General features: G+C 36.5%; 4 protein-coding genes across 4 annotated transcripts in view; 2 read left to right on the top strand and 2 right to left on the bottom strand.

Moving 5' to 3' along the window:
• Nucleotides 1–6,340: 6,340 nt before the first annotated feature.
• Nucleotides 6,341–29,936, top strand: LOC140159667 (ovostatin-like). Its single transcript, XM_072183163.1, has 12 exons — nt 6,341–6,647; nt 11,838–12,033; nt 16,844–17,018; nt 18,130–18,182; nt 18,820–19,006; nt 20,509–20,593; nt 22,887–22,998; nt 24,075–24,204; nt 24,597–24,706; nt 26,117–26,287; nt 28,557–28,781; nt 29,784–29,936. The coding sequence occupies exons 1-12, from the start codon at nt 6,550–6,552 to the stop codon at nt 29,934–29,936; spliced, it is 1,695 nt and encodes a 564-aa protein (XP_072039264.1). The 5' UTR covers nt 6,341–6,549.
• A 7,566-nt stretch (nt 29,937–37,502) lies between these two features.
• LOC140159359 (pregnancy zone protein-like) lies at nt 37,503–72,727 on the top strand. Its single transcript, XM_072182806.1, has 24 exons — nt 37,503–37,704; nt 38,047–38,196; nt 39,071–39,274; nt 40,490–40,556; nt 43,284–43,434; nt 45,131–45,362; nt 46,701–46,842; nt 47,537–47,649; nt 49,678–49,729; nt 51,845–51,940; nt 52,673–53,088; nt 53,223–53,297; nt 53,516–53,675; nt 54,935–55,152; nt 56,207–56,431; nt 57,278–57,396; nt 58,264–58,432; nt 58,994–59,096; nt 59,634–59,687; nt 62,697–62,861; nt 63,717–63,884; nt 66,560–66,625; nt 68,229–68,360; nt 69,176–72,727. The coding sequence occupies exons 1-24, from the start codon at nt 37,603–37,605 to the stop codon at nt 69,325–69,327; spliced, it is 3,531 nt and encodes a 1,176-aa protein (XP_072038907.1). The 5' UTR covers nt 37,503–37,602; the 3' UTR covers nt 69,328–72,727.
• A 22,973-nt stretch (nt 72,728–95,700) lies between these two features.
• Nucleotides 95,701–96,717, bottom strand: LOC140159666 (beta-1 adrenergic receptor-like). Its single transcript, XM_072183162.1, has one exon. The coding sequence runs from the start codon at nt 96,715–96,717 to the stop codon at nt 95,701–95,703; it is 1,017 nt and encodes a 338-aa protein (XP_072039263.1).
• Nucleotides 96,718–115,065: 18,348 nt separating this feature from the next.
• Nucleotides 115,066–124,455, bottom strand: part of LOC140159357 (ATP synthase subunit alpha, mitochondrial-like) — a 14,115-nt gene continuing 4,725 nt past the window's right edge. The window contains 11 exon segments of the mRNA XM_072182804.1: nt 115,066–116,263; nt 116,266–116,415; nt 118,151–118,295; nt 118,938–119,045; nt 119,673–119,897; nt 120,348–120,499; nt 121,330–121,478; nt 121,879–122,045; nt 123,260–123,433; nt 123,902–124,071; nt 124,363–124,441. Of these exon segments, the coding sequence (XP_072038905.1) occupies nt 116,187–116,263; nt 116,266–116,415; nt 118,151–118,295; nt 118,938–119,045; nt 119,673–119,897; nt 120,348–120,499; nt 121,330–121,478; nt 121,879–122,045; nt 123,260–123,433; nt 123,902–124,071; nt 124,363–124,441 (1,596 nt within the window). The 3' untranslated portion in view covers nt 115,066–116,186.

Raw genomic sequence — 124,455 nt, 5'->3', positions numbered from 1 at the left:
AAAAGTTGCTCCAGTGATAGTAAAACCACTTCAGATAATTTTTAACGAGTCTATTTGTACTGGTAAAATACCTGACAGTTTTAAAGTAGCGAAGGTAATTCCACTATATAAGAAGGATGATAATGACTTGTTTTCGAATTATCGACCAGTATCTGTTTTACCAATTTTCTCAAAGATTCTGGAACGACTTGTCTTTAACAGGTGCATGTCATACTTAGATCATCATCGCATTTTATACAAACGTCAGTATGGTTTTAGGAAAACCACAGCACATATATGGCAGTGATTGACTTGGTTAACAAAATTACTGTAGCTGTTGACAATGACTATTTTACAGCAGGTGTCTTTTTAGATTTATCAAAAGCATTTGATACTATAGACCATACAATATTGCTTGATAAACTCTATCACTATGGTTTTAGAGGTATTACACACAAATGGTTTGAGGATTATTTGAGTAATAGAAAACAATATGTTTATTATAATGGTGTTTCATCTCAACAGCAAAATCTTACTTGCGGTGTGCCTCAGGGTTCAATACTGGGTCCACTGCTTTTCATCATTTACGTTAACGATATTCACTTAATTACTGATTCACTTGATGTGATTTCATTTGCTGATGACACCAATTTATTTTACTCTCACAATCAGTTTAATGTTGTTGAGGAGGTTTTCAACAAAGAGCTTATTAATGTGAATAGATGGTTCCAGGTAAATAAATTATCTGTCAATGCTAAAAAAACTAATTATATGTTACTCGGTACCAAGAAGAACACAAAACCCGAGTACAACTTGTTACTCTTTCTTGATTCTGACAGGCACTCTACAGCAAGAACACCGCTTGAAAGAGTGCCAAGCACTAAGTTTCTAGGTCTACAAATCGACCAGAATATCACTTGGAGAGAACATATTGATAATATTGTAAAAACATGTTCAAGAAATGTAGGTATCATTAATAAATTAAAAAACTTCCTCCCACATGAGGCGTTACATACATTGTATTGTTCGTTGATATTACCGTATATCAACTATGGTATTTTAGCTTGGGGATGTGCATGTTCATCATACATAAATGATCTTTTTAAAATTCAAAGAGGGCACTTCGTATTATAAGTGCAAGTGATTATAGAAGTAGCACTAATCCCTTACTGATTAGGTATAATACTTTAAGTGTCAGGGACATGTATACATTTGAACTTGGTTTATTTATGTACAAGCATGAAAATGGATTTTTACCAAGTGTTTTTGATGATTTGTTTATAAAACAGTCTAAAATCCATGACTTAAACACCAGAAATAAAGATCGTCTGAGGCTTCCTTTTATCAAAAGAGCTTTCTGTGAAAAATCCATCAAATATGCAGCTACTAAGTTATGGAATAATGTTGATAACAGCATTAAAAGTTCATCATCGATTAATCAATTCCGCCATGTATTTAAAAACATCTTATGCAAAGTTACTATTAACTCTTATTGTATCTGGTTTATATGACCACATTGGATATTTATATTGTATATTACTTATTTGTGTTGTGCATTTTCTTATTTACTATTGTTAACTGTTATTTTTTTTGTATTTAGGTTAATTCATATCAAGATATGACAGCTTACTGTTACTTCATTGAAGTGACAGTCTGCTGCCATGTCAAATGATGAATTAACCAATCAAGGATCACAGATTTTCAGGCCTCTCCTTGGCCTTTCCTGTGATTCCTTCACTCTCACTTATATTATGATTTTGTATGTATTCTTGCTTTTTGTAATTTGATGAGTGAAAAATAATAAATGAATGAATGAAATGAATGAATGAATGTGTGTATGTGTATCCCGCACGCCGTGTACGAACTGTGTATACGTGTTCGACTAACATTTCCATCGTAATAATAAAACGCCGGTTCCGTCGTTTTATTCAAAATTTCGGATTTTGACAAAACTACAGCACCTAAAGTCTTGATTTTTGCAGAGTATCTTTATTGACTAAAATACATTACAATCGTGTAAAAAACAGAATTTAAAAATATTTTGAGGGCGTTCGATTTTCATTATCTGAATCAATATATTATTGAAAAATAACACTTTAGTATTTTGCAAAAGTTCATTCTACAAATCATATACTTTGAAAACTTGTTTAATTTATTGTTGTTAATGAGTTATGTACGTTTTACAAAAGTGTTGTTGTTCCAGCCCTCTTTACAACTTAACTCATGAACCACAAGACCTATAAAAGTATATCTGTGAAATTTGAATTCTTCTGCACACTCAATATGAAATGATCAATGCAATTTTTTTTCAAAGCTCACTAATATTCGCAAGATGATATGAACTACCAAATCGCAGCCCTCTTTACAACATAACTCAAGAACCACAGGACCTACAAAAGTATATCTGTGATATCTGAATTCTTCTACACGCTCGCTATGAATTGAGGAATGCAATGTTTTGCTTAAAGCTCACTACCATTCGCAAGATGATGTGAACTACATTTTTTTGTTGCTGCTTCGACCAACAATACATCGTATACCCTTAACATATGACATGTGTTTCTAAAATGTAGTGGGTTTTTTTTGGCACAGACTCTACTATAGCTAAATAATGAATTAGCTATAAGCTTGAGAATTGTATTTGTAAATAAAAAGTATTATATTCGCTTGCTTTGGGTTTATGGGTCACTGGCGATCTTTGTCATCAAAGGGTAATTACATAGAGCTATCACTATGGATCACAATGGCCTCATCCCAGTGGTATAGTTCAATAACCTCAATTAAACAATCATAGTGCGAAATTTGACCTCAAGTTGCTGAGTATGAGTTTTTCTACCCAAATTTTCAAATGTCATTTAATGAATGTAAAAATGAATTGGGGTCAAAGAACTGTGCCTTGATAGATGAGCATGTTGTGGATCCTAGTGTATATTCAGAAACAACAACAGCAGAGTATTTGAAAGATATGTACCCAGTTTTACTATTATCACACTTAGCATGCTTAGTTCAACCAGGAAAGTTGCTCATCCAATTACCGTATTAGCGATCGATCTTAGTTAAGCCGATTGGTAATGAATAGGCGGATGAACAGGTTTCCGTTTGATGTGGAAGTCGAGTCATCTCCTTCTTTCTCAACTTTCCTGGTTCAACGGGGCTTTGTTTTGTACAGAAGAAACTTTTACTGCTTTTGTTTGCTTACCTCTTTATTGGGGTGTTTAGGTGTTTGTTTGTTTGTTTGTTTGTTTTAGTGACACAATATTCTCCAAACATCGCACAATAACATTATAATTTCTTAATGTTATCAATGGTAGAGTAATCCAGTGTCAAAGGTCATCTCATTTATATTGTAATGAGATACCGTATTGGATTTTTTTTAATTGGCGACCATTTTGGATTTATGCAATTTAGTCATATTTCCACCATTTCAATATTTAGAGACTTTTAATATGTCATTCTAGGAACCTTATAGGAATGCATTGTAGTAAAAAATCTGTTGCAATTTGTTTCCTGGATTATTTTTTTTATAACAGTCATTTGAATTGATCTTATACCCTTTCACACCAAAAGGTTTAGAAGTTTAATTTTAGAGTAATGCCCGTGTATAAAGACGTCCCAAAACCATAATACGCCGACGAAACGTTACCCAAAAAGCATGACTTTTCCGGCAACATTGAAATGTTCATTTTGAAATGACTAGGATAAATATAGTATTATAACTTTTCATCAATATTTTCATATCTACATTAATCAAGTGGATCTTAATGAAATATATTTTGATGTGACAATGTATTATAAATAAGTCTATTATAAATCACTGCAAACTGATGGTGCCAATTGCTAAGTATTTTAAGGGGGTACTACACCCCTGCCCAATTTTGTGCCTATTTTTGCATTTTGCTCAAAAATTATAGCGCATTGTGGACAAGTAAGATATGTATATTATAGGGGCAAGGACTACAACTACTGAAAATTCAGCAACTCAAGGCAAGTAGTTATTGATTTATTAATCAAATATTGGTTTTCCCTCATTTTTGACTGTAACTCCAGATCTGTTGTCTGTGTTGAAATAAAATTTCCAGTGCAGTAGTTGTAGTCCTTGCCCCTATAATATACATATTTTATTTGTCACCAATGCGCTATAATTTTTGAGAAAAATGAAAAAAATGTTTTCAAACTGTTACTGTAAACTATTTTTGCAAACATTTTTTGCCATATATTTTGTCAACACTTAAACAACATGATGTTAAAATATTTGCATCCAGCAAACACAGAAATGTTCTTAAAATGTTTTTTTTTTCAAAACGTTTTAATAACATTTAAATGTCGGGTTATATAAAGGTCATGAAAACGTTTTAAAAACGTTATTGCAAATATTTTGGGCAATCATTTTTCACAAAATATTTTTTCAACCCCAAAATAACATTCTGTTTAGAATCTTATTAAAACGTTTTTATACCCTTTATATAAGCCGACATTTAAACGTTTTCTGTCGAACATTTTCTGTTTGCTGAGCAGTAGATTATCAAAAAATGTTTTTTAATGTTATGAAAACGTTTTATACCCTTAGTATACCCTTTATATAACCCGACATTTAAACGTTTTCTGACAACCTTTTATAACCTTTTGCGAATGATGTCGAAAACGTTTTGTGTTTGCTGGGTAGTTATGTTAATGTGAATGATTATGATAAAACGCCACCGCAATACCAGGCCTTGACGGTTTCAAATTACTGAGTAAATGTAGTGATCGATAGCGTGACACTAGGCTGTGACGTCATCCGCACAGTGAATCCGCACCCGCGTATTCCCTAAAGGTCGTAATTATTTTCACACAAATTGGTAATTAAAGCCATATTATAACATTTGCTGAGGAGAACGCCCTCAAAAAAAATTTAATTCTGGTTTTTACATGATTGTAATGTACTTTAGTCAATAAATCCGAGATTTTGAATAAAACGCTGGAACCGTTTTAATATTACGATGGAAATATTAGTCGAACACGTATGCACAGTACGTACACGGCGTGTGGGATACACATATACACACACACACCCCGAGGATCGTACCGTAATACAACCGCGGGAGTAACATGCATGGGCGCTAGTAGTAAATTTCAATTTTCTATGCTTTACCTCACTTGTTTGGCTCAAAATTAAAACGGGACATATCTGACAGTAAAAGCTAACATTTTATGAAAAATAAATACTATTCTATTTTTACAGAAATGATATAATATGGCTTTAAATCCTATGCAGCAAACACATTTTGAACTTTGAAAATTAATATTTGGATAAAATGCAAACATGGTATTGCAAAGAATCATCAAACATTGCATTTTTTATAAATTGGCATGGTACACCTGAATATTACTAACAAATCAATTATAATATAAATCGATTACATCAGTTGTCAACATATACCGATCATTTGTCGCAATTTGAAAAATAAATTGAACGACCACAATTTTATTAGATCATCACAAAATATGTTATGAATTCTTTCATTTGCACTGGGATAATTAAATATTTCTTCATTTTAACTTCAATTTTAATAGAAAATATTTTAGGATGGTTTCACTTTGAAGTTCTTTCTTAGGCAGCTGTGATTATAAAATATCGATTAAATGTGTGAATTTTGAAGTTCGTTTCCGTGCTCTGAATAAAATAATTTCAAGGCTGAGTATTTAACGATTTAAAATGGTGTCAAATGTATTGAAATAATGAGAATCGATTTATATTTCGTGCAAACAATTTGTAATATCAGAGTATTTTAAGACATTGGTTGTTTTAATTTTTGCTTTATTCAGCAAAACAATAAATTTGAATTCATTAATGTTAGCGTACTAAAAATAGAAAATGTATAAAAGCAATTTGCTAGGAATTATAATTAAAGTAAATAAAACGGTGAATTTTTAGTTGTAGCTCAAACTAAACGGTGAAGTTACAAACAAAGTCGGATACTTTTTGGCAGCTTACTTCTTGTGTGACATATTGTGTTCTTTACACTCTTTATTTTTATATTTATTTATACATTTATTTATTAAATTTTTCATTTTGGAGCAATTATCTTGCATGCGTTTCAATAATGAGTATTATACAAAATATGTTATAGTTTGACCTTTCATCGATTTTAATCAATATCATTATCCTCTGTTTAAAACAAATCATACCCACAAAATTTCAGGCCATGTGGCTTTTATAAACATCACATGTCTATAATGTAGAGTTTCACAAAACTTTGCCTCAGTAGATACGAATGTTTTATTGTCTTGTTTGTCACCCTGATGATATTGTCGCACGTAATATATATTTCAATTGAGGCTAAATTAAATCAATTTTAAATTTGTGAGGTGGCAATTAATTGATAACTAAAATTTTATTACGCAAATCCCAGCCACTTATGGCGGACGACACATCAATTTTAAATTGGGAGAAAATATCTTAGGAATACCTTTTATCCTTCGTGTAAGAGCAATACTTTAAGCAAGGAGTGACGGGCAAGCGGAGGAGAGAGCGAGAGGTACTTACCTCTGTGGTACCCCTTACCGACCAACAAGTATAGAGTTAGGAGCATGAGGAGTGTTGTATTTGCGGGGATACTGTTGCTCGGTTTATCGGGTACTTTGGTAGGAGCACAGAAACTACTGCTACAAGATGACCGGATTTCCGAGTAAGTGGTGATTTTTTAAAGTTTTATTTCATCCAATAAATACAATAAATCCAATATTTCAATAATCACGCAAAATTTAAATGAATTAATGAAATAAAATGGGATGTTTGGAATACAACAAACGTCTAAAATTCGAGAATGACACATTCTACGATGCTTTACTATCTTTGACTTCATAAAAGTCCAGTCTTTTTGGAGTGCTAAATTTCAAAATGAGTGAACAGAATGATATTACAGACCCTCACATTTGGAGTGATTATTTCATTTGAAGAGGAATGTCTCGGTTATGGAGTGATCAAATTCACTCTATTATGAGAATTGTGACAGTTAGATTGCAGACTCTCAAAAGAGTGAAATATCACCAACAGAAAAAGAAAGACGGCTATTTAAAACTTGATTTTCATTATTTATATAGCTCCTTAAAAGAAGAACGTTTTAAAAGTTTTGAATGTAAAGAATAGAAATTACTTAAAGATAAATGTCAACATTAGCGCCTTTTCAATTTGTTCGAAGCCATTTACATTTATTCCGCTGCTACGATATATCGCACTTTGCGCGGATACGGGGCACGTTGCCCCCCCAAGAAAAATGGGGAAAGGAGAGAATCGAGAAGAGAAAGCGAAAAAATAGAAGAGAAAAAAGGATAAAGAGACGAGAACGGGTTAAATTGCACGGAATTGAGAGGGCCTCTGTGGTACCCCTAGTATAGAGTTAGGAGCATGAGGAGTGTTGTATTTGCGGGGATACTGTTGTTCGGTATATCGGGTACTTTGGTAGGAGCGCAGAAACTTCAGCTACAAAATGACCGGATTCCCGAGTAAGTGGTGATAATTGGGGGTTTTTTTCATCCAATAAATACTATAAATCCAATAACTCAATAATATTTCAAAATTTAGACAAAGTAATGCAGTCAAAATTTTGAATGAATTAATAAAATAGAATGGGATGTTTGGAATAAAAGATACGTCGTCTAAAATTCGAAAATGTCACATTCTATGATGCTTTACTATCTTTAACTTCATAAAAGTCCAGTCTTTTGGGAGTGCTAAATTTCACTGTAAATGAGTGAACAGAATGATATTACAGACCCTCACATTTGGAGTGATTATTTCATTTGAAGAGGAATGTCTCGGTTATGACGTGATCAATGTTACTCTATATGAGAAACGTGACAGATTGTGGACTCTCAAAAGAGTGAAATATTACCAACAGAAAAAAAAAGACAGCCATTTTAAACTTGATTCTAAATATTTATATAGCTTATAAAAGAAGAACGTTTTAATTTCAAAACAAATAGAGGTTGGCTGTGTTTTGTTTGCAGTCAAGTTAGCTCAATCGATAAGGCGTTCGACTATGGTGCGAGAGGTTGCGGGTTCGAACCCTGGTGGTGCCTAGTACGTTCTCATGGAAAATTTGAGTTAGCTTGAAATTCCCCTGGACAAGGAACTTACTGCTAATTGTCTCGTTCTATAAACACGCACGAAACGAGCTGATCCTGGTTGTGAATGTAATTTGTGGAATGTCTAGGGTGTGCGCTCTTGAAGCAGCAAAGTCCCTGCTTGATTGCTTGTGGATCAACGTCTAGGCGTTGTGCCTGTGTGTTGCCCACTATAAATCACTGCGCTTCTTTTTTTTTTCACCCAGGCTTCAGCCCTGGGTGATATTACATTCAGTTTAGACCTTGTCCTTTGAACCCAAATTGGCTACTTTGAAACGAAGTAGCCAAATGCATTTGCTTCGTCCTCATTAAAATTATTTTACAGGATAATGCAGAGTATCTAATGGATCTGCAGGCTACTAAAAACTAACCTCACTCCCCATGACAAAATTCATAAAACTATATTCAGTAGAGCTTGACTTTACCCAGGGAATGGGTGGAATATTAACCTCATTCAAGTCCCCATGACAATTATTCCTACAGCTGTTCTGTAGCCTATGAAGTTATTTTTTGACATATAGGGATGATGTTGCAATATGAAAGTTGACCGGTGAATGGCCATGGCCACTAATTCATGAACTTGGCTAGCTGGCTGGCTGGTCTGAGGTCACACTTCTTAAACATCTATGATTTGAATTGCATTTTTGTTCTCATCACAGACTGAATTAGAAGGAACCATTAGAAGGAACCTATTATAATCGGACACTAAATTAATTGTAAAAAATCCTCCTGCTCCCATCATGCAAGTTATTCCACTTAGACTGTTTGATATAGGCCTACTTTTATCAAAATAATTAAGTATTGATTAAGCATTTGCCAGTGAAACATTCTCACTCACAAAAATCACAGATACTCAACATGAGAATCTGTGCAATGTTTGACAGAGAAGGTCACTAAATCTGGCCGTCACAAGTTCATAATTAGTTTTGATTGATCTTCATGTACCAAATCATTTACTTTAAATTGATATCCTAGCTGTGACTTCTGAGCCAAATGTTCTATAGCATAGTAACACCACATACATTCATATATATACCTTTATATACAAACATATTGGCATAATGGGGACTGATGTTCTCTGACTGCAGTCAGAGGGCTACATGTAGTACCAGTATGGCTAGTAGCATACAGGTAGTTCATATACTTAGGCCTATTCAGCAATCATAGCTCAGTTGTGGAGTACTAGTTCTTTGGTTGAATCACCACCTTCTTGACTGATCAGAAGACCTGTGTTTTATATAGGCTTACTGCATACACTGCCTACCTCTTTGCAGCTATGTTGAGCTAAGGTGGGGCTGTCCGGGGGAGGGGGTTGTGCAGTCATGTGACCTCCGTACGGCCTGGGTATTCCCTTTTAAAGGGATTTTTATTAAGGTCAGCCATCTTCTGTAGGTATACCAGGAATACAGGCTGTATCAATATGATTGTTCCCCGAAACATCCGACTTTTTCAACAACAACAAAAAATACAAATTCGATTACGCTTGATATTTTATTACTTCATAATGTAAAGTATTCCACAGAGTCAAGACCAAGAGCCAGAAAAATTAAATTTGAATAATGAAGTAAAACATACGCTGGAAATAGTTAATGATATTTTGACTACAAGGTGACACAAAAAATATCAAAATTCAACATAAAGCGGTTTAGTTTATAAATGGATAAAATTGAAATGAATCGTTGTATTAAATTGTTGAAATGTCTTTAATAAAGAATGTCACTAAGGCAAAATACATCAGTTCACACCCATTCATGTTTCAATGACATTGTTATAGGCGGGCGTGTAAAGTGAAGGTGTAAGGAGTTTACTTGGCAGCAAAACGAGTGAAAAAATACCGTTAATGTTAATTATTAACACACGAACGTTTAAGGGAACTGGAAGCGTTTTGAGCATTTTTTGTGGGACATGAGAGCACCTCAGACCTATCGAATTGCATTCTGAATACGAAGAATGTCTTTCTGATATCAAATAATTTTCATTTTTGAAATTCACGATATAATACAAATTTTATGACAAAAATTAAAATTTGATATTTTCACATTTTTGATATATAACAGTCCTCGAAGTAAATTTTATAAATCTAATGATATATTTTAAAGTGTATGTAGTTGGGAAAAAGCCGACTATCAATTGAAAATTTTGACCTTTCATATTGAAGATATGGATTTTTTTTTCCCAAAAAGACCTAATTTGTTTTGGTGTTTTGGGAAAAAAATCATATCTTCAATACGAAAGGTCAAAATTTTCAATTGATCGTCGGCTTTTCATCCCACCTACATACACTTTAAGTATAACTCATCAGATTTATAAAGTTTATTTCGCGTACGGTTAAAAATGTGTATTACATTGCGAATTTCAAAAAATCAAAATTATTTGATATCAGAAGGACATTCTTCGTATTCAGAATGAAATTCGATATGTCTTATGTGCTCTAATGTCCCACAATAAATACTGTCCAAACGTTCAGACCCCAGCCCTTAAAGTACACTTTTAAATTATCACGTATCATTAATAATATAAACATCTTCATATTTTAGTGTTAATGAATTATTATCCCTCCCCATACCTTCAGTGTACAAGCCTTAGTCATTAACATGTGCAACTTAAAAGTGTTGCTCTGCTGGTTTGGTTTTTTTTGTTTTGTTTTGTTTTTATAAAGGGGGTACTACACCCCTCGATAAATTTGTGTCTATTTTTGCATTTTTCTCAAAAACTAATAACACAGTAATAACAAAAGTTATGTATATATTATAGGGGCTTATAGGGGCAAGGAATCCAATTACTGCACTGGAATTTCAGTGACCCAAGACCAGCGGTTCGTTATTTATTATAAGAAATAAGGTACCGATGTACCTTATTTCCTATCATAAATTTTTTTTATATACTATACTATAAACTATATAATATGCCCCAATAATATACAACTATATAACTTTTGTTACCAGTGTGTTATTATTTTTTGAGAAAAATGCAAAAATAGTCACAAATTTACCACAGGGGTGTAGTACCACCTTAATGTACATAAACGGTCTCATATCAACATGATCATTATTTTATTGACTTACTTGTTTGTTTGTTTTTCTTTTCTTTAATTTTATGTGTCCGATAATGCGCTCCGATAACTGCATACAAGACATACTAGTACAACTATTACCTGTATTTGAAACAGGGCATAACAATTATAAAACATTGCAAAGTTTCAAAACATATTGAATCCAACCCAATCCAATCACGGTGAACATTTTAAAATTCTCACAAAAAATGGAATTATGCTATTCGTAAATCTCCCAACAACACCAATGAAGCAGCGTGTTACACTGATTAAGGTCTTTGCCTTTGGTGCGAGAGGTCCCGGGTTCAATTATCCGCAGGACCCCCCCCAAATATTATCCGCTCTCCCCGTGGCTCATCTGGTAAGGCGGGGCAGATGACCCTTGATAAAAGACCTAGTTATACACTTGGTTCCGATCAGGGTAATAAGCCCGATTGTTGGCTACACATGACTGTCCTGTAAAGATTGCCCCGTCCAGCTATCTACGGCGACCCACTTCGTTCACCAGGTCACTTGTGCCGAAGTTTCGTCAGCGCTATCTCCTAGATTTCAGCTGTTAATGCCAAGATATGCTCGACATAAAAAAAAACCACCAATAATATAAAATTTGGCTTAACGAAATCCATGGCTCCAGTTTATACATTATACTCTCTCAAATATATGATTTTATTTTCTTCTGCATTTCGTTTCATATATTTAGTGCCTTCAACATCGGCTTTTTGGCCATGGCGCCCAAAATCATGTGCGCGGATACGATTGAGACTGTCTTCATCACACTAACCAATATGACAAGACCAGTAGAGATGATGGTTGTAATCCTGGATGGTCCAGATGACATTCTTGTACAAACACCTATCCGGTTTATCGGTACACCGTGTGCTTGTATGGAACTTAGAGTAAGTACTAATATAATAGAAGAATCCAATTTCATGCATTCCTACTCCTCAATGGCAGCCATAGCCGCGACGGGGACCCAGCTATCTCACCTAAAATGTGAAATAATGCGGCCTTGAAGGGTATTTTAAACTGCATTCTATCACCCGTGTTACACGTAGACAAAAGAATGATGACAGTTTACAACACAAAATAATCTTAACATCGAATTTTAAGCGGGTTTAATCCACTCAATTAGGCACTCACAACATCTGTTTGGTGCATGCGGGGAACCAAATATGGCCGACCAAATCCTGACCGTGACGTGGCTCGTTGGATTCGTCTATAGGAAAAAAACATATATTGTTGTCCTTCTTTGGGTAGTGGGAGACGAGCATACTTTGTTCCCGACTATCTTAGACCCCTAAAGAAGGTAATGAATGTGTGTTTTGCTATTTGGTGAGCCAGAACCCACGAAGCAAGCAAAATTGTGCAATTCTGCCCTATTTTGGGCCCAAAACACGGTGTTTTTCGTGCTGAAAAGGTAGATGCACGAGGCAATTATTGCTTTATTTTATCTTTTATTATGATTTTCAGGGGGACGTCCCCTCTCGCACAAATTTAGGGGTAACGGAGATCCTATGTCTTTGGGCAATAAGCGTTTTGTTATATCACACATTATAGTATTGTTGTTTACGTGAAATACGATTATGTTGTTTTCGTATGAAATCTTTCAACGACAATGCATTAAGACACCCTCGTAATTTATTACTCTCTCAATATCAACATGTGAGTGGTAGCTTGGGAGAAAATACTTTAACCCCATGAGAACTAACTGCCGATTGGTCAAAAAGAAGTTTTCATTATCAATTGGCCCAATCAGCAACATTGTTAGAATAATTTCACCACGCAAAAAAATTTGGTTGAATTATTTGCAAAGCTCATTCTGATTGGTGATTTAAGGGAAAATAATGTAATTGACCAATCAGAGGAAATGTTAGATCGGCAGGTAGTGCTCAGAGTGTTAAATGATATAATGAAAGTAACTAAAACTACTAAAAATAATAAATTTTTAATTTATTTACTTTCATTTCACTGTGTTTTCATTTCTTGAAAGTGATAACAATCACGAACGAGCTATAATTGTGCGATACCATTAATTAAATTAATTAATTAATTAATATTCTTCTTTTCGTCCTCGTGTCTTCCTCTTTTATTATTCTTCTTCTCCTTCGTCCTCTTGTCCGTCTTCTTCTTCTCTTCTACAATCTGGATGAAAATGATAAGGATCCCATGATTTAACCAGCTCTTCATTGATTTCAAATGAGGTTGCCTAAATGGGAGACTCCATTTGAAATATACATCCCTGTGGAGGCGATTAAGGTTCTTCCATAGGGGGTGTACGTGTATGGATTTCAAGTGGAATAGCCCCTTATACAAATGATGGCATGGTTTACAAGCATATGAAACTCTTTTCATAGTGATCATACAAAACGTGACACAAACTATGCATACTGCTCTGCAATATTCTGATACCATTCCCAGTGGGCACAGGTTAGGATTTCGACGTTGAATCAACGTTGATACAACGTCGAAGTTTCAACCTAACCTGATTTCAACCTAGACGTTTTAGTTGAAATCGGGTTGAAATTTCAACGTTGATACAACGTTGAAATTTCAACCTGATTTCAACTAACCTCTAGGTTGAAATCGGGTTGAAATCAGGTTGAAGTCCATCAGGTTGAGGTCCATTTGCAAATACAACGTGATTTCAACCTGATTTCAACGGCGAAATTGATTTTGACGTCGAAATTTCAACGTGATTTCAACGTGATTTCAACGTCAGTTGTGCCCACTGGGATTATTAATGATGATTTTATTTTGCAAAGCATACAGGTTGTAACAAACCAATCTAGACAATCTAGACAATTTAGACAATTTAGACAATAGTATTAGGCAAACATGTCACTTATTGATTGCATTGAGTTTTACTTGGTCATGGTCATTTCTTACGCTGCTATATAAGCTTTGTTTCAATAAAGTCGGTGGTCCACAAGCGAAGATATGACCAATTGTGTAAAGTAGTCCTAAAACATGGGCCACTTTCGTGTCTTTGTGCAGCGAAAGTGACAGAATTGAGTTGAATCATGATTCATCTGGTTGGCGCTCTTAAGATGGGTAATTTTAAACAAAGTGGTATTTTAATTTTAAATAGATATCATAACTTTATTTACCATGCAAGTAGCGAATAGCGTTTGACCCCAAACTAGTGAAGAAACGAAGTAAAATTTTTCTATTAGCAAAGATGTTATTAATTCCACTGCATAAAACATTGTTGCCAAGATCTCTTTTTTTTTCTAAAGAGCGAAATTGCAATTGCATATTTTTTATTGTTACAGTTGAATATTGTACTCTAGATGATCAAATCTGCTGGCAATATTTCCTAATCAAATGAAATTGTCAGGAAAATATCGAGCATTTTGAGTGGTTCAAGTTGATTTTAATACATGCCCAAAATGATTGTTGAGATTATGACTTTGAACTCATAAGCTAAAACTACAAAAATAGTCGATGTTTAAAAACTGGTAATGGTAACTATTCCATAATTTAATCAGCTTTTCATTATTATTCATACAAATGATGGCATAGTTGTCAAGCATACAAATCTTTTGACAGTGATCATACAATACGTGATACAAATTGGAAGGCAAAATAGAAATTCCTAGTTCTGCAATACCATTAATGATGATTTTGCTTTCCAAAGCATATGCAGTAGATTGATGTATTCTAGATGATTAAATCTGTTGGCAATACAGACTGTAACATAAAAAATTATACAATTGCAATTTCGCTTCTTAGAAAAAAAATAAAAGAGATGATGGCAAATGTTATATTCAGTGGCATCAGTAACATCTTGGCTAACACAAAAACTTTACTTGGTGTCTTTCCTAGTTCAGTTTCAAACGCTATGAACAATTATTGTATAAGTTGAGCTACTTTTTGCCCATTTCGCACATCAAGTTTGTACCGTGTAAAACTGTAAAATGAACAAAAAGCAGAGGGTTTTCATGTTTTTTTTAATTAAATGACATTAGTAAATAAATAATATGACATTTATTTCAAACTTATCAATTAAAATACTACTTCAAATACCCCATTATTTAAAATTACCCATCGTTAGAGCACCTACCAGATGGTTCATGATTCAACTCAATTCAGTCACTTTTGCTACACGAAAGTGGCCCATGTTTTAGGACTACTTTACACAATTCACCATATCTTCCCGTGTAGACCACTGATTTTATTGAAACAAAGCTTATATAGTAGATTAAGAAATTACTATTTTCTAAATTAATTTTTTTGTGTTTCCTAGTCAAATGAATTTTTCTTTTGTTTTTAATTCGTTTACTTACGGACACAATACTATGAATGACGAGTATGCTTCCAGAGCAGCAGAAAATACTGCATATGCTAAAATCTATCGGCATTATTTCATATAAAGTCGAGTCAATTTTTGTGTGTGTGTTCTTTTCACTTTTTCCGCTTTCTTATCTGAATTCTTACATCACCCACAATACAAAAAATCGACTATTTATGTTTTCTATGATATTACACTCTTAGAACATGTAGAATGTTGGTTTTCGAATTTAAACAATGACTATTATATAAATCGAATTACTTCATAACTTTCGTAACTTGTTACCAAAAAATTTCAATTTGTTAAATTTCAAACAGTTGTGTAATTTTTTAATAGTATTTTTTTATGAAGTCAACAACCCCCAGCAAACACAAAACGTTTTATTCGGGTTGTATTTTGGGTGTTGGTTTGGCTAAAACACTTAAATAACATGTTAACATAAATTATGTTCAGATATTTGCAGTAAGTTACCAGAAAATGTTTTTGAATGTTATGAAAACGTTTTATACCATTTATATACCCTTTATACACACTTCAAACTACGAGGTCAAAAAACATTGGACCCCGAGAAGGTATTTTTTGAGCCAGTTACATGAATCAACTATGCACCGATTAAAAAAGGGTCGAATTTAACTCCACAAACCTGGTCAACAATTTGACCACAAAATGAGGTTTAAATGATCCCCATCGTGGTTAAAATGCCAATATAAATCGGTCGAATCTCTTTTTAAAAATAACCCTTTTGGGGTCAAAAATTTCTTTGATTAATAATGATGCTAAAATGGGGCCGATAAAGAAATAGACCCCCTTTGGGGCCAAACAATGACTACTCTAAGGGTCATTTTAAAATGACCATTTTAGGGGTCATTTTAATATGATGCATACAAACAGGAAATGCTTGAAATGAACCACGTCAAATAAAAGTGACCACATAGAAGGGTTAACATTTTGACCACGTTGTTTTAGGACTCGACCGCCATCTTGATACAGGCATGGAGCAAAAATTGGGGGTATTCGGTTTCCCTCGGAATGCGCTCGAGGCATTCATTGTCATGCAAGCGCGGCATGGATGATGGGCGCATTTGAGAGACGAACTTGATGCGACCTGCACGCGAGTACCAAGACGCTTCAGATGAGACGCAGAATTGTTTTCGTTCGTCTCCGCGCACCGTCGGCAAGGACCCGAATACCCCCAATTTTCTCCCCATAGCTGACGGCGCGATTGTACGTGGCGGTATAGGGAGTCCCGGTTCTCCTTCTCTAATTCTGTGGTATAATCCGACATTTAAACGTTTTCTGACAACCTTTTCTAATGTTCTGCGAGTTATGTCGTTTTTTGTCTGCTGGGCCCCTTGTGTAAAATTTTAAACAACCATTTTATAACAGAGTATACTTACGTACTGCTTAATTTCTAGATACCGCGCATATATGGTAGTCGTAGAGTGGTGGTATTACAACTTCTAGCGAGAAGACTAGATCTTCAATGTGACGATTTTGAAGTCACTGTGGAGAAGAGGATCCGCATCGACGCATGTGTTGCTGAAACTTTCATTGAGACAGATAAACCAGTATACATCGCCGGCGAAACAGGTAAGTCGGTAGACTTCCATTTGTTCAATATTCCACTTGTTTTGACAATGCATGATGGTGGAGATGATTTGATTATGAATTAGTTTATTGTTCCCTGAAAGCACAACCCATACCTCTTTATACCTAGGCTCCCATCTCCCCTAACCTATATAACCTACTCTCCTCTTATCCTCTCCTTCTCTCCCCTCGCCTCTCCCCTTACACTCAATATCTTCCTTCCTCTACAAACTATTCCACTCCACTCTCGAGCTCTCCTCTCCCTCTGCCTTCTCTTCCCTCTTCCAATCCCCTCTCTCTCTCTTCTCTGTTTCTCTTTCTCTCTCCCCAACCCCCAAACACCCACCCACCCACCCACTTTCTCACCTTCCCTTTTTCTTCTCTGCTCTCATTTCTTTCGAGCAATAAATAAGTTGAATAAAAGTCAACTAGCCTATATTTGAAGTCATATAGCTTCAATCGATCGATCCCCCTGCGTGCGATATGCATATTAATAGATGTGTATTACATCACTTGAGTGTCTATTCTTTTGTTAGCTCGGTGGAAATATTTCGATGGTCTATATTAAAAATTATTTGGCCATCTAAACCTATACGCTTGCAAATGTAGATTGACTTGTTCGATTTCTCTGCTCGTTAATATATGCATTGCGAAATTTAAACACTTCTTTTGTATACTTAGATCACGGTAACTTCAAACCAAGGTATTCTGCGGTCACACAATTATGTAACAAACTGAAATGAAAACCAAAACTGCTTTCTACAAGTTTTAAGTTTCTAACAAAGAGTACAGACAAAAGTATCAGTAATAACGTCAGTCAAGAGCTTAGGCAGGATAATAGGAAACCACGTGACCAAAACCAAAACCAATCCTGAAACTCATAACTTGAAACGGCCTAGTGTAATATTCTTCCAAGGTGTTCTGTGTTTGTGTCTATCTAGTGACAAATACAAGAGATGTAATCAAATCAATACCCAATTGATTCCAACCCAACCCAATCTAGATAACCCACTAGTCCTTCCAGTGGCTAGCGTTCTGAGTGTATCATTTCGTGTAATTACGTACTTCGATCGTTACCATGGTTACTCATTATTCATATATTTTTTCCTTTCAGTCAAATTCAGAGTGCTCACATTAAAGACGGATCTTCGTCCGGATACAACACCGGTATTTTAAACTCCCTTATATTATCATAAACTGTTCTTTTTCTTACACAAATTTAAAATACAAACAGTTTTGCATGCAATATTGCCATCGGGAACGCGGCTTAATGTATGTTTTTCACAACAAATCAATAGACATGTGGGTAGGTTTTTAAAGAAAATCTTTTGGCATGAATTGCAAAATATTTCGAAAGCCTCAAAATTGGGGGTGCAGAAAATCTCCTTTTTCATGGATCCATGATTTGACAAAATTTCCATTAAAGAACAAAAAGTTATTTAAAAAAAAAAGTAGAAATGGGTAAAATTGTGAGGCTCTGGCGGCATACTCTGTCAAAAATGATTTAAGTACCAACGAGATTATATTGTGCATATTGTATGTTATTAATATTTTGTTGGGTGTAAGCTTTTATGTGCTCGGATAGCGACGTTTCCTTTTGTTGTAGTGTGAAGGGTATCATGAAGGTATTCCAATGGAAGAAATTTCAAGAAATTGAAATAAAAGAGCAACATTTGTAGAGTGGGCAGAAAAAAGATAAAAGGGTAAATTTTTTTAAAGAGATCAAAGCCTTCATTTAAAATAGATTTTATAGGTGTGTTGTGTCTAGAAATTAAGTAATCGTTAATTTTACTTCAATATCTAGGTGCAACGGATGCAAATAGAGGATCCTAATAAGGTTCCTATCATTGAGTGGAAAGATGTGGTGGGCACAGAGGGGCTGATTGAAAAGGAAATGCCTCTCTCCAAAGAACCTCCACTTGGCCAATGGATAATCACGATAATGCACCATGGACAGTCATATGAATTACCATTCCAGGTGGAAAAGTATGGTAAGTGTACAGAGTTGAAAAAAAAACCAGATTGATGTTGTGTACATTTTTCATTAATTTTCATAGTTTAAATAAGAAAATATGAACCGACTTGAAATGATATAGAAATGTTGTGAACATGTATCTGCTTAAGTTTTTGTACCAGCAAAATATTGGATCATTTTGACTGGATTCCATATCAAGAAACAAATCAACAAAACTGTATTGTATTCAGGCAGTAGACCGTCTTATGATGCCCTTATTCGACCTACGGTAACAAAGGTCACCAAAGGTCACCAAAAGGAAAAGCCCATCACAACCTTCTTCTGACGAATTAGTCGGATAGAACTTGCTTGTGTAAAGTCAGGTATGACTAACATTTTTTGCTTTAATATTGATATCTGAGGTGTTTATAATAAGAAAATAACGGATGCTCAATGGGCACCCTTGAGCTTTCCGAGAAATCCGGGGTCAAAGTTTACCCAGGGGTCAAAACTCAAAATTGTTCCTATTTGGTTAAACCTATTCCAAAATATTCCTCAGGTCACAAGAATTCAGAAAATATATAGTTTGACCTACATACGACTAATCAGTCAGGTGTTATTGGCAAAAAGGTCAAAGGTCGAAATTTGAGCTCCACGGGGTTCAAACACAGAAAAGTTGCCAAATTTTGCTCAAAATGTTTGTCATGTTATGATCATTCAGAATTGAAATAGTTTGCACTGAAAACGATGTTTCGTTTCCATGGTAACACAGCGAAATGAGTTACTGTCCATTGAGTCCAATTGATGTTGAGGTATTTTCCCGCGTTAACTAGGTAATGAAATATTGCATATAAATTAAAAACTGTTCTTTTTCTGAATTATTATAACAAGAAAAAACATTTTGAGACCATTCTGATCAAAATCAGGTAAATTTTCTGTGTTTGACCCATGTTGAGCCCAAATTTCAACCTTTGACCTTTTTGCTAATAACTCCAGACTGATTGGTCGTAGGTTGGATCCTTGTAACCTGGGGAATATTAAGTAAATTATTAAGTAAATTATTTAATATTGAGTTTTGACCCCTGTATAACCTTTGACCTCATATTTCTTTTATGGCTCAAGGGGCACCTGTCATGTTTGACCTCTCAACATGTTAGGCATCAACTTTAAACAAGAACAGTTAGTCATACGCAACTTTACACTGAAGTAGAGAGAGCAAAAGGCATCTTAGTCTACTGTACATGCTGTAGTAGACCAGTTTAATTTATCATTCCCTAATCTCTCTGACCTGACAATAGAAAATTCATCATTCCTTCTCTGATTCAACAGCTCAGCTATCCATGAGAAAACTGCTTTTTTCTCTGGGCAGGGCAGTCACTGGAGATGTGATGTGTTTCGTCATAGATTTTAAATGGTTTCATGCATGGAAACGTATGAATTGTTTATCAAAAAAAAAAGGAATGCGTGTCACACATTGATAATTGAAGTTTGTGTCTGTTAACAGTCAAGTTTAAAAGTGTTTGAATTCTTTCATTGCAGAGCTTCCTCGCTTTGGAATTGTAATTGAGAAACCACCATACATATATGTAGACAGGACAAGGATGAAGTTGAAAATATGTGCCAGGTATTATATAATAAACAATACATATTTTACTTCGCTCTTATATTAATATTATTTAACACATCTATTAAACACACCATTTCGTTAAAAACATAACACTTTTAAGGGATCTAGAATGAGCGTTTATGGCGTTTCGACAGTGTTTTTTGTGGGTCATTTTTTGAAATTCACGATATAATACAAATTTTATGACAAATTATTAAAATTTGATATTTTTCAAATTTTTGATATAACAGTCCTCGAAATAAATTTTATAAATCTAATGATATATTCTTAAAGTGTATGTAGCTGGAAGGAAAAGCCGACGATCAATTGAAAATTTTGACCTTTTATATTGAAGATATGGATTTTTTTTCCCCCAAAGACCTATTTTGTTTGTGTGTTTTGGGAAAAAAATCCATATCTTCAATACGAAAGGTCAAAATTTTCAATTGATCGTCGGCTTTTCATCCCACCTACATACACTTTAAGTATAAATAATCAGATTTATAAAGTTTACTTCAAGTACTGTTAAATATCAAAAATATCAATTTTTAATGATTTGCCATAAAATGTGTATTACATTGCGAATTTAAAAAATCAAAATTATTTGATATCAGAAGGACATTCTTCGTATTCAGAATGCAATTCGATATATCTGATGTGCTCTAATGTCCCACAATAAATACTGTCCAAACGTTCATACCCCTTCCCTTAAGTTTTAAAATACTTTTATCATCAGTTTAACATAAACACATTTTAAAAAGTTTTATCAAGCTAAATTAACATAAATTATTTATGTGTCTGAGAAAACATTATTTTATTCTGGTAAGAAAGCCTGTTTAACTTATTTAGAAAGAGTGGTCCGATTTATGAGTGAATGTTCTTAGTCATCCAGTAGTTTCAAACCACAGAATTAGAGAAGGAGAACCGGGACTCCCTATACCGCCACGTACAATCGCGCCGTCAGCTATGGGGAGAAAATTTGGGGTATTCGGGTCCTTGCCGACGGTGCGCGGAGACGAACGAAAACAATTCTGCGTCTCATCTCAAGCGTCTTGGTACTCGCGTACAGGTCGCATAAAGTGCGTCTCTCAAACGCGCCCATCATCCATGGCGCGCGTGCATGAAAACGAATGCCTCGAGCGCATTCCGAGGGAAACCGAATACCCCCAATTTTTGCTCCATGTCTGTATCAAGATGGCGGTCGAGTCCTGGTTCTCTGGTTTTAATTCTGTGTTTCAAACAGAGTTTTAGAATTAAATCTAATACTGGAACTTACTTTTTGCAACTATTGCTACGTTGCGTCTGGAACCACCAGACTTCATCAGGCAACTGACCAACTACATGATGTACTACAGCCTGTCTCAAAGAAAATTGTGCAAGTCAAAAGCGCCCTCTTTGGCAATTAGAAAATACGGTTGTGATATGATGCTTACATCAACGTCAAGGGCACAGTCTTAGCTCTCAAGTACCGTTTGTTCTGTTCAATTTGCTCTTTTTAATCTCGAGATATTTTTAGTTAACAACGAAAGGGTAAAATCACAATTGTGCCACTTTTATTAGGGAATAGGGCTGTACATGTAAATCAATGACAGCTGATGTTGATGCGTCTAATGCACACCTGCCTTCGGGGCTCGTGCATTAGACGCATTAACACCAGCGTGCGTGCATTATTTTGTCTAATTTCATTAATTTGTTAAATTTCACGAACTTGTCAAAGTTCATGAACCTATAAGTGTGCAATATTTGTTTGTCTTTTAACAACAGTATTTACCATGGTAAAATCATTGACATGCACATGTATTTAATTTTACAGCAGAATGTGAAATATTTATTTATCGTTTAATTTGTCGTAAGTGGAAACAGAGAATCATTATACCTTTTATCATGATAAAACACTAAAAACAATTTTGTATTGTTGTGTAATTGATGCATTCCGGGATGCATTCTTTTGATTTCACGAAGTAACTCTTGATCAACTTGATGCTATCATTGATTTACATGTACAGCCTTCTTCCCTAGTAAAATTGGCACAATTGTGATTTTACCCTTTCGTTGTTAAGTAAGCATATCTCGAGATTAAAACAAGGAAATTGAACAGACTAAACGGCATTTGAGAGCTAAGACTATGCCCTTGACGTTGATGTAAGCATTATGTCACAACGGTATTTTCTAATTGCCACAGAGGGCGCTTTTTACTTGCACAATTTTTTTGGAGACATGCTGTATTTGAGTGAAAAAACGAACATTGTGTGAAAAATGCAATGTTATGTCTTGATTAACATTTATCGGATGTACATGCTTATCATTTCAGGTATCCAATGGGTCAAGCAGTGCCAGGCTCTATAGAAGTCAAAATTAGCGTGATAAATAAAGGCCACGTTCCTTCGAAAAAGAAGAGACCAGTTTTAACATTCAAGGAAGAGGTCTGTGTCTGCATCTTATTTTATCATTCAAAATAATATAATTTCATACACTCCAAGATAGTGAGAACGTTAGTAAATTACCAGCCATTATTATTGTACAATTGCACGGGCGCGCACTCTGCGTAGTACTCGCAATGCTTTCGGACGCGTTCATTTTACTTGCGGGTTGATACATTTATATTTACTTGCATTTTCCAACATTTTGTAAAATTGCAAAAACTTTTTTCTCGTGTATGAAATAGATTAATAAATGCTTATTCACTTGTTGCTCGAGTAATTTTACAAAGTAATACACTTTGAATTGTACTGAGATGTCGATGCGTCTAATGCCCTCCCCCCTTCGGGGCTCGTGCATTAGACACATGAACATCTCAGTACGCGTGCATTATTTTGTACAATTTCACTCCTAACAAGTGATACCCATTTATTAACCTAAATTTATAAATAATTATACAGACCAATTTCTGACTTACACGTTATTCTGTTCCCTATCGCAGGCAGTGGTTGAATACCTTCCAATCCAAAAACGCTAAACATATGGAATATGTTATAAAAAAATAAAAAAGGAAAAGTGCATAAACATGATCAAAATTAATATGTATGGGAACAAAATCATAAACGCAAAGATCCCGACAAATACAACATAATTCGGGGAGGGAGGAATTATGTCTAAAAATAGTATAATATGAAGAAGAGTTTCATCACGGATGTGACTCGAAATTTTTTGTGAGTAGAAACTTTATTTGTGTGAATTAATTTAACTTATCTGGTTTTATTTCTTGTTTGCTGGGTTTTTTTTGTATACTTATCGCTTTACCATCTTTCAACCAAATATATTAGTTTGAGTTGATCGAAAAGCAAACAATATATACTTAGTAGTATCTGAAACCAAAATACTATTTAATACTCAAAAAAATTCTGATTCTGTGTTTTGTTTGTTTATTGCTTTGTTTGCTTACTCTTAATGCTGTTTGTTTATTTATGTGTGTTTTTTTAGCAATCCGATCCTTTATATCGTAAATACTTCATGATATCTATTGTATGTATTTTATTCTTCCATTTTATTTTTAACGTAGGATACGGGGTTGGTTGGTTGCTTCGATGCCCATGTTGATCTTGAACACCTTGAATTGTGTTCAGAAAAATATACATTAGCCGACGACGCCCGGTTGCGAATATCTATCATCTATACAGATGCGGCGACAGGTGCGATATTATATCGATTACCGTGATGATGTTGTGTAGGATAATATGAGCAATTGATTGATTAAATGTATCGATTTGGGCATTTATTTTATCAGAATTATTTTAATTTGTTTATGTGTGACGATTTAAAAAAATATTATTATTATTAATATTTTATTATTATTATCATTGTTAGTATTAGTGTTAGTATTATAAATATTATTATCATTAATGATATTATTAGTAGTAGTATTCTTACTACTCTTACTACTATTATTATTATTATTATTATTATTATTATTATTATTATTATTATTATTATTATTATTATTATTACTTCGTATAGTAGGCTACTATTAATATATACACTATTTAAAACAATTATATTTATATTAACTGATTCCTTTAATAAGGTGTTACGATAAAAGAAGTTGATAAAGAAACAATCATAGCAAAGGAGCCTTTTACGATGTTATTCGACGCATCACCGGTCTACAAACCAGGGCTACCTTACCACGGAAGGGTAAGCATTAAAAGAAAATATAAATTTACAAGATTTAGTTTTGAAGGTGTATAGCATAGTAACATATTATATTTCCTAACAAATTCAGCAGTAATCATTGTAATTTTGTCCAGAATAAAGTCTGCATAATCATTAATGTAAAAGGAGAAAAGGGTTCACAAAGTCTCAAATACGTATTCAAAACCGTTGAATTGTTTGTATATTAATATTCGTTAAGGGGGTACTACACCCCTGCCAAATTGTGTGCCTATTTTTGCATTTTTCTCAAAAATTATAGCGCATTGGGGACAAGTAAGATAAGTATATTATAGGGGCAAGGACTACAACTACTGCACTGGAAATTTTGTTTCAGCACAGACAATAGTTGTGGAGTTACATTAAAAAATGAGGGAAAACCAATATTTGATCAATAAATCAATAACTACTTGCTTTGAGTTGCTGAATTTTCAGTACAGTAGTTGTAGTCTTTGCCCCTATAATATAGATATCTTACTTGTCACCAATGTGCTATAGTTTTTGAGAAAAATGCAAAAATAGGAACAAAATTGGTCAGGGGTGTAGTACCCCCTTAAGTTTAAATTTTAATCTGAAATTGGATAATTTTGAATTATTTTGCATAATAAATCCCCGTATGAATTATGAAACAAGATTACACCTACTAATTCCTTTTTGCACAATTACACAATTTTAATTATTTATTTAAACATAATCTTCTGCCTCCAATTGTGTATTAAAATACACAATTGGTGGAGCTGGAAGATTATGCATATTATGTTAGAAATAATGCATTTATAGGATTGTTGATTAAAATGGTCCAAACATTTCAGCTTGTCAAATCCATTGAAAAAGTATTCACGACTTCAGCTTTCGTTGTCTGTGCTGACGGCTTGATCACAAGTGACTTGGTCCACCAAGATACCTCTTGTTGACATCTTCCGGGAAGAAAATAGTCTCGCTGAAAAGGCAGTGGACCAAGTCACAAGTGATTAAGTATTCAGCACAGACGGCGAAAGCTTAAGTCGTGAGTATTGTTTCGACTAGTATTCCAAGTACTTGTCAATGTAAAATTATGAAACATGAATTCCATCCATGGCGTTGTCTTTTTAAAGACATTTCCTGTTTGAATTATCAAAGAATGGTTTGGTAAAACAACAATGGTCAAGTTGAAATTTTATTAGCGATAGCTATTGCTCCTTCGTGCCAGTATTAATTATGTTCAACATCATAAACAGTTAATCAAATCAATCGAAAATTACCAAGAGAAATGACACAAGGCCAACTCAACACAATTATCTTTGCTACTCAATATTATATTTTTATGAAAAAATTGTAAATTAGACTTAGAATTACTATATTAGCAGACATAAATTAACAAACATAATTTATAAGCTATAATCATTTGTTTTTCAGATTGTCATTCGTAACCCGGATGAAACCCCTGCAGACAGAATGCCTGTCAGACTCACGGGTGTTGGCAATGCATATAGTATATATGAAGATATTCTCTATCCGAATGAAGAGGGCATTATTTACTTTACTATTGACGAAATCATGTATGAATTAAAGACACTTACACTAATGGTAAGCAAATTTGTTTTAATTTGGAAAAATAAAAATAAAGAAATGTTGTTGTTCAGTGTTGGGAGTTAGGTTTTCTTTAAAGTGCATATCTATTGCAAAAATTGCATTATTACATTAAAAGTTGACACTCGTTGAAATTTTTGTATGCGTATTTCTCCTGAAAAAAAAAGAGAAATTGTGTTGGTAAAGTTCGAGGCTGATGACGTAAGTAAATGAAGCGAACACTATATAGTGGAGAGTGGGGTAATCCCTATGTTCATGATATAAACATAATGGCCTAGAGCTTGTTCAGTCATGCATAGATCATCCAGATGATCTTTTTCATTCATTCATTCATTCATTTTTATTTCCATAAAAATCATTACTTTACATTACATTACATCAAAAAAACATACAAACACGATACATATGGAGGAAAAGGCTGGAAGACCAAAAAGGCCTGACGGTTAGCCTTTCTCTAAAATCAAATGAAATTAGCAAAAAAAAAGCAACTTTACCAAACATAACCAAAAGACAAGACAAGGGACGGGGACGTGCTCACGGAAAATATTAATTATATTGAGAAATAAGGTTTTTTTTAATTCATTGCGGAAATGTTTGACAGATTTTAAAGCTTTCAGATTTTTATCTAAAGAATTCCAAAGAATGGGACCTCTTGTACGTATGGCATGATCAGAAAACAAGGGAAGGTTCCTAATTAACAATAAGGCGCCCGGTTATACCGCCGTGTTCAGCAAATCATCATCACGACACTTGTAAACAAACCGTGCTCGAGTTTGATTGACAGATGACGTCAGACGCGATTAATTATTTTTATCTCTGTCTTTCATTATACGTCTTCAATCATATTGTTTCAAAAGAAAATGTTGACATTATTATTACACTTTTCCTTTCACCAAAGCCTTTGACCTGATTGACCATAAAATTACAATATTATGAACCTGGGCACAGTGTCGACAGCGTCTAAATAAATACTTTTTCCCTGAAATGAATCACGTCCTAATACTCCGTTGGTGAGCGACGGGCGATTGGTATTTCACTAATAAGAGGCATCGCCTTTCCGAACACAAGAAAAGGAGTCCTATCTGATTGGCTAGAAACCGATCTTTAGATCGCTCAGTGACGAGTGTACAAACTCATGTATTCAAATCCATTTAAATCAATATTCTATTATTGACGCAGATAAAGAAAGTTTTATAACGATTCACTGTGCTGTATTGTGTTATAGATTTGTGATTTAATATTCTATAGCAAGTCTACAGCACCGTGGTGTTAGCTGAATGGGCTTTCATTTCGTTCTTTTCATAAATAATATTCTCAAACAGTTTAATATATCACAATTTTGATGCACGATTTAAAATCTTTATGGTGAAAATGCAGTAAAATATATCCACAGCAAAGAGCAATCCCCGCTTATATTAGTGTATTGCATTTCCAGTTAGTGTATTGGAAACAAATCCTGCGTTTTACCTGACAACAAATCAAATTTTCTTGTAATGGCAACACCATATGGAGTACTGAGCATGCACAGATTGCATAAACGTGTATGAATGGAAACACTGCGGTATCTCATATCGTGTAATTGATATGCTTAGCCTGAGTCGCTCGACCTATCTCGAACAAAATCGCCATGCGTAGCTTTTGAAGAAAGAGTGGACTCGCCGTACTATCACGGCAATTTTTGACACGAAGATATATGATGATGACGCTGTGCTGGGTCTCCTGCTATAGGGAAGTGGGTGGTTGTTTTTCTTTATGCTTATCGCAAACAAAATACAAGTAAATATTTGTTTTTGGAATGAGTGTCAAAAATAGGTGTGGCAGATGATAGCATCTACGTATTCACAACATGCGCGGTTTTTTAGGGGGGGCTTTGGGGGCGCAAGCCCCCCGGGATAAAAGCAGGGGGCGGCCAAAACAAAGGGGCGGCGGAAGAAGAAGGGGCGGCAAAAAGAATTAGTAAAGAAAAAAGGGCGGAAAAAATGTGAAAAAGCATTAAAAAAATTGTGAAAAATGGTACTATACATCAAAATGTGTTGCTTTTAGGGCGCTAGCGCCTATAATCCTTTTTTTTTTGCTCTTCACTTTTTCAAACCACCATAAAAAAAATTGGCTCAACCTTTTCGGGCTGTTGAGGAAGAGGCGGCAAAATTGAAAATTTTCTTCAGCCCCCCAAGGTAGGAGCGGCCACGGTACCTGGAGTGTTAACATGTTTATGATTAAATGATGAAACCCACTATGTGACAAACACTTATTAATTCTTTTTCAGGCTCGAACTGGCTACAAGCCTACCGGCGCCTGTCGACTTAAAGACTCCATACCGGTGGTACCTCCGGAGGCGTCATTCACCGCATTACCGCAATACTCACCGAGTGGAAGTTTCATACAAATTCTACCAATCACAGAGCGAGTGAAAATCAAGTCGCTTCAAACCATTACAATATATTTCGTAACTCAAAAACCAGAGCATCAAGGAATTAACTTTCACGTGATGGTAAGTATTATATTGGTTACCATCAGGCCCGTACGCAGGGGGGTGCGGTGGGTGCGAAAAGTATACAAAAAGTCCCAAAATTTCAGGGTTTTTTGGTCAAAAAAGGTCCAAATTTGGGGAAGAAAGTCCACTTTTCACAAAATCGCCCCCTCCCTTGTAAAAAAAGTCCACTTTTTCAACATCAGCACCCCCCTAAAAAATCCTGCGTACGGGCCTGGTTACCATGGTTAGGAGGTAGCTAAATTTGAGTTTTGCTGTGGCATGGTTTTTTTCACCGGGTCGGCTATTTGATTCGTCTTTACTCTTTGTGTGTGTTAAATATTCACAGAATCAACCCCTGCCTCAATAAACTTTGTGCAACATTATTGTATTTTGGTATGTAATAAAAGTGTCTAAAAGTGCAATTAATTTATTTTTGAGAAGAGGTTAGTAAAGTTTGTTTTGTGGATGAAAACAGCGATTCTCAAACTTATGTATTATATTTGGCCCGGATATTGTGGATAACCACAAAAACTAAGTTGAGGAGCATATAGAATTGTGTAAACTACAGTCAGTCTACTCTGAAGTACAAAGTACCGACGCGGACGCACACATTGTGCCGACTTTGAAGGCACGCATACCTGCAGCAGAGACGCAGCACTGCGAACTGTTTACGCCCTGTATACGCGCGTGTTGTTACTCTCTACTTCAGAGTGGACAGACTTTATATACGTAGCCTAGCTCAGCAAAAAAGCCAAGGTCACTTGTACCATGTCCTGGATAGTTTTGGCTTTTGTATTGTAAACAACTGCGCGGAGCATGCGATAATTTGCAATCTTTCATGTTGAAATGCGCGCTTAGAGGAGGCTCAGAATCATATAGATGGCGCTAAAATCGTCGGTCCAGGGCAAGGTCAGAGTTAGGTTTTAGGGTTAGGGTTAGGATTCGGATGATCATGATGACCATGTTTTTGAATGCTGGTTCTTGGTTTTCCGTCAATATATTTTGTATTCTTTTCTTTAGTTTATGTCACGCGGCAATATCATACGGTCAACTGAAGTATACATCTTACCAGAGGATTACGATGGTTTCCGACATCGGGGATCTTACCTACCTATTCCAAAGGCAGACCACGAACAGCACACAGGTAAAGGATTCGCAGTATTAAAGGTCTAACATCGTTGGCCTGGTCAACTGGCAGGTTTATGCAGGAACTAAATCAGCGGCGTAGCTGGGATTTTTTTCCAGGGGGGGCAAGCCTGTATGGGGCGGGGGCTCAAACTAGGGGGGGGGGCCCTAATAGACAATTTTTCCAGGCTTATTGATAATAATCGTATCGTATTGCATATCGTTTGGATTCCAATATCTCTCTTCCCCTCCTCTCCCTCTCTCCCCTCTCTCTTTTTTCCTTTGTCCTCTTTTTTCCTTGCACTAGGTGGCGGGGGCCCAAAGAGGCAATTTTTGCCAGGGGGCAATTGCCCCCCCACCCCCACCCCCGGCAGCTACACCAATGAACTAAATACCAACAATTATTAAATGTTTATAATAGGATTTGAGCAGGTAACCTTATCCTTACATATCACAATGTTCTTTTAGATGGTCATGACCTTGGCGAGTTGGACACTTTTATTATCATGGATTAAGTAGTGTCATAATTGCAATTCTGGGTAAAAACCACATGTGCCTGCTAACGGTCAAAAAAATTTTATCGCATGAGGTGAAAGGGCTTTGGTAGTAGGTTACAAAAAGTCACATCAAAAATTTCTCAGGAGCTTGTTGCCATAGCAACGGCAGATTTTATGATTTTGGCGATTTTTGCTTATTTTGGGGTGAAAATAAGGGAAAATATGTACTTTTTTGAATCGCTTCTGACTTTATATTTGAGGTCACATTAAAAAAGCAACCTTACCACCATAAAGTAATATCTTTGTGGTTTCCCCAGATGCAAAAAATATTTCAATAATATTTCCCTATGTGCAATTTTAGGGCTGGGCAACATTGCCAATTTAGCACTTTTGAAAAAATGCAATTTTTACCCTATCTTTGAAGTCTAAAAACTAATTTTGCTTGATCACCTAGAATTATTTCCTCTTTGTTGGTACTTGGGCAGACATTGCCCCTTCCAAATTTGGTAAAAAATCTCTGGGGCTATTTGACCTGTAAAGCCAGTGTTGCCAGAAAGTTTGATAATTTTCAAAAAATGCATTTTTCGAAATAATGCATTTTCTATATATTTACTCATGTAAACCTTTAATACCACCAACTTAATTGAAATATTTGCACACTTTGCACACATGATTAGACACACATTGCAACGGAAGCAACACTTTGAGGCTGGGAACAAGTTCTGTCCTGCAAAATCCGGTATTGCCAGAAAATCATATTTTATAAATCCAAATTTCCAATCTGTGCGTTTTACAATTTATTCGCTTAATTTTATACTATCAATGTTTAGTTGAATAGAATGTGCATTTAAACATCATCTGATACAATAGAGATTCAGACACATGGGTGAGTTTCTCGACAGGTGGCTTAGTAAGCCTTAGGCTTAGGCTTGAGGATACTAAGCTAGTTTTGACCAAAAATAGTACCGTAATTTTTACATGGGAAATTGTTTTGAAAAATGACATATATGCATCTTGGACAGTGTATCAGCTTACTAAGACATGTAAGATGGATGTTTGGATCAAAAAAGTAAATCACAACATTTTCCTTTGACCTACGGTTTTTGACCCATGACCTCTCTTGGAATTCATAAGTAGGCCTAACATGCAGGTTTTTAATGATTTTGGTAATTTTGGGCAAAAATGGACCCTTTTTAACCACCATCTCAAACAGGCTTTGAAACATAGGCAATGATGGTGTTACCAGATTATATGACAATTAATTTACCCATACCCGTAATTTTTGAGTTCGTCAAAACATGCGTGCATTTGTTTAAAAATGTAGCCTGGTAAAAAACTTCAAACTCCCATGGGGCATCAATATTGATGTTTGCATTATTTGACACCCTTATTTAATTTCTTCCCTAAATTTAGACATCCGTTTGTTGTTCCGATGCCTTCAATTTAACTTCTACCGGTACGTCTACGTTGATACAGTACCTGTTGTCCAGGGTGGAAAGGTAACATCACATGTGTTCACATCGAAACAACCGTGCAGACAATATATATCATGTTTACAATGCAAGTAAAAATCCAACTAGTGATGAAGCTAGAGGCCTGATGGGCTGTTGCAATTAAAACACTCCCTATTTTCTCCCATTTCCCCTAGTTTCTAACACAATCCTCAAGATAAATCTCTATCCGTATCTGTACATGCTATCAATTTGGTTAAAATTGCCATGTATCATGTTATCATGTCGGTGGTATCAAAGTATATATCATGGTATGATCATTGAGTGGAAGGGAGAAAAGATATAATACATATTACCCTAAAGGATGTTGAGGTTGAAGGTCATTTAGGGGTTGAATTTAAAATACCTGTGATTGGGCTCAAAGTTGGTGAATAGGCCTATAAACCGAAAGGGGAACGTGTTAAAAACACGGCAGAGGTCACTTCAGGTCAAACATCATGCACAGGTCAAATTTCAAAATTCCTCTGATTAATTTAATTGTGAATAATAAATTCCTAAATAATATTTGACACAAAAGAAGACCTCTCTTACTTCCATGCCCCTACTAAAGCTAGCTTCCCTTTGAAAGGTCCGATGTTTAACATTTGCCCTGAAAGACTCACAATTTAAATTTTTCCCCTCCCGGGATGCCCAGGATCAGGGATGTAAGGATGTGATCACTGTGGAAGATAACATTCGATGGTCTTTATAATAAAACATGGAAGGATCTAAAGATTTACCAAATCCTGCATACCAGAAAATTTTACTTTGCAAAGACATGTCACTTCTCTTCACCATCCTTATCACTAATAAATAATATTGATATAGTTTTAACTAGAACATATATATGTACGTGGGCCTTGATCTTGGTCACATTCCGGTCCACATTGAGGGTTTGGAGCGAATAAAGTGGGCCTATAGAAGAATTCATTGAGCCAAGTGATGGTCACAATTCAGTTGCCATTACTGGGTCCCGTCTGCACCAAACTGGTGTTCTTACTGCCCAATTGGGCATTGATGGAATGTAGTTTCATATCCCCGCCAAGGCCCAGGCGGGGATTGGGGGGGGGGGGGTAGACCCGCCCCCTCCTTCCAGCCTTCCAGGAAAGGAGAGAAGAGAAGAGAAAGGGAAGGGGAAAAGAGAAGAGAAAAGGAGGAAAGGCGATTATTTTAAGCATTGTTTGAAGACGGGTCCTCGTCATAAAAGCATGTGAAAATTACTATGGACCCGCCAATATGCAGGGCCCGTTACACTTTGCCACCAAAGTTAGTATTAAGACGGACTTCATACTGACTTCATCGATCTATGCATGCTTTAGTAAATGCGAGTCTCAAGGTTTGTAAATTGGGTTGTTTAAATAGTGCAAAAATGATGCACCAAATGGCTTGAATTGGACTTTCATTTTGCAAAATTTTCCAACTTCTGACACCCCTGCGTAATCCATATACAAGTGGCTATTTTCGCTCCTGCTTTCGCGCATTTGTCAATATATGTTTAACACCATTTATAGGCCTACAATAATAGGGAAAAACTTATCCACGAAAGGCTTCATGGACCGCTCATTTTTTAAACTAAAATCATTAACAGGATTATCATAAAGCCTACAAAAATTGTTTGATTGGCATAACATTTTAAGCTATTAGGAGAATTCTAAGAGAAGACTGTTTCCATGGAAACAGCCATTTAAACCCATTTTTTGTTAATTTTACTGGGAAATATTAGCTCTATTTTACAGATATTTGCTTTAAAATGAGCATTCATGGCCGTTGCCATGGAAACTGCATACTCGTTGAATTCTCTCAATAGCCTAAAATTAAAGAAGTCCTATTTATCAATAAAGTTCAGTGTAGTTTAAACTTTTGTAATACAAAAAATGGTTAAAAAGGGTCAATTTTTGCCCAAAATGAAATCATTAAATCATTAAACACCTGCATTTTAGGCCTACTTATGAATTCCAAGAGGTCATAGGTCAAAAACCATAGGTCACAGAAAAATGTTGTGATTTACCTTTTTAATCTAAACATCCATCTTAATAAGCTGATACACTTTCCAAGATGCATATTTTTAAATTTCCCATGTAATAATTACTATTTTTGGTCAAACTAGGCTTAGTATCCGCAAGGTCACCTAAGCCTAAGGCTTACTAAGCCACCTGTCGAGAAACTTGCCCATGTGTCTGAACCTCTGTTGTATCAGATGATGTTTAAATGCACATTATATTGAACTAACATTGATAGTATAACCTTCACGGAATAAATAATTGTAAATCGCACAAATTGGAAATTTCGATTAATAAAGTAAGATTTTCTGGCAATACCGGTTTTTGCAGGACTGGACTGGTCCCCAGCCTCAAAGTGTTGCTTCCGTTGCAATGTGTGTCTAATCATGTGTTCAAAGTGTGCAAATATTTCAATTAAGTTGGTGGTATTGAAGGTTACATGAGTAAATATGTAGAAAATGCATTATTTCGAAAAATGCATTTTTTGAAAATTATCAAACTTTCTGGCAACACTGGCTTTACAGGTCAAATAGCCCCAGAGATTTTTTTACCAAATTTAGAAGGGGCAATGTCTGCCCAAGTACCAACAAAGAGGAAATAATTCTAGGTGCTCAAGCAAAATTAGTTTTTAGACTTCAAAAATAGGGTAAAAATTGCATTTTTTCAAAAGTGCTAAATTGGCAATGTTGCCCAGCCCTAAAATTGCACATAGGGAAATATTATTGAAATATTTTTTGCATCTGGGAAAGGCACAAATATATAACTTTATGGTGGTAAGGTTGCTTTTTTAATGTGACCTCAAATATACAGTCAGGAGCGATTAAAAAAAGTACACATTTTCCCTTATTTTCACCCCAAAATAAGCAAAAATCGCCAAAATCATAAAATCAGCCGTTGCTATGGCAACAAGCTCCGGAGGAATTTTGATGTGACTTTTGTAACCTACTACCAAAGCCCTTTCACCTCATGCGATAAAATTTTTTTGACCGTTAGCATGCACATGTGGTTTTTACCCAGAATTGCAAATAAAATGCTGAGGTTGTGTAACACTTTATGAATAAATCCAGAGTTTACGTCAATCACTAAATTTTGCTTTCTATTTTAGAGAAATAATTATCAAGCACGAATCACATGATTTTATTTGAAACAAACTCATATTGGCCATAAAAATGAATCAAAACAGCCGTCTTTCAACACGCGATATCCAAATTCCCGGGCACTGAAACCTTGTTTTGCAGTTTCTGGAGTCTTTTAAGATCTTTCTTGGAGATGCCATTTAGTAGAACATTGCAGTAGTCCAGTTTAGAGAGAATGTGAGTTCTAGCAGCATGGTTACAAGTATCATAGTCAATGAAACGGCGAAATCTATAGATGTTGCGTACTTGCCAGTTTATTGATTTACAAAGTTGGGTTATATGTTCAGACATGGTCATGTGACGGTCAAAAATGACTCCAAGGTTGCGAATGGACTGTGATTGATGGACTTCAACATCTCCAATAAAAAGACTCAGATGTTCTACTCTGCTAAGATGATGTGGTGATGAGGCGATAAAAAATTCGGTTTTCTGTTCATTTAATTTGAGTTTATTTGTGGTCATCCAGTGCTGTATACCTTTCACACATTTAGTGAGCTTAAACACAGCGCAGGCGACATCGCCAGGGATATTGGGATCAGCAATAACATACATTTGAATGTCATCCGCATTATGTGATAACAGACATTATGATGACGCAATATCTTCCCAACCTCAGTTGTGTAGAAAACAAACCCCAATGGGCCAATGACGGAACCTTGTGGAAGACCATACTCCATATAGGTGTTATTAGAGTAGGCTCCATCTATGAACACTTGCATATACCTCTGTTTGCACTGCCAACAATACCAAAATCATTTTTAAGTCTCTGGAGAAGAATACCAGTGTCCACAGTATCGAAAGCCGCCGAGAGATCAAGCATTAATAACAAGACAACTTTCTGGTCATCAATTCCACGCTGGAAATCATTATGAACTTGAGTCAAGGCGGTCTCGGTACTGTGGTGGGCTCTGTATGCTGATTGCATAGGTTCACTTAATTTGTTCTTTTCAACATGATCAATCATCAATTTTTGACGTAAATTGCAAATCTGCAACGGGACGATAACTTTTAAGCTCTTCTTTATTTAGAGAAGGCTTTTTAAGAACAGGAGTGATAACCGCGTTCTTAAGATTGTCCGGGAAAAGATAGAGACACATTAACAATTCTGGTCAAAGTGGGCAGCAGCACACCAATGTGTTGTTTCACAAGCCAAGTCGGTAAGGGATCAAGGAGACATGTCTTATTTGGGCATTTTGTAACTACATCTAACACCTCATCCTCGGAAATGTTTCTAAAATCAGACATAAGATTCGTGCTTGATAATTATTTTTCTAACATATGTGACGTATCATGTCAAAAGGAGACACTTTTGGGCAGGATCATAAATGGAGAAATAGCCAAAAATCTGTCCGGGGGTGATTTTTTCACAATTTGGGTTTGTTGCGAATTTGTGATGTTATTAATGTTATAAATATTGTCTGATAGTTTCAGACCGGAATATAACTGGCATCTTGTATTTTTTGAGACAATTTTCAAGGTAAATCCTACTCTCAACATTGTCAATAGTATTTTTAAGGGCCGATATCTCAATTTCCAATTTTATGATACCCTAACTTACAAACTCAATATCTTCGCTTACGAATGTCTGATTTCATTGGGGAAAACGGCGTTGTGGAGCAAAATATCTCTATATTTATAATATATAAAAAACTCAAAATTGATAACCTGCCCAAAAGTGTCTCCTTTTGACATGACACGTCACATATTAGATGTTACTATACCTCATAAATATTTATTAGGTAATCCAGACATCTTATTGGTTAATAACGCCAGCGTCCGAGTACGGTATTTTGCCTACTTCCCCGCGCCTGTGCAATTACGCGAACGCGGGGAAGTAGTAAAAACTTCCGCACCCTACTACCACACGGTGTCTCGACCCCGCGCGTCACCGTTCCTTCAGGCGTAGCATTATGCTACACAACAGCAATTCTGCAGATGCGTTTATCGTGAAAATGGCGTCTGCTGCAGTTATTTTGCCGAGAATATCGATGGATAATATCACGCGAATTTGATGTTTTATGAAACAAAATGTTATTCATGGAAAGTTTAAAAGAAATTTTGAATAATATAGGTCAAAATGTAAATATTGATTGAACAGAAATCCTGCACTAAAATCAGGTAAGCAAAAATATTAAGCTTATTTACCATAAAGCCGGCCGGCCGGCACGTTAACTGGTTACAGTGGTGTGTGTTTTGACTTTTGTTTACGATTTTACCGTGATAGTGAAAATATTTATGAGGTATAGTAAAACAAAAACAACATGTTTTATTTCGGGAAAGTAGTCAAAACTACTGGTCCCTCGGTGTTGATGATTTGACTACTTCCCTCCGCTGACGCGTCGGGAAGTAGTCAAATCATCCAACACCTCGGGACCAGTAGTTTTGACTACTTCCCCTCAAAACATGTTGTATTTGTATACTACACAGCGTCGCTTAAAATGCATGTGCTGTTTGATTAATAGTACTACTACAAATTTAATCACAGAAAAGAGTTTGCAGATCCTGAAATTGGTCCCCTCGACACACCTATAAATCTGGTAGAAGTAGGCAAGCCGAAGGTCACCCATCGGAAATTCGTCATCACAAAGGCAATGTCTCCAGTGACGAGCGTTATTGTCTACTATGTCCGCAAAGATAACGAAGTTGTGTCAGAAATGATTGATTTTGACGTGCAGGAAGTTTTCGAAAATGAGGTAAAAATTAATCTAAATGTGCCATACATTGTCATCCAATGGTCAAACTCGATAAACTCCATTTGATAACCTACCTCAAACTGAGACCTCAAGTTGTGAAGTATGAGTTTTTATACCCAACATGTTCAAGGGCGTTCTGTTCATAGTGGTCTATTGTTAGAGGCTGAAGGACAAAATACGTTGCAGAAACTTTCTTTGTTGAGACGAGAGGGAAGGTCGGAGAGTTTGTGGGAAGCATCTATGCCTGTGATGGAGAGATCATTGATGCTTTGATTTGGAGAGTTGAAGTAATGGAATAACAAAATGAATAACCTCTTTTATGATCAAACAATATGTTAATAGGTCAAGATGACATTTAACAAACCAGAGGAGAAGCCCCGTTCATTGACCAAGTTGAGAATTCAAGCATCACCGGGATCATTGTGCGCATACGGAGTGGTTGATAGAGCAATTCATCTGATGGGAGAACAAAACAGAATAACTAGAAAAAAGGTAACAGGTCTAATTTTGAAATATGTTACTTAATGCCATATTGTAACATTAGGTGCAGAGGACGGACTCAATATGTTTCAAAATTCAGATTTTATACTATTATATCATGTACTTGAATAAACAAATAAGATAATGAAGGCTTTATGTGATGCATTGGTGACATAATCTGATATTTCTAATAAAACGACGTGTGCCATCGTTTTATGCATACGATCGAAATACTAACAAAACGCAGACGCAACAGGACCGACCTTCAGTCACGATCGACGGAATGACACGCAGTGGCTATACTTAGGCCCTGGAATTCGTTTGCCTACTTTGATCGGCTCCGTTAAACGGGGACATTTCTGAGAGTGAAAACTAGCATTTTGTGGAAAAGAAATACAAATCTATTTCTTATGGAAATGTTACAATAATTATGCCTTTTTTCAAATGTACTTTTATACATTCTATATGAACTAGAATTTCAGTGACTCAAGACAAGTGGTATGTTATTTATGATAAGAAAAGAGGTACCGTTGGAATGTACCTAATTTTTTAAACATATAATAATGAACCACTTAGCTTGAATCAATGAAATTTCAGTGAAGCAATTGGATTCCTTGCCCCTATAATATACAAAACCTTTTGTTACCAGTAGTTATTTTATTGAGAAAAAATATATCAGGGGGTGTAGTACCACCTTAAGTATAAATCAGGGGCGTTCTTGGATATGAAAATGCTGCTGCCCATGGGAATTATATCAGAGCCGCCTATATTCTACATTTTCTTTCGTCTGCCTTTTTGGCAAATCTGTATAGGCTAAACATAACTAATGTTAGTATTGTTATCTTAATCTTTAACAAATAACGTGAGATTTACTTTACGCTTACAGGCATTCAATGCTTTAGCCAGACTCCAACTGTCTGCAGCGGACGGATTCGCCGATACATTAATTCATAATAAATGCGGCGACATTTTCAAGTTCCCGGTGTTTGGCAAGAAGGTTGGATTGGATCCGTCGAGATCCATTGCTGATAGTATGATACAGATTCCTGGATTCGAACCCGAGTTAATGGATAGTTCGATTGCGTTTAGGGTATGTACACTTATCTATTATTATAAAAAGTTATCAAGGTAAATTCAAACGTTCTCCCCTCCCAAACGTTCTCCCCTTTCAAAAGTTCAAAAGCAATATCTGTTGAACACTTAATGAACAATATTGGGATTTAAAATATATTATCCTGTTTTGCCAAATGAAACATAGCTAAATCCTAATCCTTTAGTTAATCCTAATTGGCAATAAAAGTCAAATTTTAATATTTGTCAATTTTTGTAAATAAGGGCCAAAACATACGTTTTTAGGGTGTTTTTCGTATGCTGTGACAATCAAGCCCAAATACTTGAAGACTAATTTCAGTTTATGCAGTCTAATTTTTGGAAAAGACATGTTTCATTCTGATAACCGATAATTTAATTAAAGAAACACAAAAAACTGACAATTATGGCAAATTTTAGACACATACTCAAGATTTTGAATGCTTAGACTTGTTCCAAGTCTTTGATTTTTGTGACTCGATTGTCAAAAAATATGCCGAAAATGCATGTTTTTGGCTCTTTTTTCAAGAAATTAACAAAATAGTGATTTTTTTCTTTTATTGCCAGTTACGACTAACTAAAGGATTAGGATTGAGCTATGTTTCATTTGGCAGAACTTGATAATATTTTTAATCCCAAAAAGTTAGTGCTGTATTTTTCTGAAATAGGGAGTAGTTTTGATCAATGATGTTAGATGCAAAAAATAGTCCATCGCGTAAGTAAGAAGAACACACATAAAACGAATTACATCATTACTCTTGAAACGTTTTACTGGTTCCCTTAAAAACAAAAGGCCCCTTTCTCTCTATGTTTTAATGTATATTGTTGGAAATAAAACATTACAATCAAATACAAAGTGCACGAAAAGTCTTAAAAGGACTACATCAAAAGACCAATTTTAGGTGATATGTAGCTCAATTTCAATTACTTGAATTGATATTGAAGAAAACATATAAAAATACATTTACAAAAATTGCTACACTGAAGCAAACATTGCAAACACAAAAAAGTGAAAATTAGAGCAAACTTTGCAAACACAAAAAAGTGAAAATTATAGCAAAATTACGGCATATACTCAAAATTTTGAATGCTTAGACTTGTTCCAAGTCTTTGATTTTGAAGCATATAACCAAGGGCAGATAAATTCTGCAATCAAATTCAATTTGTTCTACTTCATCAATTGAGAAGACATTATCATTTATTTATGTTTTGTTAGAATATGGGAATTGTGTACCTAACCAACTTAGACGTTGAAACCAAACCTTGTCCGAAATATAGGATGGGTAAGTGTTCATATTTAGTTCTGTCATTAGGAAATGAATTTGGAGAAAATCTTCTGTTAATAAAATACTATGCTGAGCCACCAGCCTGGGTGGATCACGCTCCAGTAATTTCAGATGATTGAGCTCAGTAATACATCAAAGAATGTCTTCCAATTCATGAAAACAAATAGATAATCAGCTATCGGATTAATAGCTTAGAGGGAAGGTCTTGCTGCTCAGCGAGTGTTTGTAATTACCGTATCAGAAGGTTTTCTCCAAATTCATTCTCTAATGTATATTGGTTTCGTCAAATATTGTTAGTAGCTTTTATTTTTAAATATTATTAGCCATTTATTTTGTCATTAACGACATTTAATATTATTATACCATTTATCAGATTTCATGTTTTACATTCTTTTAAACTTACTCAGTAAAATGCTTTCCTGAATTTTTATTTATTTATTTATTTATTTATTTATTTATTTCTTTATTTCTTTATTTATTTATTTATTTATTTATTTATTTTTTTTATTATTATTATTATTAATTTATTTATTTTGTAAATTGGAATTTAATAGATATGTCATTGAAAAAAGAATGTTTTGGTTTTACACTTTGATTGTTTCTTTTATTATTATTGGAATTTCATGGATATTTGATCAGAATATCTGCCATAAAAGTACAAATTGAACAACAAGTTTCTTTCATTGCAAAGGTAATTGCATTGTATCTTTTTAAATAACTGCAACAAAATCAAATATATGATATAACGGCAACCAGAATTTGTTAGGTTTTGAACATATTTGTTTCGCGTTTTAAAACAGAATTCTTTTGTCAAAAAAGAAAAGAACACAAAAACGCGAGAAATTCTGTAAAAAAAATTCTGTACCAAATGCAAATGCTCCCAAGGGGCCCAGTTTGAACATATTTATTTCTAACATTACATGCTAGTCTTTTGTTCTTCTTTTCAAAGAGATTTGCTTTTAACAAGCAAGGAAAATTTCTCTAGTAGAATTCATGTTAATTTCATCAACAATAATCTAAGTAATTGTCCCCTTTTAATGAATTACCATTATTCCAAAAAGGTTGATTGTATGCCAAATGTGGGATATGCATTGAAAGTAGAATATATTTCTGCATATTATGACACCTCGTTTGTTGCAATGGTCTCAATATTGATGTCGCAGCGTACATTTAAGTGAAGGTAACCCAAGATTTGAAAGTTACAGTAAAATCCTATTGCCTTGTATCCAGTATACATTGAAGAAAATCTGTTCATCTCATTAGATTATCCTTTTTGTTTCATGCTCAAACCCCGGGGGGGCACTCAACTTTGGAAGTGACGGTATGTGCCTGTCAATAGGCCCCTCTTTTGAAGTCGACTATACCCGATGACCCCCTTTTTTTAAAAGCCATACCCGATGACCCCCTTTTTTTTTAGTTGCGGCTACCCAATGACCCCCTTTTGTTGGTTGCGGCTACCCAATGACCCCCCTTTTTCTAGAATAGCATCATCAAAATGCAACAAAAAATGCCGAAACTGTCAAATTTTGCTCCATTTTTTCAAAATTATGCCGAATTTTTCAAAATTTTGCTCTATTTTTTCAAAATTTTCTACCCGATGACCCTTTTTTAAAATCTTATACTCGATGACCCCCTTTTTTCAAAATATTGTACCCAATGACCCCCTTTTTTTAAAATAACGCTTTGTACCCGATAGGCCCCTACTTCGCGACTCCGGTAGGCACATACCCGTCACTTCCAAAGTTGAGTGCCCCCCTGGGGCTCAAACATGTGATACTCAATTTGTTATTATTCACATCAGTAATCATAATTCACGTAATATCGAATTGTAACATTAAGATTTCAATATTTTTCTGACCAACAAGGTCTTAAATGGCCTACAATAATGCATGTTGTCCTTTCAGTGGTAAAGGTAGATTCAAAATTATCTGACTGGGAGGTGTTACAAACAGATGTAACATTTACCTTGTCATGTTTTAATATGGGATTAAGTAAATAATGATGTGAATAATGATTTTTTTTTATTGATTATCACATGTTTTATCACACATGTCCTCCAAATTTACGATACAAGAATACTAATCCAATGAGAGCTGAACACATTTCCTTCCATGGGCACTGAATACAAGGTAATAGGATTTGGCTGCAACTTTCAAATCTTGGGTTACATTTTTAATAAGACAGTAATGATTGACACACACACCGCGAAGTTTCGCATCCAAAAGAATGAGAAAATTTAAATTCTTTCCATTTTGGCCGTTTCTCACCAAAATGTCCGTTTTCTGATTCAAAACTTCTTCTAGTGATACCTTCAAGCAGGCAGACCCCACCAGTGTGGATGGGTTTTAAATGAAATAGTCTGTCCAATATAATAAGCCAAATCGGCATTAGAAGTTTGCAATGCATTGTGGGACAGTTTTTGTAGTTTTGGGATACTTTGCCCTCTGACCTATTGGGAACATTCATAAAAATTGGTTTTTGTGCGTACAAAATATAATCTAAAATGTTTTACAAGAATGAAAACAAACCCCCAAAACATTATTATCGAATAAATTAATTATTTAAATATATTTAATGATAACTTTATGACAATAATAAATAAATTAATAATAATTACAGCAATTTCCCCGATATGTCAGAGGTCAAAGTGTCCCCAAACTGCTCTCAAAAACCGAAAGTTACAACGACTGTGCTTATTAGATTACAATTTTCGGTAATTAACAGAAAACCAATTCAAAGACAAACCTGCATTTGGAAGACAGGAAGATAATGACGCAACATCAGCAGCCGACACCGTGAGTGATGTACCATACAAGACTCTCAAACTCAAGTCGTTCTTTCCTGAAACGTGGCTTTGGGAGATTAAAAGAACAAGGTCAGTCTTAAGATATGAATTCATACGAAACATCTATGCACAGTCAATGACGAATTTCAAATTTACTTTAAAAACTACCATGTATGTGCTAACTTATTCAACGTCACCGTCAACTTTGACTTCTACGTCAAAGTCACACACTGTCTACACCAGGTAATAAATTACAGTGAAACGATTGGTCTATAAATGCTCCACCAGCAGCTGAGGTCACAAAAATAACTCTGCACGCGGGAAGCGATTGGTATTGGTATCTCATTGGCTAAAAACCCGGCTAAAAACTAATCGCTGTAGCTCAGCGATTATTTATGATTTATCTTTCAAAATATGAAGGCCGTTATTGATTATTCTATTGCTGAATGTCGGACAATAAAACTTCTATTGACACAGTCACTATAGAATCGAATCGCATTCCTTTGAATTGAAATGAATTGTGTGACCAACTATATACTTCCACGCTAGATAGACCTACAGGTATGGCGGTGTATAATAATAAAATCTCTATTACTTGAAAATATTTCGTTGTATTTTATTTTGAATAAACCATATTTTGAGGCTTGCACATGAATATGTGTGTTGAACCGCTTGTTTGAATTCGAATTTCCATGAGTTATAAACGTTAAAACAGGGTTATAAGCATGCCCAGATCGTGATTTGGGATGATGACGCTGTGACTCATTTATCAAGTTGTAGGTGCATGTTTTACAGTTCAGGTTCAGTATGCCATAGCCCTCAAAAGAGCTCTAGGCGTTTTCACTGACTTGGTAGTCATCCTATTGATAGCACACACTATATACCGTTTCTCCTATTCCTGATGTTGTCAGCCCATCTCGACTGCCTCTTTCCTTTGCGCCCCTTTTTTGCACTTGTCAAAAGTAGAGTGTTTTAAATTAGATGATCTTCCAGACGGCGAAGTAAACTACATTTCAAAAAGTATTTAAACGTACGAACTATGATTATCAAAGATATTGCGTAACTGTGCCCCTTCAGCACATTTAACTATACATCACATGTTAGATATTTGCTGATATCCTCGTCAAGGAAAATGTAAAAAAAAAGAGGGGACCGGCAAAGATTGACTAAATTTTGACGTCGTCATTGGTTTCGCACACGAAACTATGACGAAAGTGAATTATGTTGTCACTCTTTTCCGCGTGCGGATACGATATTTACGATATAGACTTAAAATCCCAATGACATGTAACATTTTGGCAAATAGTCCAGCGATAAGGTCCTTGTCTGTCACGCGGTAGGGGATTTTTATCTGTCCCTATTTAACAAAATTTAATTAGTTGGATATGCACTAGCTGGGACATATATTTTGTGTTTTTTTTGTTTTGTTTTTTGAACGGCACTGCATGGGTGCGAATAAAAGCCAACAACGATCCTAGTATAACTACGTCTGCGCAGTGTTCCCGTCTCACTGGATGTTGCCGCATTGAAATGACGTAGGCCACTATTGTCTGAAAAAAGGACACGTATTTTACGTAACTTGATACAAACGCTACTCGTGTACGTTTTCTAGGTTGCGCTACTTCACACGGAAAGATACAATGTTGGGAGTTTCATGATTTATTCCACCGCCCTAAAATATATTGAAGAAAGGTGCAGAAAAGTAAAACACAATTATAAAATCATGATGACTACAAAACATAAAATAGGACTATCGTGCTTAAAATTTTATTTCACTTCCACATAGTGAGGAACATGGTGAAGCCGATGTCAATGTGTTAGTTCCGGATCGTATCACCACTTGGATAGGGCGTGGTTTCTGCACCAACACCAGACATGGGGCAGGTGTGTCCGATTTATTCCCGTTGAAAGTCTTCCAGCCATTTTATCTGGAGTTAGAGCTACCACCTTCAGTGATACGCGGGGAAAAAGTGCCAGTTAAAGTCCATGTATATGACTATCTACAAGAATGCATGGTGGTAAGTGGTAAAGGGTGGGATGTGGGTGGGGATGGGGATGTTTTTAATATTCTATAGTCATGGTTTTTCCGTTGTCCATGATGAGGTTCACAGTGGCTCTGAAAAAAGCTGATCATTATTATGCTGCCTCTTAACCACTGCGCAAAATGATGGCTACGATAAATTCGTCATTGCTGAGTGTCCTTGAACTGCTAGAATGAGTCGTTAAAAGTCACAGAATTAGAGAAGGAGAACCGGGACTCCCTATACCGCCACATACAATCGCGCCGTCAGCTATGGGGAGAAAATTGGGGGTATTCGGATCCTTGCCGACGGTGCGCGGAGACGAACGAAAACAATTCTGCGTCTCATCTGAAGCGTTGTCGTACTACGCGTGCTGGTCGCATCAAGTGCGTCTCTTAAATGCGCCCATCATCCATGTCGCGCTTGCATGACAACGAATGCCTCGACGCATTCCGATGGAAACCGAATACCCCCAATTTTTGCCCCATGCCTGTATCAAGATGGCGGTCGAGTCCTGGTTCTCTGGTTTTAATTCTGTGTTAAAAGTAAGGAAAATGATTTGATCTCAGTTTTTACCAATCGCATCTAAGTATGATGTTCATTTTGTAGATATTGATTGGTTGCTCTATACTCTTATTATAATTAATTTAACCAATCTCTTTTTGTTAAGTTGCCAATTCGTGTGTATGTTTCCTAACGAAATTCATAGCTTGCGGTAATTCGCTTGCACAATATTAATTTAGAGTCATTCTTTATATTTATCTTTTAGAATTCTACAAAATTCATGGATCTATTATTGTAAAGTTTATCTACAACAAACATTCTCCATCCAAAACTTACCCTATAATTCGTTTTATTCCCATTGTGTTATACCAGGGTCACCCACCCCCGCCCCTTCAATCTATACATTCTCCATCCAAAACTTACCCTAGAATTCCTTTTATTCCCACTGTGTTATACCAGGGTCACCCACCCCCGCCCCTTCAATCTATACATTCTCCATCCAAAACTTACCCTAGAATTCGTTTTATTCCCACTGTGTTATACCAGGGTCACCCACCCCCGCCCCTTCAATCTATACATTCTCCATCCAAAACTTATCCTATAATTCGTTTTATTCCCATTGTGTCGCACCCCATCCCTTCAATCACCAAATACCAAAAAGGTCCATTTTGCGAACGCAGGTTCTTTATGCTAATGGTTCTTTATGCTTTCTTGGTTAAAAAGTCCAAATTTTTGGAAAATGCCCTTTTGGGAGGGGGGAAACATTACCATACCCCTGTATTATACAGTAGTATAGACTAAGTTTACATTTTGTGCTTGCTTTACCTTCAGATTAAAGTTTCATTGAAGAAATCAGACGACTACACATCAAGTGAATTAAAGCCTGAGAAAACTGTTTGTGTGTGTAATGGCATGCCAGCGACTGTTGTGTTCTATATCGTTCCACACATAGTAGAAAAGGTTCAAGTAGAAGGTATGAATATAAACACATCACAGAGAGTCATTACCCCCTTCATTACGAGATCAAACTAAAAATTTATGCATCAAATTTTAAACCGGAATTAACGAAAAGAAAGCCTGTTTTTTCGGCAAAAATTGACGCCTGGTTTGTCTGAATATCCCAAAATTTGTTGCCATGGTGACCCTCTGAATGGAAAAGATGCAGATTTAACAGTTGCGCCTAGACTCGAAATGTTGTGCTTTTTGTTGCTAGAGTGTCTGATGAAAAACAAGTGAATAACTTTGACTGCTCGGGGTGTGTAGGACAGTGTGTCCCTTTGCATTCCTACGAGTCATCCTTCTTCATTTCGGTCTGCTTAGGGACATTCCTGAGTTAATACCGGTTTTCCCATCTTGAAGTCATTCTGGTAGCCTTGGAGTGCATGTCCTAGTGCAAATGTATACGTCTAAGCTGGTTTTAAAAACCTTAAAATAAGGTGTAATATGACACATTTCTTGCAAACTAGTGTTTCGACCCAACGATAAACTTATACAGATTAAAAATTGATTAGTAAAAGGATGTTGTTTCGGAATAAACATTACGGTGTTTACCGATTGTATTTAAATAAGTTTTAATAATCGACGGAAATTTCTGACATATTCTTCAATGCGTTCAGCCCACATATTTAAAGATTTTCTTTACTGTCATTGTTTGTTCTGATTCAAAGTTTACGGTATTTCTATGGAGGACAATATCGACGACAGCGTATGTGGTGAGGATCCTGTTGATATGGTACAGATCGGTCTTCATGACTCGGTCAAGAAACCACTAAGTGTTCAGGTGAGAAATAAAGTTTTTGTTATCATTAATTCGATATAAAGAATTCATTATTATTGAAATTATGAAGGCCGCAATGCATTCAAATTATTGTCAGAGTTAACTGCAATTTGAATGGATATTTTGATTCATTAACAAACTTACGAGATTGTTAGGAATCTATTATAATATTTTTCTGGGATGCTGAAGATGTTACACTCGTGGCCTCTATGAGTACAAAGAACATAGAGAAGGAGCTGATATGATATGTCTCTAAACATGGATCTGCAAGAGATACAATACTGGGCTACATCTTGGTCCTTGGAATATATAGCCTACTATTTGGTGTTCAATGTTTGATGTTATACAAGTCGGAGTACCCAAGTGTCAGTATCTTTGAAATATCACCAGAAGAGGCTCTTGGAAGAGGCAGCTAGCCAGTGTTAATCTACTTGGCATGTCAATCATGGTCACCTGTGATTACCAGCATGGCAAAGACTGCTAACCATCGGCTTGGACGTTTGACTTGCCCGCCCACTACCTCGAGGCAACCTGCAGAAGAAGCTTGATTCAGGAGCAATTTCTCCATAATTGACCACTTACAGGCAGTGAATCAAATTTTTGAAAAATCTAGGGAATACCAGTTGACCATATGCATCGCTTTTGTGGAAACAAATCCAGCTATCCAAGCACTCAAAAATCAAGGCATAAACATAATCTACATTAAGACCATCCAGGAAATCTATACCAATGCCACAGCTATACAAAGACTTCATAAGGACAGTGAACCATTTTTTTATCAGAAGGGGAGTACGCCAGGGAGATACCATGTCATGTCACCCAAGCTGTTTGTGGCAACCCTAGAAGAAATCATCAAGAGTTTGAACTGAGTTGATAAAGGCATCCATATAAATGTAAAGCTATTAAACCATCTAAGGTTTGCAGATGACATTGTGATCATATCTGGAGATGCAGCCGAGTTGGAAGAAATGTTAACTGATTTGAACAACAAGAGTAGGAAAGTGGGACTCAAAATGAACCTGTCAAAAACAAAATGTCATGTTCAACATGCATGCAGATAACAAGGAAATCAAAATTGGAAGTGAAACACTGGAACAGGTATCTAAATACACATATTTAGGACAAGAGATTTGGCCAGATGGGAACCAGTCGCAGGAAGAAAAGAGAAAAACACAAGCAAGATGGTCTGGATTTGGGAACAAACAAGAACAGAGGATGTGTTAATAAAATGCGAAAATAATTAAATTTAGGAGAGCTGGACATCTGAGCAGGATAACAGATGAAAAATGGAGTCAGCTCACAAGAGAGTGGCAATCGTTATATGGAACAAGATAAAGAGGAAGACCTCGAGCTAGATGGAGAGACAAGCCGGTCAGCTACTTGGAAACAACAGCCAGGACAGGAATTGTAGGAGACAGGAGAAATTGGCAGAATTTAGAAGAGGCCTTTGCCCAGCAATGGGACGATATGGGCTGATGATGATGGTAGTTACGGCAACAACTGTAATTTTAACGGTAGAATGTTGGCTACCTGGCAATACCGTTTAACATACGTGGTTTCTACCGTATTTTATACAGGATTATTCGCATTCTACCGTAGTTTTACGGCAATATACCGTATATATGCTAATTATACGATGAAATTCTTGTAAAATCGTCGTTTTTACGGTAGAATGCTGGCAATTTAGTTGTCAGGTATTCTACCGTAAAAATCGCGGTCAAATTTTTACAGTGTATACTCCGGGTGGTTCATACAGTCGACCTTTGCATGGGCATTCCATCAGATCGCACGACGATGCCGTGAAAATTCAAGGTCAACTTGGTCTCCCGCAGAAGAAAATTTCTCTCACAATTTGTAGGCATCTACCAGCACTATCTTGCCACCAATTCGTCAGCGTTAACTAAAATCACTACTGTTGATGGCTAGATTAGCTTCAAAATTAATAAAATAATTGCAAACATGAGACTTGTCAAACATAAAAGTTAAACGATATTTTCTTGATAATGTATTGATATATCTTTTTAAATTCAGTATCGTGGAATTTACGTGGAAGATGTCTTCAGTTCCCACTTCTGCCCATCGGGTACGTAATTGATTTAAACATCTGAAAAAAAGTAACTAACCCCCCTTAAACAATGACCGCTATTCAAAAACGGGCGATTGTATTACAAATCTGTAAAATGCGTTGGAAGCAGAATTTATTTTTGCACATTTTGACACCTCATTTACAAAGTAGCAGTTGACTGAATATTGGCGTCACATCGTACATCTAAATCAATGTAACCCAAGATTTGAAAGTTGCAATAAATTGTATTGATTTTGTATTCAGTATAATGAAAGGAAATCTGCGTAATGATATCTAAGTGTTTTTGTATTGTATGTAAGTGCAACTTTCAAATCTGGACCTCACTACATTAAATTGACCGGTATTTTATTGTTTTCTGGGCTATGTATCAAAATGAGGTGTCAAAATGCGCAGAAATAAATTCTGCTTCCAACGCATTTTACAGATTTGTAATACAATAGTCCTTTTTTGAATAATGGCAATTTTTAAGGGGGTTAGTTACTTTCTTGAGATGTTTATTATGCAAACATTGAAGCATGCAAGCTAGTAAGCAGTAAGCCCTGCGTCCACCACTCCAGTTCTTGGACACTGGATCTAGTATACAAAAATATACTGCCATAAAAGGTTCTGGTTAAAACTATGGGATCGAGGTTAGATCAATAGTACTATTGTCGCGGTTGTTTGATAGCATGTAAAACTACGTCATTTTTAAGAAATGGTGAACACTGATGGCGCTATTTAGCTTAAATCTTAACAAAGGGTAGACACTGGTAAAATGATATTAAACAGCAGAAAAAAGTAAAAAATAGCAACTAAATTTTCGAAAAACTTTTATCATGAAAGTTAGGAATAACATATATTATTTGGCTAAATCAAATTTAAAAGATATTTTTAAACAGCGCCCTCAATTTGCACACAAATATAGAGTTTATAGGATAAAAAATATCACAAAAAAGCAAAAAAGGATGAATAAGTTGAAAAAGAAACGAAAATCTATGTTAAAAAGAGATGGAAACATGTACATATTAGTGTGATCGTTGTTGGTATTGTACAGGTGTAGAATTATTATGTTTAGAAAATTTAATATAAATGATCACATCAAATATTTTTAAAAAATGATATTAATTGATCTCAACTAGGGACCATACTTTTAAAGAACCAGTATATATTTGTTTTATATACTTCATTAATATATTCTTTGTTCATTGATTGGGCAAAAGAAAATTATTCGACATTTGTACTCTCCTGCTTCTATCCTGAGTGAACAGCCAGTTGAGCACAGCCTATAATTTGCCCTTCAAAAAATCGAACAGGCTAAAATCGGTCTAATCAATTACAGCAGCCAGAAATCACGCTATAGCAGTTGCACGCGCGTACTGTTGCGTCGCATCGGATGCTCGCACACGGATTGTCAAAAGTACTATTTACGGCTTGGAGGTACTATTTACGGTTCACCGGGATATTGAAAAGACTATTACAGCTTACTATTTACGGATGGGAGTACTGATGGTCAGACCTATTTTTGGTCATGTGATCCCATTTTAACCAATCAATGAACAAGAATGTATTAATCAATAATATAAATAGTTTTCTCTGCCTCTGATATGTCTGATCTTCTTGTACCGATGTAATCTGATCGTTCTGTAGCGTCCTGCAGAAGAGAGGGCTGCCCGGGGGCACTCAACACAAATGGTATGCTCCTCCGGAAAAAACCTCTCTTTGGATTTTGCAGCTCCGAAAGACCCCCTATAAATTTGACCAAAATAGTGCTCCGAAAGACCCTGAATTTTGATAATTTCAGCTCTGAAAGGGTTTTTCAGGCGATTTTAAACCAGAAAGCCATGAAAGACCCTTGATTTGGACTGTTCGCAGCTCCAAAAGACCCCCTTTTATCGGCACGCCGTCAGCTCCCAAAGACCCACCACCTCAAAATTCCGGGGAAGCATACCCACCAACATTTTTCGATGTGCCCCGGGAGGGCTGGTACCACATTCTCTGGTGTATTTGCCATCTTACCAAGAATACTTGCTAATTTGTCGGCGCTCAACTCTATAGTAATCTTAAACGAAATCATTGTAGTAATTTTGACTCATACTAATATCAATTTGTATTACGTGACTTACTTATTCGCAGATTACTCAGATGGTATCTATGCGGAACGCGTGCTGCTCCGTGAACTTCCAGCAAATGTTGTCCCAGGATCGGTATCTGCTGTAGTGTCTATTACAGGTACAGTTCCATTACTTCTTCCCCTATAGGCTATTGCTTTATTTATTTTATGTTATTATTATTATTAATTACTATTATCATCAATATTAGCAGCAGCATAATCGTTATTGTTATCATCGTCGTCACATTACTGGTGGACAACACGATAATTCGCCCAATAAAGACTTAAAAAGTACAGGCCCTATGAAGAAACGAATTCTTTTGTTGTGCATTTACCCATATAATAATTGCAATTAAATTTTGGGAGGGATGTATGCACAGTGATTTGATTATAACAGAAACACATATAAATCATTATTTGCCTTTATTATGGATGAGTAACCAACTGTTGACATAACTGCTGGATATCCACCGCAATAGAATAGCTCCTGGCATTTATTTTTCTTCTTAATTCCTCAACAATGGTCACTGACCTTAGTCAATGGACTAAATCTACAGAACTTATCCATTGCAAATCATGACTCTTTGAGCTGTGTGAAGGATCAAGAATATTTTCTAAGTTATTGTTGGGCCAACTATCGAGTGACCACCGAGTAATGAACATCATCGTTATCATCATCATTACAATTAAGATACAGATCCATTGTTATGTGAAGAATCTGGGCCCAGATCTCTGATGGAGACTGAATCTATCATGGTAGAATGGTTAAATCAAGTGATGTAGCCAGATATGAAATAGTCAAAATAATCTTCGTAACCATACTTGTTGTAAATTTATGCTTAATCATATAGGAGACATGATAGCTCCATCCTTGATCCATCTGGATAGCCTTCTACGCTTACCTCTTGTGTCTGGCGAGCAGAATCTCCTTGATTTCGCGCCAAATGTATTCATGCTGAGATATCTTAAAGCAACCCATCAGCTCACGCCAAAGCTCCAAGAACAAGCTATTGCCAACATGATCACAGGGTATCAACGCCAAGAAACCTTCCGCCGTAAGGATGGTTCCTACAACGTCTTCCGAGATGATCTTGAAGGAAGCAGTTGGTTGACGGCATATGTGGTCAGAGTATATGCCTATGCATCACAGTATATGTCTGTTGATGTCGGTAATCTAGTAGCCAGTGTGAAGTGGTTGAAGAGTCTGCAGGATGCTAAAACCGGATGCTTCCGTCCAACTGGGAGAATCATTCACAGAGCTCTAAAGGTACCTTTTTAAATATTAAACAAGGGTCTGCTGGGTGTATGAACGCGACATATATCCGTTTAATAATAAAAACAGGTTAATAATTTGCTAAACAAATCTTTTAAATCATCTTTATTTTTATTTTGAATTTAAAGGGCTCCGTCAGGGATGAGGTAGCTTTAACTGCATACATCGTGTCTGCAATGTTGGAAGCCGGTATACCTAAGAGGGTAAGATATTATTTGTTTCATATTGATTGTCTTCAAAAATGCTTTATGCGGTTATACCTTCTTTACCTTCTTTTCTGCTTTCAAGATGTTTTTCTCTTTAGCTTATACCTAAGGCGTCTAACATTAGTTTATTCTCCTCCTTTTCGCTAGTGTTTTATTATTACACTGTTGTAACCCTATTATTATTTTATACCACATTGTCATTTTAACTCTTCCAGGATCCATCGATCAGGAAGAGTTGGGAGTGTCTTGATCTAGCCCTGAATGGAATGGGTGATGTATATACAGCAGCCCTAATGGCCTACACCTTTGCACTGGCAGACCAACCATGTATTGAGAAGGCAATCAATATCCTTAATCAATTGGCAGTCGAAGAACGTATGTCGTTTTGTTATGGTTCAAATAAGATATACTTTGTACATCATAAGAAGGCTCAATCCTTTATTGATGGTGCATTTATCCATAACCTTACCTATTTAAATAGTAAATGAAGTAAATGTTCTGTGGATCTATTGGTCATGTCCTGTAGATAGATTGGTCATTATGCAAATATTACAATTGGGGTAAGTATAATGAAAGAGAGGCACCCACAACATTTCTCCATGCACACAATACATACAGAGTGATCATTGCAACGTGCGGCTATCTGTTTAGCTTAAATCATGCCTTTTATGGCATGCCCACGTTGGATGTATGTTAAATATATAGGAGGTGCGTGGGCGTTCAGGTCTTCTTTTGCCATGAGGTGGTATGAAGACATCGTACCTTCTAGCAGACTCTTCCTAAGACAGGCAAAGAATGTGACCGTGGAATCTTAGCCAGCGATTCCTTATACGTTTGTTAAGAGGCTGGTTATGTCATTATGATGATACATGGCACAGTGTCATCGCCCCGATATCTTCATGGCAGAAATCGCCATGGTAGGTTGAATCCACAGCCACGCATGGCCATTTTGTTCCGACATTTAAGAGACGCATAATGAGCCGAGGGACATCCCAACTAAGGCTACTGTCAATACCTCGGTAATTGACTTCTCTAGTGTATAAGTGAGTTTGTATACGCCATGTGAGGGGGTGCTCACACTACGCTGTGTGCGACCTCTGTGTGTGAGTGAACATGTATACGCCATGTGAGTGAGTGCTCACATCAGAAAATCAGAATATGTTTGTCAGTTTATGAGTTCAAGACGCACGCTTCTTTCTCAAGACGCAAGCTAACGACTATCATATCAGTTGAACATAATATATGTTCAAGTGCAAGTAACCAGATCTGGTGTCTTTATACGAAATCATTTACGGGAGATATTCATCATTTTCTACCCCGGTATCCAAAGATTTATCGTCTGAATATCAAACGTGCATAGCACATTTACGTGTATCGATCCCGGGTATTCATTTCAGTGTCTCTGACTGTATGATGTAATTATTAACCGGGCGATGTCGGTGTGCATGGTGTTTGAGACATGATCTTATCATTCAATGTTTAGCATAATCCTCTAGTAGAAGGTAGCTGAAGGTACAACATTCAAACTTATACACCACCCCGGTACACCACAAGTACTATTGTATTAAGATAATTGATACTATTCCCATCTCGTAATTATTCCCACAATGTATTGCATTTCAATTGATACACAGATGGTACCATATATTGGGAGACCCAGCGTGAAGATGTGCCGTATGAGGAACCCTACCTCCATCGCAAAGCAGCAGCGCAAAACATCGAGATGACTTCCTACGTACTACTGTCGTATGCCATCTATAGAGAAGATACAAGTGTCATTAGGTCTGGTAGCAAAATTGCTCATTGGATTATAATGCAACTAAATGCTAACGGTGGATTTGCCTCGACTCAGGTAATAATTATTGACCATTGCGGTAAATCCTGAAATACCGTAAAACCTCGTCTACAAGCATTTTGATGAAAGCTTAATTCATACGAAACAGCCGTAAATATGCCAATACAATTGGTCTTACAATATTACTTGTTCTTGATATTCTTGTATCGGTAATTTATTTGCTTAAACTCCATAATGTTATAATTGCGTCGATGGATAATGCCTGGATTAATTTCGCTTTCACCAAACGCACTCTATATGCTTGTAGACGAGGTTTTACGGTACAATGCCAAAGATGACGAAACTACTGTACTGTACAAAGTGATTAAAACTCGCATCTTAACGGTATTGCACTCAATTGTGTAATTACACTGTTGGAGACAGGTCTATTATTAATGGTATTACACTAAGTTGTAAAATGCATTCATATTAAAAGGGCATTTCGTGGTCCACAGCCTCATCCCCCCACGTTTCTCAAAAAAGTTGAGATTTTTATACCACTGGATAACTCTGGCTACATAATGTTTATGTACCAAATAGTTCTTGCAGATTAAATCGTTTAGCAAAAATATCGCCAAATTTGAATTTCGTTCTGGTATACCAGAACGAAATTACAACAGTGGCCTATGGAGCAGTGTAATACATATAATCATCCATAACTCACAAACGCAAAAACGGAATCAACTCAAAATTTGAGAATAAGCTTTTTTCGTGGATATCTACTGAAAAATGTCATAAAAAGATGATGCTAGGATCACGAAATCCTTCTTTAATTTCATTTGACGAAGTTCTTTTAAGAACTTTGTGCAATGTGGTAACATTGCGCTGTTTGTTATTCGCTGAAAGCCTATTCAATAGTGTTGTGGTATTAAGTACCAGATAGCTTTTGTTATATCACAAAAACTTGGGCCTACATTTTACATTCAAAAATCCACAAGTCTCTAAAACCTCATTCATTGCTATAGTTAACGGTAAGTAAGTGTAGACTTCTGAGAAATGTTGAGCACTAAAATATTTTTGTCTGTATCATGAAATTCATTATTTAGTATTTTACCTCATTTATTCTTCGCAGGATACAATGGTTGCGTTACAAGCTTTGAGTGAATACGCTAGAGTTTCTCGCATATCACGAGGGCATACTGACATAAATGTTAAGGTCCATTTTGGATGTGAGAAGGAACCACATAACCTTGACGTCACAGAAGATAACCGATTTAAATTACAAGAGATTCCTGTACCATTGATTCCAGAAGATATCATAATTGACGCTAAAGGAGATGCATGTGCAATGTCACAGGTTAGGTTATTCGAATGGGTTTTAGTCTCCAAAGCAGCCAGTTTGGTTCCGTTCCCTCCACACAAACAGTCTGCCAATGATAACGAACTGGTCCTTTTTGATTGGCTAACGGTTTTCTGATGACGTCATCCAGCTTGACGTCAAACAAGGCTTTCAATTGCTCGATCGGCAAACTGGCTGCGAAGGAGACTAAATGGGTTTGTACCTCTGACAGTGGTACCACCTATATTAATATTAAGTGTGTGTTCCAACGTCATTATAGCGGTAATCATCACTAATTTCTAGTGCTGGGTGCCAAATATCGGGCTGTGAAAGTGATCCAGGAAGCTGTTCTGTATCAGTGGTTTTTGCTGTTGTGTCAGTTGGACAACTGATTGGTTACTGATATGTGTCTTGAGTAGAGTATTGAAGTAATCCTGTGTGTTATTTTGGTTCATTTTGATTATCAGGATTTTAAGATATGACCTTGTGATTCACAAGTTGTGAAAAATTGTAAGTTTCTTTTTGAGCCCAGTTTATAAGGAAGGCGAACCTTTTCAACGGATTTGTAAATCGTTCAATCCAATCCAATCCAATCAATGTCGATTTCATTCCATCCAATTCAAAGGCATACAAAAGTAAATGCAAACTGGAAGATGAACCTTTTCAGTCGTTTATTCTCCTCTAACTGATGTGCAAGACATTCAATCCAATCCAATTCGATTTCATCCATTCAATTCATTTCAGTAGCCAAATACGAACCAGGAATCTTGAGTAAAGATATTAACATAATTTTTACTTGTGTAAATTTCAACATAAATTGCTGTAAAATAGAACTAATTTAAATATACATAATTTATCTTACAGGTTATCGTGAAATACAACATCATCCCAGAGGTACCACAAAACCCAAAGTTCATTCTCACATATGAATTTCATCACGTCGGCGATGACTGTGGTGTTCAGAAAATGAAAATCTGCGCAACGTAAGATTGAAATGAATCCGGGAATAAATCCTCATAATATCCGTATAGTGACGAATTACCAGCTAATACAAACCGTCCCTATTCGCCGTAAAATTGATAATGTAACACGATTAACTACCATAGCAATAGGTTTAAACCATTTTTGAATATATCGCCCAGTACTACGAGCAGGTTGCACTGATCACCTGTTTTTGTTTGCAAGCATATATAAAATACAATGCCGATCTTTTCAAAGATCTTACAGGTGCAAGCGATCAGCATGATATGAATATTCTTTATAATTACGATGCAGGTCTTTATCCCTGTTCTCTGATGCAGAAGTACTGCGTGAACGTAGGCCTACTAGTGCAGTGCGATATATTCAAAAATTGTTTAAATCTATTGCTATGGTAATTATTCCTGTTACATCATTATTTCTACGGCGACCATGACTTTGCACTGATAAAATAAATCAGTGCTGTCACTCTCTATAGTCGGTATAATACAAGGTGATGGATAATAGTTATTCGTCAGTATGTGAAAACATAAAAAAATTTTAAACACATGGTATTTTTTTATTCTATAAACTGTATATTTGTGTTCAAATTGAGGGCGCTATTTACATATATTTTATAATAAATTTAGCCAAATAATATAAATCATTCCTAACATTTCATGATAAAAAGTATTTTAAAAGTTTCGTTGCTATCTGTTACTCTTTTTCTGACATTTTAATGGCATTATACCAGTGTCTACCCTTGTAAAGATGAAAACACGATTTAAGATAAATAGCGCCATATGTGTTCATCTTTTCTTAAAAATGACGTATATGCTATCAAACAACCGTGTAATGATATCGTTCTCTCGTATCATGTTTATACCCTATAGATATGCGGGAGAGGACCCTGCATCAAACTTAGCTGTGATTAGTATCAAACTGATTTCTGGTTACTCCCCCGACGAAGCATCTGTTAATGATCTCAGAAAGCGAGGATTGAAACGTGGTTTGAAACGTGTGGAAATAGATGGCAGCAATGTTGATATCTTTGTTGATAAGGTACTTATGACTTGTTTTCGTAAAATTGTATTAAAAGTAGGAAATCTGTCATTACACACTAATTGTACACACTAATGTATACACACTAATAAACATAATACCTAATAACATGACTTCTTGGAATATAGGAGCTTGATTTCAGGTGAATTGTGTACAGTGGCTATCAGTGGCGCCGCTACCGGAGGGGGGGGGGGGTCCCCACCCAAACAAATATTTTTCTTGCACCCCCCGATTATCTATTCGTCTGGTTTTGAATCTCTTGAATTACCGAGATTAGGGATCAGACTACGCCGTAGATTTTTAAGTACACTCCACTGTAACTTAGTCAGTATGCTGTTCTCTGAGCTTTTTAGATCAATTAAAGGGGTCGTTCCTTTTCTCAGAAATACAAAAATGTACATACGTCATTTGTCAGTTCAAAATTCACGACTATATATCGTCGTTCTTTTTTTTACATTCTTTATAAAAAACTTGAGTTTCGGTTGAATATCACAGATTTGAAAACAAACATACTAGTATGTGCCAGTAATTTAACATTGTACAATTTAATTTCAACTGTAGTTCACACTCAAAGAGAAATGTTTTCATCTTCGAGTCAGGAAAGAGTTTGACGTACGAGACACAAAGAAGGGCGTCATCACAGTGTATGATTATTATGAACCATGTGAGTATATTGCCTTTAAGTTCAAAACTGACTAGTAAAAATAATAATATCGCTATAAACTTAATATTGAAACAGCGCCGTCATATTGAAATAGAAATAGTCCTGTAACCAGGATTTTTTTGGGGGGAGCTGATTTTGAAAAAGTGGCCCTTGTTACAGAATGTGGACCTATTTTGGGTCGATCCTTCATGTAATTATTTCGTGTAATCTAATCCTAACTCTAACCCTAATCCTAACCCTAAGCCTAATCGTAATCCTAACCCTAATCCTAACCCTAACCCTAATCCTAACCCTAATCCTAACCCTAAACTAACCCTAACCTTAACCCTAACTAAAATTACATGAAGGAATAACCCTATTTTGCCCCAAAAGGCATAAAAAACCTCTACTTTTTCGTTCTTAAATGGAACATTTGGGGTGAAAAAGGGGGGGTCCGCCCACAGGTTATGGTCCTGAATAGAAAATACGTATATTCCATTGATACTTTTGTTTTTTATTCCATTGATAATATTTTATGTCATGGTAATTTTCTTACAGCACGAACTGTTTCAACATTCTTCAAGTTTGGATGCAAAGATGAAGATGAAAATGGTTTGTTATGAAATTGTTATAATCATAATAATGGAATAATTAAAGTGAGCTTTAATAACATAATATTATGGTCACGAGAACTACTCTTATATATTATAACTTCAACATGAAAAGTGAGTTTCAATTACATAATGTAGGAACCTCCTGGACACTACTGGTCATCTGACAGCATTTCTGATTGGTTGATAACTTGAAATGCTTATTTCAATTGCCAATTATGACTAGGCTTTTAACTATTTATTTAACTATTTATGATCAAACTTGCATTTGCAGATGATCTCATTAATACCCTCCTTGATTGGTTCAAAATTGAACACTATATTTATTTTGGCCAATCAGCAGGTAGTTCTTAGGGGTTAATATGAAAATACAATAAAATGAAAACGGTTTGAACAATTTACGAGGGGTGGTTAAAAACTTCGCAGAACAAGGTATGCTGCTTTATCGCACGTTAATGAATCTGGTATCATTTGAAAGCTTATCCCTTCAAAACATTACTGCAAAAATATTACTAGTATATTTTTGCATCACTGTATTACGGGCAGGACACTCTGCAGAGGAAGCCTACCTCATTGAATTCACAGATACTATTGGAAGTGAACAGGGTCATGGAAATTTCTCCCGACGGTGGTTGAAACTCAAATGAAATTGAATAATGTACAGTTGCTATAAATGGTAATGAAGTCCTTAATATTCAGCAGCAACAGAGTGTAAAGATGGAATTAGCGTCCTTGAAGATCATCCAAGGTTCAAAGGACTTGCTGACGTCACGACTAATGATATGCGTGCTTGTACAGTGGCATTAATAATGAATTAAGAACCAAAGAAGAAAGATGAAAATATGACAACTCGTATGAAAATGTTTTCAACATAAATTTCAACATAAATCCATTAACATTTGGGTGTTCCAGGGTGTCTTCTAGATGGAGTCCCAGAATATCCATGCACAAAATTGATACTACACTAAGCCAAAAAAGAAACTTATAATTTTTCACAAGGTCATATCTTAAAATCCTGTCTATCAAAATTAACTAAAATTACACACAGGATTGCCTCAATACTCTACTCAAAACACATGTCAGCAACCAATCAGTTGGCCAACTGACACAAAAATGCACTGATATGGAACAACTTCCTGGACCACATTCACAGCCCTATTGGCACCCAGCAAAAGAAATCTGTGAGAATGATCTTGAATCACAGGTCACAGCCAACAATTTTAACAACATTAAGTTAAAAACATTAAAGAGAGTCAAATCAAACTTACCAGGATCATCATGTCACATGTCCAAACAAATAATGAAGTCCTTTAGTAACGGGAAGCATGGGGCAATCTTCCCCAGGATATCATCAGGAACTTGGTTGGAAGCATGAGAAGCAGGTGCACAGCATGCGTGCAAGCGCACGGTGGACATACCCGTTACTAAAGGACTTCATTATTTGCTTGGACATGTGACATAATGATCCTGGTAAGTTTGTGACCTGTGATTCAAGATGCCGTTCTCACAGATTTCGTTTGCTTGGTGCCAATAGGGCTGTGAATGTAGTCCAGGAAGCTGTTCCATATCACTGCATTTTGCTATTGTGTCAGTTGGACAACTGCTTTTGGTTATTGACATGTGTTTAAAGTGGAGTATTGAGGCAATCATGTGTGTCATTTTGGTTAATTTTGATGGACAGGATTTTAAGATACGACCTTGTGAAAAATTATAAGTTTCTTTTTTGGCTTAGTGTAGTTGCATATTCAAGTCCACATCTTCTTAGAACATGTAGAATGAGGACCAGGACCAAGTTCAATAATATTTGGCTAAAGGTGATAAAACATACTAATATTAATCACTGGAATTATGAGTCCATTCAGTGGAAGCGCCTGGATCTTCCACCCCTAGGAATATCATCACTCGGCCACCATAGTGGAAGGATTTCATCGTTGTTTTCTGAGATTCAGGGGGATTCTTGATGACAGATCATTTGCGAAATCAACAATCATAGGCATATATACAATTTTGATAACATTGAGGCATGGCAAGCCATCATGTGAAGAAGGTTGGTGGTATAGGAATGGATCTGTTCTCGGATTGTGTCCTGTACCCTATTCTCGGTTTGTCAAGCTGCCATTCACGACAGAGGAGTCATTTAACTAAAGTAACCATATTTTGGTCCAGGCATGGCCTCCAGTTAGTGAAATCTATTTATAATTTTTTAGGTCCTACCTTCATAATATAAAATTTGCTGGTGATCAATGCTGGGAGCCTTCACTGAAGAGTGGCTCATGGCGCAATCGGTAGACGTCCATTTTGTTGACATAGAAGTTTCAAGAAAAATTGCGACGGGTGCATTGAGGTATGCATTGACCATATTCAAGAGTGAGATAGAAAAAATTTGGCTAGTATTCTTTCAAGTACCTTGTTCTACGAACTTATTGACCGCCCCTCGTAAAAATGGTTTCTGCTGCAACTTGAATGCATTTTACGCTGCAACATTATACACTTCACATGATGATACTAATAAAAAAAATAAGCAAAACATGTCCACGTCATGAACTAAAAAATATATTTAAGAAAGGACTGTGACAACTTGAAGGCTAAAACAAACAATATTCCAGCAAAACTGGTCAGGTCATTGATGAATGACCTGGTCAAGCATGCCAAGTCATTAATGTTCACGAATAAACTTCCGCAGTTGTACATTACGTTTCAATACCTGAAGAGCATTGATCAAAAAAAACTACAGGCTGTCAATATAGCTAGAGGCAGTACGTGGCACACATGGGTCAATGGGTTACCTTGTGTGGTATGTGGTTCCCAGGATGTGAGTTTTGCCTGAGGCGAATGTTGATCCCTCACTACAAGTTATTACCGTCGATTTGGTTGAAAAGGAGGTGAGACATGATCAAATCTCTCCAGGTAACAAAACGTAATGATTTCGCCTAATTTCAGTTTCTACTTTAATTGTTTTGAGGAAAAAAATAAACGGGTAATTTAAATATATTGTTTACATACGATGCAGATGAGAATGACCCCAGGCCAGGACTATGTCCAAATGTAGATGGTATGGTTGGAATATGTGTAGAATTGTGCCGTGATGACGATTCATGTGAAGGACAGACTCACAAATGCTGTAGCAACGGGTGTGGTCATATGTGTATGCTACCAATTGGACTTGAAAAACCTGGTAAGTATTTAAATTTGATAATATCTGAACAATATTGCATAAATTCCGAAATTTTACACCCCCAAAATCAGCCATTTGAGGTAAATTCAGTACATTATGGACAACATAATATCGTCACTGGGCGGGAAAAACCTCATATGTGACTCCTCGCCACAACTGAGCCCGGATGTTGCCAATCATCATTTTTGAGATATTCAACCAAAATATTCTGCTTGAAATTAGCTTTAAAATGATGTATATCATGTCTATAGTACTTGACATTTAAGTAGTGAAAAATCAATGAAACAGTCAATAAATCCTTTCTTTCCTATTGTTTATTGTTAAGTTCGATGGAGCATATCTCAATAGTGGCACTGGCGACATCCGGGCTCAGTTGTGGCGAGGAGTCACATATGTACTTTTTGCCCTTGAACATGGATGAAGCAAATCATTCAATATAAAGTCTACACGTACACCTACAAGGCTTTATCCATTTTCGAGGGCCAAAAGTAAATATGAGGTGTTTCCTGCATGTACTTTTGGCCCTTGAACATGGATGAAGCAACCTCTTCAATATAAAGTTTATACCTACAAGGCTTTATCCATGTTCAAGGGCCAAAAGTACATACGAGGTTCTTCCCGCCCATATTAACTCATGAAAAGCACATTTTTGTAAAAATATTATTTGAAACCATCTCCCGACACACCACAATTAATATATATACAGACCTTCGTTAAAAAAATACCCCATATTTCTGAAAAATCAAGACTGTATAACACAAGAAATGGTATTTTCAAGGTATTTCGTTACTGTTTAGACACATTTGTATTATTAATTATTAATAACGTATTTTTTGTTTCATTATTTATTTTAAGCTGCGGAACAAAGGTTCGGAAGTTGTCCTTTTGTGAACCCCAGTCCCAAAAATAGCATAAAATTGTGTGAGGATCAATGCAACAGCGATGAAGATTGTGAAGGAGTCAAAAAATGCTGCACCGGACCAAAAAAATGTGGCCAATGCTATCTGCCGAGCGAACTTAATCGTAAGTTTCTGAGGATATCCGATTTTAAAATATCATTATGCATGGTTCTACGCATTTCAATATCATCCCCCTTCTGTAACGAAGGAAGCGGGGCTTCACACGACACGTGGTCGACCTCTTCGGTGGGCCAGGAGAGTTCTGATTTCTTGAGGCTTTTTGAAGCCTATTTCCGGTCATTTCAAGCACTCATGATGCACTTATGGTTCACGGCAAACCCGATTCGACCTTTGTGTCATTAAACCCAGTTAACAGGAAATTAATCCAGTAAATCGATTCAGTAAAGCAAATAAGCTCATGCATTCGATCACTAACGGCAACCAGCTTCGATCGATCACCCCAGCTGCAGCGTGTGTAAACTCTAATTTGCATAGAGGCTGTGCGTGAAATTATTGATTGGCTCCATGCTCCAAACAAAGGATTTGAACCGGTGTCCTTCACCGTAATCATGGCGCAGTGCAGTCCATTTAATCAAATGTTGTCATCAACCTATTTGATCGCAGTGCATTGTTATGTGTGTGAGACGAACTGTCGCGGTTGATTGCAATCAAACAAACGATGTCTTATGTATTACTTTGTTCCGTGATGAAAATCGTGATGTTTTATTTAATCACTCTCGACACATTTATTTCTTTTGTAGGCCTATTACTTTGTTTTGTGATGAAAATCGCGATGTTTTATTTCATCACGCTCTAAAACAAACGATTTCTTAATGTATTACTTTGTTTCGTGATGGAAATCGTGATGTTTTATTTCATCACTCACGAAAAAATCGTGATGTTTTATTTAATCACTCTCGACACATTTATTTCTTTTGTAGGCCTATTACTTTGTTTTGTGATGAAAATCGTAATGTTTTATTTCATCACGCTCTAAAACAAACGATTTCTTATGCATTATGCTTGTTTTGTGATGAAAATCGTGATGTTTTATTTCATCACGCTCTAAACAATAATTATAGTTGTTAAATGCATTTTAAGAAAAAATTCTTATTAAAACAGTAGGCCTATGTTGTTTAGAAAAAATGTAGAAAGTGATGATGATGATGATGATGATGATGATGATGATGATGATGATGATGATGATGTCTCCAAAAGTGTCCCGGGTTTTTTTCTCCCCCTAAATCGCGCTCTCATGACCAAATAAAGCACTTCAATAATCAATAATCAGTCCCGCGACGGCCTCCACTAACTAGTTACTAACTTGGGTTATGGGCGCTGATTTTCATGTTCACTGTCACTTACTCATCAGCGAAGTACGACCCTTTATCAATCACCTACAGTACCCAATTTCGGCATACTATATAAGAAACTCATCATGATGATCGAACAGAGAGTACTTTAAATGTAGCTTGTACCGTTTTCGTGTGGCATTCTTCAGAAGTGAGCGGTCCGTTTACCAAAATTTTCGGTCAAATCTCCATTCAATTAACACGGGAGTTGGCTATCTATGCCTTGCCCTCACTCACTATTTTACCAAAGTACGAATATTTCTGAACATCTAACCTAGCTGTAATTTTAGGTCGTGTTAGAGAAATATATTTGCTAGAAGTTTTTGAGAGTACTTTTAATATTGGCCGGTTATTTTTCACACATTGACGTTAACTAGGCAAATGCCTATACTTCTAACATGGCACGATTTGTACAGGTCACAGCTCAATGGTGAGAGCACTGTGTATTGTGTATAGGAAAACGGGCAGTAACTGCAGTATGTTTAACATGTTTGAGAAGATAACAAAATATGATGTTTGGGTTTTTAGTAGCATAATAGATTGTAATGATTCAGGGTAATAGATTATAATATTTCTTTTTATATATATTTTGCCTGGGGGGTCTTCGAAAAAAATTTCCGGGGATGTGCCACGCAGACTTTCTCTATACCATAGTACTTTCTGCTATTTTTGCCAGCCATCAGTATACCAATTTTTCACAAAAACAGCCAAAATACACCCAAATTTGCCCTAATTGGGCGCTTTTAGGGGCACTTTTGCTCAATATATTTTGCCTGGGGGTCTTCAAAAAAATTTCCGGGGATGTGCCACGCAGACTTTCTCTATACCATAGTACTTTCTGCTATTTTTGGTCTCCATTGAAAACACACCCATCGATATACCAAAATTGCTGAAAAGGTACCCCAATACCGTGGCACATCCCTGTATACCTTCAACCAGGCTTCAAACATAAAAAACCGGCTTGAGGCCACACAGAGATTTGCATGCCGTGTTGCTCCGTGTCACTTTTCAAATAATTTACCCCACCATAATTCTTTGAAATTATTAAACAGAAGCCAATGCTTCAAGAAGTCCTTTAAGTTGGCTGTTAATCACCAGTTCATGCACGTTTTCCCTCTTTTTATTATTTCGTGGTATGTGATTGGCATGTTTTTGTATTTTCTCTTTTTTTTTGGTATTTTAGACACCCCTTCAAGTTATTGTTTGAAAATATTGAGTATTTGTATTTGTAGAATGCTGTAAATAAATAAATAAAATAAAATAAATAAATAAATAAATAAATAAATAAATAAATAAATAAATAAATAAATACTTTGATAGTGCACTGGATAGTTGTTGTAATTGAATAAAATGGCAATAGAAAAATCATTCTGCTGGAATTTTGCATTCAAAGTAATACGACTCTTTGTAATCGACTCTTTGTTTCGATTATTTATTTTAATTGCAGCTTGCCCTATGTGCCTTTCCCATCTCCCTGATGTACCCGCTGAATCGTTCTGTAAATACGATTTTGGTAAGTGAGGTATCATTATGATTCAAAAAGTTTTAGGTTAAGGTGGTACTACACCCCCTGATAAATTTGTGACTATTTTTTGCATTTTTCTCAAAAAATGATAACACACTGGTAACAAAAGTTATGTATATTATAGGGCAAGGAATCCAGTTACTTCTAGTATTCCATAATGTCCCAGCACTAATAATAAAACCTTACTGCTAATGGAATCAAAAGCTTTCTTGAAGTCGATGAAAATGACTGTGGGAGGACTGGAAGAGGGCATTGTAATTCTATGCAATTATGCGAAACTTTTGCATATTCAATACCTGAATCAACTGAAAGTTTGAAAATAAGCTATTTTTGTGTGTATCTGCACTCTAAATTTTGCAACGGTTAATGTAGTTGTGAACAAATGGTTGAACCGTTTGTTGCACTCTCTTGATGCTACGTACTTTAAATAAACATGTGTACATGCAGTGCTTATATGATATAATTACCATTTTAATTACCATTTAAAAATGGCCATATGTGTCAAAATTAATTTTTTTGGTAAAGGGCTCGTAATTGTTCGAAGACAATTTCTTTGCTCTTTATACAAATTACACCATGTACGGGTTAGTGAAAGAAATTGTTTTACCAATTACGAGCCCTTTTCCAAAAGACAATTCTCGCTATTCGCAATAAGGGCGCCGCCAGCGGTTTGCGATGTAATCGTGATGTATCATGGGAAAATCGTGATGTATCATGGGAAAAGGTCGACATCAAGTCCGCAATACGAATATTACCATGCTATCACATAGGAACACGTGACAATATTTTTTAGTTTGTCAATATAACGGTATTACACGCAAATCGATAGAGAAAAAATTAAATGTGCACATTTCAAATCACATTATTAAGTATTATTAAATATCGATTCGCGTGTAACACCTTTATATAAAAAAACAAAAAAAATATTGTCACGTGTTCCTATGTAATAGCATGGTAATATTCGTATTGCGCGGACTTGATGTCGACCTTTTCCCATGATACATCACGATTACATCGCAAAATCCGCTGGCGGCGCCCTTATTGCGAATAGCGAGAATTGACACATATGGCTGTTTTATTGGATTTACATTGTCACTATGTACACAGGTTTATTCGAAGTACGTAGCATCAAGACAGTGCAACATACGGTTCAACCATTTGTTCACAACTATTATATTATCCGTTGCAAAATTTAAAGTGTATCAAAATATAGAGGATATCGCTAAAAAATCACGAAATGTTTAATACCTTTAATAAAATATCATCGGGCCTATATATCTACATTAGGCGACGAACAAAAAAAAAACCCTGTTCTACGGGCGGGCGGCCTTTCAAGTAGTGTCGGTCGGTCGGCCTTTTTTGTTTTTTTTGGAAATTACCCAAAAATCACTAAAATCTGTAAATAATTTGCAATTTGAGAAAATACAAAAAAATATTTGTTCCTGAAATTTCAAAAATTTGGGTCGGGATTCATTTGTACAGGAAGTTTTTTCCCAATGTTCAAAATCTGGATTGGCCGGGCCCGTAGAACAGAGTTTTCTTTTTTCGTCGCCTTAGATAGATAACACCGTTTTTATTTTCGTAAATCTAGTTATCACTGGCAGATTGTTAAAAGACGATGGAATAAAGATCTCGAGAAACATGCAAAACAACAAGAAAATCCACCTTCCAGACGTCAAAAGGGTCATGAAGCCGACCTGTGAATGCCCAGTGTGTCACACGAGTAAGTACTTACACAGCCAGATTTGGGGTCAAAGGTCATTAAGGGGTCACTTCCGGCATAAAATGAAATACTTTCAAAAATGTATTAGCTAAGAAAAACATAGCACAGTGACGGTATGTTCACATATGAATTGTGGTTAGCCAGTGTATATGTGGTGTTTTTTTTTAGGGTCAAAGGTCATTAAGGGGTCACTTTCGGTATAAAACGAAATACCTTCAAAAATTTATCAGCCGAGAAAAACATAGCACAGAAACGGTACATTCACACATGAATTGATGTTATTCAGTGTATACCGGTACGTGGTATTTTTTATTTGGTGTAAAAGGTCAATAATTTTTGATGAAAAGTAGAACAAAAAATTACTTTTTAACTTTCAAAAGTCATTTCTGGTACAATAATTGTCGTATTTGTAGTCTTATAGGAGGACTTTCACCTAAACTCCCGGTGAAAACTAGTTACAAATTACAAAAATTGCCATTTTTTCTGTCAATTTTGTGCAAAATCTGTCCCGGCTCTTTTTCCTGTTGTCAATTTAGCCATGAGCGCAACTACAATGGCAGATCTATAAAACAGTTGTAAACTGCATTTAAATCAAATAATCATTTGATTATTTCCTAGGTGGGATGGTTCTAGAGGTGAATTTATACCTGTTTATCCCAGCCTATTCGCTGGTCTTTTAACATGTTTTTTTTTAAAGCTTCTATATTTGTATTTTCCAATATTTTGATTTGCAATGATTTTATATGTACCAGTGATGAAGTCTAATAAATAAAAAAATAAAAAATAAATATTATTTTTCTACTATTTCTTCGCAGAGAGCTTAGTATTGCTGATGTTTAACAACAAAGATCTTGATTTGGATGAAAACAGACTGATATTAGGAGGAAACACAATTATTCTGAAATATACACCCGCTATTCAAACAGCTTTAGAAAAATTGCCCAAATTGTGTTCCGCCAAAAAATAGGATCAAATCTCGCAATTTTCGAAAACACTTTAATATAATATACTTTGTCTCTCATTATAAGAACTGCGTGTTCAAATATAATCAAAGAATAATAATCATGAAGTTAAATTTAAAAGAATATAACACTGTTTGTCTAAAATTAATGAATTAATTTTGAGTATTCGACACAAATATAGAAAGCTTAAAGTCTAACTTGATGAAGTCATTGATTTAAAATATACTATTCTCCTTCTGATAAAATATTAGACCAATTAAAAGAAGTTTCTAAGATGTTATAAAGATTTAAATTTAATGCATATAAACCGGTAAATGACTGTAAATGTATAATAAATGTAATAATAGAGCAAACTAATGTTAAAAATTTAAAATAAGCAAACCGGGCCCGTAGCCAGTGAGCTGGGGGTGACAAATTGACAAAAAGATCGGAATTTTCAGGGAGGAGTGTAAAAATATGTCCAAGAAGATATTACAAATAAAATCAACAAATGGACCACTTTTCATGTTAAACCGTTCTCATCAGCCCGAAAAGTTAATTTGTAGGGGTTCAAAGTTAAGTCCACCTTTTGCATGTAAGCGAAAGAGGGCCACGTTTTGGAATTCCACAATCCCCCTACAGGGTGTATCAAAAAGATTGGTACTCATCAATATCCAGTGCGTATGACCAAGGCTGACACTTCAAAACACAGTATAATATCCACCTCATTTGCTTATATGGTAAAAGGTTATAAACCTACCAATTGTAGTCATTTCAAGCTGATCTAATGTTGAATTTGGAAGAAACACTAAAGTTGTTGGGTACCAAATTTTTTGATACACCCTGTATAACAAACAAACAAACAAACAAGTTCTAGCTAAGGGCCTGAAGCGGTCTTAGACCGTAATAAACCTATCGAAGTATAGAGTTAAAATTTCTCAAACAAGATTTATTTTGCATAAACATAATTATCTAAAGATTAACATAGGAAGGAAAACTTTTCACATTAAAATAATTATTTCCAAACAGAACCTAAATAACCGATGATATTAACAGTGCCTTCCTAGAACTAGAGCAAAGAACCATGCAGTGTTATTCCTAACCACTCAATTTAGTTGAATCAAATTAAGCCTACATTGTGAAAAACTACTCGCATTTGAAAAATTATTAGGTAATATAATGTAAAATGTTTGTATAGGTATATACGTAGAAAATCTATTTTCGAATGGACATTTTGGCATAAAATTGCAATTATCATTAATTTGGGAAATATAAGATGTATATTTGTAGTGATATAAATCATTAGGTAATAACAAAGGTAAAATATCACTATGGACCACAATGGCCTCATCCCAATGACATAGTTCAATAACCTCAATTAAACAATCATAGTGCAACATTTGACCTCAAGTTGCAGGGTATGAGTTTTTGTACCCAATTTTCAGAGGTCATTCAATGAATATACAAATGTATTGGGGTTAAAGAACTGTGCCCTGATTAGATGAGCATGCTGTGGATCCTAGTGTATGTAAGTAGAAATTTCTATTTCAAACACACACTTTAGATGATTTATGTACGGAATAATTCCATTAGGTTTCACTGCCTGAACAGAATTGATCATGTCTCACCTCCTTTTTCAACCAAATCGACGGTAATAACTCTTATAGTTAGGGATCAGGCAAAACTCACTTCTTGGGACCTAAATACCATACAAGGTCATTTTATGTAACTCATTAACCCATTTGTGTTATATACTGCCTCTAGCTATAATGACAGCCTGGTGATCTGGTCAATTCATTGACAGATTCTAACCTCAGGAGGGAAGTCAATTTTTGATCAATTCTCTTCAGGTAGTGAAACGTAATGCCTTTTCAGTGTATTACATACAAAATTGTAATTTTGGTGTCATTTCGTCACTAATAAAATCTTTGCTATCTTGTTCATTATTTCTGTATAAAATAGTGGGTTTAAGAGCTCTTCCAAAATAAACAAATTTAAGCATGTACCATCGTTTTGCCCTAAACGACATAAACAGTTCTAAATTTTAAAAAAAACATTCCAAACTAGCAGATGATAGAATAACATGTTTATAAGATTTATTGTCTCATCTTAAGTTCTTGACGCCTGATGAAGAATTTTACCTAAAAGACTAACTACTGTCAGCTTAAAAATTCACATTTAAAAATGGTGCATAGTTAAATTCTATTATTTTGAAGGGCAAAGCTATATTTGTAATAAAAACAATGTTTTAATACATAGTCTCTGTTCAACTATTATGTGGGCCATATGCATAAATAGTTTTCAATACTAATTTTCCTTGATAGTGTTCTATAAACGAATCCAATTTTACGCATTCCTGCACCTCAGGGTCAGCCATAGCTGGGTCCCCGCTGAGTATATCTCACCTGAAATGTGAAATGATGCTTCCTTGGCGGGAATTTTAAACTCCATTCCATCACCCGTGTTACACGTAGACAAAAGAAAGAATGATGACAGTTTACAACACAATACAATATAACATCGATTTTTAAGCGGCTTTAATCCACCCAATTGGGAAGTCACAACACCAGCTTGGTGCGCCGGGGACCCAGTAATGGCCGACCAAATCCTGGCCATGACTTGGCTCGTTGGATTCGTCTATAAATCACTCGATTTATGCATTTAACAAACTCTGTGAAGCAAAGCTTTTTTTGTTTAAATTAACTATGTCGCGTTTAAATTATTTAAGTATATTTAGAAATTGACAATTTGTTATTCGTTTTTTGCAAATTATACGCAAGCACAGCATAACAAACTCGGATACGATTTCCCTATTCCCTAATTATAGATTGGACTAAATTGATTACAAAACTAACTCAAAAACCTACATAATGTACTTAAGTATAATGAACGTGGCCAAAGTAAAATTAATGTCGATACAATCAGGAATTTGGCTACATTGTCATAATGGGCTATTCCAGTTGAAATCCATACACCCCCTATGGAAGGCATCATAATCTCCCACTTTGGTGACTCTACACTCCCTGTGTGGGACATCAAGATCAAGTCTTCCATAGGGGGTGTATGGATTTCAACTGGAATAGCCCGATTTCCGCATACTGCCGAATCAAAAATTACCATAAACCGTTCATATAAAACCCATGACGTGCTGTAGCGACCGTATCAAAACCGGCTTTGCACTGCCAACAATCGATTACGTCGCCCGCCCTCTATTATACGAAGGGACGGTTTGTTGTTATATTGAGTTCAGCAGTATGAGAAAACCAAAATGGCTGTCCTATAATAGTTGAGCATTGACGAATTCATCCATAACATACTATTGAAGTAAGATCCATGCCTTGTATTCTTCATACAACCGTGCTTGATTACATATTTTGTAACCATGTATAAACTCAAACCAATAAAAACATTAAATCCGGTATGAAATGTGTGTCCTTACTTATTAAATACTTATTGGTAACATGGGTCTCTCTTGCATAACTACGCGTTAACTCTGAATTATTTGAGTCGATTTTATTTAATGTATTATATGTTTGGTTTTAAGTCTTACTCAGTAGAAAATGCCTTTTTGGTGTAAAAACGATTATATCCTATTGTATAGCCATTATTTACTTTTTAGCGCTTTGGACAGGAACTCAAACCCCATATTTTGATATTCTCGAATATGATATGTTGAGATTCATCCATTTCTCTAGGGCTCCGACGACCAGCCCTGCATCCGTCTTGTAATGTAAGGGGACACATTAATCATAAGCAAAATAATAACAAGGAAAGCAGAACACACTGGGATTTTAAGGCCCATACAGACTCCGAATGTTTATAGGATTCCACCAGACATACATAACATATATTCAGAGTCTGTATGGGCCTTAAAATCCCAGTGTGTTCTGCTGTCCTTGTTATTATTTTGCTTATGATTAATGTGTCCCTCTGCATTAACTTGAACAACTTGTTCAGATTATGTCCTGCATGGTCTTGTTTGTTTGTTTGTTTGTTTGTGTTTTGTTCATCATCCTATTTTGCTATGCTGATATTTTGTATTTGGTGATGATACAACACAGATCTCCCTTACACAAAATTGCAATTCCAGATATGTCAGATATCTTTCCCTTTATATATTTCGGTGGACATGTATTGTATAACGCTCTTGGCAAAGGGGAATTTCCATAACCTTAAACCTGACCACCATTTTTCTGACCACCTTTTCTGATCAGCTTTTACTGTGAGCCCTGTGTTATTTGATTCTTGCACCATAAAGCAATAAGTGCTGGTCGATAAATTTACAAGCTTTTCTCCGGGATAAACAACGTTTTTAAAGTTATACGATGAATTGTTGGTCGAAGCAGCAAAAAAAAAGTAGTTCGCAGCATCTTGCGAATGGTAGTGACCTTTAGCAAAAATTACATTGCTCAATTCGTAGCGAGCGTGTAGAAGAATTCAAATATCACAGATATACTTTTGTAGGTCCTGTGGTTCTTGAGTTATGTTGTAAAGAAGGATGAAACAACAACACTTTTGTAAAACGTACATAACTCATTAACCACAATAAATTAAGCAAGTTTTCAAAGTATATGATTTGTAGAATGAACTTTTGCAAAACACCAAAGTGTTATTTTTGAATAATATAGTGATTCAGATGATGAAAATCGATTTATTGTTTTGGCTGCTTCGACCAACAATACCTCGTATACCCTTAAGGGTTACTTAAGGGTATATGTGGCTGTTACTTTCTTTCTCAATTTAGATTATTTATTTCTACCTTTTGCTTATTGAGTATCCTTTGATTTTGTTGTAATCGTTTTTACAGTTTTGTATATTTTAAAATATCTTGGATGCATCATCGAATAGATGAGTGCCACCAATGAAAAGGTTGGCGAAATGTCTAGTCTAGTCTAGAATTGTCTTGTGTCTCCAGTAACCTTCCACTTTATTTACAAATTATTGAGCAGCCAAGGCTATCAATATCAAGGCTATCAAACGAATCAATACGCAACAAGTCACGTATTTAAGATTAAGTATCGACTTTCATTGCTGTGGTCGAGGTGTTTCATTTCCATTGCAGGTATGTTATAATTAGAAAATGATGCGGCTCAAACGACGGGAGTTGACCAATTTTATGGGGTTTGCGACTACGTCAACAGTTGAAATCTTGGTACTGTGTGTCATTTTGTTATGCTTTATATATTATATAACTCCGTAGACCACTCCACTGATCCTTCCTTTGGGCTGTTTGTCCAGGACTGGCGGATCGTGTTCGTGGGTTTAAAGTGGGTGGTAATTCCGTGGTCGCGATAAATTCTTTTGAGTTTTTCCGATAGATCTCCGTGATATGGGATGGTAATACCTGTTGTTCTCCCCGTCTAATTTGTGCTATTGGCAGTGGGTTTACTGTTGGCCTTGTTCAAGGCCTTGTTTATGGCCCAGTCCTGGTAGCCACAGTTACCCAGCGCTTTGCGAAGATGTTGATGTTCAGCGATCTTATCGGAGTCTTTGGTGAAATGGAAGAAATGCATTATGGGAAGTGTAAGATACGTTCTCTGCTCCAAGCCACAACTTATTAAAGTTGTTCGCTGTTATGCAAATGAGACATTTTACGCTCGACAGCTTTTTAACAAAGAGATTTCGGACCTTGCTTTTGTTATGTTCCTCTTCGTTTCCACACAGGTGAACGGCATCAGCATGAAGTCTATCAGTGTTGTGCAATTAATTGGGACGGAGTTCACGTCACGTGAATAAAACTGGAGATAAAAATACTTTCATTATAATTCATTATTTTCAAAGTATCGGTGTTTTCACCAGTTTTAGCAATTGGAAACATATATTTTTGTTTGTAAAACATATAGAATTTATAACTTGGAAGCAAAACCAGGCTCTTTTCTAACTTTTCTAGTCCCTACCCATATAAAAACATGTTTATAAATCACATGTATGAGTGTGGCTTTAAATCAACACGCACTTTAGGTCAATAATAAAATCTGATGAAATAATGAAAAATGAAAAATGAAAAAGTCACCTCACCAACCCGGGAAAAAAAAGGGACGATAAACTCGGAATTGACTTTCATTGGCCTTACCAAATGTAGTACAACCTCCAGAAATTTACTCCCTGGGTTCGCATTTTACTGGGTCTAGATATTACTAAGCGATAGTAAAAAGTGCTTCCTTTTCACTCACAAATACATATCATGCAATTTTCTGTGAATTTCTTGAAAAAATACCTCAACTTAAATCTGAAATCTAGAGTATAATTATAGAGAAAGTGACTTCTGAGCATTGCTTTCACCACTGTTTCTATGCCCGAATTGAACAGATTTGTGTATAAAACGTATTCACATGCATCTCGATCGTTGTATGGCGGATTAAGATCGAATATTTAAATGGGCCAGATTTTCCATAGCGATAGTAAAACGTGCTTCTCACACGTGTGCAATATCGTTCGCAATATTACATCGTCATGGGGTTTTCTGTGAACTTCTAAAAAACATGTCTCAACCTACATCTGAAATGTGGAGGGGCACAATTCAACAGAAGGTGAATTTTCAGCTTTTTTTTCACTATGTGTGTACCGAATTGAGGTTTGTGTCCAAAAGATACATATGCCTGCATCTCGGCCGTTGTATGGCCGATTGCCATGATTTAAAGTCGGGGTTCAAGTTTGCATTGTTGATATTCAAAATTTCAAGGAATTTTAACTCAACTTAGTCCCCAAAATGTGTTGTCTACTGGGCAGCGTCAGTACAGTAAGGGAGCAGTCAGTTACGTAATACAATTAAAATGTGCTCAACAACAGGGAATTTTAGGCCTTAGCAACCGGCAGACGGTAAGTGTTCAAGCAAATTCCTTGCCAAACTTGCACAAAATCATGTATCGACGAAACAGAGAAAAATTTCAAACAATAATGAATGAATATAAAAAAAAAGACAACGCGTACTGAAATAAAAAATCAAGAACATAAAATACAAGGGGAGAGAGAAAATATATCACAACACACCGACATCGCCTGGCTAATAATTATATACTAAAATCAATACCCGGGATCGATACACGTGAATGTGCTATGCACGATTTGATATTCAGATGATAAATCTTTGGATACCGGGTAGAAAATGATGAATATCTCCCGTAATTTTTTTTTATTCTAAAGAAGCCATATTTATTTCGTTGCACTTGCATATATGTGTTGAACGGATATGGAAGTAGTTAGCTTGCGTCTTGAAAAACAACCGTGCGTCTTGAACTCAAAAACTGACAAAAATTCTGATTGTATATGTGCCGAACTATAGCGCAGTGTAGGACACTCGTGGAGGCAGTCTAAAAGCGGATGACCTTATGGCGCATATCATGCTCACTCACACACAGAGAGTCAGTCACCGGGCTATTGTCAATAGCCTTATAGTCGGATGCCCCTCAGCCCATTATGCATCTCAAAACTATTAAACAGCTCGGAACAAAATGGCCATGCGTGGCTGTGGATTCAACCTACCATGGCCTTCTGCCTTGAAGATATCGAGGCGATAACACTGTGCACCATGATCACTATAAACCTGTAGTGAGACTGAGAGGGGGCAAATATACTGGAAAAAGACTCTAACAAACAAATAAGGTGGATTCGCAAGGCACTATGGATTAGAAATAAATCATGATGAAGGCATATATTCTCCATGTTTGATCCGCTGTTTAGAACTGCAACCTAGGAATCATAATTCTAGCGGGAACACCGGTGGAACATCGCATTACTGAAGAAGTGAGTGACCTGGGTGACGAAACTGTCTAACAGTATACAATTTTAGATTTTTCGGTCTTACCTTCAAGCATCACTAAAACTAAATCCCTTACCCAAACCCTTATCCTAAAAATAAACCTTAGAATTCATGATAATGCTAATTACATGAAGGTAGATTCGATTTCTGTACATAATTATTGACAATTATTATATTAGTGTGTTTTAATAATAAACTATTTGTGATGCGATAACGCAAAATCAGTCGAACCCGGAAATATTGACTTTGTACATGCTTTTTACTGTTCTACAAGAAACTGAATATTTAATATTTCCGAGTTCCGTCTGATTTTGCCTGATCGCATCACATTATTGCAATATCGACATTATGATATGGATATCATGTTTGCACCATATTGAGTTTGATATTGATTTTAATTAAACAGTGTAACAATAATCGAAATGTAGAAACATAATTTATACTTATATATTAAAAAAACTAATACGTTCATCGCCGGATCAGTACGGGTTGAGACATCAGAATGACAAGTTGACTACAACAGTTTATAGTTACAACTTCCTAGTATTGTACGACTAATTATCTACGAGCTACTTTGTATGTATTGTTTGAGCACACATGACAATAAATACTTTCATGACTATTTCACTACCTATCTGAATCCAAATATGAATGGCTGTGGATGAATGTGTCTTTGACGCGTCTAACACAAGAAGTCATTGCCTACAAAGACAGTATTGACAATCATATCGCGAGTACATTATAAAAAGTGTTTTAGTTGGAAACTACCATTATTTTGATGAAACGTACACGTACACAATGGGAAATAGCGACAAACTGTTTCTCACTTGGTGTTCCCATCATCATGCTCTTGCGATTATCGTTTGCATATTCTACTTGATGAACTGCCCATCTGTAGCAGGGAAATCTTGTCATTGTCCCTCACATTGGGAGGATTTCGGAAACCATTGTTATCTCCTTATCGATAAATCTCTAATCTACTCAGCCGCAGCACAGATGTGTCAGAGTCTTTCTTACGGGACTCAAACTGCGCGTATTGCGTCAGTGCTGAGCGCCGAAGAAGATCAGTTTCTTGCCGACTACATGCACAGGATTCTTGGGAGATGGGTTGGCATCTGGATTGATTTGAAATATGACGTCACTACGTCTGTGTGGCGATGGCAAGATGGGAGTCCAGTGGTGTACATGAATTGGGCTTTGGATAAGCCTGACGTTACGGATATCCTGAACAACCAATGTTCTAGACGCAGAAATATTCACGTATGGGAGAATAACCCCTGTTCTGAATACTACAGAAGATTTGTGTGTAAAATGCAAAAACGACCTAGCGTGATTCCCGGGCCGTGATGGCGTCAGGGCTAATCAGATTGGGAGGTATAGTTTTCGCTAATCGCTTTCTTTGACGCAACCATTCACCATTAAATTCACTACAAATGAAGAAAATTATCAGATACTTGATATTTCAACGATTTATGAAATGAGAAGTAGAAAGACTAAGATATTCAAGGTTATTTGTCCATTCAGTAGGTGATGGTGTGTGAGATGCAGAGATCGGTGTTTCTAGAAGATCTTCTACATAGCGTTGTCAGTTGGTTTTACTGATTTCAGCAATGTACTGAAGATAGTTCGTATCCCTGCGAGGTATTGACTTTTGGACTGCCGAATTGTCACGGAGATGCCTAGCACTAGAACTCTGGCCATAGTATACGTTTTTACTTCGCGAACCGCTTGTGTATTGCATAACTTGAGCCAGTGCGTTAATGATCTGCAGGCATGGATGCTCAGAAATAGATCGAAACTCAATCAATCTAAGACTGAGTTTTTTGTTGCTTCATCTGCTCACCACTATAAGACCCTACAATATCTCACCCTTCATCTTGTTAATCAGGAAATTCCATCTTCCCCTAGCATCCGTAACCTAAGTGTTGTTGTTGATTACTCCATGACAATGGCTGATCACACTACTACCAATTTGTCTCGTACCATTAACTGGCAGCTGCGAAATCTCAATAGTGTCCGTAAATACTTAGATACCGACACTTGCCATAACATTGTCCGCACTCTCATTTTATCCAAACTGTATTACTGTAACTTACTCTTCAATGGTATTGATAAAACCTAAACCGTGTTCAGGTTCTCCAAAAAAATCTGCCCGCCTTATCTTCAGGCAACCGAGTCGCAGTCATGCCTCTCCTCTTCTCCGCTGGTACATGGTTGCTTGTCAATGCTTGTTGTGCAAAGGATACAGTTAGCTACAGTTCAAGAGTCTTCTCCAGACACGGAATTTCACACTCACTCAGCTGATTAAATCTCTTCTTATTTTCAACCTCGGACCCACAAAACATCTTACATGCTTCGATCAGACGCCGGTGGCACATTCGAAGTGCCTCGTTGCCCTCCACTGTCCGTAGTCAAGAAAATATTATCACTTTTAAGAATCTCCTTCAAACTCACCACTCTCGAATTGTTTAGCTTTTTCCTTTTTTGTCTTCTCTTTTTTAGCGCTTTGCCTACTTTTGTAAAAGGCGCTTTTAAATCTCATTGTTTATGTATATGCCACAGGCGGCGGAAGCGTCTCCCCTTAATAATTATAGAATAAAAAGATAAACAATAATTGCCCTGTGCATCTTCTTTTTTAGCACAAAAAACACTATGTTTTGGGCCCAAATAGGGTAAAATTACACCATTTTGCGCGCTTCGTGCTCACTGGCCCTTCAAATACCAAAACACACCTACATTTCGGGCAAAAATAGTCTGAAATATTTCGCGCGCTTGGCGGGTGCAAAAAAACAAACTAGCAAAACAGAAACAAAATACGCTCGTTCCCAGGCCCAGGTATATTTGCACATTAAAGAACATTAGAATCCTTTCATATGTATGTATAAAAGGTATGATATAATTTGGTCTGTCTAAGAAAGATCAAATTTCACATTACATTAGTAGCATGGGTAACAGTCTATGGTGTATTCTGGGATGCTGTAAAAATCATCTTTGGGATTTATCGACATGATCTATCTGAGTAGTCTTGAAATATCAATTTAAAAAGATGAGATTGTAGGTTTTTGTATGATATTCGTTGCAATTATCACAGACTGAGCATGTTATATTTTAATCCACTGAGCACAACATATCGATCTAACATTGCCTCTGATTGGTCAATTCCATGATATTTTTATTTTAATCACCAATCCGAATGGAGTTTTGCAAATAATTCACCCCATTTTTTTGCGTGGTGAAATTATTCTAACAATGTTGCTGATTGGTCCAATTGATAATGAAAACTCGTTTTTGACCAATAGGCAGGTAGTTCTCGTGGGGTTAAGGGTAGACGAGGTATTGTTGGTCGAAGCAACCTAAAAATCGATTTTCATTATCTAGATCAATATATTATTGAAACAAAATTTAAATACCTTGATGTTTTGCAAAAGTTCATTCTACAAATCGTGTACTTTGCAAACTGCTTAATTTATTGTTGTTAATGAGTTATGTACGTTTTACAAAAGTGTTGTTGTTTCAGCCCTCTTTACACCGTATCTCAAGAACAGCAGCACCTATAAAAGTATATCTGTGATATTTTAATTCTTCTACACACTCGCTATGAATTGAGCAAAGCAGTTTTTGCCAAAGCTCACTACCATTCGTAAGATGCTGTGAACTACCAAATCACAACAGTTTAAAATAATTAATAACCTTAAAGGACTATCATGTGACTATAAGTTGTTTTATTAGCGATTGACTTACAAATATTGACTTGCGCCCTGTCCTATTTGTGATGTGATGCGTATAATGAATTTGTGAAACTTAGGATGAACATATCGACATATATGTTAATCATAATTCTGTTTTAATAAAACCATACTCTTATTATCGATATAATTGATTAGGTATTCTGAAAATTGATATTTTGACTCGTTAACAATTGACTCGTGATCAATTCTTTTTTGCTGATGGCTGCTATCATCAAAAGACGCCTATACGCCTGACCTTGGACGTCCTAGATTCAACCTTGAACGTATTGGATGTCCAAGACTTACTGCTTCTGGAGCAGAGCAACACAGTGTTCCTGGAGCACGAGAATACAAGGTGATCCTGGAGCACAATAACTATATGATAACAGCACAACGGTAAGGATAAGGATAACCCAAAGTGATCCAGGAGCACAATAAGCCAGGAGCACAATGTGATGACGATAACTCAATTTTGCTCTATAAACATGATAAAAACGCATTGTTGTTAAATGTGATGACAGACTGGTTCTAGTTTGGAAATGTGTTCTTATTTAAGCATCTAGCGGCAAGTTCGTGTAAAAGCTGGCAACCAAATTGTTTTGGTTAATTAGGGTATGCTGAATTAAACAAATTTGTCTGCCAAGCTATATTGGAACCCCGTGACCCTCAAAATCATACCCCAAACATGCTCATATAGGGGCAAAAATTAAACATGCTCCAAGAACACTCTTGCTCACTAAGAACGTGCCAAATTATTCGCTGGGTCTACTGTAGGATCACAAAATGTAACATATATGCACATAGGACATGCACAATAAAATAGGCTATGCGCTACATTTAAAAATTTTGGATTCTGATGTATACTTCTCGACTTACGTTCAATTTTATTTACTCGGTAATTTTTCTGGGACACCCTGTGTACAGGAGTGAAAAATTTAAGTTGCTCCGATTTTCGTAAAAATGGATGCAAACTGTTCCTCAAATTCACGCGATTCAGGAAAAGAATTTTTATTAAAAACTCTTCAAAAATCAATTCTTATAGGATAGTAACAAGCATTTACAACGCTGCATTTTGCAGAAAACGCCATTGAAATTGAATAACCAGTTACAAAGATATGAGCAATTAAAGAGTTCCAAAACACCAGGAAACAAAAGGAAATATTGCCTTTGTTTGGCTATATCTAAAAATCAATATTTCCGAGTTCCGACTGATTTTGCTTGATCGCATCCCCGGGATCGCATCACATAATGTTGAAAGCTGTCATTTGGTTTGTCTTGACATTTTGTATCGTCTACATGGTCTACGTGACGTTTGCCTTATTTTCTGGGCTTTATCAATCTCATGAACTTCCGATACTAATTTTTGTTGTAATGTCGATCATGTTTATATAGAAAACAAGGCAGATAATTTTCCAGTTGACAGACATTTTCAAGCTGTATGCTTACGTAGTACTATAGTACCTTTATTTATTATTATTTTCCTTCCGCCTGTAGTATTTTGGTTTTTAAGGTTTTTTTTTTTTGACGGCAAGGCATTAATTAAAAAATGATTGTTTAGAGTATATGTGAGCGGACACTACGAATGAGCCGTAAACACGGCAAATTGTATTCTGAGATACAGTGTAAAATATGCGTGAAGGTTGTATTCATAGCTGTCTCAATTCAGTGCGACAAGTATCTCATCCAACACTGTTTAAATCGGTCAATAATACTATTGCTGAAGAGGACATAAGCTTCTACCTATTTCTGTAGAATAGTTCTGGTCTTTGTTTGCTTTGGCCAAATTCTTTTCAAGTGGTAGATAACAAAGCATTGTTATTTGTCTAGGTATGTATAATCAAGAATTAACAATGAGAGGACATTCCTAAACCTCGTTGACTTGGGATGATTTGAAATGACCGACAATTATGACTCTATGATATTTATTACCAGAAATGCGGAAAAAAGACATTATATAGAACCGATAAAAACTAAAAATTTTGTTGAAGGAACAGAGTTCAACAAACCATAACCCCCCCTTTCTGGATATCGTTTGAAGTCAAATGATATACCATTTTAAAGCTTATGATATATATTTTCTAAACACGAAATAAAACAAAATTGACCGGGGCCGACTTTACGGCTGATTCGTGGTATCCAGTCACATATTCTTGGTGCAACTTCGTCGTTTGCCATTTCTTTTTCTTTTCGTTGTATAATAGAGCTTTTTGCAAAACAAAAGTTGAAACTTCTTTTCGTTAAATCATTTTGATTTTTACTAATATTATAGAACAGGCTTTCGCAAACCACGGATGGATCATATTGAGTTGAGTTGTGCAGGCTGTAAAATTATGACAACAAAAGGATGATGGTAATCAGTGCCGCTGGGGGGTTAAGGGGTACGTTAATAAAGAAAATATGTGATATATTGTCTTAAGGGCTGGGGTATGAACGTTTGGACAGTATTTATTGTGGGACATTAGAGCACATCAGACATATTGAATTGCATTCTGAATACGAAGAATGTCCTTCTGATATCAAATAATTTAGATTTTTTGAAATTCGCAATTTAATACACATTTTATGGCAAATCATTGAAAATTGATATTTTTGATATTTAACAGTGCTTGAAGTAAACTTTATAAATCTGATGATTTATACTTAAAGTGTATGTAGGTGGGATGAAAAGCCGACGATCAATTGAAAATTTTGACCTTTCGTATTGAAGATATGGATTTTTTTTCCCAAAACACCAAAAAATTAGGTCTTTTTGGAAAAAAAATCCATATCTTCAATATGAAAGGTCAAAATTTTCAATTGACCGTCGGCTTTTCCTCCCTGCTACATACACTTTAAGAATATGTCATTAGATTTATATAATTTACTTCGAGTACTGTTATATATCAAAAATATATCAAAACAATATCATAAAATTTGTATTATATTGTGATTTTCAAAAATGAAAATTATTTGATATCAGAAAGACATGCTTCGTATTCAGAATGCAATTCGATAGGTCTGAGGTGCTCTCATGTCCCACAAAAAATACTGTCGAAACGCAATAAACGCTCATTTTAGATCCCTTAATGGGGCCCATAAAAGCAAAGAAAAGATACCTCAGGGGGGCCTTTAACAAGTGAGCCCTTACGTTCATTTTACCCCCGGGTCCGTCATGGCTCTCGGCGGCACTGATGGTGATATTATTTAGTATCTTCTGAAAGTGTTTCCTCATAAAGCATTGACAACTATTATTACAAGTTCATCTGTTTTCCTGCAAGTCATCCAAGTACAGACCATTGACAAGCCCAATAACTACTTATCTGTTTACTTTGTTGGTTAGCATCGAAGAAGAAAGGAACAAATAAGATCCGAAGACATTTCCTTTAATATTTGAACAAAATACAATTTTGCTAATTTGGTTATATGCTTCAATTCCACGACGACTCAATCAAAAACTGTCATCATTTATTGAAGCAATTGCTGTTTTAGGCACTGTTATTGGACTAAATATCAATGAAAACAAACATCAAGCAGTGACTTGTATATACACAATTATTAAAACTCTATAGAACTGATTTGACAGTTGTTTACTTAAAAGGCCCGTTCATTAATTTGTTCATTCGGAAAATCGTACACTCTAATTTCGAACTGCTCATTTGTTTTTTAAATAGAATCCCCACTTTTATGTAACTCATATCAAGTTTCTTGTCATTTGATTGGCCAAACACTATTGATTATTTCTGCTATTTTTAGCGGCCAGCTGCAAAAGGACTATTGCACTTCGCGTCCGTGGTGCAATATTTATTTTTCCATTGCACGGACGCGGAGCTACCATAGCAATGCTGACAGACGCGCGAGGGTATAGCGAGAGGTTTCCACCTGGACTCGCCAATAGACCTTTTCATATCAAGATCGGAAAAGTTCGGAAAACCGCGATATTTATTTAGTAAGCTAGGGGGTCAAATTGTACCCAAACTGGCAGACAAGAAATGTCATGAATTACGACACCCTTTTGCGCGAAAATACAGCTTATTAAGCCAATTTGAACATGGGTCATCGCGAGAAATATTTGTCCTAGCATATTGCGCTAACACCTCAGCTACTTGGTTTTTCACAATAAGATACTAATGGAAAGAAATGGATAATGTCCGTCATTTTTCGTCATTTAAATTTTTTTTCCAGAACGTGTTTGTTTACGTTCATCACCTCTTCCATAGTCAGTCTCTTACACAACGCTACAACCACACGCTTAATTGCACGTTGAGTATCATTGGCAAAAGTACCTCTCTCGTCCCTAAATTGACAATCGAAAGTTCATCGTAGTTATGATGCCTGTTACACATTGGAACTTCACACTGTACATGATGCTGAAGAGGTACTTTTATGCGTGCGCGACGGGCGCGCGACTAGGGAAATTATTTCATGCTTCGGGTTTTATCGGAATTACTCAGTATGAAAAGGTCTATTACTGCTGGTGTTGCTTCTAAAATAAATATGCATTTAGATATCTTTTAATCTGTTTTGTTTCCTGTTGATTTATAAAATTAAGTGGAAACAAGGGAACATACTTATGAGTTATATAAAACAAATATTGAATGTTTTTATTCATTCAATGGAAAGAATATTTTCATTCCATTCAACTCGGCAAAGCCTTCTTGAATGGAACAGTCCATACTTCCCCTCATATGCTTACCATTGAACTCATAAACATTCAATATCGATCCAGTTACTAATCGTTTTGATGGGATATATCATTCATTTTGTTTAGGCTTATATTTTAACTTTGACCCTGACAAGCCTATCAAATGGCTAGTTTCCGGTTTATTTTAAGTAACTATTCATATTCGCTGTCGTAGTCCGACGTCACTTCCTGCCGAGGTCACAACTACTTCCGTAGTGATGGATCAAGCGGCAGCATAACAACGCTATCTACGCTGTACAACGTCCCGGTACACGTCGATGTTCTGCTGTTTGAAAATCAAGTTTTAGCCATTTCTGATGGGTTTCACTGCCTAGTAAGCTTTTGCAAGATGTTTTCCTTCTGAAATCATGAGGTTTCAGGTATTAAATATGACTGGTAACTTAAAAATGTAATAAAATAAATTCCATACATTGATATCGCCATTGCGTTTCTCATGAAAGCGAGATCCAGTCGCTATGGTAACACCCTGGGGTCACCAATGACGTCATGTCTACGATAGCGAATTGACCAGATCCCATCTCCAAATCATTATATTTGACCAGATTATCCATATCATTTTGACAAGACATCCTAGTCAAATTTGGTAAGTTGAGACGTTTTAAACAATTAAGAATCTACTAATTATATAATAATTGGCCAGCTCTTCTCTTCATATTGAATAAAATGCCCTTGTCATTTTAAACAAAGTAGATGAATTTGTTGTCATTTTGATAACAATATTCGAGTCGTTTTGAGGAGAACTCTGTTATGGACCTTTATTTGAGTTTCTGTTAAAAAATGCCTAGATCGTTCTAAGAGTGTAAAAATCATCAAAAGTCCGATTTTGCACCTTTTTGTTAATAGCATAGATGTGCCTACTAGTAGATTTTTCCGTAGTCCACTTGCCCATTGTGCATATACTCTGGCAATATGACAATAATGACAATTTTAAAGACTTCTCCTTCACTTATTAGCCATTTATACACACATTTTTGTTTAATCTTTCGCTGGGATCACTGCTTGAGCCTGAAGTCGATTGTTTCGTTCTTATATTTCTGTGATTGCTGTCCGATTTAATAACTTGAGACAATTTCAACGTCAAACTGAAATAATTCGTCAGCCACTTAGGTGTGAATCGCCAGCAACGATCGAGTAACTTCCATTTAGGAATGGACAATCAAGTTATAAACTCGACCTCGAAACTCGAACTCGATATACTTGAAACTCAATACTTCAAAACTTCAGAGTGATGTGTTGGCGCCATTCCTGATCATTATCCTGGTAGACTACCTTCTGAAGAAATCAACTTCTGGAATTGACGCTGGAATTGTTACCTACCCACGTCGGTCAAGCAGGTATCCTGCTAGGATGCTGAATGGCCTGGATTTTGCTGATGATATTGCCCTGTTGGAATCTTCCAAAGCCCGGACCCAGTCGCAGCTTACTAGGACTGCAACTGCAGCAGCAGATCTAGGCCTTGTCATCAGCGCACCTAAGACAGAATATATGACTGCAAATTGTAATGCCCAACCATCACTTGAAGTCTATGATAGTACCATCAACCATATCACAAACCTCAAGACATAGTACTTGGGTTCCAAGATGGGCTCTAGCATGTCTAGTGCTGGAGACCTAAAAAAAGAAGAAAAGCACTAGCCTGGGCAGCTTTCTGGAAACTGGAACGCCTTTGGAGAAGCCCATCCCTGCCAATCGAAACAAAAATCAAGCTGTTTGAGACAACTTATGTTACTGTCTTTTTGTACGGGTGCGAGTCATGGGTAATTACCAAGGACATGGAAAACAAGATCAACGCCTTTGCAACATCGTGCTACAGAGTCATGTTAAACATCAAGCATGTGGATCGGATTCCAAATGAAACCATCTACAATCTGACCAACATCACTCCACTGGTTGCCAGAGTCAAGATTCATCAACTCAAATTCTCGGCCATATACTGCGTCTTGAAGACGACGAGCCTGTGAAAGAATATGCCCTTTATATTCCACCATATGGGAAGAGGAAACCGAGATGGCCGCGCATATGCACGGCCGTTTTTAGCGTCCACTTTTATCGAAAACAACGAAAACTGAGGGGGTAAACTATTAGTCTCGTATATACGTTTGTGGAGTGTCAGACGCCTACACAGCGAATGCCCACCGTTACTGATGAGTACGTTGAAGATATGGACACGTAATACATATTACGCTTTAAGCTTACTGAAAGTTAAGTTTTAAGCTTACTGAAAGTTAAGTTTTTAAGCTTCCTTAAAATCCCATTAGATCATGTTTATATAATAGTTAAAGTGTCCAATACCTTAATAATAATTTTGACTATGAGCTAAAGCAATTAATGTAAGTTTAATTTAATCTATTCCGAAGTGAAAGTCCGATGCATGAAGACCCGGTCAGTGGCCACCCGTCTGTTGGACGGGCAGTTTAGAACGTAGACGGGTGGAAAAATTCGGTCTTTTTTTCACCAAAACATAAACTGTGACGGTGAATCTGAACATACCGGTACGCTATTTTAGCCTATTTAACATCGTAAAGAAGTACGACACAGCAAAATGTAGAATTTACTCCAGATTGTAGGCCCCGTAAAAAATAAGTTACGTAGCTGGTTAAAATAGGCTAAAACTTATCGCGTATTGTTGCGTACATAATTGGTCTTTCGTAGGAGCTTAATGATGAAATCGGAACATACCGGTATGTTATTTCAGTATCGTAAAGTACTACGGAACTCAGTACAGAACAAGACATTAGACAATGTAGAATTTTATCGGGAATTTTGGCCCGTAGAGCATTTTAGTTACGTAGCTGGTTGAAACAATCTAAAACTCATCGCGTAGCGTTACATTTGTAACACGGACCAAATTGGTCCTTCGAAAGAGTGCGACGATGATATCGGAACATACCGATACACTATTTCAGCATCGCAAAGAACTACGGCAAAATGGAAATCTAGAATTTATCGAGATTTTAGGCCCCGCAGAAAATTTTGTAACGTAGCTGGTAAAAACAATATAAACTATAACCACTTAAACGAAATAAGACTCCTTAAGTCAAAACTGAGGGCGCTCTAGATAAAAGTGGACATAACGCATAGGCGGCGAACGGCCGTGCACACTTACAGTATGTCCAGCAGCTCCTGGGAGATACTGAAGTGATGCTGCAGCCATACAAAATTGTTTCGCTTGCCCAAGATCGCAATAGTTGGAGAAAGCTTGTAGTCGCCTGCTCCGCAGCCGACTGATGATGATGATACTTAAAGAAAGTGGAAATAAATTATGCGTTTAGTTATACAGAATATATCTATGTCATGTTCCAAATAATTGCAAATCATTTATGATGTAATGACAGTTTATGATAAAATAAAAGTAATGCAGGCCTAACGCATTATACTATCATTCCAACAAACTTGTTGCCATAACAGCAGGGCTTTATAATGCATGTTCTAAATCATTAAACTGATAGTGTAATTATGATAATGACAATATCCAATTATTATCCTTGGCATGGCAACCATGAAATTAGCGTTTCATAATGTCACAATTGGGTAAAATATAATATAAAAACCGTTGGTAGTATAAAAGAAAAGCATAAAGCATATCCAGAATGCGAAACCTTTTTGAACAATATATGCACATCAAAATAGTAGCCATGGACAAAACATCATTTTGGATAATTTTCTTTCAATCCTTCAGTATTGGTGCAAACTGCTTGGAATTTTTTCTTAAATATTGTAAAATAGGACTTGCTGAACATATTAGCACAAAATAATTCTCGTAGTAAAAAATACCCCGCCTCCCCTTAGAGGATCCGCTCTAGAAGGGCTCATGGGCCGGATAGTTTGCTGACAGGGCCCCTTTTGTTAAATCCGCCTCTGAATACATCTTTCACCCAGTGATTATATTTCGACCGTTACACAAATTTAAGACAGGTAATATTTGTTCTATATCACTCACACATAAATGACATTATCTAAAAATACTATTTAGGGCAGGAAATACATTTTTTCATCAACATAATGCACGTTTACTTCACATTTTGAGATACACCACATCTAAGAGTCAGCGGACAGTCTGGCGCAGGCGCAGCACTATGAATTGTAAACGATCACACGGAGAGGTTGATGGTATAGGAATTGCAATCAACTAATGAATTGTCTAGAATTTATGTATGAGTGAAGTTAAATGATTAGTAATCGCGAATGACGTATGTCGGTTGTTTCAAAAACTATTACAAATTTCCTACTACAACGTACGTGTATCTCGCGCATAAAGTAGATTTTATTACCAGCTATGATTCTTTTTAATATCGGCACACCTTTATAATGCAAAGATTTGACTACTTCATTGGTCTAACCAGACGCGTAGTCTCGTATCACGGAAATGTACAAGAGCTCCTTCTCATTGAATGATATTCGTAGATCGTTCATTACCAATCTTGCTTGTTCTTTGGTCTACTTCATTGATAATGGATCCAATTACGCTACCTTCAAACATTTCTACAGAAAATACGAAATTGTTCGATCATGTTCCTTTGGCTCTCCTCTTGGCAAAAGGCGTCATGATGTGCTTCATAACCATAATTATCATCACGACCAATATTATTTGTCTGGCAGTAGTACGTCAAATGCGTGAGATGAACCCTGTAACGCGAGTTTTTATGACATCCATGACTCTCTCGGACTTAGGAATTGGAATACTATGTTGCTTACCAATCAGCGGGGCCGTATTTGCCGATGGCTGGCCTTATGGAGAGGTATTCTGCATCATAAATAGCGTACTGAATATTAATTTCTTCTTCACCTCTTTCATGTGTCTTTTAAACGTTAACTGTGAGCGCTATTTTGCAGTAACTCATCCCTTCAAATATCCTCTAATAGTCACCGTAAACAAAGCTCGTGTGACGGTTATCCTACTATGGAGCGTATCTACAACTCTGTCTTTGCTTTGTGCAATTCTACCAGGCAGAGAAATATACTTTTACAGACCTATGCATTGTTGCTTCACAGGACCTTCAGATCAGGAGAAAACGGATATATTTGGATCTTCTGCGTTCATATTATTTGTTATAATCCCTTTTGCGACCACACTCGGGTTGTTTTTTCGGCTGTTTCTTCTCGCTCGTAAACATGCACGACAGATATCCGCGCAGGAAACAATAATTACGCGAAGCAATGAGGCGAGAAAAACTAACTCTGAGAGGAAAACTTTCGTAACATTTTTCATTATGACTATGTTATTATCCATCGGATATACTCCTCTTGTTATTAATACAGTGTATGAAAATATTACCAGAAAATCACTGCCGACAATAGTTGTGTACATTGCCGAAATCATGGCATTTTCAAATAGTTTTTCCAATGGGATAATCTACTACTTCAGGAATTCGGCTTTTCGACGAACAGCAAAAAAGTTATTCAGAAATATTATTCCTTCTGGAGCAACGGAAGAGATCTCAATTTCTTCAATTCATTCCCATACGACATAATGTTCTAAAATATCAAGTTGATGAAACTAATTCTTGTTTTTATTCCATCCATGACTCTCTCGGACTTAGGAATTGGAATACTATGTTGCTTACCAATCAGCGGGCCGTATTTGCTGATGGCTGGCCTTATGGAGAGGTATTCTGCATCATAAATAGCGTACTGAATATTGATTTCTTTTTTACCTCTTTCATGTGTCTTTTAAACGTGAACTGTGAGCGCTATTTTGCAGTAACTCATCCCTTCAAATACCCTCTAATAGTCACCGTAAACAAAGCTCGTGTGACGGTTATCCTACTATGGAGCGTATCAACAACTCTAGTCTTTGCTTTGTGCAATTCTACCAGGCAGAGAAATATACTTTTACAGACCTATGCATTGTTGCTTCACAGGACCTTCAGATGAGAGACAACTGACATATTTGGATCTTCTGCGTTCATATTATTTGTTATAATCCCTCTTGCGACCACTCTCGGGTTGTTTTTTCGGCTGTTTCTTCTTGCTCGTAAATATGCGCGACAAATATCCGCGCTGGAAATAATAATTACGCGAAGCAATGAGGCGAGAAAAACTAACTCGGAGAGAAAAACTTTCGTAACATTTTTCATTATGACTATGTTATTATCCATCGGATATACTCCTCTTGTTATTAACACAGTGTATGAAAATATTACCCGAGAATCACTGCCGACAATAATTGTGTGCATTGCCGAAATCATGGCATTTTCAAGTAGTTTTTCCAATGGGATAATCTACTACTTCAGGAATTCCGCTTTTCGACGAACAGCAAAAAAATTATTCAGAAATATTATTCCTCTTGGAGGAACGGAAGAGATTTCAATTTCTTCAATTCGTTCCCATACGACATAATGTTCTAAAATATCAAGTTAATGAAACTAATTATTGTTTTTATTTTATTCAACGCTATTTTACCAAAATAAAGGTGAAATTTTGTGTTTACTCAGGACAATTTTCAATTTTACACTCCTTTTGCCCAAAATCAAATTAATCTGCAACACTTTCCTTTCAGTTTGTAAAACTATAATCAGTGAACGGCTCTTTTCAAGGCCACCAAAAACCTTTATATTAGCAGATAGGCGAGGTATGCTTGTTTTCTGTTGACACCGCTTAACGGGTGCAGTCTTTAGTGAACGGTTCTCTTCAGATACACCCCAATTAATATTTAGCCAGTGCGGCTTGTGCAGACCCCTTTCCAGACTAGTTTTGGCACTTCGTGAAGAAATATTCCATACTTAATGTCAAGTCTGTAATTATATTAATTGCATTAATAATATTTGTATTGAATCATTTCTTTTCATACATTCTCTTTGAATCAAATATTTGTCTCGTGAATCAGTGGATAACATTAGGTTTCACTGCCTGAACAGAATTGATCATGTCTCACCTCCTTTTACAAACAAATCGACCGTAATAACTCATATAGTGAGGGATCAACATTTAACCACAAATTACCTCAGGCAAAACTCACTTCCTGGTAACTAAATACCACACAAGGTAATTTTTATGCAACTCATTGACCCATGTTTGTCATATACTGCCTCTAGCTATAATGACAGCCTGGTGATCTGGTCAGTCCATTGACAGATACTAACCTCAGGCGGGAATTCAATTTTTGATCAATTCTCTTCAGGTATTGAAACGTAATGAAGTTTATAAACAGATAAAACACCTGCTAGCATTTAGCATGATTATCCTCTTCATAATAAACTTAACATTTCATTTCTGGCATAAAATCACACCCTGAACACGCAATTGTCGACAGTTCAGTCGCCAATCGTTCTCAATAATTTCCGGTTTTATTTTAAAGAAAAATATGATAATTGAAACATATTGAAGACTTTCCATTGTATCATTTCGATTTCTATAACTAACAATGGAATGGGCTATTCCAGTTGAAATCCATACTCTCCATGGAAGACATGGCCTTAAACTTTCACACAGGGAGTGTAGATTCTAATGAATCACAATTAAGGTAACTCCATTTGAAATTCACACCTCCTGTGTGGGAGTTTAAAGTCCTCCATATGGTGTGTGGATTTCAACTGGAATCGCCCAATGTTCTTCCCTTGAATCTTTACCTTGAAGTGGCGTCTAAATTAAACATTTCTTCATCGATTTGTTTCATTATTCAAAATATTCTTCAATTTTTAATAAATGTTTAATAAAGCAAGTAATATCGGAAAGAATACTTGTACTGCGTCTTAGATAGCATGGATACAGGAATCATTATAAGTATGTGATTGAATGATATTTGATTAAATGGAAGTGGAGAATATATCTCTAGAGGTGAATTTTATTTTATTTGTAATCTACAGGGTGTCCCATAAAAAAATTACCGAGTGAATAAAAAAAGAAATAAACATCAGAATAAAAAAGTTTAAAATGTAGCGTATAGCCCATTTTATTGTGCATCACATACGATTCGCTTGACTGGTTGCGAAGAAATTAACGATTACATAATGGGCGCATCAATGCAGTGCATTCCAAGTTTGATCAACAGGCGTTTTTTTTCATACTCACTCACCACTTCCTAAAGTTTGTGTATCTTATTAAATTTAGTCCACATTATCTATTTTAGAAATCAACGGTGTTATGTTATTCATGCTTTCACATGAAGATGAATAACAGTTTTTCCAAGAAAACCTTTGCCTCAGAAAATTACCCAAACGAACATAATTTACATAAACACACCACAGTGTCGATAGCCTCTAAATAATTATTTTTTCCCTGAAATGAATCACGTCCTAATACTCCGTTGGTGAGCGACGGGCGATTGGTATTTCACTAATAAGAGACATCGCCTTTCCGAACACAAGAAAAGGAGTCCTATCTGATTGGCTAGAAACCGATCGCTGGATCGCTCAGTGCTGTGTACAAACTCAGATGTAGAGATGTATTCAATTACATTTAGATCAATATTATATTATTGACACAGATAAAGAAAGTTGTATCGTTGTTCACTATGCTGCATTGTATTATAGACTTGTGATTTAATATTCTATAGCCAGTGTACAGCACCGTGGTCTGAGCTGAATGGGCTATGCTTGTTCTTTTCATAATATGAATATTCTCAAACAGTTGAATATCCTCAGCCTGCTACGCTAATTGCCTAAGTCATTTTTACATGTTTCTCATTTGCAATTTTGACTTTCTGAGTAATAAAGCCATGATTAATCAAATTTCCAGTCGCGTTTTCATTAACTTGTGGAATACATCTATTTTGATGCATTTTACAGTTGTGGTAGTATTTTTGAATATTGACATGTCATTTAGTAGAGTAAAGTATTGAAGTAATCCTGTAAAACTTCTATCTTGGTTATTTTCAAGATATGACCATGTGAAATTATATATTTCTAAGCCCAATTTACTTTCACCAGTTGATTTAAACGTAGCTGTTCGTCGCACACATTTACTACTTCGATTTGTATCAACAAATTGAGCACTAGCCAAGGTCATCGAATCGAATAAAATCATAACAAGTCACGTATTAAAAACTGAGATATTCAGGGCCACTACAGACTCCGAGTATCGACCTAGAATATTTGATATACCGTAAAACCCCGTCTACAAGCATATATAGTGTTTTTTATGAAAGCTAAATTAATTCGAAGCAAGCGTAAATATACCAATACAATAGATTGGTCTTAAAATAATACTTGTTTGTATATGCTTGGATCCGTAATTTATTTGCTCAAACTCCATAATGACGCCTGGATAAATGTAGCTTTAATCAGAAGTACTCTATATGCTTGTAGACGGGGTTTTACGGTAAGGTAATAGAAACAAATTAGTTCGATCTTTCGATCGACCATCGATGCTTTGTCGACCCTTATTATTAAAGAAATCAATTAATGTACTGTTAATTGTGATAAATAGTAATTTTGTCTGTATATTGATATTGTCCAATATATATTTAGCGTTAATTCTCATTAATTCGTTGAAGCATCATCGACGGTCGATCCAAAGATCGAACAAATTTGTTTCAGACGCCTAACATATCTATGCTATCTAATCTATTCCATTCTATGGAAAAGTAGTCTCTTTTGCTCAAATAAAAGGGGTCCCACAGTTAAGCAATGGGAGAAAATTGTCTTTTTTCACTTTCAACTTCAATTATTATAAAGGGAAAGTCTCTTATTTTTGGCTCACTCTTAATTGTCTCATGTATATATTAAACTTTACTTTCCCCGATTTTCAAGGAAATCTGATGAAAGACCTCGTCGTACAGGAGCACTAAACACCGCAAGGTATTCCCAAAATCTCACTCGATTTACGGCGAAATACACTGACATGCACCCCGTGTCATTAAAGACGGCCCTCACTTCATAATAGAAAGTCCGATTGACTTGGCTTAAACGGTATTTACTAGAAATACTTTGCCAGATTCTACTCTCTAAAATGGAATCCAATTGGTTACAAAATGCCGTCGTACCGTAGGAAAAACCATACCCTCTTCCGTACAGCCCTGCTTAGTGTATTGTGTGGTAATGTATGCATTGTACATTGACCTTGAACGCCTCTGTACACACAGCGTGCACTCACTGGAGTCGAGTATAATTTATTTAAAGAGACTTTCATGGGAAAACTTTTCCATATATACACTTTTTGTGCGCAGTATATATAAAAAACGTAATAGTCGGTCATTTTTCCCGGCGTTATTTTCGCTGTAACAGACGCGCTGTTTCTGTCGCAACAGGAAAACCTCCCGAAAGACGTCGGACAAATAGCAAATTCATCCTGTCTATATACCTGGAGTTGCTGATCTATTCGTAGTAATTCTTGTAGCAGCAGCTTCCGTACTTCCGTTGCTATCAAAACAACACATTATTTTCCTGGCTTGTTTTCTGAATTCCGTATTCCGAGCATAGTAGATGACGATGTTCCACCAAGAATTTGAAAGAGCCAATAACTGCGTCAATGAAGCTATTACATCAGGTGTGATTTTACCTGTAAATGTCTCATAAAAGTAACAACAAACAAACGGAAGCCATGCCAAGGCATATGCCATTGTGACGACGAAAAATGTCACTGCAGCTTTTGCGTCCGATTTTCGAAATTGTCTCCCATGTGGCGGATTAGTATTTGCCGATTGCTGTGCCGTTATGGCCCTCATATGCTTCCTGGCTATCCGAAATAGAATACTATATAACACCAATGTCGTAATAAATGAGACGCAAATGAAACAAATAACTGTTAAAAGGCCAGGAATGTCCACTTGATGGTGATCAATTGGATTATAAAAACAAGTATGAAACCCAGAATGGTACGCTGCTTCTCTACCAGGGAGAAGTCCATAAAGAAGAGCCCAGCCTAGCGAACCACTCCAAATAACCAACACATTGATACGAGATTTCTTTATCGTCATATGTTGAATATAGACATAAGGATACACGATTGCGATATAACGCTCCAAGTTCATAGCAAGAAGCGACATCATTGAGACTGATGTAGCAAGTACTGTTATGATAGCCGATAGAGAACAAAATTCGTGCCCATAAGGCCAACGGCCCAACGCTGCTGCACCTATCGTGAACGAGCCATAAAGAGTCCCAGCCATAAGATCTGACATGGACAGTGAAGTCATAAATACTCTGGAGATTTCGTTTAAAGCTGATGACATCTGTACTACAATGAGACATATTATATTCCCTGACACAATAAAAGCCACCACAATGAAGAGAACAACTGCTTCCAGATATGGACCAATATGGCGCCAATCTGTTATGTCTTCTTCTGGTGTAACTGTCGCATTATCCATGATCCCGGTGCATGATATTTTTATGCCCAATCCATGATGCATCGGACTAATTCCATGCGATTCGTGAGACAAATTATGTGACTTTGTATCCGTACAGTAATGTTCAATGAGCTATTTAAATCACAATTTACACGTGGGCAAGCGCTAAAAGGTGTTCATATCGAAATATCTTGTTTATTTAGATCAATGCCATTACCAGGTAAGATTTAACAAGGTCACCATATTATATTTGTAAGGTACGTTAGTTAAGGTAGGTATGAACCCTGAAAGCTCCTGGAATCATGGAAACTTTTGGGCCTCATTATTTCTAAATTGTTGGTCTACCACTTGACATCACTGTTTATCAACAAAGGCGAGGGACTCGTCTATCGATATGCTCGAACGAGCCGCTACACTGTTCAATGGCTTTCCTGTACTATATGAAATGTGGCGGGCGATTTAAAATGCACGTGCCCTTTGCATACTACGATGCGTACGCACACTGCAGGGCAAAGAACATTATTGAAATTGCCATAATGCGCGCGCATACTGCCGGGCAATGACGTCAGATGCCAAGTGGTCTATACAAATATAAATATTTAGAATGGAAAAAATTACAGATTAATGTAATAATGTCCAATTTTAGAGAAAATTCGGAAAAAGTATGACGTTGACCCAAAATGTTTGGACAACATAAAAAAAATCTTCAGTAAAAATTGTTTTCTTATTAATTTTCAAAAACTAGATGCTATGATCCATGAAATCAATTTTTTATATGTGTTGTATTAGGTTCATCTGGATTGTCAATTATAACTGTTTGATGGGAATTCATACTATCAAATCCAATTTTTGGTGACATACCTTGTTATTTTTCGACCAGCTTCTGGTGCCGCCACCGGCAGCAACTTCAGGAAAGAAGAAGAAGCAAGGTTGGCAGTCTGATGAAGTGCTGCGTAGCAGCATGAAACTGTAACAAGGTATGTCACCAAAAATTGGATTTGATAGTATGAATTCCCATCAAAAAAAAAGTGTTATTTGATATATAACTTCACCCAAAATAGTTAAAATTGGATCAAAATCGGGATATTTAATGATATTCTCCAAAAAAATTCCATTCTAGATATGTATATTTAATTTTACTTTAGACCAACAATTCGGCAATAATAAGGCCCAAAAGTGTCTATAAATAAAACCAGGCTCATACCAACCTTAAATCTATGAAGAAACAAGCTTTTATGCGAATGGTTGGTCTTAAATTTTGGTCAATAATGCTTCCATAGAATTTCACTTCGTCTGATTTATAATAAGTAAAATATGGTAGCAAAGATGTAATGATAATCGATCATGTATTTATTCTGGTTTGTCAGGTTATAGCTACCAGTTCATATGTTTTCTCAGTCAACATTAGTGTCATGATAAAGCAAAAAGGTTTTTGAATACTAGTCGGAAACTGAATTTACCCGTGCAGAAGAAAATGGTGAGCGACCCAATAAAAATGTGTTTACGCTCATCCAATCGGATATGCTGTTTTATAACCTAATTGGTAGAAATGTTATGTAACATTCAGTCGGGTATAAGATTGTCATATAGCCCAGAAGCAGTGCCTGATGATGGGCCAATCAGTTACTTACATAGGCTAACCTAAATTCCAAGGGAGTCACCTTCAACTGAAGCATTTAGTTCTCAAATGTTACCGTCCGTCACAAAGCGCTCGTAAAGTCGGCCTGGTCATTTTTTTCTACCGTGTTTAGAACATATATATCATAAACTTTACAATGTTATATCATTTGACTTCAAACGATATCCAGACGCGGAGTTATGGTTTGTTAAACTTTGCTCCTTCAGCAAAAGGGGTACACTTTTTTGGTGCTACATTATTTCTCTTTTTCCACATTGCTGGTATTAAATATCAAATGGTCATAATTGGCGGTCACTTCAAATCATCCCCAAGTCAACGAGGTTCAGGAATGTCCTGTCGTCTCATTGTTAATTGTTGGTTAACCCAAAGCACTTGAACATGATTTAGCAAAAGCAAACAAAGACTAGAGATATTTAGGAGTTCTACACACAAGTAGAAGCTTATTATCCTGTTCAACAATATGATTAATGATTGATTTAAAAGGTGTTGCTGAAGTTCTTTATACGCGCCTGTTTTGTTAGGCGCTTGAAACGTAATGTTTCATATTGTATTAGCAACATACATAGAGTAGTATTTTTGTTTATATCGGAAACCCTACAGCAATACTTTTGGTGAAAATTTCACTCCATCGCCTTCTTAATCAACAGCAATATGAACTGACAAATAATTTGGGATTTATAAGCACACAAACGACTCCTTTTGAGTGGAAAATGATAGGCAATAAATATCTAATCATAGCAGATTGAAACTTACACGTCTTATTTGATGGACATACAAATCAATATCTGATAAAACGTTTTCAGTGCTGCAATATTTGATATTAATATTTAGTGACATTATAACTCATGTTTTCTCATGTTCTCTCAAAGGCTTCGAAACATCTATTAAAGTTGTTTTTTTTGGAATTGGCACTTCTCAACGTGTAATTCACTTGTATTTCTTTTCAAAGTGTGAACATGAACACGTATGTGTACATTATAGTTTTCTTTCCTCTTTCTATTGTAGCTGCGCTTATTAAATTTCATAGAAGTCAGTGAGTAGATGGTAGATTTTCTACATGTCAGTTTGAAAATAAATGTGTTTCTTCAACTATAACTGGCAACAACGTTGGTAAAAATAAAGTGACGGAGACATCATTAAATTAATTTCAGATTTATTCGGTAAACTCATCAGATATTGCAATTTTTGGTTTGTAAACCTATATGTTCACAATTAAATTGCAAATAAAATTTTTAAAAAGTGTTAAAGCACTCCACGTTGTGTAATTCACATCTCTTCGAATAGCCGAGAACTACGAGGGACAGTCAGTATGTTTTAAGAGTTGACTCGTGACGTCATATGTGGATTGTTTTCATGGCATTTCTCAATGATTACATAAACACTGTATCTTTGTCTTTCAAACAACACATGTAAAAATTATATCATACACATGATTACGTAACAGCATTAGCATAAAATCAATATACTAGGGACACTGCCAAATCACGCAAAAAGGCGGGCCTTTTAAATTACAGAAAAAACACGTGTTTACAATGTCCGAAAACAGCAAAAGTACAAGGTGCATATGGCTAGTTTGGGGCAGGAATAACCACTAGGTCCTCCGTTTGCATTTGGTAAAATATGAGACTTGCCATTAAACTTTGGTGGAAATGGGACGTCTGGAAACTTCAACAACTTTAGGGCTTGAATGGAAGCAAAATTATTCTGCAAAAATGGCGAAAATGAAAAGGCAGTTATTACAAATGACATTAATTATCTCCAAAATGAAACAGACTAAAATATAATGACTGGTCACGTGTGAGAGCTGGTACAAATGAAAGTGCAAATGAAACAACAATCTGCACATGCGCAGGTGGGATGACCGATACAACATGGTGGAAATGCACGAAAATTGCTAAATTCCATGTTAGGGCCTAAAATATTACAAAATGCTATGAAAATTGTAATTTAAATATTCATATGAATGTTTATGGATGATCTCAACCTGAAATGAACAGAAAAGTTTTAAAAATAAATTTCTCATTCAAACGATGGCCTCTCTCTTTGTACCACTACTTTTTGTATAAATGTAACAATGGCACAATAACAGTTATATTTTAATCACGGATTCAAATGTTTTCTAGGGAGACTCCCGTTTAAATGTTTGGAGATTAGTCAACAGAAAAATTTAAATTTCCACGTTTGCTATTTTTGGCAATATCAAGATTTTTAAAGAAAGAAAAGCCTTGTTTTTGTCAAAAATAAGACATATTTGACCACGCATTTTTAATAAACTAAAACCTTTACAGCCCATGGTTTAATGAACTGGTAGTTTGTGTTCTATTACTGTTCCAAAAGGCAGCATTCTCCATTCTGTAATTCCCGAGAAAATATAGAAAATACAACAATACCTCATTTCAGCCTCTTATTTCCCTTAACATGCTTAACAAAAACGTCTCAATTTCACCAGGTGACTCTAGACCATTGATTTTATGCTAATGCTGTTACGTAATCATGTGTGTGATAGAATTTTTACATGTGTTGTTTGAAAGACAAAGGTACAGTGTTTATGTAATCATTGAGAAATGCCATGAAAACGATCCACAAGTGACGTCACGAGTCAACTCTTAAAACATACTGACTGCCCCTCGTATATATTTTAGTTTCTCTTTATGTTACGTAAAATGATAATTTCTTTCTTCGCATAGACGATTTATCAATTTAATAATATGTGACCTGTCACGGCGAATGAGCCGTAAATTCCTCTCCCGGTCAAAATTGTTTTATTTCGTGTCTAGAAAATATACATCATAAGCTTTAAAATGGTATATTATTTAACTTCAAACGATATCCAGTAGCTGGGTTATGGTTTGTTGAACCTTCAACAAAATTGTAGCTTTTTTCGTTTCTACGTGTGTCTCTTTTTCCACAACGAGGTTCAAGAAAGTTCTCTCATTGTTAATTGTTGGTTATACATACCTATACAAAATACAATGCCTGGTAACCCACCACTTGAACAGGATTTAGCCAAAGCAAACAAAGACCAGAGCTATTAAAAATTCTATTGCCATCTAAGGTAGAAGCTTATTATCCTCTTTAACAATAGGATTATTGATTGGTGTTTGACTATAAAAATGAGATAGCGCCAGCTAGAGATGCCGATGAATACGACCTGCATACACATTTTACACTGTAATTCAGAATACAATTTAGGGAATTTACGGCTCATACGTGCTGTACGGTCACATTTGAGTGTTCATCCTCACAGAATGGTGTTAAATAGTATCCGAGGTGTATGTGTCTGCTCTTTATTTCTCTCTCATTCATTCTAGTGCCATTGTTTTTCAATCCAATGTATAGAAGAATCGGTAAAACAATACAAGAATATAAAAGTACGAGGTTCAACCAATTGGTTTTATTCTTATTTTTACTATTTCAGTAAAATAAGCACAGAATTTGATTGGAAATTTAATTGTAAATTAAAAGAAAACTAATTGAATTCTACTGTAACCCACAGCAGCTGAAGGGAGTATCCCATTATGCTTTGCAGTACCATTAATAGAACTGTATATATGTGCCATAGAAAATGTACACACAATCCCTCACTACAACTTTCAATAGTAGCTTAAATCAGGAGAGATTAGACGTTTGTTTGCAAAAATATGACCCCTAAAGTATTGTGAAACTATTCATAGCTCTCAATATCTAAGAGGCCCTTGTTTATATTTTGTATACATTTACTATGGAGCATGCAGCTTTTCTGCAATGCTTGCTGGGATACTCCTTTCAGCTGCTGTGGTTGTAACCAATCCAATCAACGATTTATCTAATAATTGTAGCGTGTTGTGGTTCTCTTGTCCACACATAAAAATTCAATCATGATCACAAAACGAAACACAATAGATATGGTTGACATGTCAATGCCCGGCATGATAAAACGATATAGGGTGTGTCACAACAATGATACGTTCTGATTGTTTTTCAAAGTAAAATCAGTGACATTCGTTTTCTGCATCTATTCAGTGCTTGTATAGACGAATCCAATTTCACGCATTCCTACACCTCAATGGCAGCCATTAGCTGGGTCCCCGTCGGCTCCATTTCACCAAAAATGTGAAATGATGCGGCCTTGGAGGGCATTTTAAACTCCATTCTATCACCTGTGTTACACGTCAGACAAAAGAAAGATGACAGTTTACAACACAAAAGAATCTAATATCGATTTTTAAGCGGCTTTAATACACCCACTTGGCAGTCACAATACCAGTTAGGTGCTGCGGGGACCCAAAAATGGCCGACCAAATCCTGACCATGACTTGGCTCGTTGGATTCGTCTATAATGTGCAATATTTCTTTCAAGCTAAATGAGGCTACAATAGTTCATGCATGGTTTCAAAATGGCTTATTCTGGTGCAATATTTTTAGACATTTGGATTTATCAAACTTTGTTAAGAACACATTAAATTAATCTACCGTCATAACCATGGGTTTGTCCAATCAATAATTAGTTAGATTATCACAAAAGCAGTTTACACTCCCTCGTTTCAAGTTATGAGTTTTAGTTTCTCTTTTGTTCACAAACCAAAAATCAGGGGATTAAAAAGAGGACTGAGCAAAACTTGTCTGTAATCATATATCTAAAGCTGAATTTATACATCGCTGATAGGTAGAGCGCTTTTTGCAGGCCTGGCTTGTTGGTGTCTTAGGAAAAGCGCCGCTACCTCATTGATTAAATGCCAAACGCTTCAGCGATCAACTTTGGTGCAGGAAGGACAGACACTAGTGCATAATTCCATAAGTACATATAATAACATATTGTCATGATTGTGCTAAGCGCAGTATACATATCCACATTTGTGTTCCTGTTGAATGTAGACAATTATTATATGGATCGGATATGAACAAGGAGCTTAGATAGGAAGAAGAAGCAATAGATTACGTAACACGTTGTTCCTTTGATGCCGATTTGATTTGACGACAGGCCCCGGGGGTGCCAGTTGAACCGTCAATGAAGTCATCACCGACCAAAATTTCGCGGTAAAAGGGTATCTTTTTAAGCATAGGCCACGTCCCGCGCGGGACGCGAAAAGGGTCTCAATTTTGGTGTTTTCTGGAAAAAGGGTACCTTTTTTACAATAGATATATCGGCGTTTTGGGTTCATGAAAAATCAAAGTCCAGCATTTGACGTCAGCCGCTGTTTTCGTTCCTGATTGTAAACAACTTCTTACTTCCGGGTCTGTAAGTGTAATATATTAGTCTTGTGCCCGGTCTTGTACCATGATTAAAACTCGGTGATATTTGTGCATGCTGCCGAGCGGGCTGCGTAGAGACGGGCGTAGAGACTACGAATTTTGTACAAGGTACAGATACTGTGTAATCGGAATGGATTACGACATACGTTTGACTGCTGAACCAGATATGACAGGAACCATGCCTTTTGGAAATCGTGAAGTGACATTTGCCATCGCTGTTTGTCACCCGCGCAAAACCGAAGTTAAACGGGGAAAAAAAGTGCTTTATATTTCAGATTTCAGAGCTTAGCGCGGATCATGGATTCGGCCCGGGATTCAGCAATGAAATTTATTGCCAAGAATAGGAAATAAAACTTTTCCACTACAAATAACCTGTTGGTGTATGATCTTCCCAGGATGTACTTGTACTAATTGGATACCAATGAAATGATTGCAGCTTGTTTGTTGTGTATGACCACAATTTTGTGTTAAGAATGATATTCCAGGCTATTTCATATTATAACAGAAATTGTATGTAAAGGGATTGGAAATACACTAGGTAAATATTGCTTTCTACCTTCGTCAGTGAAAAGGGTCATTGGGACATGTAAGGTCAGTGATATGGGTACCTTTGTTTGCACCATGGCTGTGGTCAGTGATTTGGGTGTCCTTTTTCATAGCAGGTCAGTGGTAAGGGTTACCTTTCAGCCCTTGGGCATGTCAGTGTTTTGGGTGAAAAATAAAAGTGTCTGGTCAGTGATGACAACATGCAATGGTATATGAGTGGCACCCCCGGGCGACAGGCTATAGTGGTACCCATTGTTTTGAACAATGGACTTCTGTCATTAATTTGGTAAATTGGGAAAGTGGTACTATTGTTCTCCAAAGTGGTTTGGCGGCTAATTTGAATAAAATGAATAAACACGCTTTGAATTGGCGATTCGCTCACGGGCAGCTCAGCTTTGCGTGGTAATAACAATGATCTTCATAGATGAGTGTAATATCGTGTACGTACTCATGACGTCCGTTTCACGTATCGCGTCTCTGGGACTGATTAGCACTACAACCTCTCAGAATGCTCAGACCCCGCCTTTATAACATGTTCAAATCAAGATATAATAATAATTGGCTAGAGAAATTAATTATTAGTAAACAAATAAATATATGTAGAATGGTCAATTAATAGATACAAATTAAAGAAATAAAATGCTAAATGAATACCAAAAGTGAATAGAACCTGGCAGAATTAACGGTAAATACGCATCAATCAATCACAATCAATCAATCAATCAATCAACCAATCAATCAATCAATCACAATCAATCAATCAATCAATCAATCACAAACAATAAATAGATTCATCAGGTTTGATTGGTAAACATTATAAATGATTTCATTTGTGCAAAACCAAAATGGAAGGCTGTCAATGCACGAGGCTCACCTAACTGATATTCTTTCTTCTGCCATTTTATTTATAAGCATAGAATTTGATTGGCAATGTTTAAATTGCCAATTAAAATTACAATTGTAAATTAAAAGAAAACTAATTTAATTCTATAATTGTTATCATGGTTATAGCCAATCCAATCAACAATTTATGTAAATCATAGCGTCTTTCCACGACGAGGATGGTTCTCTTGTCCACACATAAATTCAATCATGATCACAAAAGGAAACACAATAGATATGATTGACATGTCAATACCCGGCATGGTAAAACGATATAGGGTGTGTCACAAAAATGATACATTCGGATTGTTTTTAAAGTAAAATCAGTGACATTCAACTTTTATGTATCTAAGGGAACAAACCAAAAGATCGATGACGTCCTATAAACGAAACTAGTTTCGTTTAGGGGGAAGGGGGTAAAAATACTCAGTACGTTTCTACAAAAAACATCGGTCTGAAGAATGTGTCATTATTATTATTATGTCAAAATTTTCAAAATTTCTTTTATTACGTTTCTGGCAGGGAGGGAGGAGGTCGCCTGAGAAACGAAACTAGAATCTTTTGGTTTGTTCCCTAATGAGTGCTTGTATCAATAAATGACTGCAATTTTTCTCACATGCCAACATGTTTCTGATTCATATAATGTACGACAGTTGTTAAAAACAAGAGCATTCGTGACATGGACTTTGGTAGCGCTCTATCTTTCCAGATGTCAGTAAGTGTAATGGCAGGTGTTACGGCCAATTGACCATGGCAAGACGCCTTCTGATTTCTTGATAGCTTCCATCTTCTTTGACAATCACCGAGTCCAGATTATTTAGAAGTGTTGACCATCTCAATGTTCTCTACACTGATCAGCTTAAAACAAGATCGACCAGACTCCACCGTCGTCCACAGGCTGAGTCCATGAGTCTGTTACCTTCCCGGTATTTAAGAATGTCGGTACCCATTTATATACCTGGATGGAGAGGAGTAATCGAGATAAAGTGCCTTACTCAAGGGCACACCACAATGACGTCACCGGGCTCGAACTAGCAACCTTCGGTGCCCGTTCTGCTCTGCCACCACCGTGTCCCACATCAGCTTAACAATGAAGCACACTCACAGAATTAATTCTGTGGGCACACTATACATTTCTCACTGGCAATAAGGTTTGACTCTGTCAATAAGGTCTTGGGAAATTCTGCTGCTGGTCTAGCAATCAGGGTTATCATCAGCACATCTAAGATTAGTTATCTGACGACATCTATGTTAATTTTGTCCTGTATATCATACTGTTTCCACAATCCACATTCATGGCTTTATATGTAAAAGGTGTGGTGACAGCCGGATACAGTAGATCCCTAGCGCACTTGGCCATTATTATAGCTTATTATGAACCAGCCACTGTTTCCACACCTTGTTCTTACTGTGGCTTCCTGATTTTGACGAGAAACACATTTCTCTCATGGAATTTCTTTAGAATAGTCATTAAATAGACGGTGCAGAATAAATAGACGGTAAATGTTACTTTATGTCGCTAAAGCGCAAATTGGCTACGAAGACACTTCATGATGCCTTTTCTATCGGATCCTCCATGAATTAAAAATGAAATAATTACCTGTGTCCTGCAGTCTGTGTATTCGAAGCTGTCGAACCACCTGACGAATCCACCGTCAAACTCTCAATCTCGTTTCTTGCATGCTCCCAAAACTTGGCGAGCTTCTCGACGAAATTTTGAATTTCTAAAGTAGTAAATTATTGCGTTCATAAAACAATTTGCAAATCCCATAATTTCACCCAAATACACTAAGTAAGCTGGAAAGGAAATCCTGGTAATGTTTTCATAGACAGTGCTTGCAACAAGGGGTGTATATCCAATCGATAAGACCATGGATCGGACATGATAAAGAATTTCATAAATGTTTTCCGTTCAGCTTTTGCTTTTCGTGATTCCGTATTGTGACCGGTTTGTTGCGCTGCAATTTGCCTCGCATGATATCGCGCTACTAGGTATAAACGTAAAAACAAACACAAGGTTGTAACAAACGGTATGATGACAAATAACAAAAACGCAACTGTTCCAAAAATGTCGGTTTCATCATGATTGAGAGGACCAGTGAGACAAGTATGCATTGTCTTTGAGAAATAAACCTCTCGTCCGGGCATGTAACTACAAAGTACTGAAAAAGCAATGGAACAGGACCATAACGCGACAGCAGTCATCCTTGCTCTGTTGACAGTCACCATGTTCTTACTGTGGCTTCCTGATAAGGACATTATTGATAATCAGTGCTCAGTACCATACGAGAAACACATTTCTCTCGTGAAATTTCCTTAGAATAGTCAATAAATAGACGAAGCAGAATAAATAGACAGTAAATGTTACTTTAGTATGTTGCTGAACCGCAAATGACTACGATGACACTTCAAAATGCCTTCATGAATTCAAAATGAAATACTTTCCCTCGGATTTCAATGAACAGAATTAATTTATCAATAATTCAATAGTTACCTGTGCCCTCCAGTCTGTGTATTCTGTGTAGAACTTCCTGACGAATCCACCGTCAAACTCTCAATCTCGTTTTTTGCATTCAGCAATGGAATCAGTACTCCCAACACTTTGCGAGCTTGTCGTCGAAATTTTGAATTTCTAAAGTAGTAAATTATTGCGTTCATAAAACAATTTGCAAATCCCATAATTTCACCCAAATACACCAAGTAAGCTGGAAAGGAAATCCTGGTAATGTTTTCATAGACAGTGCTTGCAACAAGGGGTGTATATCCAATCGATAAGACCATGGTCATGATAAAGAATGTCATAAATGTTTTCCGTTCAGCTTTTGCTTTTCGTGATTCCATATTGTGACCGGTTTGTTGCGCTGCAATTTGCCTCGCATGATATCGCGCTACTAGGTATAAACGTAAGAACAAACACAAAGTTGTAACAAACGGCACAATGACAAATAACAAAAACGCAACTGTTCCAAAAATGTCGGTTTCATCATGATTGAGAGGACCAGTGAGACAAGTATGCATTGTCTTTGAGAAATAAATCTCTCGTCCTGGCATGTAACTACAAAATACTGAAAAGGCAATGGAACAGAACCATAACGCGGCAGCAGTCATCCTTGCTCTGTTGACGGTCACAAGAAGCGGATAAGCAAACGGGTAACTTACCGCCAAAAATCGCTCCAAGTTAACGTTAAGTAAACACATAAATGAGGCGAAGAAGAAGTTGACGTTGAACATACTGCATAAAGTACAGAAAGCGTCACCGAAAGGCCATCTGTCGAGTATAGTAGATGGTATAACAGGAGAAGCGATGAAGACAACCGTGCCAAGATCTGCTACTGTCATTGATGTCATGAATACGCGTGTTACCGGATTCATCTCACGCATTCGACGGAGAACAATTAAGCATGTTATGTTGATAACAATGCCAAGGATTGCTGTAAAACTTACTGCAACTGCTTTGCAGATCAGTAGAATCGGATATGCCACGTCGACTTGGTCATGTCCAATATTAGATGTATTCGTCCAGTTTTCTCCTTCCATGTTATAATTTGTTAGCCTTTCTGATGATTAGATGAGCCACAGTATCCAATACGTGAACGTGTTACTGTTGCCAAGAATGTCAGTCCAGTTTACTTCTCTACTGACACTCTACATACTGAAGTAAGGAGGTGATTTGTGTCCCTGACGCTTTGTGGATTTCAAAAAAGAAATTCTTAAAATAGCATTATGAGCCAAATGGCCTCATTTCCAGAGGCATAGTTCAATAACTTTCACAGCTCAAAAGTTGACCTCAAATTGTGACGTATGAGGTTTCGTACTCAATATATGCAAAGGCCACTTTGAGTGTTCAAGCATTATTGAGGTTAACGAACGGCGTCTCATAGGTCATACACTTTCCTTTGACGCAGATCTGACCATATAGTAATTCAATTTAATAATTACTTCTACAATATTAGAATATTTTTTTGAAGATGAACAGAAATCACGTGATTTATAATATTAAAGTAACATGGAAAATTAAATTTACTAAACTAAATTAGATTAACTTGGAACGATCATAAAAAAAAAATCTTGAAAGTTAAATTGACTGATTCGTTGGCGCAATTTTAGTAAATGGTACGCCACTCCTGTAATAAGCTGTCTTCTTCTTCTTTGGTATGCTGCTAACGACATGAACGAGGGAGAATTTCAAGTTTGCTGTTGAGCAGCCAGTCTCTTGTAGAAGCATCAACTTTTGAGAGTCCCTTGGCTCCATTTTTGGGGCGATGAAGGTGGCAAGCTTTGATGATGTGGTCTGCCGTCTGCTCTTCCTTTCCGCATTCACAAAGTGGGCTTTGAGTGAGGCCCATCTATGCTTACTGGCCCTGAGTCCCGTGAGCCAATGTCTCCTTGCATGGTATGTGCCTGCTGGATCAAAGCATGTGGCTCCGATATAAATGGGTGCCTTGACTTCAGTCGAGGTTGCTAGACGTCTCTGTTGATCACTTCATGAAAAAGATGGCCTGGGTTCAATGACATGGTCTGCGGCTTCCTCCTACTGGCAGCTGTTCTAATGGGGTTGGGCGAAGGCAACTATTCATGGGGCATCGCGGTTTGTGACTCGCGGCTCGTGTCCCCGTAAATCGCGAGTAGTCTTTGACAATGTCTCTCCCATTTTTGTTCTCAACTTTTGATGTACTGTATATATAGACTGTACGAGAGTGTACGAGACTCAGCATAACGGTTTTATTCTTTTTTTTTACCATTTCATTAAAATAAGCATAGAAATTGGTTTACAATCTAATTGTAAACAAAAATTGAATTCTAAATTTATTGGCTATTGTTATCATGGTTATAGCCAATCCAATCAACCATTTATGTAATTATAGCGTCTTTCCATCACTGTCCATGATGAAGATGTTTATCTTGTCTACATATATGATTTCCACTATCCTGATCGCAAGAGGAAACACAATAGACACTATAGACCACAATGGCATCATCCTAATGGCATAGTTCAATAACCCCAATTAAACACTCATAGTACAAACTTTCACCTCAAATTGCAGAGTATGAGTTTTTGTACCCAAATTTTCAAAGGTCATTCAATGAATGTACGAATGTATTGGGGTTAAAGAACTTTGCCTCCTAGGCTCCTAGTGAGACATGGACAGGTCAATACTCCGCATAATAAAACGATGTCGTAATAAAGCATTGTCTTACCAGCAACATACAGACTTGACATTAAGGTTAGCAAATATTTTAAACTGTTGCGATTTAGTAGTTCACAGCATCTTTGATGCGGTACGGTGTCGAAGGCCTTTTGAAAATCGAGAATTTGTCCCCGGGGAATTTGTAGATCTGTTTGCAAGCTATTATCAAGATTTCGTGCAAGGTCTTCTATGGTAATTATCAAATGAGATTCACAGCTATGGTTGGATCTAAATCCATGTTGAAAGTCAAAAAGAATATTGTATTTTTCTGAATGAGACATTATACAAAATGTATGACGAAAGAGAATATGCTCCATGATTTTCCATGTGATTGACGTGAGGGACACTGGCCTGTAATTGGCCTGATTGTTTTTCTACACAATTTATTATTAAAAGTGGGGAAATGGTCACCTTCCATTTCGGGTATTTCCGTGGTGTCTTCAATTGTGAAGGCACTCGAATACTGATAACTAAGGTCTTCTGCCTTTGCTTTGCTACTGGATATTTCAACTCCATCCACATTAAGGGTTGCAACTCCGCAACTTTCACGCCGGATTGTTTTGACGTGGGACTAGAATTATTTCCCAACAGTTGTACTCCCTGTGTTGGGGGATTCATCTTCATCTACCAGACCTCTCAGAAAATAATTTTTCATTTTTTCTTAAACATCGGACTTGTATTTCTTAAATGCATTATAAATCCGTTGTAGTTTACGGATGAGCCTTTTTTTATTTCGTGCGATAGCCAGGGTACATCCCAACGCTCCCTGATATTTTTTAAGGGACATGCTTCTCTACCACCCCACCGATTTCATTGGTGAAGTACGACCAGTTTTCACTGATAGAACGCTCATTGCTCGTAAGAAGCACTTTTTGGAAAGCAAGAGCATCATTCTTAAAACCTTCCTTGTTCATTTTCGTTTAAACAAACACTTTACGTTTTGTAATACGCATAGCTAAAACATTAATCATTTTACTATCCTATGGTTGCTCCTTCCAGGACAAACATCGGCCTGCTCCACCAGATCTGGGTTGGTGGTTAATAAGAGGTCTAGGATGTTATTCAAGCGGGTTGGTTTATTTGTTGGATTAAACCATGTTTTTCAACGGTGTCCAATAAAGCTCTGTTGACTTTGTAGCCATACTAAGGATTTGGCTTTATGGTGTTGGTTGCCCATTCGACATCTGGACAATTAAAATCACCACCCAGAATGACATGAGGTAACGTACCATTCTGTGCAAGAAATATTAAATTGTTGGATTGATTCAGGTTTGTTATCAGTGGGTCTATAAAACGATCCTATATATGTGCAGAGGTTTGGTACCTGCACCACACTATTTCAGATTGTGGAATATTGGCAGTGAGTGGTGGATACATATACCTCTTTGTAAATTGTTACAGCTACAAATACATTATAATCAGACGGGAATACGGTTACCTCTGCCGTTGCAAAGGAGTTATCAATATGCGATTCATATCAATTTGTAAGCGCTCTTTTTTAAGTCATAGTTCATTGAATTTACAACCGTATGACAAAACAGACGAAAATAGTAACTTTTTGCACAAGATTTGCAATTTAAAGAGAATTGACCATTGCTCATTCTAGTGACTCTAGTATATGGACAATATAAGTGTGCTTTTTAATTTAATGACATAAAATTTGAAAAATATTGTAAGGAACACTTGAGGTTTTGACTTTTGAAACCTATATTTTCAGTGGTCAAAAAATGTCCTTGGATAGGTAGTTTTCAACAGATTTTCCATATTCGCCTTGCTATAACATTGAATTGTGTTATCTGTTGACCTAGTGACTAAAAGTGTTTTAGGGGAGGGGGGGGGAAGTGTTAGCTTTCGTTATATAAAAAAAATTCTTGATTGGATGAAGGGAACACTTGAGGTTTCAACAAACACCAATCTGAGGCCCATTTTTAGCTAGAAGCTTCACAGCTCCTACATTGCTATGCACTCAACCGTGTAGTGTAATCAAAGACTGGTGGAAACATTCTCTGCTTGGAAGCTCTTGGGACGAAAATGTGTGCTTAGATGTATCGAGGTGGAAACTGCGCGCATGATGGTTTATAAGATAATCGTTTTTGTATAGAAACCTTTCCATATGCCTGACCATTCCAGGTTTATGAGTTTCTATCAAGTCTATAAGGCCATGTTACATAAATCCTGTCACTTTAGAGACCACGACAATTAAATAGCATAACTTTGATGTTTTGGGGTCTCTTTTTTCGGGGTATAATGTTCTCATCCCTATTACTAGGGATGCCCACTCTCAATACAGTTTCCACTAGAACGATTTTTCATTTACTGTGTGCGTGCTCTCACACACGTATTGTCTATGGAGAAACTGATCGATACAAGAAATCCCAGGCCTGTTAAATGGCGTACATACTTGTTTTGATCCAAATGTAGGCCTATATCAGGGTGTTTCAAGAAATTCCTGATTCCACCAGAAAACATTAACCAAACTTTTTCCTGTTTGGTCAGTAAATAGAGAGGACCTTCCTGCATGAAGAGATCAACTTTTTTAATGAAAAATTTAATGAGATGAGAACTACAACAGGTTGAAGTGACACCATTCCGTGCATCAGGTGTTCAAACGCAATTATCTCCGAATTTGGAGTGAATCAGACAAGCAAACTTACATACTCATAAAATTTAACTATTTATGAAGACAAAATGTGTAGGATGTTAAGAAATTTAAGAATGTTTAAGCCTACCGCGGCCCATCTCAAATCATGCACTTCCCCGTGCACTTCTCACTACCATGTCCATTTCATAGGGAGTATAAAAACCGCCACAGTTATTCAACATACTACTGGAATTAGTCATCAGTTTAGCAATCCAGGACCTGGACACTGGCATCAAAATCCAAGGCAAAACCCTCAACAATCTGCGGTTTGCCGATGACATTGTTTTAATGGCAGATTCAGAGGAAGATCTTCAATCACTTGTAACTCTAGTCCACACTCAAAGCAAGAAATTTGGCCTCACTCTAAATAAGGGGAAAACTGAAGTTCAGATCATCAACAAAGTCAGCCACCCAATAACCATCTTCATAGAAAGTGACCAACTGAAGCAAGTCCAAACCTTCACCTACCTGGGAGGAGTTATCACAGAGAATTCAACCAGTGGAAGACATCAAGCGGAGGATTGGACTGGCAATGGGAAGCATCTGGAAGTTAACCACAATATGGAAGTCAAAAGAAATTAGTATCAACACAAAATGGAACTCTACCAGGTGCTAATCTTGTCAATAGCAACATATGGGGCAGAAGCTTGGACGCTTAAGAAAAGAGACGAGAAGAGATTGTTGGTGTTCGAGATGTCTTGTTTAAGGTGGATAATGGGAGTCTCCAGAAGAGATAGGCTACGGAACACATCAATAAGAGAGGCAACAAGCAGCCAGGTCACAATACTAGACAAAATCAAAGCCAAACAACTGTTCTACTTTGGACACATCGTACGGATGCCAAAGGACAGATACCCTAAATATGCCCTTGAAGGTAGAATACCTGGACACAGGCCTAGAGGTAGACCCCCAAAGCGCTGGCTTGACAACATAAAAAGCAGCTGCCAAGAACTTGGGATTACATCAATCTACAATGCAAGGAGTATGGTCACAAACAGAGGCATATGGACTTCCATGGTGAAACGGCTGCTAGCTCCAAGGTTCCCAGGATCCGAGGGAGGAAAGCAATAAGTCCAAGTAAGTCCAATAAAAACCGGGGACCATCATGTCTTCCATGCACACACAGTATTGCTCAATGTAGTAAAGATAACCTTTGAGTTGGAGCAAATTTCTCAAAATTGGTAGTGATTAATGTTACCAAACTTATGCCATGATGAAATATAATAATTTTTGAAGATAAAATGTGCTGACCTTAAAAGATTGAACAATGTTTAAGACTACCGCTTTTCATTTGAAATAATGCACTTATTGTTCATCTCCTCTATGGAGATATTTTCCATGGCGGACCATCTATGATCATGCTTGAGGTTTCACCAAACAAACCATGGGTTTTGAGGTCTTATATTTTTTGTTGTATGTCAACAAAATCGATAAAATTTTCAGGATGATCTTATTTTCATGTTGTTATAAGCAAATATAATGTTCCAGATCAGATAGTTAATAAATAAATTAAGAAAAAGTACCTTAAAGTTGCACTTTCTGTTAGTATTCCTTTTTGGACTTTAACTTTTTAACATGTTCTAGCAGCCCTATATAAAACCGTGACACTTTCGAAAGGCCATATCTCTGGAATGAAACGTCCGATTAAGATTATTTAAGCGCCAAAATGTTTCTTTCATCAATTCCCATCCAATAAGTTAGGTCTGAATCAATTTAAAAGTACTTCAATTTTTAGTGGACATGCCTACTATTACCTTGGTTACTTGTTGGTTTGGAACTGGATGTTTTACATCATCCATGTTAGCCATAAAGCAAATGAGTCATTTAGTACAGGGCTGTCAACTTTTTGGAATTGCTTGGCGTGAGACACTGTCAAACAGAGGCGTGCCAGGCGTTATTATGTTTTTGCCGACTACAATGTCCATTTTCACCCATGATAATTTGAGCCATGGCGATCGAGAATCTAAAAAGGGGGGGGGCAGGGTTTAAACTGGGTCGTCACAAACAATAGCTTCAGATTTGAAAAAGGTCCAAGGTACAATATATTCATATTTTATTTTGAACTCTGCATCTGTTGATGCGCCACCAGCAATTATGCAGTGCAGCACAAATGGCGCGTGAACCACCATTTGAGGCGGCCCGCCTTAAAGAAACGTCCATGTCTATTGCATAGTACTTGATTTTCCATTATGATACCATTGTTAAATCTCACTACAAATGAAACAACAATACCACTACCATTCTTCTTTTGCAAATAATTTATTTGCACAATCCAACCCTCACAAGGATAATTTTCTCAATCTTGCAATTACACACACAACATATTCAACCCCATGAGAACTACCTGCCGATTGGCCAAAAAGAAGTTTTCATTATCAATTGGCCCAGTCAGCAACATTGTTAGAATAATTTCATCACACAAAAAATTGGTGTGAATTATTTGCAAACCTCCATTCTGATTGGTGATTAAAGTGAAAATAGCAGGTAATTAACCAATCAGAGGCAATGGTAGATCGGCAGGTAGCGCTGAGGGGGTTAATTCCAAAATAATTAATTAGTAATACAATAGATCTTCATCTCAATAGAATTTCTGATTTATATGTTTTCTGTCCTAAATTTGTATTACTGATACTCCCAAAGCACAAATTTCTGAAAGCTATAGGTATCCAGTACAGTGTAAGTACCTCCTACCACTAGGCTGATGTGTAATATTCCAACATGAATTTTGTGAAATGCAATTCCCATCACAGATTGTGATACCATTCACACGATGGTTTTTGAAAGCCTGACTGACATGCAGGAACTATGCAGGAGGTTCTTGCTTCAAAACATCATTTCATTGCTCCAACAATCCCACCACCCCTGTGGTTTGAAAGCTGTACATACGCAACATAATGACGGGTCCTTTTGGGTGAATATGCTGTTAACATGCTACCAATCAATATTTCAGTTCTGTTGTTTTTGTATTTGACCATTCCATTCGTCATCGGGCATATTCCCAGCTGGTATCATCTTTTGTTATGTTGATTTAGCATAGGAATACCACCATTTTGTTGTCCTAAAGAAGACAATCTAGACATATACATCTAGACTGTTTCATGACAGGCATCATTGAAGCCAACATCCTACACTTTCTGTTTCCATCAGTCAGGCTTCCATAACAACTGATACTTACAAGGTACTGGAATGCTCATTGTTATATTTCTATCAATTGTTTTGTTTTTTTCCTGACATGCACTGGGGGAGTAAAACAGTATTCCACACAATATGTAGGGGTTGGTCTCTGATATTTTGTTTCTAAGCATTTATAATATTGAAAACAATTTTGACAGCAAACAAGGATCTATGACGGGTGGGTCCCTCATGGCTCAAAGGTGTCGAGGAATTTGAGTACAACATCCTTAAGCAGCGTCTGTCTCGGGGAGATCATGCCCTTGGTTGGATGTCTGTAAGTATATCTTGGTGGCTATTTCTGATGTGCACTAAGAAAGCTGCCTCAAATTTGGTGATGTTGGATGGGTCGACCTTGTCTAGATGACCCCTGACGCCAGCGTAGATGAGTGCAACTTGATCTTCTACAGCCATAGGATCTGTGGTGAACACAATGAAAAGTGGTAGAAATTCAGTTATCACAGAGCAGCTTAAATCATTATTCTAGGCACCGGAGTTTCGCGCGATCGCGCAAAAAGCGCAAAAAATCACGATTTTGGGGGTCCATCGCGATTTTGGTGGTCCATCGTGAATTTTGAGAATTTTGCCAAACACACTACTTTTCAATGTAAATTCACCAATAATAACCTTTTTACAACATAACATGCTTCCCGTTAGTGTGCGTCATTGCGTTCAGATAATAAAGGCCCCAAAATTTTGACCCACCTGCTGAGAATTGAAGTAAATTCTGCAATATTTGTAAATGCAACGTCAAATCGTGCACTTTTGCATGCTTTCGAGCGATCGCTGGCTTGATGGTGGGGAAGTCCCGATTGATTTGTTTACAACCAAGCACGTGCCGCTAACGTTTATTTAATTATTTATCACAACCTGACAATATTCAATTTTTAATATTTTAAGTTTATTTTCTCATAAATAATCTAGGTTTCCTTTATTAGTATTATTGTTACGATGAATAAAAGCAATTTTAAAGACAAAATCCAAATGATAACCCCTTTTTCGTATTATTTGTGGTAGCGCGTGTTTTAGTTTTTGTAGCATCAACTACACGTTAATTTTAAAAAAAGGAATGCGGAAGTGAAAGTACGAACGAAAATTGCTCAAGATTGACAGACTTTGCTCATGTTTTTGCACCTGTTTTTGACCACGTTTTGGACCAAAACTGACACAGAAATGAGAAAAATTATCATAGCGAACGGAGATGGAATATCACGGCGAAAATGCACTTTTATTTTTTTTTAACAATCAACATTTGATGAGGTGTAGACCCGGGGTACGTGTGTATCGTCATAATCGTGAATTTAAATACTGGAAACGCATTTTCGCGCTTTTTGACTTGAATTTTCGCGCATTTTCTCGCTTTATAAAAAACCGGCCGCGCATTTTGCCGTTTTAAATCGCGCGAAACTCCGGTGCCTACATTATTCTCTATTGAAAGTTATTATATGAACAAATTTTAATCTTTCCCCAGAGCAGCCAGCGCACATAAACGTTGCAAACAACCAGTGAATCTGGCCGGATTCAAACCGGCGACCTTTGTAATACTAGCACAACGCTCTAACCAACTGAGCCACAGAGGGACGCTGGAAGATATAAAAGATTCATATCTTCCGCTCTTCTCCAGCGTGCCTCTGTGGCTCAGTTGGTTAGAGTGTTGTGCTAGTATTACAAAGGTTGCCGGTTTGAATCCGTTGGCTGCTCTGGGGAAAGAAATTTTCTTGTTCATATTCTCTATTGAATTCTACTGTATACCTTGTTTATGTTTGCCCATCGCCAAGATTGTACCAAAGTCAGCAATAGGGACATTGGGTATAAAAGGCCCTGAAGTTAGGTCATGAAATTGGCATAAATTGTGTAGTTCTCATTTAAGTATCACAGGGTTTTATCAAAAGAAGGACTGTCCCTACTTTTATTCTGGCCAACATAAGTACTGGCATAATAGTCCCTATTAAAATGACAAAATTGGAAGGTATGGCAAAGCATGCCAGTTTGCACGCACACACCAACACAAATATCCCAGAACATCTTTGGTATCATATCCAAAAGACAACATGGATGAATTTTCTAACTGGCACTCCTTCAGTGGGTATTACAATTCTGCAAGGACTGACTTCTGTCAATGAAAATACCACGATATTCTATAACTACACTCACCATATTGCCCCTGTTTCAAGAGTTCAGTAAGACGTACACCTCTGTTGAGAAGATTCTGTGTGGCGGCATCCAGATCTGAGCCGAACTGGGCGAAAGCTGCTACTTCACGGTACTGGGCCAACTCAAGTTTCATGGAACCAGCCACCTGTGGTCAAATATGAAACAGTCACATAATTCATACAAATGTTAGCAACATACACTTGTCAAAGGTGGGTAGACACATTTTTGTTCATATTGTGTATTTTACCTCACATTGAGGCCTGTACCAAAATATCCAATTTCCAAGTTTTGTATGGCCATGCATCTTACGTTGGGCACCCCGATAGGTTAGAGTTGTGACATTTTACTTCAGGAAATTAAATGGTGTTTTGTTTAAGAAGATGATCAGGTTTACAACTTATTTTGGTCTTAATGGAAAGCCTAATCCTTCCTTTCTAATTTGCTACCAAATTAAGGTCTATACATTGCTACCAATTTATATTATGATTATTTAAGCTGATTAGGTCCTCGGTTGAAGGAGGTGTGGACACGGAGGCGTGGACACGGAGGCATACAAACTCTACTTAGACCATTTTGGCCAAAAATGGACATAGAGAGTTCTGCTTTAAAGCTCTCGATATACACCAATAAGTATAGCCATATAAGAGAGATTGACTTTCAACATGGCTCACAAGACTAGATATATTTTGAATGTACGGAAATAAACCCATTAATTTTGCATCTCTGAAGGGCTGTGAGAAACACTTCACTTGCTATGGTCTAACTAGTCTTCTTTCAGTCAACCTACCTGCTTCATAGCTTTGATTTGGGCAGCAGATCCTACACGGCTGACAGACAAACCTACATTGATAGCGGGTCGGATACCTTTGTAGAACAATTCAGTCTCCAAGAAAATCTGAAATGCATATTGGAAGACAGATGGAGTTAATAAATGAGAAAACATGCTTGTAGAAAAGTGGTGTGATAAGTATTATAATACAAAAGAGATGAAAGTTGTCTTTCAGACACTCAAGTACTAGTTAATTAACAAGTAAATTACCTACCAACTTGACCCATTCATTAATTTTCCAAAACAAACGCATCCAATTACCTCGCATACTAAGTACCGTACTTTCTTTGTCATTGTTTTTCCATCATGCTTGATGTGGAATTCAGCAATTTAAACCAAGGCCTATACACTAGGAACCCAAACATGCTCATCTGTCAGTACCTGGTTCTTTAACCCCCGTAGACTTCTACATGCATAGAATAACCTTTGAGTGTGTTGGGTACAAAAACTCATACTCCACAACTTGAGGTCAAATTTTGAGCTATTGTTGTTGAATGGAGGTCATTGAGCCATTGGGGATGAGGTCATCATGGCTCCTAGTGACATCTAGGGCTTCAATACCATCAAGCCTCAACAGCTCAGTGGTAAGAGTATCCTGATCGAAAAATTAATTTATTTGTTCATATCTCAGCCATCTCGAGGGAAAGATTAGTTACTGCACAAAACAAAACACCTGTTACTGATAGCACCCACCTGTCCATCTGTAATAGAGATGACGTTGGTTGGGATGTATGCCGACACGTCACCAGCCTGGGTCTCAATGACGGGCAGAGCGGTCAGTGAACCACCACCGAAGGTGTCGTTCATCTTGGCGGCACGTTCTAGCAGACGGGAGTGAAGGTAGAACACATCTCCTGGGTAGGCTTCACGACCTGGTGGACGCCTCAGCAACAGAGACATCTGACGGTAAGCTACAGCCTATAGAGGGTACAAAATTAATTCAATGTAATATTATGGATTGAATCCGCACCCGCACTTGTTGAAGTATTCATGTTACAAAAACATACTTTAAATTTTTTTTTTTCTATACATGACACAATCAAGGGGAATGAGTCACATGTCGGCAATTTTCAATTTGAAGTTTTTTACATCATTCTCAGGCCGTTTAAGATTGCTAAAGTTTGATGCGTACCCCGTCAAAATCAGACATCTGGACCTGGTTACCGTGTTATGACCAATTTATCAATGGCTGAAAACAATATAAAACAAAAGAATTTGAACACTGCTGTTTTGTTGCATTCCATGACCAACTCTCCACCATAATCGCCCATACATTTCGCTGAGTCACTCCAGCAGCAAACCACCATGTTTGAAACTGTATTTGTATATATTCGGTTCTCTAAATCTAGTCATCGACACTTGGCTTACCTGTTTGGACAAATCGTCATAGATAATGAGGGCGTGCTTGCCATTGTCACGGAAGAACTCTCCCATGGCGCAGCCAGAGTAAGGTGCAAGGTACTGCAATGGGGCAGCATCTGAAGCTGTGGCACTCACTATAATGGTGTACTTCATGGCACCTGAAATTTGAAAGTGGATACATGTCATATAGCTTAAGCGAAGAATCATACCAGACAAGGAATTTAAACTTATTTTAATCAGCAGTCAACATAACCTTCTGCATTTGTAATTTATAAGTAATGATAATCATGCAGTGCCCTCTTGAAGCTTTCTAGAGAGAGCTTTGAAACAGATCTGAAGGATTACAGGCTTTGCTGGTTGTTAAGATAATGGTGATTGCAATAAGCAAGGTTGTAAAGTTGAGGAGTCAAATAATCAAATCTTACAAGGATTCTCCTCAACTTAGTCTGTGAGAATAAACTAATTGAGTCTCCTAAAATCATGCCTATTCTCACCAAGGGTAAAATAAGATCTACCTGGACTCATTTTGGGAAAAAAGGAAGTCCTGGTTCAACTGAATTTTTTCGGGATCATGACTCACTTTTATCTAAACAGTAAAACAGGACTCACTTTTGTTTAGTGACAGTCTGAATTTATGCCAAAATGGTCTAATATCTAAATGGCAGTTCCATTTTTGTTCACCATTTCCAATTTCTTCCAAGGGTATCTTAATTATATAATAAACAGTCCATACAAACATGAATAGACTGTGTGGTGACAGGCTATGGTTCAGGACAAAAAGTGTAGCCTGGTGTTGTGATTTTTGATCAATAGGCCACAGTAGGCAACTCATCTTGCTTATTTTCACCCTTGATTCCCACATGCAGCAAGTTGCTAGATTCTCGCAAAAATCAACAAAATTGCACAGCTGATAAGACTCGTTTTGATATCCTGCAAAATTGCAAATATATTTTATTAGTACACAAAATTTGGGCTATAAAATTCTCACCAGTGTCAGTAAGCCTCTTTACAATCTGGGCTACTGTACTCCTCTTCTGTCCAATAGCAACATAGATACAATACAGTTTGGCTTTCTCATCTTGAGCATCGTTGAACCTCTTCTGGTTGATGATGGTGTCAATAGCGACAGCGGTTTTTCTGTACAAACAAGAGATTATATCAAAAATAATAATGACACCTTGCAATGGTAAAATTATTTCTTCTGATCATTTAACTGACCAAAAAAAACATGTTGTCTTGCAATGCTAGAAATATGATCCTACACGGTCATGGGTGGATAAATTAAATTGACCCAAAAAAAATCATGCTGCCTCGCAATGCCAAAATTTCTTCTTTTATAATAAGATCCTACTACCATACCAATTTCATTAACTTGTTTACATTTATATTCTGAGCCACTGATGGCTATTATTAAGGGAATAATTGTATTGGCTAAAAAATCCAGAATTTTTCCCTACATTTTCATACTGGGAGGGGAGCCACAGGTCCTGAAATCAGGATCAAAAATAAACCACAGAAGTTAAGCCTTACAACTTACCCAGTCTGCCTATCACCAATGATGAGTTCTCTCTGACCTCTACCAATAGGTACGAGACTGTCTACAGCCTTAATACCGGTCTGCATAGGCTCACGCACAGAGATACGTGGGATGATACCGGGAGCCTTGACGCCTACACGTTGCCGCCTTGAAGTCCCGATTGGACCCTGTCGGTACCAGAATGGAAACAAGAATTTTGTTACAAAGTATCTATGCTACAGTTAAGATTAATGTAATCATTTGTTGGAAGGAATCACAATTACCGTACTGACGCGAGTATAGTCCCACCTTCGAGTAAAGTCCCACTCCCAAATTTTCTAAAATTTCAGTAATTTAAAAAAAAAAAAAATTGATAATTTGTATTCATGTCATACTCTATTGATGATTTCAAAATGCATTGAATTTGAATGCATTTTGAATTTTTTTTTTTTTTTTTTTGAAATTGAGTATAGTCCCACCCCCAATTTTGAAAAATGTTCACCCAAAAGCGGGGTGGGACCATACTCAAGCGTCAATCTACGATAATTACTATTTAGTATTTACTGGATAAATAGAATAAAATTAAAATTAAGATTAATGGTTTTGGTGCAATATCCTCTTTTCCTTAAGGTGGTCCTACACCCCGTGATAAATTTTGTGACAAATTTTGCATTTTTCTCAAAAAATAACTACACACTGGTAACAAACAAAGGTTATGTATATTAATTATAGGGGCAAGAAATCCAATTACTTCACCGATATTTCAGTGATTCAAGACAACTGGTTCATTATATATGGGCAATTCCAAGCAAAAGTGGACACGACTCAAAAAAATAAAATTGCCTCTTCATATTTCTTTTAACTTTCATATTATTCCAAACAGATGCAAGGTTCAAGTTATAAAATGAGGTACTTTCTAGTGGTACCTCTTTTCTTATCATTAATAATTTATCACTTTTTTTTGTCTTGAGTCACTGAAATTCCAGTGTAGTAACTGGATGTCTAGCCCTTATAATATACATAACTTTTGTTACCAGTGTGTTATTAGTTTTTGAGAAAAATGCAAAAACAGTCACAAATTTATCAAGGGGTAAAACTAGCATAAATGGGTTTAATTTAATTTAAATATTCTGCTCTACTGAAGCTCATGCAATTCAAATTCATTTGCACATTAACACCTGGGCAGCTGCATGCTCAAAATCTTTGTGAAAATCTTTTTCTGCCACTTTCCCTCCTCCCCCACAAAATTCAACCTCTTTAATACATATTTGTATGCTTAAAAAGGAACTACAGACTGTTGCGAAGACCACATGCTTTTAAGTTGACGCTCTCATTCCACAAACTAAGATGAGAATTTATGATGAAGATATTAATCTATACTACCCGGTACAGCGGTACTAACCTTGCCATCAATTGGTGTTCCCAGAGCATCTACTACTCTGCCTAGAAGTTCCTCACCAGTAGGTACATCCACAATGGCGCCTGTCCTCTTTACAATGTCGCCTTCCTTGATGAGTTTATCGTTACCAAATACTACAACACCTACATTGTCAGGCTCCAAGTTCAAAGCCATACCCTATGCACAGAGAACAGAAATAAAGATTTTAGTGATGAATCATTCCATATTAATTTTACATAGCAGCTTTGTGCTGGGGAAGATATTTGCGATGAGTTTGTTTTCTGAACCCACATTAATTTGTTTTACTTCAAAGCATTCTTCTGCAGTCTGGCCGAGAGTACCTTGTTTTTGCATTCTCAGTGAACAGAAGAGCCCCTTAACAATGAGGTCTGGCAAGTATGTTCCCCCACCAAATATCAAGTCCCAATTCTTCTGCAAAATATATTCTATCCATTCCAACTTAACCCGTTTGATATTACAACACCGTCTACCATTACAACGCAAGCAGACCTGTGAATTATTAGCTGTGGGCATGTTTCACAAGCCTATAGTTGACTTCAAAATATTAACCTAGAGCTACTGAATCAAACTTAAAATTGATAACAGAACTTTGCGAACCAGACCAAATTGCATTTTCCTACTTACCTTTAGACCACTTGAGAATTCTACCATTTCCTCTGCTTGGATGTTCTTTAAACCATATACACGAGCAATACCATCACCAATTGATAGTACTCTACCTGTTTCTTCCATGCTTTCTTTTGGTGTGTGGCCTAAGATACGTTGTTCTAAAATTGATGATACTTCTGCAGTACCTGGAATATAGATGAAAGTGATACAAAACTGATTAGTTATTAGTTCAGTGGGTAGAAGGGTCTATCATGCACCCTCAGAAATCTACTTTTCTAGATCAGAAAACATGCGCAGAAAAAGATAAGCTAAGTGTTCCTAGGGAGCTCCCTTACTAAACAGGTCAGTTATATTCACTTGTTAAAAACCCAAAAACGGCTGCCTGTATTATTTTGGATTCCTGCTCCCAGAGGGGTGGGCTTAGTTACAATTCCAGATCAAAAACGATTGGTTTACCATTACCCTAATATACTTACCTCCAGCTGCAGCATGCGGCCTTGTTGTTGATATATTTCTCTGTGCTGCAAAGGCTGCACCCATGCAACCTTTCATGGCCTGTTGATAATCAA

The sequence above is a fragment of the Amphiura filiformis genome, chromosome 8, assembly GCF_039555335.1.
Source record: "Amphiura filiformis chromosome 8, Afil_fr2py, whole genome shotgun sequence".
In the NCBI taxonomy this organism is placed as follows: Eukaryota; Metazoa; Echinodermata; class Ophiuroidea; order Amphilepidida; family Amphiuridae; genus Amphiura; species Amphiura filiformis.
Note: the sequence above shows the minus strand (reverse complement) of the source record. Positions and strands in the feature narration are given on the sequence as shown.

What these genes read in the sequence shown, in the direction of transcription:
- LOC140159359 (XM_072182806.1), top strand. Translation starts at nt 37,603, where the DNA reads ATGTCTCCAGTGACGAGCGTTATTGTCTACTATGTCCGCAAAGATAAC. An exon ending in TGGGAGATTAAAAGAACAAG is followed by an intron (nt 43,435 to 45,130) that starts GTCAGTCTTAAG and finishes ACTTCCACATAG; the next exon opens with TGAGGAACATGGTGAAGCCG. An exon ending in AAGCCGGTATACCTAAGAGG is followed by an intron (nt 53,298 to 53,515) that starts GTAAGATATTAT and finishes TAACTCTTCCAG; the next exon opens with GATCCATCGATCAGGAAGAG.
- LOC140159667 (XM_072183163.1), top strand. Translation starts at nt 6,550, where the DNA reads ATGAGGAGTGTTGTATTTGCGGGGATACTGTTGCTCGGTTTATCGGGT. An exon ending in TTCGTCCGGATACAACACCG is followed by an intron (nt 18,183 to 18,819) that starts GTATTTTAAACT and finishes TTCAATATCTAG; the next exon opens with GTGCAACGGATGCAAATAGA. An exon ending in TTTTAACATTCAAGGAAGAG is followed by an intron (nt 22,999 to 24,074) that starts GTCTGTGTCTGC and finishes TTTTTAACGTAG; the next exon opens with GATACGGGGTTGGTTGGTTG.
- LOC140159666 (XM_072183162.1), bottom strand. Translation starts at nt 96,717, where the DNA reads ATGGATAATGCGACAGTTACACCAGAAGAAGACATAACAGATTGGCGC.